The following is a 144,179-nucleotide window of genomic DNA, read 5'->3' on the forward strand; positions in this document are numbered from 1 at the left end:
AGACCCGTAGTCATCCTAGAGGAAGCTTTTCCCTAATTAATTATGATGAATTATATTACTTTAATAAATCATATTTTACACTCAGCTTTCAAATAGTTAAGGAAAGACATGTTGATTTATATCGCACATTTCAGCAACAAGGCGATCCAAAGTGCTTCACACACGAGAGAGGGAAAAAGAAACATTAAAATATGAAATGAAGAAAAATCACTAAAACAAACCATTAACACGTACCCTTAGGCTGTCTACAAACCCCCAAATGATGAGAAAAGTCCATCCTCTCCGTCTTCTGCCTGCTCCACTTTTCTGAAAATGTGTGCTCATACAGGCCGTTTGGAGATTTTCCCTTCATGACATCACAAAGGGCAGTAACCCCTCCCCCAGGTGGGTGACACTCCCACAGCTAGGTGTTTGTTCTGCCCTCTGAGTCTGCCTTCTCACCATAAACAATAGGACATGGAGCGAGAAAGCCCGAGACACCCAAGCCCTTCCAGAGAGGGGGCGTGGTCAGACAGCTCATTTACATATTTAAAGGTACAGACACAGAAACAGCCTGTTCTGGGCAGGGCTGAAATAGAGGGGTTTATAGGCATGATCAAATACAGGATCAGAGTGGATTTAGAACAAGAAACTTCACACACTTGTTTTGAGGAGCTCTTAGACTTATTTACACTGGTTGAAGAGGAGGAGAATATGTCACCTTTAACACATAATTGACATTAAATCTTAACGCTAAAGAGCCCTGGTTAAAGGTCATTGTACCATAGAGTGTATATAAGAAGTTGACAGCCACTACATTGTCACCATTTATTCATAGAGTGTTGAATCCTCGAGTTTTAGCCGAGTTTTTGAAATAATTTACTCCAAATTCATCCAAACCTGCAGATATTTCATAGATAGATAGATCACTTAGTCGGGGTCGTCAGTTCACTAATGATAGAAAATGGGTCCCCTGTGGTAAAAGTATTATTAGGACCAAATTAGAGAGCAGCTAGAAGACAAAGTGTTCTGCTTATCGGTGTAAATATACGCAGCTATAAAGGTCAGGAAGGGAGCACTTCATGAACCCAACTGAAGGTGTGTGAGAGCTGAACACATCCTGACCCTTTGACCCCTCTGTGGCTTTACTCCTCCGTCTATTTAACTGTAACACAAGTGGTTAAGTGTCTCTCTCACACACACACACACACACACATACATACATAAACACACATACATACATCCCACACCTTGTGGGTGGAGGTCTGTGGGTGGGAGTTTGTCTGCCTGGGTGGGGCAGGGGATGTCCACAGGAACAAATTCATACTGGTTGGTTTAAAGTGTGGTGACTGCAGACATCTGCCCGCCATTGTGAGTGTGTGTGTGTGTGTGTGTGTAATAATCCCCCACAATAGAAATTGCATGTGAGCATACTGTACAAAATAATATGTGCTTGTGAATGAGCATGTGTGTTTGTCTGTGCATTTATTTGTGTGTGTGTGTGTGTGTGTGTGTGTGTGTGTGTGTGTGTGTGTGTGTGTGTGTGTGTGTGTGTGTGTGTGTGTGTGTGGGCCGGTCTGTGTGTATAATGAACTCCCACAGAGATAGCAGGGCTGTGGTGGAGGGAGTTTCCTCCCTGGCCCACCGCACATCCCGGAGTCATTTTCAGAGTGAGCAGACGAGACGCTCTGTGATGCCGCTCAGATAAAGACAAAAAAAAACTCTCACCGTTAAATACTCAAACTGTTATATCCTAATAGGAGCGGGGAGACTCAGACGTTTTAACACCACAGCAGAAATCAGAGATGAAGTCTGTGCACGAGGGGGATCTGACTTTGAGGGGGTTTCCAGTATTTTACATATTTTGGAATTTAAGTAACATTTAGGTATAAATAGTTTGATTCGTTCTGCAGCCACCAAACCTGTTGCGATGTCTGCAACATCATCATTTGAGGGAACATGTATGTTCTCTCAAAGTTGTTGTTTTGGTCACTGACAGGCTCAGATTGTTGTTTTAAGGGTCTGATAACAATAAGCAAGGACAGAAACTGAAAGGACAAACTTATTTATGTAGTATATTTCAGCAACAAGGTGATTCAAAGTGCTTCACTCAAGACATCAAAAGAGACATTCAAATGAAGTAAATATAGTAAATAACAGTAAAAATAGTAAAAACGATTGAAAATCAGTTAAAAAGAGTATACTAACTTTAATCAAAGGCAGCTGTAAACAGGTGAGAAGAACTGAGAGTTTCAGCACACCTGCAGTTTTCTGGGAGTTTGTTCAGATATACAGAGTGTAGAGGCGCTGCTTCTCCGTGTTTGGGTCTGACTCTTGGGACAGAAAGTAGACCTGTCCCAGACCACCTCAGAGGCAGTGGTGAGTCTAAAGTCTATGGGGGCCCTTGGGAAAAAATTATATAGGGGCCCTCCAACCAGAGTTTGTCGCCTTGAGTGTCCCAATGCTTACTATTCTTCTCCTTTTTTTCCTCAGTTTTTTTTATTTCTCTATAGCTCAAGGCTTCTGTTCTGAGGATAAATGCATGGATGAGTTTTTCCAGATCCTGCTGGGACACAAGTCATCTAAGTCTTGGTATGTTCTTCACAGGGCCAGATGAACACGACAACTTTCAAATGTGCCCCTCCAGAAATCTGCTGCCCATCAAATTTACCAACACTATAGCCACAGAATCAGAGAAGGGGTTTGCAGTGGTACTGTGTGAAAAATTGCTCTGTCACCAGCGGAGAGGCTAAAGAAGAACGAGACATAACTTGATATTTTTGCCTATGCACTTACTGCCCAGGGGCCTCTACAGCTCTCGGGCCCCTGGGAAATCGCCCGGTTGCCCTAATGGTTAACCCGGCCTTGGTCCTTCAGGTGATGGTAGGCTAATTGTCTTAATGTGGCTTTTAAAATTCAGGTCTGAGTCCACGACTAGCCCCAGATTTCCAGAAAAGATACCTACAGAGAAAGACCTTTTTATTTAAGAGAGAGCTGCCTCTTTTTTTATTACCATAAATAAACTGCCAAACTTTCAATCGCATCATATTCAGCCGCTGAACAAATGAGATATTTAAAGATTGGCTCGGGGCAGATTAGAGTTCACGCTGTAAAATAAACGAGTGTGTGATCGTCTTTGAGATGTGGAGGGTGAGTGATGTCGGGGATTTACCGATCTGCCACAAATAAAATCTTTGAACTCAATGTGTAATTACAAATCACAGAGCACACGAGGGCAGCATCGCTTCTTCAATCACAGCGCTCCGTAAATCACCTTTTATTACCCTCAACGACGCTCACCAGAGGGCTGAGCAGTTTAAGTCTGTGTGTGTGTGTGTGTGTGTGAGAGAGAGAGAGAGAGAGAGAGAGAGGGTGTGTATGTGTGTGTGTGAGAGAGAGAGAGCGAGTATGTGTGTGTGTGTGTGTGTGTGTGTGTGTGTATGTGTGTGTGTGTGAGAGAGAGAGAGAGGTGTGTGTGTGTGAGAGAGAGAGAGAGTGTATGTGTGTGTGTGTGAGAGAGAGAGTGTGTGTGTGTGAGAGAGAGAGAGAGCGAGTATGTGTGTGTGTGTGTGTGTGTGTGTGTGTGTGTGTGTATGTGTGTGTGTGAGAGAGAGAGAGAGAGAGAGAGAGTGTGTGTGTGTGAGAGAGAGAGAGAGAGTGTTTGTGAGAGAGAGAGAGAGGTGTGTGTGTGAGAGAGAGAGAGAGAGAGTGTTTGTGAGAGAGAGAGAGGTGTGTGTGTGTGAGAGAGAGAGAGAGTGTTTGTGAGAGAGAGAGAGAGGTGTGTGTGTGTGTGAGAGAGAGAGAGAGAGAGAGAGTGTTTGTGAGAGAGAGAGAGAGGTGTGTGTGTGTGAGAGAGAGAGAGAGAGAGAGAGAGAGAGTGTGTGTGTGTCTGAGAACGCCTGCTGCACTTGCCAGTTGTTGATGCAGATAAGCGCAGGGATCACACTTGACCCTGAGTGTAATGACTTATAAGCGTAGCTGCAGGGTTCAGAGAGGCCCGAGCTGAAGGAGGGCTAATTGAGCAATCGAGTGTGTGTGTGTGTGTGTGTGTGTGTGTGCGGTGGCGCCATTGGCTGTTTTGACCTGCTCTGACTCGGCAGTGTGCTCGGTTAATGGAGCCTGACCTGTTTGTAAAGAGAGCGGCCTTACTGAAGACAAACTCGTGTTTCCTTAACATGATGCAAAATGTGGACAAGATCGTATTATTATAGATTTAAACATTTAAACTTCCGGTGCGAGGGCAGGGAAATTGAAAGCGGAAGATTGAAATCCTGATTCTGTAATTGGAGGTGAAGCAGATTATCCTGCGTGTTTCTGCATCAAAATAAACTGATAGAGGGATAAATGAAAGGAACAAAAATCTCACTGACTTGATTTTTGCAGATTTAATGATTAAAATGTTTGAAAGATCAATTATAAACTTGAAAACTGCAGGATTTTGAACTTCAGCATTGGCTTAATTTTTTAACCCCGGAGGTTGCCGCTTGATTACAAGTTGTTAACTCCTCTTCTTTTCTTAACCTCTCAAAAACTGAATCCGGAGTCAAAAAGTGCAAAAGACCTTAACAGATTCATAATTCTTCAAGTTTATTTTGGGGCTTTTTGTGTCTTTATTTTAGAGACAGGACAGAGGATAGAGTAGGAAATGGGGAGAGAGAAAGTGAGTAATAACATGCAGGAAAGGAGCCACAGGTCAGATTTGAGCCCGGACTGTGACCTCTCTACATGGGGCAGTCGCACTAACCACTAGGCCACTGGTCCCCCTAGAGATTTAATATTGATAATTCACTGAAGGAGAAGCTGAGCTTTCAATGGTGAGAAACATTCAAATAAAAGTATGATGTCAAAGCCTCACCAGCGTTAACACTTTATATTTGACGACCTTTAAGCTGTTTTGATGAAGGATTGATGATTTTGTTTGAACCGCTGAGAGAAATTCTTGTCCCATTTTTCAAGAAACGAAAACAAATAGTTTGATACTTCTCTCCTGACACGTTAAGGTCGGGGAATAACGCTTTATACTTTGCTGTGAAATGCAGAATACAGGGCGCCGGTAGCCTAGTTCTTAGAGCATACACACCAGGTACAGATGCTCTCTCTTTCGCTCTCTCCCCATGACTTCTGAATATATCTACTGTCCTGTCTCTTTTCAGGCATAAAAAGCCCAAAAATAAAACTTTAAAAATGCAGAATACTGAGAATAAAAACAAATAATTTGGGTTAAATGTGAAATCTCAGAGCCGAACAGCGCGGATTTCAACAAGGTACCTCCTTCCTTTACACTGTGTGCAGAGTTTAAAACTTAACGGACAGCAAATAAGATTCATCCAGCATCAACATGAGCAGTTATCGATGGCGTGAAACGCCCGCACATGCCAAAGAGGCCAGAGAGGACAACAGCAGAGACAGAAAGGGAGGGGAAATACATTTTTTTTTTAAAAAGGTCTCTGCCCGAAATAAGAGACGTTGACGGACAAAGCCTACAATTTGTGGGATCTGAGCATAAAGCAAACAAAGGGCAGCTTTTGTAAGGAATAATGCATGTCAGCCGTGTCCTTCTCCCGCCACAGCTTTGAACACTGCTGGGGACGTCCATTGCTCCACTGTGTATGTCGCGTTGCTATATTAAAGCCAGTCACCTCAGAGGGAAAAGCCTCAACTATTCAACAATTGAATGGCGGGGCTCTCATTATGGCCGATGTGGGCAGGAAAAAGTGGCTTTGGGGGTTTTCGATTCAGCGACTTAAAGCCCTCCTGTTAGCCGGGACTAGCTGCTGTTTATCCCAACGTCTTTCTGGAGGCTAAACATAGTCGACTGTCATTATATCACTCTCCCTCTGTCTCTCTCTCTGTCTCTCTGTTCTCCTCCTCCTCACTAACATTTATTTATTTCTCTCCCAATTTTGCCGTCTAATGACCCGTGTTGTGTCGTTGTTTGAAGGGGGCTGATCGCTCTCCGCTCGCCCACATCCTGAGGAAGAAAAAGGGGCAGCTGGGATAGAGGAGGGCGAGCACAGGACAAACAGTGCAGCAGACCACCTATATGGATGAAAGCCACAAGTCTACGGACGGCATTCCTCAGGCAACATAACGCCTGCATGCTGTACATGCTCTGTGCTGTAAGTTACTGCAGTCTGTGCATGCATGTATACCTTCCAGTCATCCTTCATAAACTAAATATTGACGGGGATACCAGTTCCTCTTAGAGAGAGGGATCATTCTGAGCACATCGGCAGTAAGAGCCTCCTCAGACTCCCAAACCGCTCTTCTTCATTTTTTAGATAAGTCATCAAACGTTAAATAAATATAAAGAAGACTAAACATCTTTGTTTCCAGCATACCTCAATTTCATGTTATGACAGGTATTTAAAAGAAAAAAAAACAAGTTGCAACCTCTAGTGTTAAGACATTTAGGCAAAAAGCTGCAGTTCCTTGAGCGGCCACTAGAGGCTGGCTCCAACAGTGAGTCGACCTCAATTAGGTTCCACGTTAAGTTGCCAAACTTTATAGCAAAAATTAACATGTTTACAAAAAGAAACAGCAATACAGCTCATTTCTCTTTTTAGAACAACAGTACAGGAAGACTTTTCATATAAATGATTAGTTTGATTCATATTGTAAAGAAGGGTTCAAAGTTGAGGTACTATCACCATGGGGGCATCGGGTCAGGATGCGGGAATCCAACAAGACTTGAGTTTAGGTAACAGGTTTATTTCGTCAAATTAGGTAAATCATGAGGGTAACAGGAGACACACACGGGATTGAACATCAATGCTGAAAGACAAATAAAATAATATTAGCACAATAAACTAGTCAAATTAGATTACTTTCTGAAGGAAATAAAGATAAATAAAGTACTAGTAGTATTAATTAAAATGGACTAGACATTTAAATAGTGAAATCATTATTTAAATAGAGGGGGAAAGGTTTTATAATAATGCAGACATTTGTTATATTTTCTGTTGTTAATTAAAAGTAGCGATTTCAGTCGGGACTTTAACTCTAGATTAAAAATGTATTATATTAATCCACGCTCGTTTGTTTTGATTTGTAGGCACATGTGATGTGACGATTTACGTTTAGTTTCGCACAGCATTGTGGGTGGTAAAATACAATTCATTTCCTGAAAGCACGCATCCGATCCATACTGCATAAAACCCGGAAGTTAGTATCCGTACTGAAATGTTCAAAAAATGCATACTGTGAATGACCACGAAAGTTCAGTATACTGAAACTCCCTACTGAAAAGTACGTACTGCCTACTGAACTGTGGCTATTCGGAAAGTGCCCTGGAAGTGTACTAAAAGATGTGCAGTAGGAAAAGAGAGGAAGTGAAAGGAAACAAACAGTGATCTTTACTACAGCCGCCCCATATTTCTGTATTGAGAAATAAAAGACAGGAAGATCACTATTATTAAATGAGGTCCTCAGGAATGCAGGAAGTGGAATTAGTTTAGCAACTGGTCTGACATAGGACTTGTCTTTAACTGAAACTTCCGCTGCCCTGATGAGTCCATCTTTACTTGCGATAAGCCGGGTCACTTCTCACAGGCCAAAGAAGTCTTGGTAGTTGGGGTGGTAGGATTGTGATGATAGGTAGGATTTAGTGAAGTGTTTCCAGAAATGATTGGACAGTATCTGTGTATCACGCCAAGGAGTTCAGAATCTGGATAAGATACCAGAAGGAGTGATGCAACTTGTCGTCCCATGATGAGAAGGTTGGGGGTGACTGGATGGTAGACACTGAGGAATTGTGAGCTTGAAGGTCTCTGATGGGACCTTGGAGTGTCCAGCCTAAAAGGGTTTTGACAGCTACAGGTGATCCAGAGGGGCCTAATCTGACTGGAGCTGTAGGAGTTGTAAGGTGGATGTGATCTGAGCAATAGTGGTGATGCTTTTTCAATGGATGGTAGTGGAATGTCTCGTAGGTGGAGTGTAGAGTGTTTGCACAGGATAAGTTTTCTCGGAAAGTGCAAACTGGCTTGCAGTGAAAGCATGTTTGATGGCAAAGGTCTTCTCAGGGTGTGCGGCAATAGAGATCTGAAAACTGACAGATGAACCATGAAGCGTTTCAACATCCTGACGAACCGTTCTTAGTGATCATTTTTCTGATTGGCCAACCAGGTGGAGGTTTTGAGCAACTGATTGAAGCAGAATCGTTCGTTGCGAACCATCATCAAGAACAGCACATGTTTTTAAGGTTTGTTCACCATTGCGGATAATCACTTTGAGGACTTTCAGAAGGACACCATTACTATTACCTGGTCTGTCAAGGTACAGTGTCTTCACAGCAGGACAAGGAAAACTGTGGGTTCTCTGATTTACATCACAGAGGATCTGCACATCTCCCTTTGCAGATGGCACAGAATTTCTTTAGATCACACTTTGCAGCTTGATGAGTCCGAGCACAGCGCCAACAACGCTTGTTCTCCGTTATCCAGTTGACCTTTTGATCCTTTGTCATAACAGTAAACTCTGGACATTTACAGATATGGTGTTCTGTTGAGCCACAATATGCACAGGTTGCTGTGGGCTTCTGAAGGAGCTCTGACGTTTGTCTGGTCTCATTGGGTTTCTGGCACTGGTGGGTATGAGATATAGGGGACTGAAGAACTGAGGATGAAAACTCTGGCTGTGGGGAAAGGGGAACAAGAGGCTGTCTAGGGTCTAAAAAGGGATTAGATGGCTGAGAATGAGGAACTTCAGGATTGCAATCTTGGGGTGCTGCAGGTAAGCAGGATGCTGGCAACTCTTGTGGAGAAAGAATAGGTTGAGGTAGACCAGCTGAGGGAACTGCAGCGTCCAGGATTGATAAATTGGGGATCTGGGGTATGGCAGAAGAAACAGCAACAGGATGACGAATGACCTCTGGTGGACAGGAGGATGAATGGTATGGTTTGGGTATAGCACCTGGAAACCTGACCTTTTGCTGATCTGCAGAGGAAACTGTTGGTTCCTTATCCGCATATGGTCGGTTTCTTGAAGATGATGCAGATTTTGAGGAATAAGGAGTACATGATCTTTCCATGAAACTTTGGACATTCCTCATAGTCACCAGCAGTTCTTTAAGGATTTCAGTTTGATCAGTAGGTACAGGACAGGGAGAATATACAAAATCTTCAGGTTTATTCTCAGGCTCATATCTCTGTGGCTCTTCATCTTGCGTTTCATCCTGCATCCCATTTGTGTCTGTTAGGATGTGTACAGTCTGTTTGACATGCTGCACCATTAACTCTAGGATAATTGAATTCATAGTCTTGTAGATGAGAAGGCAATTGAGTTTTACGCTCTGAGCGTCGAAGAGTCTCATCTTGTGGCTGTGAATCCATGGCAATAGTCAGGATCCGGCTCGAAGGACCATGTTAAGAAGGGTTCAAAGTTGAGGTACTATCACCATGGGGGCATCGGGTCAGGATGCAGGGATCCAACAAGACTTGAGTTTAGGTAACAGGTTTATTTCTTCAAATTAGGAAAATCATGAGGGTAACAGAAGACACACATGGGATTAAAAATCCATGCTTTGCTCAACTGCAGCCCCATGTTAGGATGAAAAAAAAAATATGATGGCTTAAAGGGATGTAGAATTAGGGGGCGTGGCCTCTTTGAGTGTCAGGTGGGAGCTGCTAGCTGCCTGCTAGGTGTCACCTGCTAACCCCTAACCCTAACCCTAAACCTGTCTGACAGGGAGAGTCTCCTGCTGTGAGGTGCATGTGTGAACCACCAGATCAGGAGAATTTCAGGGGCGGTCCTCCTGAAATTCTGTAGAAATTTTCAGGAATGTTTTATTTTGCTAAAATAAACTCTGGTCAGTTACCACCAGAAAACAGAATGTCATTCAGTGGGAAGGCAGACGTCAGACCAACTCACTAAGCAGGTAAGACTCTATAGCTCTTATAACTTAGCGTTTGTTAACCCCTCCCCCCAGTGACAAGCTCCTCACTCTCGTCCAAATATGGTCACATCCGGCAAAAAAAACCAACTTATGGCAGTGATTATAACGCTGACGATCATTGACCTCACTATTACTCATCCATTAATGTTTTATTATGTCTAAGAAAAAAACAGATAAAATAAAATAACAAATGATCAAATACGGTGTGCCAGATGGACTAGCAGTTATGTCGTGTGCCCCATGTACAGATACTGAAGTCAATTTATTCAATTCATGATGCAAACTAAAATCTTAAACGTTTTACAGCTTAAATCAAACACAATCTTTTGTAAATTTTTGTTGTCATGTTTGGCAGATCTCTGGATCTGAAGAGTCCTCTCCTCTCGTTCTCTTAAAGAAGCCGCCTGGTTCGTCGACTCGTTCCTGATTATCACATCACTAAAAAGAACGCCCTCCCAGCTCTTTCTTCACGTAAACATTTTGATTCATCACATCAGTGTCAGCGGCTGGGACGGTTGGCAGAACAGCTCCCCAGCAGCACATGAATAGAGCCACATTAGAAAAACTGTATGCACACTGTATATGCAATGATGTAAATATGTATTAGCGGGTGAGGGGGTGTCACAGCGAGGGAGGTGAAAGCGGTCTTTGTGTTTCGAGCAGAGCCCTCTGGTGGACCCTCCCCTCAGCGCGGGGCTGCCCGGGCCCTGTGGTGGCGGATCACAGTTAATAACTGTGGGGTGGGCTGTCAGAAGCACTTAGTGTGACGCTGGACAGGCCGGGGCCAGGCTGGGCCCCGATACACAGCCCTCCTGAGCCTGGACCAGAGAGGGGGGGGGGGAGACAGAGAGGGAGAGAGAGAGAGAGGGGGAGAGAGAGAGAGGGAGCAAGAGAGAGAGAGAGAGCCAGAGTGTGAGAGAGAGAGGGCGAGAGAGAGGGGGAGGGAGAGAGAGAGCCAGAGTGCGAGAGAGAGGGAGAGAGAAAGAGAGAGATGAGAGAGAAAGAGAGAGATGAGAGAGAGAGAGTGAGTGAGGGGATGGGCACAAACAAATAGTAATATCACAGGAAAGCTTTCACTGAGTGTGGATCTTTTTTTGTTCATGAGGAGGGTAAAGAACCGGGGAGAGTTTTCTACACGGAGCACTTCTGTTATAAATGTGTGCCAGCCTTAGTGCAGGAGGAGAACTCACTCCAGCATCATGATAGACTGGTTCACATTCTTTTACAGAAATACTCACATGCAGAAATGTAAGCAGTAGCAGCATGCCAAAACTCTGTAATTGTTCCTGTTCCTGAAGAGCACCTGATTTTTTCTATATTTCATTTGATTTTTGACCCAGTGCAGCACTCACTTATACGTTTTTTTACTCTGTAATTGTTGTTCCTCTATCCATGAAGAAGAAGCTCTGTAAATAACTCCAGTACGAGAGAATCCCTGAGTCCCAACACGTCAGGAGGCGAGATCAGTTTAAACCAAATCAAGGTGGTCTCTGGTAAAGTTACACTCACTTTTATTTACCATGTTAGTCCGACTGTGGCTGGACTTTAAAAACACATAAACATGTTAGTCCGACAGAAATCGAGGTCGAATTTCCCGATGTCTTACTAACACACCGAGATGATGCAGTTGGGGGTCGATTTGCTTCATTATGTGCGATCATCGTGCACATAATGAAGCTGCTTCACCTGTCCGTTCTTTTCCAATGTGACTTTGTCCAATCACAGGTGACATTGAAATAAAGGTGCAAACTGTCATCACAGTGAAGGACTCTGTTTGCTTCATCCACCATTTCCACTTTTAACGTCATGTCCCGCCTCCTAAGTGACTACTGACTCCACCTTTAATTAATGAGATGAAACACATCTACCTCAACCTTTATTATCTCCTAACAAACCATTTAGTTTTTACTATAAAACCATAAATATAAATGTTTGAAGCCTGAGTTACGTCACCCGTCTGTTCCTGCAGGGGGCGCTGGAGTCCCATTGATGGCGGTCTCCATGCTGGAAATGCTGTCTCAGCCTAACTTTCAGTCAACCTAACGACAGGCTGAGAGCTGGAGCTGAGGCGGGTTTTAAGCCTCTTGACGAACCGTTACATCGCGTTAATCACCCCCCGTACAGTGTGTGTCGATCGAGACATGAGCTAATCAGACCTATTTGTTTTTTGAACAAGGCTTTAAACATGTTAATCTCTTTTTAGAATTAGTGTTTAGTGTATGTGACTTCTTGTGCTTCTGCAGCCAGCCTCTAGTGGACACTCAAGGAACTGCAGGATATTACACCTCTCAATCTGCTTCGTTTTTGCCGCTTGGGTGAAACACATCTACCTTAACCTTTAATCCCCCCTCATTTCCTCCTAACAAACCGTTTGGTTATTACTTAAAATCGTGTATTTGTAAAGAACTTGAAGCACTTCTATTGCTTGAGATGTTTCTTAGCACCAGACGTTATCTGACCTCCACCAGCTCTTATCTGATCCCCTCTCGTAAAGCTCATTCTCTGAATGAGGAACGTCACTCAGGTCGACCAATGAGGACTCGTCTGATGTTGAGTGGCGTTTTATTTCCCGTGCCAAACAAGACTTGTAGACAAACCCGCCTGTCTGTCTGTCTGACAGCTCCAAAGTCCAGCTCATCCCTGTTGGCTAGATTAGATAACCCTGTTTTAAAGGCAGGGACGGTGTTTGCTCAGCGACTCCTCTCGGCACTAATAGCGTCTGATCTAATGGGAGATTGCAGGCTGCTTGTTGACTGTACAGACCCACACAGCGTCATGGCGATGGCCAAACAACACAAAGAAACAAAGCAGGGCTGAGCTTTAGGACCTGTTATCACCAGATAAATATCAGCTTATTTGCTTCAAACCAGCAGAAATAAATATTACAGGCTGACTCGATTACACCTATTAGACGTCAGTATTGGATTATGGAACACAAAGAGTTCATGCAGAGAGGGACTATAAGGTGTTGCTTGTTTTATATCTTTACATTAATTCACAATTCATTTATCAGACGCTTTTACCTAAGGCGACAAATGTCAGAGAGTAGGAACAACACAAGCAAGGAGAGAGAGAGAGGAGGAAACAAGGTCAGGAAGTGCAAACAAACAGCTTTAAGTCTGATCAGACACACAGGTGCTGACAGGAAGTGATCGCGTGTGCTGACAGGAAGTGACCAGAGGCAGAGGACAACATCAACAGCTGTTCTTTAGAGGTCTAATCAGCATCACAGCCATCCTAAATATCTTCATCATCAAACAAAACCATCATCTTCATCATCATTAAGGAGCTGGTGTCTTTAGCTTTTTCTTAAAGGTGCAGGGACTCTGCAGATTTAACTTAAAGGTCGACAAGCAAAGAGACGACTTTTTGATTGGTTGATTTATTTGTATAGGGCAAAAACTCCAGCAACACTTGTAGTCTGAAGATCAACTTCAGTAACAAATTAGACCGACGGGTTTCTGCTTGTGGCCTCCATCAGGGTCATCCTGCCGGAGCATTTTGACCTCTTCAAGCCTTTCACTCTTCATGCACCTTGTTAGTTGGTCGTGCTCTCTCTCTTTGTCTTCTCAGCCTCAGCCGTTGTATCAAACAGTACAGAGACGGGCTAACTGGCTGCTTTGTAGCTGAGTTGTGTGACATAGTGCCGTAAAGACGAACGCACTTCTCAGGAGATGACCTCAGCCCGCTGCTGAAGTTACATACTGCAGGAAACAGTCGATCATGCCGCGCTGTGGACGTAAGAGAGACGATGTTCTCCCTGTGGAAATTTATTTGATTTTAAATTGACCTTTGAAACTATTTTAAGGTGGAAAAGTTACTTGTTGTTGCTTTAAGTATTTTTCCTTGTATACCCCTCTGATTCCTCCCTGGGGATTAATGAAGTGTGTGTTTTTTTAAAATGTAAATTTTTGATTCCATTAAACATCATCTCATTAATCTAAGTAAATATTCCCTCTCTTTCTTGCTCTGGTTTTGGTCTCCGCTGACTCCTGAAGGAAATATTTGGCAGTGTAGATGCTAAAAGCTACTCTTTGTTCACCAGCTAGAGCAAGCAGTTGTCTGCAGAGTCTGAAAGCTACTTTAAGGATGTTTAATTTAATCTCCCTTCAAACTGAGGGGAGCTGCAGAGTTTGGTGATAATTCTGTGTAGATTCATTACGGCACGACTTTTCACACACAAGTCGCCGTGTTATCCATTGTTGATCCAGTGAAATATTGATCACAGCCGCTTTAAATTAAGTGGCGACGTGAATATGAAACATAATTCAAAGCTTACCTGTTCCTTCCACTCTGCATTTAGTCTCAGCGCGAGAGAGGGAGGGCGAGCAGTTTCTGTTTCTGGCGTCTGCGGCGCTCTGTTTAAACCATCACTTCCTGTTCTCAATCCCCACGTCTGCTTATCCATCATTTCATAAGCATGCAGTGTGTGTGTGGTTTGTGTTTGTGTGTGCGTCTGTGTGTGTCTGTGTTGATGTTCTCCGGGTCCTATTGCACCTACTCCAGCCTCCCATGGGTGGCGGCGGTGGGCTGCTCCCTAAAGACACCCCCTCAAATTATGGCCTAATCAGTTAGCCCCGGGAGCAGGCCGTCCAGACAGACAGACAGACCTGCAGCAAACATCATCTTACTCCCTTCTCCTCCTCCCCCGCCCCCGCCTCCTCTCCCAGCCACACAAACCGAGCCCGACCTTGTCCCTGCAGAGACCCCGCGCGCTCTCTCTCTCTCTCCTCACACTGAGATAAAACAGGTCCAGCTTCGGTTTAAGAAAAGTGTCGGTGGTTCCTGTCCCTCACTTATCCACTCCTCCTGTCTCGGCTACCTCTCTGTCAGACACACACACACACACACACACACCTCTTTGACAGTCGTGAACACACACAGACACGCAGACGAAGTGGTTTAGGTAGATGTACAGATGACAGACCGCTCTGTTTTGCAGCTGAATCACAATTCTTTGAGAAAACAGATACAGAGACTCTGTGATCTTTGCTGCATCCAAAGCCTTAGAAAAAGAAATACAAATTACATTAAAATGTAAAAAAAATGTTTTAAACGCCTCCGAGACACTGAACATGAGGGAAAACATGCAGCAAATTCAAAACATGATGCAAGTTACAAATCAAATGCAATAACAGAAACGTGCCCCATGTGGAAAAAAGTGCTGCAAAAACACTAAACAACTGCATCAGCAGCAAACATGCTGCAAGTGAGGGAGACAAGGAAGTGAACTTTATGCGGAAGAGGAGAAAATGGCAACGCTCGATGACAGACGGCGAAATTAAATGTACAGCAACTAGGAGATTTTGAAATGAGCTCAGCCTCAACTTTGACACCCAGGACGAGAGAGATGAGCGTGGTTAAGTGGGAGCATCCAAACACAGTAGAGAGGTTAAGTTCAGTGACTGAATCATCAGGTGACACCTAGCAGACAGTTAGCACCTGTCCCTCAAAGAGGCCACGCCCCCTAATTCTGCATCACTTAAAGCCTTAATATAATGTAAACAGGTGAGTTGTATAAAGATTCAGCCGTTACAGTTGTCATGAAGAGAGAACAGGCTGTAAACATGTTTATTTCTGCTGTAACGTTGGACATTTTAACATGGGACTCTATGGGGATTGACTCACTGCAGGAGACAGACTCTAGTGGACACTCGAGGTATTGCAGTTCTTGGTACTTCCATGTTGGTTTCACATTTCCACCCTTTATTTTTTTACACTCTTCTATGAGTTGAATAACCTCAGTGAACTTAGATTTCATGAACACAATTGTATCATTTAAAAAAAGGAATATCTGCTGGGGAAGTGGAGATTTTTTTCTTGTGCACAACAAGATTTCACCCAACTGAATAAACCACTGAATCATATTAATTTTCTTTCACAAGTCCTGAAATTTCTGCCACGAGGACTTGTCAACTTCATGTTTTCTGCATTTGCTCAAGTTTTTTGCATGAATCATTTTGCACAATTTCCAAGAAAGCATAGCAGTCATTCTCAATAATCTGAGCACTGTAAACAAAAACGAAGCATCGTGAGAAATAAAACAATGCAGTGATATCACTTTGGCACCTCGGGTAATGTCAACACGTATCTGGCTTTCCCCTGGATAATTAATCTGCACGCACACACACACACAGAGGTTTGGATCCAGTGCACTAATGCGATGCTTTGTCAACTAAATCATTGCAACTCTACCCGGTTAATCAGTGACACATGGACGGATCTGGCAGTGTCAGACCTTCACTGACTCCATCCCCACCATTCCTCCCCATCTGATATGTCATTCCCATTCCCTCTATTACCCCCTACACACACACACACACACACACACACACACACACACACACACACACACACACACACACACACACACACACTTTGTGCTAAACCAGACCCCTCTCCACACACTAATGCAGCTCCATTTGTCATGTTCACCTCTCTTAGGATTCCCATTTGTTTTCAGTTCACAGCTTTCCCGAAACACCACACACACACACACACACACACACACACACACACACACACACACACACACACACACACCACACACACGCATACACACCCACACACCCCCACACACACACACACACACACACCCAGACGACTCTCTACATATGCATGTGTGCACAAAAGCATGCAGATGTTTATTCTGCAAAGATGCACAAATACTTTATTTAATTAACTGATTATTCTGTCAGAAAAGTAGATGCAGAATTTAATGTTTAATTTTTTTTCTAGTAATGGGGTATCAACTCTTTGGAGATCATTAAAGAAGCAGAGGACATCAATGGCTACTAGAGGAAAAGGCGTTATACACTCTTAGAAATTCCCCCTGTTAAAAAATGGTAAACAACTGGCAGTAGGGTTGCCAGGAAGTTACTGTAAAATTAACGGTATATTGCTGTTGCTGAAATTTACAGTATGTTATATAATTCCATAATTTACATTTATGTTAGCTGGCAAAGAATTCACTCACTGCGTGTGTGTCTGCCTGCAGTGTTTCTGTGTAATTTCCAAATCTAGCTAACGTTGATCCCACAAATGACTTGAAACTTAGTAAGTGATGGTTTTTGCCTATTCTAACTAGCAAAGCAGTAAGGCACTCACCTCTTAATTGTCAGGATGGAGATGGATGACAATCTGACAAAGCCAACTCCACTGTCCTTTCAACCATGTGGTCTCAACTTGTTTTTCCCAAAATGCATTGCAAAAACTACGGTAAATTACTGTTTTGTTTCCTTCAAGCAATAATACAGTAAAATATTGTTATAAACCGTTATAATACAGTAATGTCTTGTATTTAAACATAACAGGATCATACTGTTGAAATTTCCTTGTAAATTTACAGCAATTTCTTGGAGTGATAGTGCCCCCATAGCCCCATCTACCCCCAGAAAGTTTGTGAAAAGAAATGAGTGTAACGGTTTGTCAGGAGCCTGAAAACCCGCCTCAGCTCCAGCTCTCGGTTCCCTGCAGGAACAGACGGGTGACGTCGCTCAGGTTTCAAACATTCATTTTTTTCAGTTCACGTTATTAGCTGACTACGGCTTATACGGACCACATTTGTGTAATCAAAAAGAGATAGTGGATGATGTCATTGATCGGGATGCTAACGATGTGTACAATATTGTGTTGCACGAGACGGAGGATAATGAGAAGATAAAGATCAAGGATGCAGTTTGAAAGAGCTGCATTTACACTATAAGTTTACATTATTAGCTTAAAGGAGGCGGCTGCACCTTGAGCTTTAGTTTGTCATGATTTGGTTTCTTATTTTCAGAGTTTAGGTTTTCTTGTTGTTTTTAGTTCTCATTCTTGTCTGATGGTGTTGTTTCCCTTGTGTTTTCTTGGTTAGTGTTTCATGTGTTATTTTTGTAACTTCATATCCTAGTGTTTCTTTAAGTTCTACTATGTTTTGTTTCATTCTTGAGTTCTGTGTGTCCTCAGTGTTTCATGTATTTTATTTTGTAGTTGTCCCCAGTGTTGTGTCCATTCCTGCCTCTGTGTGTTTCCCTCCAGTGTGATTGCCCGCATTGTCTTCACCTGTGTCATTAGTCTCACCTGTGTTTGATTACCCCTGTGTCTATTTAGTCTCTGTGTTTCTTCCCTTCTGTGTATGTTGTATGTTGTATGTTGTATGTTGTATGTTGTATGTTGTTGGAATGTCAGTTTTGCTCGTGCTCCTCTGTGACTCCCTGTTTTTGATCCCTGTGTTTTTTGTTGAACTTTTGAAATTAAGTTTTGTTGCCTTTGGCCTTTTTGTGTAATTAAATATTTTTGGTTTCTGCACTTGGGTCCACCTCCCTTGTTTTTCCAACCGTCCATAACATAGTTAAGCTACAGCATGCAGCTGCTACCTAGCAGGGGTTGTGCATCCTTGTCTCCACAGTCTGCTTTTGTTTTTGACTTTGCATTGTTCTTTTTCACTGCAGCACATTTCCTGTTCATGAGCATTCTGCAGCACATTTAGTTTGTAATCTTAGTTTTAGACTTCTGTATGTTTTCCTGAATATGCGTCCCATTCCTCCAAATAAATGTGTTTTGTTGTTATTGCGTTTCTGATGTGAGAAATCGTACAGATTTTGGATCCTTATGATTTTTACACAATTACAGATCCTTGTTTTCTGCAGCATTTTGCTCTGTTTTTGTTGTTTGTTGGCCTTAGAAAAAATGATTAACGCCTGATTAATTTAGCTGCTCTGCTACTTTCCAATCTGCCTGGAGCGGCTGCTGTAGGACTTGGATTAAGGAAAGGATTTAAAGCGGGAAGGAGGCGAGAAGGCGAGGAGGAGGATTGATCGTACCTTCGATCTGCTCTGTGATTATTTGAACAGCAGTTGTAAAAACCATGAGGGCCTGCTGGTTCCTGAACATGTTGATTTTGAACCTCTCTGGTACATAAATAATGACTAATTCTTCTTTCCTTTTCTCCTTCTCTTGTCTTACATGTCCAGCACTCCGGCCCAACATGTTCTGTATTAGTGCGTCTGTGTCGAGCGTTTGAAGTTTGAGAGTTAAGGAGGTGGGTGGGCATCCGACCACGGTGCTCAGAGGAGAGCTGTGACGCACACAGAAAGATCCTCTGTCTCCATTAGCATACCTCTGCTGGCACCGCCTCAGTCAGCACTGCAGCCTCTGCAGACCTGTGATGTGGCTGCTGTCCTGTTTGCATGGAGGCGACACCACAAAAACTATCTGGAGGGTAAATACAGCCGATTAAATACCTTAAATCCTCCGAGAAGGCTGGCTGCTGTGTCTTAAGGACGCACATGTGTGATGAAAATCTCCTCACAGTGGTAGAACATGTTGACAGAAAAGTCTGTCTTAAATCCTAAAGTACGCCTTGTCATGCTTGAGCTCTCTTTTCTTTTCTTTTTACCACTTTTACACAGAAGAAGAAGAAGATAAACTTTATCAGTTATGCAACTGGGAATTCAGTTTTTCACTCTCTTGTTGAACATGTTACACACACACAGGCTGAAACACACACACATGCACAAACAGAATCCTGTGGACATGCACTGATGGAGAGATGTCAGAATGAGGGGGCCGCCTACACAGCGAGCGCTCTTGAACTGGTGGGGTTTGGTGCCTTGCTCAGGGGACCTGACAGTGCTAGACTCCTCTCCAGCAACCACTCGGTCCGCAACGATACTTAAACTGGTGACCCTCCGGTTCCCAACCCGAGTCCCTACAGACTGAGCTACTGAAGCCCCCATGGTGTTAGGAGAGTAATCGTATGCTAACGAAGGGGGCCATTTTTAATATTACTGTAGTGATATACTTTAAAACTTCAGTGAATTACTTCAGTCTTTGATGTGACCCTGCACAGGGTGAAATCGGGGGAGAGAGAGAGTGGGGAATGACATGCAGGATAGGAGCCACAGGTCGGACTCGAACCCTGGCCATCCGCCTGGAGGACTTCGGCCTATAGGCACGTAGGATGGGCGCACCAACCACCTGGCTACCAGCGCCCTGAATAAACAGTTGTTTTTTGCTGAAGACAGACAGGAAACACAGGATGGAGAGAGGGGACGATGATGCAGCAAAGGGCCGAGGTTGGATTTGAACCCACAGCCTCTGTTCATCTTGCTCTCTCTTTTTCTTTAATCTGGTATTTATTATGTTATGTTATATATCTCTAAACGGAGGAACTGGGATGAGTGACCAGACACAGAGTTAAAGATGCATCCATTCATTCATAATATTACCCAGCTATAATGCACAGTTCTTCCAAGGTGCATGTACTTTCAAAATACTTTCAAAAAGCACATGAAATTTAAATTTCCCAATAAAATGAAGTTTCAGATTTGAAATAAAATATCCAAATGTGAAACAACTTCAAAGTCAAATACTCTTCTTTAGGCCCTGTAATCACCTCTCTGCTGAGTACCTGCTCTTTGTTGTGATATCTGTGATTCTGTATTTTGTGTGTTTTTACGGAACTATTATTGACATCATGTCTTAATAATCTAAAAATGTCGTAACTCACTAACTATAGATGCACCGCAGAGTACGAGAGCTGCACTATCAGTGACTCCTGGAAACACTCGAAAAAAGGCTATTGGCTCACACAACCTCAAACGTTGCGACCTTGTGACCTTTCTCGTCAGTTCATCAAGTTGACTTTGTTTCAACGACACTTTTTACTCGATCATGTTGTGAATTAAAGCAGTAAAACCCTCAGAACAATGCATTCTGGGTGCATGAGGAGCTGAGTTTATGGAGGATTTTAAGATTTAATAATTGTTTAAAAACTAAATTTTTTCCCCCACACACGTCAGCTGTGGCATGTGTGTTTAGATCTCTCTGTGGTTCCTCTCCTGAACGTCAGGCCGACAGAGCGCAGTAGTCGAGGCCGTTTAGGCTCCCGTCCTCCCTGCAGGGGGATAACATTTCACCAGTTTAGATTAGTCCACTCAGGACCATCAACACATGTGGAAGTGACCCCCAGACGCCCAGTGACTGAGCTCTGTCTGTGTGTGTGTATGTGTGTGTGTGTGTGTGTGTGTGTCAGAGGAAGTGCACGGCCCAGCTGATGCTCTGTGTGCTGTGTTAACCTGTCCAAGGGCAGCAAAGCAAAAACAAACAGGAGATCACAGTGCTGAGGTCACCTCTGACCTGCAGAGACGGCCAGATCATTATCACCCTGACAGCCACTCAGCACACATGCACGCACACACACACACACACACACACACACACACACACACACACACACACACACACACACACACACACACACACACACACACACACTGAGGAGTATAGGCCTGGGTGTCCCTCGCTGCATGTTTTCAATCATTGACTCCCTCCAGAAGAATCAAAGGATTTACGTTTAGAGACAAAAGCTTCCTCATTGGTGTCTGACAGTAAATGATTGACATCTTCTTTGAGTGCATTGGCCCCGCCCACCCAGGGGGGGACCTGCCAAGTGAAACCATCCACTATACCCCCGCTCACCCTTGTTTACCCACAAGGCTGTTTGCCCGTCTGCTTGAGGCGAGGAGTCAGAGAGAGTTTGAGTTTGTCGCTGTGGATGACTCTTTCCAGAAACCTCCGAGGACCAGCATGCTTCATGGTAGGATCTGTGTGTGTGTGTGTGTGTGTGTGTGTGTGTGTGTGTGTGTGTGTGTGTGTGTGTGTGTGTGTGTGTGTGTGTGTGTGTGTGTGTGTGTGTGTGTGTGTGTGGTGTGTGTGTTGAGCTGTATTAGTTTTTTTCTTGCTTCGGCATGCACCTCCACCTGTGACCTCCTTTTATGACAAATCTTTCTCCTCCTCCCTCTTCTTCTTTATTTGCAGAGAAGCCACACTTCTCCTCAGAGGCGGCAAATTAAAACCAACATGTCAGAAAATGTTCCGATTTTTTCAAGAAGGTGTTGGCAAAAATATTGATAATTAGAAATAATTTAAAAGTCATGAAACAGTTAAGAGAATTTTAAAATGAAGAGCAGGAAGGCCGCTGTCTCCCTGACCTCTTTAATATCCTCGTTTTTTCCACCCCCTCCTCCTCCTCACTTTTTAAAGCGTATCAGTTTCCGTTTCCTCCAAACATCGGCCTCCTCCTGACGAGCGCTCTCAGGTACGAAGGTTTTTTTCCGCAGCCGAGTTGTTATTGGTGCAGACAGGTTGACATGTGATTGCAGAGCTGAGTGTGTCGCAGTAAATGGGGAAAAAATTGCACAGGATTCTGTTTGACTGTGCAAAGTGTGTGTGTGTGTGTGTGTGTGTGTGTGTGTGTGTTTCATTTTCAGGCAACTATATGTGCTACTTTTCCTTTTTTCTTTTAAGGTTTGCAGACTTTGCAGGAATTTAGTTTAAAGAAAGATTAATAAGGTTACGTACTGTCACATTCCACTGCATGCATAATGTCAGATTTATACATTTTATATTGTTAAAAATCTTTAAAGTCCAGGGGGCCAAGTGGTTAGGGGACCCACCCCATGTAGAGGCTGCAGTCCCTGAAGCGGAGAGGCCCGGGTTCAAATCTGACCTGTGGCTTCTTTCCCGCATGTCATTCCCCACTCTCTCTCTCTCTCCCTATAATTTCCAACTCTATCCACCGTCCTATCTCTGCATAAAGACATAAAAAGCCCAAAATAAATCTTTAAATTAATATGAATTGTTTAACCCTTCAGTTTATGTAGAGCCAAATCCTGATCAACTTAGAATTTGTTGCTCACTCACTGACATGAGGGGGAAATTAATCTTCATTAAAAGATCAAGAACAAGATGACTTCCAAAATAAACCTATAAATATATGCGTATATTTTACCCATTATTGTGAAAATATAATCTTTAAAAAAGTATTTAAATGACAAATGAAAGCATGCCTCTGAGTGAAATTAAATGAACGTGCAAAAATACTTCAAATGTAAGTTTGCACATGAGGGCAACAATGGCGGCGTCTGCAGCTCTAGATGCACAAATGATTGTGCATAAACGTTTGTGGAGATTATATTATGTTGTGTCACCGGAGTTTGGATCGGCCTATGAGTGTGTTAGTGTGTGTGTGTGTGTGTGTGTGTGTGTGTGTGTGAGAGAGAGAGTGTGTGTGGCTGTGTGCTGTGTTATACGCCTTCAGGGACAAAGGGGGTCCCCTGTCTCTGGCACCTTTATTTTGTGGGTCGTGAGCTGAAAAGTTCAGGAACCCCGGGGGTAACATTGTTGTGGGCGGAGTCAGGAAGATGTCAATCAAAATGGGATAAGCTATGCTAAACTAAGAGTCCTGAAAAATGATCCAAACAGCCTTTAAAATCTGAATTTTAAACTTGATGTTTTTAATAACTCTGAACTTTAATTTACTCTGGTTGTTGTCTGGCAGTTTAATATGACTCTAAACATTGATCTCATGTTTCCAGAGGCTTTAAAGCTGTGATAATAATGTATCATGATTACATATCGTGATAATATCGTATCGTAGCTCCTTGATGAGCACCGCCTAAATGATCTAATCTTACTGGCCCTGTGGTCTGCAGGCCGTCCCGTCTGTTCGTGTGAGGCTGAATATTCAGGAGGAAAAGAAAACCTACAGCATTCATACGATCGAGTCTGAATATTGAAGCCGCGGGTCACAGGAGGAGTTAGTCCCCTCTCTCCTGACGAGGTGACCCCGGCCCGTTTCTCCTCTGTGCAGATCTCAGGTAGTTTCAGGAGATTTCTGGGACAGCTCAGCTCAACTTCTGGCACTCCTGGCGTCCATTTGGAAGACAATCCTTCTGGCAGGTCAAGTAAACGTTGGCCCCCAAACACTGAACACACTTTCCAAACCTCATTACACAGACCTCCGCTGTTTTGTTGCTCGTGGGCCCCCAATCAAATTCCCACAGCTCCCCTCTCCTCCCCCTCTCTCTCTCTTTTTCTTTTTTTCTGCGATTATTTTCAAATGAGAATTGAATTTCTTTTTTCTCTCTCTCTCTCAGTGTTTATGTTATCATTTGTAAATCTTACCAGAGTTGGACCGTGAGGCGCACAAGAGGGGAACTCATACACACTTTAATGAAGTATTTACAGATAATTCCAACTGTCAAATAGTTGTGCTCGATGACATAGTGCAGAGTGCTGACGCTCTCTCTGCCTGCAGCCCGCTGCCTCCTCGTTAAGCACCAGGATTTGATTTCAGGTAAGGACTTATCGAGGAGGGAGAGAGAGGCTGCGGGGGCCTCGCCGGCGGGGGCCACGGCTTTTAACTGAAAGAAAAACAATCCTCTGAGCTGCACGTCAGAGCTCAAAGAGTTGGACACACACAGACAGGGAGAGAGGGACGTTAAAGCTCATGTCTTCTGCAGTTCGGACTCAGACTTTAGTCACAAACTCTTTCATAAACTTCAGACTTCTAGTTCCACTTTCTTCTCTTTTGTGCATCAAATAAGACGAGACATGACGCTTTGATCAGCCTCTAAATCCAATAACACATCAATGAATCAATCCTTTAAAATGGAAAAGACGAAGAATTAAGACGTCTTTATAATAAAACAACTTTAGTATAAGATTTAAAAGTTTAGAACTGAACCATCTGCTGATGCTTTGAAAATCACATTAGAGATTTCTACGTCTACATTTAAATCAAGTAAGAAGGTGACGTTTAAAATATTTGTCGTCCATCAATAAATTGATGTACAGAGGCTGTAGTCGTCTAGTCCTAGTCTCCTCCAGGCAGAGGCTGTAGTCCTCCAGGCGGGCGTCCCGGGTTCAAATCCGACCTGTGTTTCCTTTCCTGCATGTCATTCACCACTATATCCACTTTCTGACTCTATCTACATTCTGAAATAAACCTTTAAAATGTTTTGTTTTTAAGTGTTTGATTCATAAATTTAGTCCCAAATCCTCACTGAGTCCTGCACATTTTAATCCAACATTTCCAAATGTCAGTGTCAGTGCACCCCGACCCCACAGAGCGACCCCGACGGTTACTCTGAACCCACACTGAATGTGTTACTTTTAAACAAACACATAGTAGATATTAATTTACCTTTTGAATCTGTAAATGAGATTTTAGAGTTAGTTTTAATTTTTATTAAGTAGAATTTATTTCTTGAACATTTCTCGTCACAACTTGAACAGGAAGTTGATTTTAGTTTTCTAACCTTTGATTGGACGTATTTAAAACAGAATTCTTTTGACTGTTAGTTTTTATTTTTATGAATTAAAGTAAAATATTATAGACATCACACAGACATTTACATGATTATGATTCTCATAATGGTTCTTGTTCTTCTAATTATATTATGATAATAATTAAAACAATAAGTATAATCTATAATTATGATTTTAATTAGTTTCATTATTAAGATTATTATTCATAGTAGTATTACTGTTATGTATTATTATTATTATTGTTATTATTATTATTATATGAATAATTATTAAATATGATGATTCTTATTAGTATTTGTTTTATTATTATTTGCATTATTGTTATAATTAATTGTAATTAGTTCATCAGTTATATCAAACAAAGTGCGTGAGCAGGTTAGTTGTGACGTCACCACGGAAACTAATTTATTTTAAAGGTTTAAAGTTTAAAAAGACGAATTAATGAAACCAGATACAAATCCTTTAAAACACCGAGTATTACCTTCAAGTTTAGGAAGTGTGTAAACCAACAATAAACATAATAACTGTACAAAATAATAATAAATAAATACAACTTTATTTTCTTTTTTTTTAAATCATCTAGTTCAAATATTTAAACCTTAAACATTTTAATGTTTTAAAGCTCCAAACACTTTAACTAATTAATACATAAATACAAATAAAAACGAGTCATTTCAGAGATGATTGCAGTTTTTATTTATTTATTATATTATTTGTTTGTTTCTTTGTTTCATTGTTGAGCGGTTTGTTACTTCCGGTTTCAGTCCCTGGATTCTCACGAGTCAAATGAAAAGCGACCAATGAAATAATAATAATAATAATAATAATAATAAATAATAATAATAATAATAATAGTATAGTAATTATAATAATTATGAGAAGAAGAAGGCCCACGATATTTCCAGTCATAGTTGCCTAATGAAAAATAAATTTCCCGCTCTTTTCTAATCGATTAAAATGTGTCTGATGTTGTTTTATTTTCATAATTCGAACATAAAACATAATCATGTGTTTTTATTATTAATCATTTCTTATGACCATTATGAACCTCTGATTGGTTGAGCAGGTGACTCCTCCGTCTTCACGTCTGTCTCTGTTTCTCTTCTCTGATCTCATTCATTCATTCTTTGATTTATTCACGTAGATTAATGATGAGCACGTGACTATGCGTGTCATTAAATGAGTGAGGGTGTTGATTTATTTTCAACGGAAAGGGGAATTCAGGAGGATTTGTTTTGCAGCAGGAGAGCTCAAGAAAACATTTAGGAGGAAACATCAAGAGGAGAAATAAAGTTTGAATAAAAAAAAACAGTTTAACAAAATCTGATAAAACAAAAAAAACACCATACCACCATAAAGGACATTTTTACTAATTATGTGAAGTGCAATATGCAGGTGAGTGAATGTGCAACACGTGCACACCTCCACGATGTGTTGTCGCTCTCCTGAAACCTCTTGTGTGTGTGCGTGTGTGTGTGTGTGTGTGTGTGTGTGTGTGAGGACGCTGCTGCAGCACTGACAGGTTTTTTTTTTAAAGTTTGGGTTTATTTACTTTGTTTTTATTCTTCTGTTATTTTATTTGCTTTGACATCCTGCTGCTGTAACTCCACGATCCTCCAGTTTGAGATCAATAATGAACAGCTCTCATATTTAAAACAGGAACTATTTCTCCTGCAAACACATTCTCAAAGCCTCCATGAATCGTTTTATTCTTGTTATATTTGATAAATACACAGATTCAGATGTTTCCTGAGAGCTCGCAGCAGATCTAAACGTCTCACCTGTTGGAGTTCTTCTGATTTGTCCCGGCTGGATCTTTTGATTTCAATTAGTTCAAATAGTTCGTTATTTAGACACTAAAGCATGAAGGCAGAATTAAAGGATTAAGAGTCAGTCGAAGATGTGCAGTATCCCTACTCTTTAAAGAACAACAGTTTGGTGTCCAGGCCTTCTTTGTTTGTATGTTTGCAGTTTTCTCGGGATGTTTTGGGTCTTTTCCTCTCCACCACACAGCCGCGCTGTTTGCACAAATGATGCTTATGCTTCTCTCTCTCTCACTCACTCACTCACACACACACACACACACACACACACACACACACACACACACACACACACACACTCACTCACTCACAAGGTGACAACACAAAAGTCTGCAAAAATCCTCCGAGCACAAACAAGCTTCTTTGGTGGCAAATAAACAGACACAAACATGGCATGAAACCTGCAGCGAGACACAAAACAGCTCCGGAAAAAAGAAGCAGTTTTGTCTTTCTTTGTCTCCAGCACTGATCACTTCTTCTTCATGGTGTTAGGAAAAGTGAGTTTTGAGTCGATGTGGGTGATCATTGTGAATCTACTATCCTGAATGCTTCGTGCTGTGAATCCGGGCTCTGACAAACTGTGGATATTTATTAATATTCCACCTTTCTCGATGCAAAGCAGACGCATTCTTCTCTGTGTGATTCTGCTGACTTCTTGCTTTTTAAACGAGCCTCGTGCTCTGCTCACAATCACACGGTCACTCGCTATAAATCGTTTTCCTGCATGGAAGTGAAATATGAAAAAAAAAAAAAAAAAAAAAGAGTTATTATTTGTGTGTGTGGGGAGGGAGGAGGTGCTCAGTGAGAGGAAGTTATCGGCCGCAGCATGCACGGAGCCCCCGGGCCAGGCTTCTCACATTCACTCACACACACACACACACACACACACACACACACACACACACACACACACACACACACACACACACACACACACACACACACACACGCACACACACTTACCTGCACGATAAACATGTTCTCAATAAGTGTAAGTGGCCCACATTACTCTCCAATCACTATCATGTTAAACACGCGCTGTGGGGCTGCAGAAACACATCCATTATTCACAGCAGTCCTCTCCATCGGGGTGATTTCAGGGATCAATATTTCATTCTTCTTCGTGGAGCTTTTTACGCGTGTTTGGCCTCGTTCCTAGATTCCCAGATCCCCAAGAAATGGAAAATAGACGGAGGAGGGAAGCAGCCGGTAAGTGATGCAGCGGAGCAGCGAGTCCCCGCCGCTGCCGGTGGCGTCAATAATTCACGCCGCCGGCTGCAGAGGACTGTTTGCATGATGAGGTGAAATGCACAAGATGCAGTTAGTTAACATTTCTCTGAATAAATACAGCACGCACAAACACACACACACACACACACACACACACACACACACGCTCATGTAATCCTCAGAAACTCCGCATTTAACTCGACTGAATTATTTATTTTCTTATTATTTTAAATATTCTAAAATCTGCAGGAAACAATGAAAACATTATTCTTTAATTGTCTTCATTATTCCTGATATTTTTTGTGTGGTTATACTCCGCGCAGCCCGGACTCCCCTTTGTGTGCACTCATCAAATATTTAAAGCAAAAACACATTTGAGTTGAATTCACTGGATTTCGCAGGAATGTATTAAAATGTCACGACATGCATGATCCTCCTCTCAGCCTCACAATGAGACTTAAACGAAAAAAAAAAAAAAAAAAAGCAAGTGAACCCCCCCTCGTGTCAACACGTTTGTAATTAATTTAAATATAATTCCCTACAATAAATCAAAATAAACTACAAATGCTGCTCTTCAAGGAGTTCTGGGCCACCACTTAATTATGGGGGCGAGTGTGGAGCTTAATATCGCCCTCTCCAAAAGCCGCAGACACTTTGGGTTTAACGGCCTGTGTGGTGACGAATGAAGCTTGAAATGGATTTTAACGATCTTATTTTAAACCTCTAATGAGCGCTTTTAAAAATTAAAATAACTGCGAGAGCTCGGCAGGGACGAGATTAAAACCAAATCTGCTCATTTCGATTGTTTCACCTTTCCTCGCAGGGACTTTAATGACATCTCTCTATCCGTTATTATCGTCGCCATTAAGGCCTGAGTTTACGTCACGCTCCCCCCCCCCCCCCGCGTGCACCGACTTCGTCATCTTCGTCGTTATCATATTTAATATTATTGACGAATGAGCAGCAAGCAGCACTCCGGATCACAGCCGCCGTCTGTTCCCACTTAATTCTTCAGCGAGCAGCAGATCAGCAGCAGCAGCCGCCAGGTGTGTCTCCACGTCTGACAGAGAGGCTTCTTGTACAGGTGAGTCAGACATGAGACTGTTTGGGGTCTGCAGGTAGAAGGTTTCTGCTTTAAATGTGCCTGTAAATCTAAAATAAAAAGGTCAAGAGCTGGATTATAAAGAGGGTCAGGTTTGGATTAAGGATGAACAGCTATGTTAAGGGTTTGTAGACCCCGTAAAGGTTCATTTTTAGTGAACTGACGTCACTTTATTCGCTTGAATCCTCACTTATTGATCTGCCCGTTAATGACCACGAGGACAAAGCTGCAGAGAGCAGGCCTCAAATCTGTATTTCTTGGAAAGATACACGCGCTCTTTCAGTTGACCCCACTTGAGCAGCTCGTCCTGGAGAACTCAGCAGAATCCCCTCTTCTTCCTCCTCCTCCTCCTCCTCCTCCTCGTCGTCTTCTCTGTCACCGGTGCCCCGCGTGCCTCCTCTCACACCAACACGAGGCTCCTTCAGCCAACTTGTTTGGACGCGTTTTTACGCACAGGCACAGACGCACCGTTTCAAACCTGTGGCTTCATCATCACTCCCGTCGCCCTCTTGTGATCTGCGCATGCTCCTGTGTTGTTTAACAAGTTGCAGTTTAACGTGTCAAAGCTGCAGACACGGAGCTGCGTGCAGAAGTTAGGAAAGAAGGAAATCAGAAACATGAACTGAGCTGCGTCAAAAATGAATTTATGATTCTGTGAAGATATTTTAAACACTCTGATGCTCTGTGGCTATCAGTGTTTTTTAAAATTGTTTTCAGTTCTCTGCTAAATACGTCGATATTCCCGATTCAACTCGGGTTATTTCAGTTAAAATCATATTTAAAAAATAATTTATTCCATAATAAAATCAGTCATTGTGTTTTCTAATGTGATTATTCATCATTTAAAGGGAAACACATTTAATGTATACCTTCTTCAACCTGATGTTTTTATTATGTAATTTTATATATTCAGAAAATAACTCCATATGACTCTTTATTGATCTTGACCCTCGATAGTTTATCCTCTTTATCTCAAGGTCACTCTTCACTCTGATTTTAATCTCAGATTTAATCTAAAGGACGCTTTGACAAGGTGAAATAAATCAGACATCAGGTTTTATAAATAAAGTCTATCAGGGCGGAATATGATGGGGCTGTGTTAATATACAGGTTATGATCTTACATTAAATTAAAGGTCATAGCGTGTGTAGCGGGAACACACACACACACACACACACACACACACACACACACACACACACACACACACACACACACACACACACACACACACACAAAGAGTGAGCACGTTTTGTAAACAGTATTTATCCATGTTTTTATTCCTCGCTGAGCTTCTACTTGTTGGATTTTTCTCCAGTACGAGAACCGTGCCAAGGTGTGTGTGTGTGTGTGTGTGTGTGTGTGTGTGTGTGTGTGTGTGTGTGTGTGTGCGCGCGCGCGCGCGTTTAAAGCAACAACACACTAGTGACCCGGTCAGCTGTGCGCGCGTACATCAACAGCAGCATGACGCGGGATGAATTCAGAGACCACAACTCTGGGAGAAGAAAAGCTTGATTTAAGCGTTTTGTTGAAATGTGATGACGGTAAAAAAAAATAAAAAAAAAAAAAGCACCATGTCTCATCTCTGCCTTCTTATCAGCCTACGTATTAACGTGCATGAGCGCGTGGACTTCACCTGAGCTGATTGTACCTGCGGGATGATCCTGACATGTGTGGAAGTATTAGTGAGGAGCTGCAGCGCTGATAGCAGACTGATAAGTTTCTGCTGCGCCCACAGAAAATATTCTAATGTTCTATCTGCTGTCTCTCATTAAAGTCAAGGTCTCTGTGATAGTCCCGCGTTATGACCCGAGAGGAAGATTCCACACAGATATAATTTAGACGTTTATTACGCAACTGTTTATGTTGAACATTAAGTCAAAGCAGATTGTATTAAAGCATCTGAGGAGGAGAAGGAGGGGGGGGGGATCCTCCGGGATCCACTTAAAGCATTTTTATGATGATAAAAGTTCTGATGGACACTTTTTCTCACTCTGCGTCCTCTCAGACAGATCCGTCCCACAGAAAGCTTCCTGCGGGTCAGATCAGCTTTTTTTTGACGCCCCCTCTGCTCCCTCCCTCCTTCCTTCCTCTCTCTCTCGCTCTCTTTGTCTCTCCTCCCTTCTCTCCTCCCTCTATCAGTCAGTGCGCCCGTTGGCACAGCAAAGATTGAAAGTGACACACTCTGATTAGAAAGCGCTCCGAGAAATCGCGCTATTACTGTTCCTCAGACGCCGGTTGCCGATCTCCACGGTCAGGTTTCTGTTTCTTCTTCGCACAGTTTTGTCTATTTTTCTGTCCACTTCCTCCGAGGATGGAGCCATGAGTTCAGAGGAGCGCAGACTTGTGCAGCTGAGACGCGTTTTGAGCTAAAAGGGCGGAAAACGCGTAAAAAGGAAGACGAGAGAGAGTACCCAAGAGAATCAACTTTTTTTTGCGGGATAAAGGACAGAAAACTTCCGCTGACCCCAAAGTCTCCTTCCTACTTCTTTCTTCGTATTAACTTCCCCTCAGATCGTGCATCCTCCCGGTCCTTCTCCTGCTTTTTTGACGCGCAGTCGTCGCGCCCAAACCGCCCCCGTCCTCTCCACACTAACTTTTTGTTCTTGTCTCGTGGATCTCCGGTCCGGTTCCTGTCCCCCTTTTACGGGTCCAGATTCAGCTCGAGGAGAACTCCGTGATCCGCCGCAGAGTCTCCAGGAGCCGAAGCACAGCTCAGCCCTGGATTCAATACTCCTGATCAATGGACAGAGCCTCCTCAGCGGGCAGCAGCGCTACAGACACGCCGTAAACAGTGAGTGTACACACGCACACACACACACACACACACACACACACACACACACACACACACACATGCACGCGCACGCACGCACGTATACACACACACACACACACTAGAATAAAACTAATATAAATGTTGTGTTTTTGATTTAAATTAATTGATGCATCATTAATGTGAAATAAATAAAAACTGTCCCTTTAAACGTTCAGAAATCAAAATAAATAATGATCAATATTATTGCCTGTAAATGTGGAATTATTAGTGTTTTTATTGCAGCTTAATATTCTAATAATATCCATTAATAAATACTATAATACCAGTAAATACACTTGTTTAATTTCCCCATAAAATAAATGAAATTAGTTAAAGTTTATAAATATTTAGGGTCATTTTACCTGAACCTGAAAGCATGTTACATTTCAATGTCTGTGTCTTAGGGAGATAATTAAAATAAAAACAGCTCTTTAACTCTTTCTTATTTTCTTTTTTTTTTAAGTATTTGTAATGATTTAAAAAATGCAGCAGGATGTTGAGACTTCATTAAAAAAATCTAATAAGTTATTTAATGGCTCAGCAGGATTGAATTTTATATTTTGAGCTCATGTTTGCTCATTTATCAAGAAGAAGAATAAATAAAGATTAACACTAAATCTTCTTTAATATTAGTACAGGCCCTACACAGATATATAGACTACATGTGTGCGCGCCTGTGTGTGTGTGTTTTAATGAGTGGACGTATTTGTGTGTTTTTAAAAAATGAGGTCAAAATCTTTTTTTTTTAAATGTCTTAAAACGTGCTTCAGTCTGCTCACGTGACTTTTTAACTTTTCATAAATAATTAAAGAGCTGAGTTCATGTGAGAGGTGTCACTCACGTTACTGTTTAACACGCGAGCAGTTTTAAATGCTGCACTACTTTTTCTGTTTTTTTGTTTCTTACTCCGCGTTAAACCGCATCATCCTCTCCTCCAGCAGCAGCAGCGGATGAATAAAACATAGAGCAGAGAGGTGTCGAACACGGGGAAACTACAAGAACCTTTTCACCTGCTGACACACCTGAGACACACACACCGAGGACAGACACACAGGTTGCGCTTCAGAGAGGACAGACACACGTTTTTTTTATTCACATGTATGAAGAGATCAGAGCGCGCACGAGCTGATCAGAGGAGAGAGTCCGGACTTAAAAAAAAAAAAAAAAAGGCCTCCAGGAGAAACTGGAGCCAAATGCTGCAGAATGAGAAACAGGCCGTGCTGTCAGGAGCGATAGTTTGTCCCGGGATAAACACAAAGCAAAGCCATGAAGTCAAACCTGCAGCCCCCCCCCCCGCGTGCAACTCAACGTGAAGGTGACGCGAAAACGTTTGAAAGTGTCACGTACTCAGGTGAGGTACGTGCAGAGCGTCAGGGAAAGAAAGCCTCGCTTCTTGTTTTAGAAGTTGACTCCCTGCTCTTTGTACAGAGTCTCTTTGACCTTTAAAAAAAACAAAACACAAATAAGCATGTCGGATTTTTACTTTCCAAATCAGCCAGAATCCGGATGCTCACAGTTTCAGGTCTTTTGTCCTCATTGTTTTAAACCTTAAACACGCGTAAACGCCACGAGCTCCCGTTCACACAAATATCCCTTTATTTCGGAGGGGTGGAGGAGGATTTGTCCCGTGGAAAAATCACTATAATATTTCAATCAAGAGCAGAAAATTAGCGTAATTTTTACGCACAGCCATTACTTTAAATCTCTAGTAATAATTGAAGCTGCGTGAGTCTGCTCCAATCTAAAGCACTTATTTCTCCTTTCAAAGCCCCCTCATGTTATAGAAATATCACAAATAATTAAATGTATAAAAAATGGATTTATTTTGGGGCAAACAGCGAGGAGAAACGGATTCGTCTCAGTCGGTTTGATGGAGACTGTGTGCAGGTCTGAGGCCTGCAGGCTGTCAGCTTCAAGTGATTTAAAAAAAAAAGAGAAAGAAAGACAAGTTGACAGGCCGCGCAGACTCAGTAAGAGGGGAGGGGGGGCGGTTAGGAGGCCTTTCAAAAATAGTGGAAAACTAAAATTGGCTTTGGCTTTTATAAAAGTGTCTGTGTGTGTGTGTGTTTAACTCTCTGAGGGTGACACGGACATTATCTTTGGTCTGAAATTACAGCCATAAAATTTAGACTTTATTTTAAGCTTTATTCTGCAGAAACTCAGTCTGCCTTTAATCCATTTATCCTTTGCATAACATTTATTTATTAACATCTTAAAGGTCAGTTAACAGGTTTGTTATAAATGTAAAAAATCAGGAACTGAAGTGAAGATTAAAAACTTCTCTAATAAGGGAAACCGACATTCAATCCAAACTGTACGCAGGAGAAAATACATTAAATACATGAAGAAGGCAGCCATTTTTACAAGGTGTTAGTCAGCTAAAATAACTACTAATAGGGTCACGCATTTTTATATTTAATATTAAATGTCATATTTGTAATCAAATTGAAAATGCACGCAGACGGCTGAAAGCCTCATTTTAATTATATTTTTCTGTTTTCCTGACGTTGTCATCCATCCTAGAATAATCTAATGTCTACAGTAAAGTAGAAAATAGTTTAAAAATCTTCAGAAAGTACAAAACACATTCTATACCGTGAAGTCAAACCTTAAATTGTTTATTAATTAATGAGTCAAAGGTCATTTAAATCAAAAATGTAAAAACTTTAGGTCCTGCTCTTATATTTCTGTCACTCTCCTTCCTGCCTCTCTCGTTTGTTCATGTGTGTGTGTCTGCATGTGTGTGTGTGTGTGCGCGCATGTGTGTGTGAACCAGCTCAGTTCACACGTAATAAGGGTGTGTCAGCGTTATTAAACTGCAGATTAGATAGCAGAGTGGCTCCGTGGGCAGAGACGAGCTTCTCTAATGATGCTCCTCTCTCTCTCTCTCTCCCTCCGTGGGCGTCGCTCTCAGATCACCGCTGGTAACGTCTCCCATTCATTTTAGGTCGTGCATATATCATCTATATATAAATGGACGTCTTTTACGGCCTAATGTGACTGTGAGAGCTCTGGGAAGTGGATGCTGAGAGTTTTTCCAGCTCGTTGTTCCCACTCTGGTGAGGCTGGTGTGAGCTGTGGTGGACGGTTTGGCATCAGTGCATGTGTGTGTGTGTGTGTGTGTGTGTGTTTGTGTAGTGAACTTTTGGTGTTTTCTTTTTGCTGAATCTGCCCTCTAAATGTCTGCAAACACGGCAGGCTCTCTTTCAAAGTCACTCTTTATAATAACACTCTGATTCTGTCTGTGCATTTTGTCGGTTTTCATATTCGATTTTGTCCCTGCATGCTGCTGCGTTGAGAGTCAGTGTGTGGTCCCTGGAAGTGTTAAAGCAGCGAGTCTGTGTAGCGTGCTGGCTGTGGTTTGTGTGGCTTACTGTCTGTCTGTGTGTGTGTGTGTGTGTGTGTGTGTGTGTGTGTGTGTGTGTGTGTGTGTGTCTGTGTCTGTGTGTGTGTGTGTGTGTGTGTGAGAGTATGCATCCTCTATAGCTGCAAGGGCGAGGCAATAAATGTTGCTTCATCCCGAATTATCAAATGAGATGTTTACGAGAGACAAACATGTTTGCCAGAAGGCCCTCCACTTACTCCCCCCACCCCTCACCCCTCTTATTTCAGTGTGTGTGTGTGTGTGTTTCTGAGCTCGTGTGGACCCCCTCCAGAGCTACAAACAGAACCAAAGTTGTGTATTTTTGTCCTAAAGGTCTTTCTCCCTCTCACACAGTAAAACATCTGACGTCCATATACAACAAATTTCACAATAATGAAACCTTCCCCAAAAACAGCAATCGTTTCTCATGAACATTAAAATGATGATACCGCATTTGTTTTCTGACATTTAAAAAAAAAAAAAGAAGCATTTTTGTGACTTTAATTGTGCAAGAAGTGCAGCGGCAGACTTTACCCAGCAGCCTCCTTTCTGCCCCGGGCCTTAGTCTGCATAAATAACGGACGTGGCCTCCGTGACTTCACCTATTGCTTTGTAGCTTTGAGTTTCACATTCTGGCCATCACAATGTGTTGTTGTTGGGTTTTTTTTCTCCACCACAAAGTAACAACATTTGGCGCAAGAGTGCGGAGCTGGAGGGAAGTTAGAGACGAGAAATCAGCGTTTTGATCAGAGTGAAACAGTTTGTGCATTGACCTAATTCATTATGTGTTGAGTTAGCTTGTGAACCATCGTGTTTGCTGCAGAATGAGATTTTATTCGTGGTCGCATTTGACTGAGTTGAGTTGTTAAGAATAGTAAGAGAGCTTGTAGCACATACACAGATACCGGGTAACTTAAAAAAAAATGTTTTCTAAACACTGAAGCTGACCGTCTTCTCTGCAGGGAAACTGTACGAACACTTAACAAGCTAACAGTCCAGGTTTAGTTCTCACAGACTCAGATAGCTGCTAATTGTTGCTAACATGTAAATAAGATAACATATGAGTTTGACTGGTTTTAAAAAGTGGAGCTCAGACTTGTTGGACGGTCTCACAGAGAGACAGATTATTAGTCTGATATTTACATGAACAAATCTCCAAAAGGCTGCAACAGCACAAACACGGCCCAGAGGTTAAAGGTCACAGACTGAAACAGCTGAGGGGACACCTAGCAGCTCCCACCTGTTACTCGAAGAGGCCACGCCCCCTAATTATTCATCCCTTTGAGCCTTAATATAATGTAAAGAGGTGAGTTGTATAAACATTCAGCCCGTACAGTTGAAGAGAGAAATGAGCTCTAGAGACCCAAACTGTTTTTGTACCAGGCTGTAAACATGTTTATTTCTGCTGTTTAGTTGCACATTTTAACAAGAGTCTCTGTGGGGACTGACTCACTGCAGGAGACTCTAGTGGACAGTGGAGGAACTGCAGTTTTTGGCAATTCCAACCATTTCTGTGAGTTTGCTGCTTGGTCCCGATCCTGCATACAGACATGAACCCATGTGTCTGTTAACAGCAGGGTGTTTAATATCACCCCCCCTCCCCTCCTCCTCCACCTTTTATCTGTCCTGCAGAGAACAAGCATTAACCAATAGCTTGATAACCCAGCTATAAAAGTGGATCTCGAACAGCACTGTCTGAATATTTTCCTATGGAGGGAGACGCCTCTCCCATTCTCCCCTGCTATCAGCACTAATAATGCCCTGACAGGTCACTGTGTGTGTGTGTGTGTGTGTGTGTGTGTGTGTGGTTTGCATGTGAAGGGAACAACCCTCCTCTAGCAGACTCGTATCGTAACGGTAGAGCAGATACAGCGGAGGCAGTTAGAGCAGGAGTAGCAGCGAGTTTTGGCTTCAGGTCAGTTCTTTTTCTTTCTAACAAACGTCTGATCCTGCTGCTCGTTTGATTCGTTCCACTTTTCACCGCCGGTTATCCCGGTGATACTCTTGTTTTTAAAATCTCGGTGTGTGAGCGAGCTGCTGTGTTTACTGCTCTTTGTTTCCTGTCACACTGAAGTTATCTGTGTGTGTGTGTGTGTGTGTGTGTGTGTGTGTGTGTGTGTGTGTGTGTGTGTGTGCGTGTGTGTGTGCGTGTGTGTGTGCGTGTGTGTGTGTGCGTGTGTGTGTGTGTGTGTCTTCTTTATCGCATATGAAATTTGTAGCGACTAGTGGGGGCATTTTTTACTTACATACTGTATATGTACTCTATCTGTAATCCTGACTTTTTACATTTCCCACACGTTTTAGCTTTTACTGAACCAGGCTGGTCCACATTAGTTTAAGAACCTCTTGTCAGAGGGAGTCCTGGTTGAGACAGTCAGCAGTAAAAACCCAAAGTTACAGACGGAGACACAAAGAGAGACAAAGTAGAAACACTAAACTTTACTTTAAGAGAGAAACATCTACGAGTCAAATCTGGGAGTCAGGAGTTCAAGCAGTCGAGCTGAATGCATCGACATCCTGTAGAATCTGCTTCCTTCATATTAGATTCAAAAACTTTTAAGGACTCCAGCTCCTTGAGTTTTAAGTCACTCTGCAACAGATTCCAGGCTGAGGGAGCAGAATACCCAGAAGCCCTTTTCCCAATTTCTGTCTGAGCGTTTGGGACAGAGAGCATAAAGAGGTCCTGGGAACGCAAAGAATACACTTTCCTGCATGGTAAAAACAAAGGTGCACCAGTGTAGGAGCCTACAGTTAAATCTTCCAGATGCAACTTAAAGTGTTTTTAAGGTCATTTTCTCTGCAGACATTTTCCCTCCTCATGATGTTAGCAGCAGCTCAGCTTGCAGCCCCTCTGGATGTTCAGCGTGCAGAAACATAAAAAAAAACTTTATGCAACAAATCTTTGACTAAAATTAAACTCGTTGCTCGACCTGGTGATGTCTGCCACCGTCACATGAACACATGACAGTAAATCAGATCTTCTTTGCAGCTGTAAAACATCCCCACATTGGAACTACAAGATCACGCGGGAACTATAAGATCACGCGGGAATAAAGAGAAAAACGTGCAATCAACATGTTGCTTTCTGAGGATGATTTGTTGGTCGTTCGGTGCCTGTTTTGAACCCGATTGCAAGTGTGTACATTGTGTTTTATTTTGAAATTGACTGAACGCTCTGTCCGCTTGTCTGACTTCCTGTCTGGGACTTTCTATTCTGTCCAGCTTTGACGTGTGCCTGCAGCATACTCCGCTGAAAAATAGACTCATAGGGTATTTGAAACGGAGCAGAGCGTAGTGGCACGCTCCAGGGCTGGGCCGCGGCGCTCGCTGTGGAAACACAATCATTGACTAGAGTGGCGGCGAACTACAGCATAGTGCGTGGCGTTGATGTATGTGGAAATTGGGGGTTATGGTTGTAACTTCTCCTGAAGGTTACTGTTTCTGTAGCGTCAAAGAAAACTAGATTTCCAGCGGCACAGAGTTTATTTTTAGGGTTAAAAGATAGTTTACCTGCTGACATGTGATTCTGCGTTAGTGGCTCTTTTGGAGGCCTCTCCTTAATCTTAATAAATGAACAACTCCCTAAACTTAAAGCCAGGTAAAAAATGGAGGTAGAGGAGAGAGTGATGCAGAGAAACAGACTAGTCCACGTTCTCCTGCTGCTGCCCTTCTTCCCCCGTCATTACATGCTACGTCCTTCAAACCGATGCGAGTACCAATCAGTGTTAGTCAGGAGTCTGATTTGTAGAGTTTAGACTGGCCTTGAATTACACGTTGACTCTGTTTGTGTGTGTTTACGTCTCTGAGCTGGACACGTTGTTTATAGGTGTGTTTGTTGTCCCGTTCCTACTCCTCCATTTCTTTGGGTGTGTCTGCTTTTTTTTTGGCTCTGCAATCTTTGCCGTCTTTGGCTCTCTGTGTGTATTTGTTATGTCTGGAACGTGTAATAATGTGGAATTTGATACAGTGGCTTATCATCAAAACATGAGGTCGTCCCAGAATCAAACACGATGCGGGACAAACAGAGCATAGAGGTTTTACCTTTTTTTTATAACTGAAAGACTCCATCTGCAGCAGGAATATGAAGAGATAAGATTTTTTTTAAATTTATTAGTTAAAAATGTGAAATTCTCTTTGATTTGTTTTTCATTATCGTTGAAGTTTCTGTTTTATTGAACGCCACTCTGAGAGTCCTGAGCCGTTATAGGAGCAATATGTAACTCTGACACCTAGTGTTTAAAATGGGTACTGCAGTCTATATTGCCATGTGGTGGACACTGAAGCTTCAGTGTTTAGCCATTTAGATCAATATTGATCCTAGTTTGAGCACGTTTCTGCTCGTGGAGCTTATTAGAAACATGCAGAGGCTTTTTAGGTCGGGTACAATCACTTCTATCTGAACCAGTTCTCTTGCCCGCTTCCATCGTTGCAACACCTGTTGGTTTGACCTGATAACTGGTCTCATATCTGGCAAATATGAGACCAGTTATGGAGGTGCCTTAAAACCACCTGCCTTCTCTGGTCCAATCAAATCCAGAGCATTCAGGACCAGAATCTAAAGTTAGAAGGAGGACATACTGGCTGCTGCATTGTTGTCAGAGAAGCCAGCACTTCAACATAGCATGTTTCCTTAATGTCTGATCATATAGTAAGCTCACCTGTTTGTTCTGCTGGTGCCTCAGTCAGTACAGGATTAAAGTTAATGAAAAAAGTCCTTAATAATTAATTACTCTCTCTCTCTCTCTCTCTCTGTCTCTCTCTGTGAGGTGTGTTGTTGCCAAGAGAGGCAATAAATTGGTAAAAAATGTGTCATGACCCTCTCCTTATCACTGAGACATTACATTCGCTCCTCGTCTCCACAACAGATAATCAACAGCTCGTCTTATCTCGTCCTTATTAACAACTTCGACGCTCTCTCTTATCGAAGAGCGCGCTGCAGAAGGATTTAGGAAACAGGCGATAGCAATCGTCACACGGTTTGATATCAGTGTTTCTGAGCCAATAAATGTCGTGTGTGTCAGAGGTATTAACACGGATCAACTGCATACAGTCATATCCATTTATCTAAAGACGCTCCACAGAACAAATGGTCGTTGCTCAACACGCCCGTGATAATAGACGAGTATTTATCAGGGTGTGACGGAGGAGGTTTCTGTGGGGTGCATCACATACACACACACGCACACGCACGCACACGCGCACACGCACACGCTGTTTAAAGGTGTTATGTTAAAGATGGACAAATAAAATACAGACTTCTAAAGTAAAGCTGCTCTGTCGTCCCTTCTGGGCCTCCATACATGTGTGGTGGTGACTGTGTCTGCAGAGACTCTGTCCTCTGCCTTGTTAGCATTAAGCTAAAAAAACTAATATACCTCCTTGTCCATCTCTGAGGACCCATGCTGGAAATGCTGTCTCAGCCTAAATAAATAAACATTTTATCTCTCGCCAGGCCTTTTATTGCCTGTGGATTGTTTTCAGATATTAGATTGTACTCTGGTTAATCTCATACTGATGTAGCAGAGCTGGATTAAACCTCTTTATACCGTCTGCTGTGATATTTTGCACGTCTTTAAATGGGAACACACTTGAAAAAAGTGTCAGAACTTCTCTTCTTCTTCTGCATTTTTTTTTTAGCAGCCTTTATGATTGAGGCGTATTTCCTCTTGGAACAAAAAGAAATGTATCCCTGCGTCTGAGGACGTGTTCAGAGATGAGACGATGCTGGGAAACTGTGACTATCTGTCGTGGTGTTTGTACACATGCATGAAAGCTCGGGGTTAGATGGTGAGATGTCGCAGGCCGGGGTCGTGATAGGGATCATCAGGGAGCGACGGCAGGTTAAGACCTGCGTGTGTGATAGCGACTCTGCAGGATTATTCCAAATAAAAGGAGAGAAATCTGCCTCTGAAGTCACAGACAGGCTGTAATCTGCAGCCCAAATCAGCCCTGTGAATTTCTCTCCATGTTCTGTTACTTTTGGTTGTTCTTTATTGTCGCTACAACATTGTTAGTGGTTGGATTTATTTACAAAGCCTGCTTTTTTCTCAGCACATCGTGAGTTATGGCCCCCGCTGCTTTGAACTCCTTTTTTTCTTAAACCCACTTTTATTAAACTCTGCCACTTACATTTTTGGCCTGTTTGCCTCCCACACTTTTTAATCACGCCAAAGCTAATGTTTTTAATTTATTGTACATTTTGACATTTCCCCCCCGAGCTCGCAATGCGTCTCAGATTTAGAGCGATGGCGGTGGATGGTGTGTGTTTTTTTTTCAGCTGTGATGATGTTGTGTAAGAAGGTAGAGGAGAGATGGAGAAAGACTGAGAGACACCACAACAACAAAAACAATGTCTTTTGTTCGGAGTTGCGACAGCTGGAGCCGTAAAAGCTGCAGAAATATTTTTTTTTTAAATGAGGCGGAGGGAAGGCGAGGAGGAGGCGTTAACTAATCAAGCCACAGACAAACTATCAGCACAGATTCTGCATCATTTGTTCTGCTGCATTTCTGCAGAACCTCTATGCGTTTCTTCACGCTCTGAAATTAGCCCTCTAACTTCATTTCCATCCTTTAATTTAAATCATTCCGTGTTTTCCTCGGTCAGTTTTTTAATCTCGCTCTCTCTTCCCTGAGGGTCACACACGCCGACAGAAATCGTCCGGGGGCTCGTATGTAAATAAAAGAAGTCCATTTGGTCCAAATGAGCTGGCTCTTTGATATGTTGGCTCGCCTTCCTGTCTGGTCTGGCAGCATTTCTAGTGACATTACCCGTATTGGTAGTTTGGCTGAAGCTCTCTTATCAGAGAAGCCCCAAACGTCGACACTCTTGTGTGTGTGTGTGTGTGTGTGTGTGTGTGTGTGTGTGTGTGTGTGTGTGTGTGTGTGTGTGTGTGTGTGTGTGTGTGTGTGTGTGCATGTTTGGGGCTTTGGCTCGAGCATGTGAGGACGTACTCAAACATTTCAAACAAAGACTATTTCATTCTGTATTTTCCTCCATGAAGTCTCGATCAAGCGATTCTTGTGAATTCAAACAATCCCTTTATATTTTTTGTCAGCTTGCAACTGTGCCTCAATCAACCTTTTCCCCCGGCACGTGTCAACATGTCACACCCGAGCTGCCTTCTTTAAAATTCAGGATATGGATCTCCATATGTCTGCAGGAGGTCTGACGTAGTTTTACACCGAAGCAGCCTAAATAAGAAGAAGAATAGAGTACAGATGTGATAAATAAATGTGAAGATTCTTCTTTGTACCACTGGGTATGAGACATTAGCCTTTCATTGTGATTCATTGTAGTTTCTCTCATTTTTTTGACACTTTTTATCGAGCGTCTTGACACAGAAACTGGCTTTTAGACAAACTCAGAAGCTCAGAAAACAGAAGGTTTTATAGGAGCGATTGTCGCAGTCGCTCATTTTGTATTTCATATAAAGAAAGTCCCAATCATCATTTCAGCCTGGAGCCATAATAGAAAAAGAATCCTGCAGTTAATTAATCGCTTTTTTCACCTCTAAGGAAGGAAGAATTCCACCTTGGTGCTTTTTTAAAAATATGTCGGGCTGCTGCTTTTGCTCAATCTGCCATGGCAGATTGACGGATTGTGTAATCTGTTTGATGAGACATGATGGGGTCAAACGATCGATTGATCGGTCCATCCATCAGTGTCATTCCTAAACTGGCCCAAAGCCATTTCAAACAGAGACTGGTTGTAATTCAAGGTGCAACAGGAAGGAAGACAAACCTTGATTTTATGGCTTCATATCCTGTGACAGCCTCTCCGCTACCTCACATGGAGCTTATAAAAGTTGAACAATTGTGTTATGTATCATTGGGGGTGGCAGTATCTTAGGGCGTGGTCACACTGGCCATCCGTACCGTGCCCAAGCACGCTTCAACCCTAAAGTCCAGTTCGTTTGGCCAGTGTGACTGCTCCGTGCCGTGCCCAGGCACGGTACACTTCATTGGCTTTGGCACTCTTCGGAGAGGTGTGCTTCGGTCATTATGGAGAAATCCAGAGTTTCATGGCTGTATCTGACCAAAATGAGTCAATATAAGCCACAAAGTAGCTGTCATGTTCTCTGTGTTGTTCTCCGATGTGCCGGCCAGCTTGGGAATGGCGCAGCGGGGGGCCAATCGTGCTTGAGTAAGGCACGGTACAGATGGCCAGTGTGACCACGCCCTCAATCTGTAAGGAATCGGGTCGGGAACTGGAGGGTTGCTGGTTCAAGTCCTGGTGCGGACAAAGTTTGGAAATTGGTCTGGTAACTGGAGAGGTGCCAGGTCACTTCCTGAGCCCTGCAGGTGCCCTTGAGCGTGGCACTGAACCTCCAACTGCTCGAGCGCTCTTTCATGTGCAGCCCCCCCCGCCCCCCTCATCTCTCCATCAGTGCATGTCCACAGGATCCTGTTTGTGCATGTGTGTCCTCCTGTGTGTGCCTCCTGTGTGTGCTCAACAACAGAGTGTAAAAGTAATTTCCCCTAAAGTATATCTCCTCCCATCCAAAGTACTCTCGATACTCTCCAACGTCTCGAACCCCTTTTTTGGCTCTCACCCTCAGACTTTCACATTATAGGAGACATGTGTGTTTACGACTGGGCTCCAAACATTTAGATCCATAAAAGACTAAATCCTAACCTGAACCACTCCGGGATCAAGCAGGACTAAAGTCTGCTTTTGTTGGGGACTATTTCCCGCTGCGGATGGATCCTCATTTGGTGCTCTAGTGATTATTTGGGGCAGCAGCAGGGTGTGTGAAGGATTCAGGCAAAATAAACAACATTGTTTTTTTCATGGTGTTAAAGAAACATGTCATCCAGTGCAACAGTGTGGCTCACTGATGTGTTTCAAATCAGTTTTTTTAAAACAACAATAAAGTTTTATGGTGCGGAGACCTCAGCGATGACCGGTTCATTAGCTCTTAAACACTTTGATAATGTTTATATAAAAACATCCAGTAAACGTTTTATCTGCACTCAGTGACACACACCTGTCTTCATTTGATCCTTTCGCCTGCTTTCAGACTCGTTCTCTCTGGCTGGAACTCCTCTGGGGGTGTGGAGGAGGATGGAGCGAGGAGGGGAGAGTCCCATCACCCAGGACAGTCCCGAGCGGAGGGGAGGCAGCCCGGACCTCAGCGGACTCCCACCGCCGGGGAAGAAGGGCCGACTGGAGCTCAACGGGAGCCCCACGGGGCAGAGAATACGCCATAATGGAGCGCCGCTGAGACCCCTAGGAGGTAAGAGATGGGCTTATAAAGACATGTACATGGGCTTTGACAGGAGATTAAATTTTTTGTTGTTTATTGTCTGATGAAAAGATGAAAGGAACAAAATGACCATCTGAATGAAACAAAACAGCCGACCCCGAGTCAGGACAGTGAAATAATCACAAGATGTTATTACGTACCTTTTAAATGCACAGTCTGCAAATTCCACCACCTTCCTTATGCAGCGGTCTTTGACGTAAGATCCGGTGTTGCCACGGCAACGATAAACATGCCGTGTCTGTCATGGCGGATGTCACGATATCTACTTCACCATGTTCCTCTAACTCTAATATGTGTCTCTAGTCTGTCTATAAATCCCCCAATGATGAGAAAAGTCCATCCTCTCCGTCTTTTTCCTGCTCCACTTTTCAGAAAATGTTTTTTGAAAAGATTTTCCCTTCATGACATCACAAAGGGCAGTAACCCCTCCCCCAGGTGGGTGACACTCCCACAGCTAGGTGTTTGTTCTGCCCTCTGAGTCTGCCTTCTCACCGTAAACAATAGGACATGGAGAAAGCCCGAGCCACAGCTCATTTAGCTCAGACACAGCTCATTTACATTTAAAGGTACAGACACAGAAACAGCCTGTTCTGAGCAGGGTTGAAATAGAGGGGTTTATAGACATTATCAAATACAGGATCAGAGTGGATTTAGAACAAGAAACTTCACACACATGTTTTGAGGAGCTCTGAGACTTATTTACACTGGTTGAAGAGGAGGAGAATATGTGACCTTTAAGACGAGGAGGATAATTATTAGATTTATTTGTCAGTGTAGATCATTCTCTAGTCTCCTGCTGGTCCACTAAATAATCTCAGGTGTTGAACTCTTGGCTCTGCAGAGAGTCACATCCGGAGAATGAGCTGCGTTTGGATCGGCGCTGTGTGTCTGTAGCGCAGCAGCAGCACTGCTGGAGGAGCCGAGCTGTTTCTGTTAATCTAAACGTCAGGAGGGAACTGTATAATACAGGCTCACCAAATAAAGGAGATTGCTCCATATAAACAAGATTTATACAACTCACTCGGGGTTATCGATCCCTGCATTCATTGTGAACGTTGTTTCTTGTTTATGTTGGTGCATGCATGCATGCATTGAACCCTCTCTGTGGAGCTTTCTGTTGCCAAATGTTGAGCAGGCATTTCTCAGGGTGATTCTAAAACCTGGGTTTCCCTTTAACTGTAAAAAAGAACAACAAGAAAGAACACATTTGCTTTACAATTTAACAGTTTAGCCTGAATTTATGATTTTGAGACAGTTTGAGTCATGTTAAGAATGCACCGTTACCAGGCTAAGCGTTTATGTTTTGCGCCCCATGTACAGAGACCTTTGTCGCAGAGGCCGTGGGTTCGATTCCGACCTCGGCCCTTTTCTGCATGTCATCCCTCACTCTCTCCTCCCACCATTTCCTTCTGCAACTCTGGAGGAGATCTGAAAGATTTCTTCTTGAATATTTCTAGGTTTAGACTTCTGCAGCTCACGTTTAAAACTTAAGGAAGCTCAACGATAAAGGAGTCCTTACCTTAAAACAGCAGAGCACATGGGGCGATGGTGGCCGGGTGGTTGGGGCTGTAAACAGAGCTAAGCTAACTTTAGCGGCAGCTTGGCTCTCGGCCCCCTCTCAGATATGCTGTTGTTTATTTCATGCATGTGACAAATGACCAGAGATCAGTTCTTCTTTGCTGCTCTAAAACAGTAGTTTGCAGTCGTAGCCTTTATACCTCCATGTTAATAACACAGAAGGGCCGTATATGAGGCGTTTCTAATACTGGAATTAAAATCAGGAAAACTTTAGTTTGGACCTATTTGTGGTTTTGGAAGAGTTAGAAGGGATAAATTGTCAACGAGGATTAGACCACTGAAAGAAGAGAAGAATGAATATTCAGAGGAGGACTGAGCTTGAAGAAGAAGAAGAAGAAAAAAAGAGGAAGAAAGTTTCTGTGAGAGAGAAAAGTGACGAAGGGGTTTTGAGAGGAAGGAGGAAAAGGGGGACGGGGTTTCCTGTTCTGAACGGATGGTCGGCGTGTAATAATGACGGGTTGTCTTTGAAGAACGGAAACTCGACGTGTCTCCTCCAAAACCACACATTGCTTCCAGGAGGAGGGGGCCACACGCACACACACACACACATGGAGAGCAGCATTCAAACCCAAACACACAGCTTTACATTCTCACACACACCCCATATGTTCACATTCACACACTTCTACGCTGTGACACTCACACCCAAGAAACGCTGCCAAAACACACACCGACTTACACTCCACACACACACACACACACACACACACACACTTACAGTCCACACACACACACACATTTCTTATTTAAATACCCCGTTCACTCATCCCCATACATATTAGAGGGATTAGAGGTTTGAGGAAACATCACATCATCCAAACCAGATCATACAGCGAGCGGGCGGGTGATCACAGGATGAGAGAGGGAGAGAGAGAGCAAGAGAAGGAGAGAGAGAGAGAGAGAGAGAGAGAGAGAGAGAGAGAGAGAGCTGGTCGGAGGGAGCCGCTCTGTGTTGACAGTTATATTTCCCTGTTGGGGGAAATTCACTTACTTGAATTGGCGCGGTGCTCCAGTGTGTAATTCACTCCATGAGAGCCTGGAGGACTGGGAGCCGAGTGATTAATGAGGAGGAAATAGAAATAGAGGAATTGACTGATTAAAACAACGGGTGGGATGGATCTGAGGAGTGTGTGTGTGAGTGTGTGAATGTGTGTGTGTGTGTGTGTGTGTGTGTGTGTGTGTGTGTGTGTGTGTGTGTGTGTGTGCGTGCTGGGAAACAGGAGGCATATGTGTGTGTTGTGTATCCGTGCCCTGTGTTATTAGTGCTGGGACGCTGCCTAATGCTCTCAGTCCATCATTTCTTCAGAGAGCTCTAATTAATTGGCAGTTGACAGGTGGCCCAAAACCAAAAGCCTTTCAGGAAAAAGGCGGAGATTGAAGAGGAAGGATTGATATTACAGCACGGAGCCAGGAGGACACGGAGGATACTTCAAGTCACCAGAAACTGAAAACACTCGGCGGGAACAAATGAATGTGTTCACTAAAAAGCTCAGTCTCTCTTTTAAATAATGTCGAGCCAGTCGTACAGGTGAGGGCACATTGCAGCAGTTTGACATCATCATGTGTGTCAGGTAGTTACGATGGTAAACAATACGATGGTGGTTGGCCGTCGGCTGTAGTCTTTGCGGTGTGTTCTAGTGCAACTTTTTGGCCAAGACAAAAGGCGACTTGAGGCGACGCCACACTAGTTCTTTGCCATCTGCTTGGTGCGTCAAGGCCTTAACACTCAACCCCAAGTTACCCAAAGTTGTTCAATCACTTCAAAGGCACAATGTGTGGGGAATCATGGGAGTTCCCTCTGCTTTTTCAGGTCAGTTTCCTGTGTAAACGTTGTAATGAAACTCAACATATTGAACCTTTAACTGACATTTTCCTTATAAGGAGCATTCATGAATGTGTGACTGTTATCTGTTTGAGAAGAAGAAGTTTCAGAAGCTCTTATCTTCAGTGTGCCGCCGTTTCAACAAAGAAGAACGTTTCATCCTCTTCAGTTTTCTCTGACTCACTCTTAGCTGTGGCACATCAGAACAATGAATACATGAATAATCGCTGTCACTGTTTCGGGGAAGGCACAGAGAGCGAGAGAGAGGAGAACTGTTTTGAAGTCAATGACAACGACCAATTTAGTCATTTAGGTTTAGATAACCGCACGCCGAAAAACCCAACCCCGATAAAACACACGGCTGACTGAGGGATGAGTCTGAGCCCACAATAATGTCCAAATTTCTCTGCATTTAACCATTAAAAATAATTGTTATAACTTTTATCTTCCACATGTGCTGCAGGGAAGTCGTTCAGAGAGTTACGCAAAGACTTTTTATGTGTGTCAAGGTTTTTAGCCACAGTGTGTGTGTGTGTGTGTGTGTGTGTGTGTGTGTGTGTGTGTGTGTGTGTGTGTGTTGGGAGAGCTGCAGTGTGCTTCATGCACACTAAAGGTTTCTTGGAGGACCTGGTTTGTTTCTCACCTAGTTTGAATTTGTATCTCTGAGGAAGATTAATCCGTTAATCGCTCCGTTAATTCACAGTTTCCATCATTTTTCTTTAAATCTCCTCTTAGTACAGTTAGTACAGCCGCTTTAGTGCAGCTGTGTTTATTTGAATAGTATTTGCATATCTGTTTTTATTATGGCTTCGTATGTAATGGGCCGTTAGATTAAATACCTGGAAGTCTGGAGAGGACTGTGAGCAGCTCTTTTGCAGTTGGTTCATCCCTCCGTCTTTTAAAGGAAGAATGTGTGACATGTTCCACATAAATATATCCGAAATCCAGTCTATCCTGTGTAAATGTGTCTCTGAGTCATGACTGTCTACAATGAGTGAGAAGCTCGAGTCCCGCTGGCTGTGTTGTTGTCAGTGCCGTGTTTACATAGACGGAAAGGCCGGCTCATTTCAAAACAACTGAAATGCTGTAAGACATTAAAGATCCTTCTCTCTCTCTCTCTCTCTCTCTCTCTCTCTCTCTCGCAGGTCTGATGATTCCAGTCTTCTGCGTGGTGGAGCAGTCGGACGGAGGGATGCCGACAGACGGGTGTGATGGCAGAGAGGAGCACGCTGAGTTTGTCCTGGTCAGGAAGGATATCCTCTTCTCTCAGCTGGTGGAGACAGCTCTGCTCGCCCTCGGATACTCCCACAGCTCAGCCGCACAGGCCCACGGTCAGTCTGAGAGATGCTGCAAACGCCTGCACTGCCATAACGCTTTTGTCTTCACATGTTTCCTATCGTTTGAAAGATTTCTCTTCAGGCTCGAACATACGTATTCTTGCCACCCTAAGCTGTAAAGCCGAGTTCTTAAAGCATCTGAAAACATACCCTCGTGAATACCTACATTAAAGCATCTCACACAGACCGGGATAAAATGATACATTTCAAACTTTGAAGCAAAAGTTGAGTATTAGAGAAGTTTTGACTCACCATGTGATGTGCGGAGAGCCTCAGGCTGCTCCTGACTCACGATTTATAAAGTTTCATTTTGCTGCAGAAACATCTGACCTCAGGATTGTGCTTATAAATCTGCAGCTGCGTTCTTAAAAGACGAGTCAGGATGGGACATTTTGGGAAACAGCTTATTTGCTCTTCAGACGGGAAAATTTGCACCTCAAAATATGAATGCCTGCTAGCTTAGCTTCGCTTAGCATTAAACATCAAGATTGGGAACTGGTAAAAAGGTTTGGTGAGAGCTAAAAGAGAAGATAACGATCACTAGCTTGTTTTTCTATGACTATATGCAGGTACAGCCTGTTAGCTTAGCTTAGCATTTAGGCTGTACACAGGGGGAGAGTGTTAGCCTGGCTGTGTCTGCATAAATGAATCATATTTAGAAGAGCTGGTAGACAGAGTTTACAACTTCCTGTTAGAGCCAGGCTAGCATTCACCCATGTTCCCAGGCTTTATGTTAAGCTAGGAGGCTAACATACATAGACATGATAGTTATAGATAGTTACAACAAGTAAAAACTATGTATGGAGAGAGAGAGAGAGGGAGAGAGAGAGAGAGAAGGGGAATGGCATGCAGGAAAGGATCCACAGGTTGGATTTGAACCCGGCCTCCCACCTGGAGGACTTTCCCCTCCCTACATGGGGCGTGACCTAACCACTAGGCCATCTGTGCCCCATGTCACAATCTCTTAAGGGGCTGATCCCCCGTAAAGTCCTGAGGCTAAAGTCGCTCCTGAAGTGCTCTATCTTTAAAATCAAACTTCAGATGGAAAGTTCATGACGAGGATCTTTGAAGTGGTGACACAAATGTTTGTTTGGGAACCGACACCACAAAAAAAAAGAAGAAAAGAGCTTTGTCACCATGCTGCAGCTTCAATCAACTGTGATGCAGAGAAATATATATAAACAGTATTTTCTAAACCCTGTATCTATGCTATCATTTAAACATCTCAGGCGCCGCTTTTGTTTGTATGAGGAGTGTTTACTCGATGCCATTAATGACGGTCGTGATTTTTCCACCCACCGCACGTCTCGCTCTGTGCAAACTTTGGAGCCTCTGGCTGAGAATTAAACACCACACAGGATCAGAAGGATCTCTGAGAGGAGACTCCGCTCGGCGTCCTGAGAAGAAATCTGGACGTGAGGTCGACTATTTAGAGCCGACACCAAACTGTCACAGCGGCAATAAGGACAAGAATGTTTCAAAAACACAACTAAGACACAGACAGAGCCTGTAAAACTCATTAAAGACACGACAACAAAGAGCCGGACAGGAATGTCTCCGCAAGACCAAAATACACTGTGAGAGAGTGTGTGTGTGTGTGTGTGTGTGTGTGTGTGTGTACAGTATGTGTGAGAATGTTTATGAAGCAGAGGAAAAGAAAAACTCTGTAATTTATTGTCGCACACATGGTAGTCATCTGCAGCAGGACAGTGTCGTTTACTGCTGTCTTTTCTCAACTATGCAGAAAATGCCATCTGGGGAAGTTGCCTCACATCGATGTAAAATGGAAACAACAGTAAGCAACACGAGTATCGCAACACAGCGAAGGCGGTGGGAGATCCCCATCTGTTAGAGATCTGGCTGCACTGTTTGTGTGTCTGTGTGTGTGTGTGTGTGTGTGTGTGTGTGTGCGATCGAGCAGGTCTATTTTGAATTACCGCTGCAGAACGAAGAGCGTGCATGTGTGTGTGTGAGTGTGTGTGTTCTCTCGTCCCATAAACAGTCACAGGTAATCCCTTTTACAGCCTCAAGGCCAGCAGCTCTTATCAGACCTCCAGCCCACCTGAAGCAGAGCGTGTACTCTTGACCTGCACCTCTCTGCTTTCTCTTAAGCGTCCTGACTCTCATCTCAAACCTGTCATATGTTTGAGTTTGTGCACATCGAGCTTGCAATTACAATTTAAACGCCATGTGCATCCAGTGCAACGTTTCTGAGAGTGAACACAGACAGAATCTCTGAGGGTTGTCAGAGTTTGATTTGAGCTTCAAGGCGTCCAAATTCATGATTTAACCTCCTGTCTTTGCAATGACAATCAGCCTAAGGATTGTGCACACACATCTGTGACGCTAAACGCTACAGCAAGGTAGTTTAGCCTAGCTTAGCATAAAGACTGCAGGATCTAGCTACTAGGTCTTTGCAAATCAAGCCTCTTCCACTCTTCTACTGCAGTTGTGAAAATTTCCCAACATTGTCCAGAGACGTGGATATGTGCATGCAAATCTGTTCAAACAGCAGGTAATAGTCTGGAACATTGGCGGAGAGCGAGTGGGCATGGGGATGACGTTGTTCTCATTGAGCGGAGTTTCTCTGCTTTATACTCCTTACTGCTCGCCTCAGTTGTCTGAATTATGTTTTCTACTGTTGTGTTTGTGATGTAGAAAAGACCTCATACATGTCGTAGTGAGATTAACACAGAAACAGTCACCATAAATGGAGACTCCTCCTCCTCCTCCTTGTAAACCAAGCCGTGCATCTCGTGTTCTTGAGAGTGCGTCTGACACGTTCTTAAAATCTGTCTTGATTTAAAGAACATCCAGAACTACAAAGTGCATCATGGAGTTTTAAAGGCGTTTAATGGTTTTTATGATGTGTTTTGAATTTCGGGCATCTGATCCGGATGCCTCCTGGTCGCCTCCCTCTGGAGGTCTTCTGGGCACGTTCAGCTGGGAGGAGACCCCGGGGTAGACCGAGAGCTCGCTGGAGGGATGACATATCCCTTCTGGCCTGGTAACGCCTTGGGACACTCCAGGAGAAGCTGGAAAATGTTGCTGGGGAGAGGGACGTCTGGGGTAACTTGCTTAGCAGGTCTTGATAAGCAGAAGAAAATGAATTGGATGGTTTTGAATTATTGACGCTTAAAGGTTTAACTGAGGCAGTCTCATCGCAATTTAGATTTTATTGTTCTCTTGCAGCTCAGTTTAATGACAGTTCAGCTTCATATTTATGTTATTTCCAGTATTTGTTGTCGCTAGTTGTAGTTGCAGATCTTTTGTGTCTACTTTGGTTTTAAGATTTAGGTCTGACATCAACAGCCTGTCGGAGTAATAAACAGCACACAGATGCAGTGACGGCCTTAAATTAAACACTAAAATAGTACGGGGAGTGTTTGTTACGGTCTGCACATGAATGCCATTAGTAGCACTTTTAGCCTCTGTGTTTTTGCCAAACATCAGGGGAGGTCTCTCTCGCCCTCTCTCTGTCTCTCCCTCGCCCTCTCTCTGTCTGTCTCATCAGTGTGTGTGTGTGTGTGTGTGTGTGTGTGTGTGTGTGTGTGTGTGTGTAGAAAACAGCGAGCCACATTGGTCCCCTGTCCACATCAATGCACTCCCCTCTCTAAAAAAACACACCACAGCAGGGGCTTCAAAGACGAGACCAAACGGGACGTCGCAGCTCCGCACAAACAAAACGTCCCAGGAATGACGAGAACACACTCACACACTCGTAAACTCGATTTAACCTGTGCTACGATGTATGTGCACATGCTTAAAGTTCACATATACTGGGCGTAGAATCCCGTGTTGTCATGCATTATCACAGACAAAACACACGGCCTTCCCCCCAGCTCCTCTCAAATGAATACTTTTTGTTTTTAAAACAAGCGTTTATGTTAAATGAATAATTTCTGGCTTAAATTATACATTTTTTCCCCTGCGGTCCACGACCAAAATTACACAGAGTCCCGGCTATTTTCTGCCTGTTTGAATTGTGTCCTGCATTCTTGTGTCCCAGCGGTGTATTTAAAGTCCCCGCCGAGGACCACGGCCTTTCTTTAATTAGCTCAGCCCAGTAATTAACTGGGAGATATTGTTTATTTCAATTATAAGGGTCTGAAGGCTTTTATAGAATAGATGGGAGCAGACCTGTACTTTACGGCTTTGCTCGGTGAACGGTTAACAGTGGTCAGTGAGAGAGAGGGAGAGAGGGAGGGAGAGAGAGGGAGGGAGTCGTTGTATTGTTGCAGTGCCACGTCTAACAGGCCACAAAGGGTCACTGCTATTTCCTGGACGTCTGATCTGAAGCCTTCTGCAGATCAGAGTCAGGCTGTTGTTATATTTTTGGCATCGTCCACACATGAAAGGCTGATCTATGTCGACAGATTCTACACGTAAAGGGAGTATGGGATAATGTAGAGTAAACATGGCCGACAGGGTGAGTGGGGTCGGGGTCTAACTTACTCAGGAAATCAATCATTTGAGAGAAAATACAGATATGGGAACGATTTTATTGATTTAAAATCATTTAGTTTCTGATGTAAACAAATATTCTGTTGTTATTTACAGTTAGAGCTGCGTCCATAGCAACTGTTACCTTCCTAAAACCAGCCCAACTAGAAGAGGCGACGCCTGCGAGCTTGTTCAGGCGGTCAACTGGAGCTGCACTGATTTAACACCTGACATGTGAAACACATCTTTCCAATTAGCAGCTTATTTAAGCTGCAGCATCTCCGCTCTCTCTCTCATCACCAGCTCTAACCTGGTACTGCGCCCTCGCTAAACTCCACCTCCACCACAACATCTGTAAAGGCCCCAAGTATTTTAAAGTAATATATTTTATATGTTAAACCTGAAAAGTAAACAGTATCTAAAGCTGTAAATGCAGTGTGGTAAAAATCACAAGGCTATAGTTGCAGGAATAAGAAGTAAATTGTCTTAATTTCGATCAGTCCTTGAGTGAATGTTCTCCACAACCTGATAGTCGTGTTTAAAAAAGATCAAACTTCTCAGTAAATATCACCAAAAATAGCAGATCTTGTTTCTGCACGTCGAGAAATAAAATAAAATCAGCATCCCAGAATCTCCACAAAAAAAAACGGTTTCGCAGAGGAAAGCCCTCCCTGAAGTGAGAGCATGACGGGGGCGCCACAGGGTGCAACCATGGGTGGCAGGGGTGAGTCAGATGCATGGGGTTTCCCTCAGTGTGTTCCAGGGGTGGAACCTGGAACCCGTTTGGAAGAAGCCCTGCATGCGTGTGCAGGCTGCTACGACCATTAGGACTTACTCTAACACGGGACAATGGGATTACTGTGTGTGTGTGTGTATATGTGTGTGTGTGTGTGTGTGTGTGTGTGTGTGTGTGTGTGTGTGTGTGTGTGTGTGTGTGTGTGTGTGTGTGTGTGTGTGTGTGTGTGTGTGTGTGTGCAGGCATTCATGCGTGCAGGCCTGCGTGAGTGTTGATGAGCTGAGACTCCAGTGTGTGTGTGTTTGTGTTTTTGTGCGGATGAGCACACTCAGACATGAGCCAAGCCACCAGCCGGCCACATGAAGGCGCGTCTGTGGGAGGTGGAATTTTAATGTGGAAATGGGAACAATGATTTCTACTTTTAAATGTGGACGAGAAGCAGAGCATTGAACAGCGCACCAAAAAATGATGGATCAATTATTAATGCATTTACCATCACACTGTGAGCGTGTGAGAGTGTGTGTGTGTGTGTGTGTGTGTGTGTGTGTGTGTGTTTGCATGCGAGCTGGTACATGTCGGCCTCTCTGTGTGCTGTCATGTGTCCTCTGTGAGTTTGTGTTTGTCTGCTTATTCACGCGTTTGCTTCCACCCAACTTGGCATTAGCGAGATTGTTATGGCTTATTTTTCTCAGATGCTACACGCTGGAGATTTTCAGAAGGAGAAAAAAAACTGTTTCTTTGTGTGTGTGTGTTTTTGTGTGTGTGAGAGAATGAAAAGCGAGGCGTGATGGGCTCGAGCGTTTCCCTCTGACCTGAGTATTTTTTTCCATCTTTGCTAAACGCTCTTAATAATTTTTTCCCGTACAAAAACAAATCTTTTACACAGGAAGTTGTCGTTGTCATGTGTGAAATATGTGTGAAATGTTCAACTTAAATCACAGAATAATGTCACAGAACTTTAAAGAACTTTTTACAACCCAAAGATAGAAAGTTAACTTTCAAAGATCTGTGGAATTTATTTTGACAAAAAAGCTGCGAGCAGAAAAATATGATCTGAAGGCTGCAAATTAATATATTAGTGACTTAAATGCATGAAATGATCCTCCACTAGTGTGTAGTTTTATGTGAAATTTACATTTTATTCTTGCAAATATTTAAATTAATAATATAAATACCTGAAAACAATTTTCCTGCATCCCATTATTTCTGTCCCAAAACAAAACGTATCTGAAGAATAAATAAAAAGGTGTCATATTTTTAAATCTTTCTTCCTTTAACCGGATGTTTCCGACTTTTAACAGACAAGAAACGAAGCTTTGATTTAAAGACATCACTTTATACGACCTGGATGACCTGTGTGTGTGTGTGTGTGTGTGTGTGTGTGTGTGTGTGTGTGTGTGTGTGTGTGTGTGTGTGTGACTGTAGGGTGTGGGCATCCTGTTCATTCCCCCCCCCCCCCCCCCCCCCACCGATCCCCCACATATGAACAGATAATAACAAACATGGCTCTTCGTTCTGATGGGAATCAGAGATAGAAGCTCGATATAAACAAACAGGAAAAGAACAAAAAGAGAGAGGGAGAGAGTGATCAGAGCGAGAGGACGAGAGAAATATGAAGAACAGGAGAGAGGGAGATACAAAGAAGGGGGGCAGTGAGGGGGGGGGGGTGGTGCAACTTCTCAGGACCTGTCTGGATCTCATTTAGAGGATAGTAATGCGATTATCTCTGTTTAGTTTTCACAGCTCAAGCCGGTCCACATGAAGAACCTCTGAGCGAGTTTGTGTCAGTGTGTGTGTGACAGTGAGTGTGTGACAGTGAGTGTGTGTGTGAGATGATGTGAGTGTGTTTGTATGTGTGACAGTGCGAGTGTGTTTTACCTGAACATCAGGGACTTTTGTTCAGGTTGCTGAAACAAAGGTCAAAGGTCAAAGGTGTTGGGATGACTTTCAGGCAGTCACTGTTCTCTTTTACTGTTCAGGAAACGCCGCGATTTTTGTCAATGCAGCAACATGTATGAATTTGGTTACGTGCGCTTTGGCGCCCACTGAAGGTCTTTGTGTGTAACTGCACCGTCGTAAAGCACACATAGGTCTGTATCCCCTCCCCCTCATCGACAACGTGTTTTTGTTGACAAGCAGAAGCTCACAGAGCTCACAGAGCCCGGGCGAGAAAGCCAAAGAACCACGTCGACTGACAAGGTTCAGTAATATCTGACTCTGTGAGCGTCTTCAGCCACTTGTTTGCAAACTGCTCTGATATTTCCTCTAGTCCAGCTTCTTGCTTGGTCTCTCTCTTTTCTCTTCTTATCTTCATCCGTCAGCGTCCTCTTCCTCTTAGCCTTCGCCGTCAGAGACATGCTAGGACACCGGCTTCTACTCGAGTCGATCATGATGTACTTTCTACTTTTTACTTGTCGTATTTTTGTTGACCTAAAACTGATCATGTGACTCATTCTTTCGTGTCTCTCTTCAGGCATCATCAAGGTGGGACGGTGGAACCCTCTGCCCATCCACTTCCTGACTGACGCACCTGAAGCGACGGTCGCCGACATGCTGATGGAGGTCTACCACATGGTCACGCTACGCATCCAGCTGCAAAGGTCCGGTCTCACAGATCACAGATCACAGATCATGACGTTTCTCTGAGAAATGATGCATTGCATGTCAGAGGGAGAAAGCAGAAATGTTTACTCATCAATCCTCCTCCCTCTTAATCTGACAAACATCATTAGAAAGGCTGCACGTCCGTGTTTTATGGCTGTTCGCGGTTGGACTGAGTCAGCGGTTCGGCCCACGGGGCAGCTGATGTCACTGCAGATAATCGCACTTTAAGAATTCACCATATCTATGAAAGAAAGGAGGAGGAATATTGAAATGATGAAGCTTCAGTTAAGCAGCCCGGTGGGGATTTATCTATTATCTGTCTCCGTTATGGAGCCGCCGTCTGCCAGGCACTCCTCGTTCCCCCGAATACGTGAAGCAGGATCCTGATGGACGGATAAAAACAGATAAACTCCAGATGAGAGAGTTATTATTGTTATTGTCTTGGCACGAAGCAGCCAGGTTTGTTTACGTGTTTGTGTGCGTATCCATGGTGATGGAAGAGCTTTGGCGCACCCGGAGACAAAGTGATTTATTTGAGGTTAAAATGACATAAAAGCAGGACGATGGTGGAGAGATAGGTCGATACAGGAAGTGGTGGTTTGAGGAAAAAGATTAATGAAAGATGTTTGAATGATACATGAATGATACATGAATTTAACGAGACGTTTTAGAGTGAAAGGAAGCAAATCAAATCTGAAGATTATTATCATTCTCGAGTTTGTGGGCTCAATATGTAAATGGGCTTGAGCTTGGATATTTATTTTCTAGTCTTCTGACTACTCAAAGGGATTAGTGTGTACAAAGTACGTAGTGTGTACGTTTACTGCTTGTACCTACACTGCGAGCTAACGCACGCTAGCACAAGCCAACCGCCGGTGTTTGTCACCTGCCTGTCCAACAGGAAGCAGACCAACTCCACGTCCACGGGTAAAAGCCAACTCAAGGTTCACCCTCGTTTTAGAACGAGCTTGGTGTTTCTCCTCACTGTGATTTATATTTTCGCTTCTTTGCTGCTACGCTGCGTCCAATCGCTGAATTGTATCCACTCCTAAACTCACCTGCTGCACTGTCATTGGCTGGAGGAAACACACCAGCTCCGCCCACAAACGTCCCGAGTCAACCAGAACAAACCAGAACAGTAAAATCCAGTCAGAGGACAGGGTCTCTGCAGACACAGTCACCACCACACATGTACGGAGGCCCAGAAGGGACGATGGAGCTTTACTTTAGGAGAAGTCTGCATTTTATTTTGAAGGAAGAAGCTGCTGATTCTGTCTTTAATGATAACAAATTGACAATAAAAGGACAATAACAATGTGTCCTTAGTCCATTTATCTCTTTGCTTAATTATGTAAAGTTGTTTTTGACTCGTGTGTTGGTTTTTGTCTCGTAGTTTCTCGAAGCTGGAGGACCTTCCCTGCGAGCAGTGGAACCACGCGACGGTGAGAAACGCTCTCAAAGAGCTGCTGAAGGAAATGAACCAAAGCACTCTGGCCAAAGAGTGTCCTCTGTCACAGGTAACAACAACCGGCTGCTGCTAAACAATATCCACAGCGGGGAGACCGTGCTCGTCAGTGATATGATCTTTAGTCAGGGGCTCTGAGCTTCAGATTTAGGCTATGTAGGTGTAGCATGCTGCTAAAAGGTCACATGATATTCGACAAATGTTTTGGATAAGCAGGCTCATGTGCGATCCAGTTGAGCAGGGAGATATTCAGGATGAATCCTACATGCATTTTATTGATTAGCGTAACATTTTAATCAAACTCCACCCCATGAAATTAAGCACAGTCTCCTCCATCGTGTTCAACTCCACAGCTGCATGTTTCCCCCTCTCTCCTGTCTCATAATAACTGCTGTACAAGATTTATGTGTGTGTGTGTGTGTGTGTGTGTGTGTGTGTGTGTGTGTGTGTTTAAATGGAGCTCTGGAGGGGGGGGTGTTGATCGCAGAATCAATTGCAAGCATATGTGTGTGTGGCTGGAGATTCCCTCTCTCTGCGCTGCACTGGCTCGAGTTTCCATGGGTGGCTTCCAATCATGATTAATGTTTGTCTGTTCCTATTGTGAGTGTGTGTGTGTGTGTGTGTGTGTGTGTGTGTGTGTGTGTGTGTGTTTACTTGAGCATGCCATGTGGTTGTTGCGTGAGTGTAAGCATTTCATATCATGTAGGTTATTAATTATCTCTCCCCGTGTGTCTCTCTCTCTCTCTCTCCTGCTCTCTCAGAGTATGATTTCCTCCATAGTGAATAGTTCTTACTATGCCAACGTCTCCACTGCCAAATGTCAGGAGTTTGGTCGCTGGTATAAAAAGTACAAGAAAATCAAAGGTAAGCTCACGGACCGTCCAACTTGTTTGAATGTTATTAAAAGGGTCAAACTAAGAAATCTGGACTGTTCTGTACTGTTCTTTGGACTGTGGGAGAAAGCTAAAGTACGCAGAGAGAAAGAACACGCACAGGGAGAACATGCTAACTCTAAAGGTGCACCTCCCTGCAGCCCACAAGAAAACTTGACCCCTGACCTTTTGATTCTGCATTTGTATTTAGATAAACATTTACAAAGATCATTATACGAAACTCGAGGTGTAGTTGTGGTTGTCACGACAACCTTTCCTCAGCATCAGGACCTTCCCCCTCATGGATTGCGTTTGTGTTGTTGAGCAGTAGATTACCTGGAGAAGATGTGGTCGGGACGAGATCCTTCTGACATCAAAAGTAAGAATCTGCTTCGTAGCTCCGCCTCTTTGCTGATGTGAAGCGTTTCGTTTCACCCGCCTGACTGTCCCTTCTCTTTCCAGTAGAGAGAGACAACATGGCCGACTTCTGCGTCCTTGGCCAGAGACCCCCTCCTCACCTGGCCGGCTTGGCTCAGCTCAATCACCTTGGGGGTGGCAGTCCCCTCCTGAAGGGGGGATCAGGAGACCCCCAGACACCCTCCCAGCCTCCTCAGCAGCCCCCTCCTCCCCAGCAGCAGCATTCACCTCACGGCCCCCTCCACCACAGCCCTCCTCTCCGCACAGGCCAGGTGCCTCCCCCGCCTCCTCCGCCCCTGCCCGGTGCTCTGCAGCCCCTCCTGGGTCCAGGTGGGATTCTCTCCCCTCAACTCACTCCACAGATGGTCCGCCAGCAGCTCGCCATGGCCCACCTCATCAACCAGCAGCTAGCTGTAGGCCGCCTGCTGGCCCATCAGCACCCGCAGGCCCTCAACCAGCAGTTTCTCAACCACCCGCCCATCCCGCGGTCGTCCAAAATCGGCGACCATCCTGGAAGCAACCCGTCCGCCGCAGAGGTCTCGTCTGAGATTTATCAGCAGGTCAGAGACGAGCTGAAAAGAGCCAGCGTGTCCCAGGCCGTGTTCGCCCGTGTGGCCTTCAACCGCACACAGGTAAGAAAACAGGAGTGTCCTTCTGGTTACAGAGGGGATGGAGGAGCATTTGTATTATTAAAGATCATTAAGAGGGTCGCTGATGGCCTAGCGGTTGGGTTGCACCCCCTGTACGAAGTCTTTAGTCCTCCGAGCGCATGGCCCAGGCTTCAGCCCAACTTGTGGCTTCTGTCCAGCATCTCCTGTCCTTTCAAAATAAAAGCAAAAAGCCCAAAAAATAAATCTGTAAAGAAAAGTTAATGAATAAATCTGAGAAATTATGTTACATTTGGTGCTTAAAATTCAGGTGAAATCTGCAATTAAAGCAAATAAACGTGGTCATCACAGTGCAACAGTATTAGTGTGTGTTGGAAGCTCACACACACACTAAATCACACCTGGCCTGTAAAGCAGTAGGTCCGTGATCCACCTCCCATTACATTGATCTAATGGGGCGTGTGATGACCAGTTTAGCACAGCCTGAATGCATCAGGTGTTTGTGCTGCTGCGAGGGTGTCGGAGACTCAATGACCCAGCAAGATTCCTGCTACGCTTCTGCTAATCCCCCCGAAAATACCCCAGGTGGGTGACCGCGAGATTAGCCAAACCCTGTGTGAGAAATTACCGCCTATCAGTGACGTCAATTTCTATTTGAGTCGATTATCTCCTCTCAGGTGTCAAGACGATCCGTTACCGCCTGAGGAAATGTATTTTGAATAAGTTACAGAAGATGATATGTAATCATTCTTTGCATTATCTAGTAAATTCATCTCATGTTATTTTGTCCCTTCAGGCTCACCGTAGATAGTGGTCCTCAGTGTCTCCCTGTAGTCTCAGTGATGTAAAAGAAGGACACTGCTGCATCTTTGAATGTCTCGTTTCACTTTAACAAACTCTCAGACAGCTCAGCTGACGAGTCCAAAGTAATATCCACCTTATGACATCACACATTGACCTTATGACATCACACATTGACCTTTGTTACCGTTCCTTTGAGCTGTTTGACTTTAGTACTACTCAAAAATCTGATCTAACAACTCAACACAACATGCATATCTGAAGGTAGAACTGGACATGTAAAGCTTCCATGAGGAACTTTCATGTCGGGTCAGTTTTAGTGCCATCTGTGGACAAAGTCGCCCTGTTCATGAGTAAGACGTGTTTTCAGACAATCGAATCTCATCCTCCGTTGTTTTGAAAGTCCAACATGTCACTCACTGGGAGTCTTTGCCGTGGGAAATGTAAACAAAGTCTGTCTTTGGTAGTTTAATCACTTCTTCCTACACCGACCCGGTGACCGCAGTGGATCAGGTAAATCTTCTCGTTGATTGACTCGTGAAGAGACGTCAGTGTTCATGTCAGTCTCTTTCATAACCAGCTGCTAAAAAACTCCTCACAGTAACTTTACACTCTGAGTCAGGTTTTCAAAAAAAAAAATCAGGTTCTGGCTCGTCAGATGTAAAGATTCAGTGCTTTTCCTTTCTAAATTGAAATCTTTTTGTAATCATTTGGTTGTTTTAGCTGCTCAAAATAAAAGCACTGTCCATAAATACTTAGCAGACAAACTTTAACCTGAGCTCTGCAGTTTAAACGGGATTATGGCTTTATGGCAGCAAAGAGAAGAAAACTGTAGCTTAAGAAAACTGGGGGGTAAGGGAATCTAATTTATTTACAGTAAGTGATTATTTTATGTCTAAAATATGGCAATTAGGTCAAAAGTTTGGCCTGTTTGAAACGATCAGGCTAAGAACTGTAACCTTTACATTTCCAAATCCCCAAAAGTCCATCCTCCCACGTTTATAAGAGAACCTGCATTCAGAAAAAACACTTCTGTGCACATCGTTTTGTTGTTAGGGAAGCTTTAGTCTTCCTGCAGACTCACTAATTATGTCTGTATTCATGGTCCAGGGTTTGCTGTCAGAGATCTTACGTAAAGAGGAAGACCCTCGCACGGCCTCTCAGTCTCTGCTGGTCAACCTGAAAGCGATGCAGAACTTCCTGAACCTGCCCGAGAGCGAGAGAGATCGAATCTACCAGGAAGAGAGAGAGCGCACCATGAACCCGACCGTCGGCCTCCCTGCATCCAACTCGTCCAGCCCGGGAACTCCACGCCTCTCACAAGTTAGTCTACAGCATTTATACCGTGGGGGTTTTCCAGAGGTGGTCAAAAGCTCCTGTGAGGAGTTTTCAGCTGGTTAAGGAAATAACTGAAATAAGGATAAATACATAAACTAACACACAGCGCCCCCTACAGGCTTGGAGTATGTGCGTCTGTAGAAAAGGCTGATCTGGCAGAGTTTCTCTATTTGCAGCAGTTTCTGAGACTTTGCACCTACAGGCCACCGTAGTTTTCAGCTGGTAATGAAATAACTGATATGAAGCCTGATGCCTCCATATGAGCTAAAGAAGCAAACAAGACCATCAGGGACAAAATTGAGCATCTCTTTAGAGTTATTATTTTAAATGTTTAGGTGTCAGACCAAAGGATTCACAGCACGATAGACGATTTTCATATTCCAAAGATTCACAGTGAGTGATGCGTCCGACTGTAGAAAGACGGCAGGATGAGACTTCTGTCAGAAAACATGACCTTCACATGTACCGGACAGAATCAGTCAGAATCTACTCTGTCCACAACGGTCGTCAAAATGGACGCAAACCAAACGTTCCCCTCAGTGGCTTAGAATGAAGCCACGATAAGGACGTGTTTGTACTTTATTTCTGCTTTCTGTCTTTTACACATTTCTAAATCTGTGATTTGACCAGCTGAGTGAGAGGCTTGAAGAGGTCAAACAGCTCCAGAAACACTCGTAGTATAAAGATCAACTTCATTAGACCGACACGTTTTGACTTGTGCGCCGTCATCAGGGCTCTTTCTACTCTGTAATTTTCAAAATGTCTGCTTTTAGGAGGAGCAATCAAACCACTGCACAAATAATAAACGAGTGATATTTAGATGATGCAAACATTGGATCATGCTGTGTGTGTGTGTGTGTGTGTGTGCATAGAAAGTGTGGGAGAGGAGCTTGGATGACCAGCTAACCCCCGATACCTGGGCCTCCATCTGGAAGAACAAGACGAAGATCTCCAACTCGGTGAGTCATCTGAGATCTCGAAGCTGCCCTCGAAAAGCTTCGCTACAGCACGTCATGTTTCCTTTTTTTAAAAATGTTAAACAAATTCAGTTTATAATGGAAAACAGCTTCAACGTTTCCGAGCAGCATATTGTAAACATGAAGGACATTATGCAGCATTTGTTTCCATCTGCGGAGAATAATTCAGCGACATCACTGATAAGGGTTCCTCTGTGATGTCAGAATCTGTGTGCTGTTCTTATTATGTCTATGTGGAATTATCTCAGCATCGTTTACACTGAGGGAATGTCAGCTAGCTGGTCCGTACTTGTCTCGTGGACGACTTCAAACGGTGTGTACACAAGCTCTCCGAGAGCCAGTACATGTCCGCTCAAACAGAAACAACAAAGAAAGACAAAAGAGGAGGACTTAATGACTTTGATCTGTAAACAAAAGTCATGTGGAGACTTGCGCTGCAGATGTGAGCGCTGCACGGCTCGGCCTGATCGTCAGCTGATAACCTCCGTCCTCACATGTAAACACACGACAAAGATGCTTTGTGGATAAATCTGAAGCACTCAGTGAAAGATGTTGTGGCTTTATGACATTTCCTGTCGCACAAACTTATCTGATAGCTTCTCCATGAAAACATTCAAAGGACTTCATTCTGTACTCACTCACTGCTGGTCATTACATCATTCGTTCTCCTCCTGCAGCCAAAGCCGACCGGGCCGACTCCCGACCTCCCCATGAAGCTGGACTCGCTGGTCAACATCACATCGGGGATCTACGACGAGATCCAGCAGGAGATGAAGAGAGCCAAAGTGTCCCAGGCGCTGTTCGCAAAGGTGGCTGCCAACAAGAGCCAGGTGAGGGAAGCACGAGAACCAAAATCTTTAATCCAACGTTCAGGCATATAAAGACAATTTAACCTTCTCTGCTTGATAAAAATATCAGGGTTGAATCAGTTCAACATCGGTATCGACAGACATGGCACAGCAGCAAATAATTCTGCATGATTCTGATTCAGAGACGAGGTTTTTTTAATGGGCAGATGAAGTCACCTGCTAGACAAACTCTGACTTATTTTCTCGTCAAACATGAGAGAAAATGTCCACATCATGGGAGTCTGGTACCAAGAGGAGTCATGCAACAAACATCAGCATCGGCCCTGATTTTACCAATCGTTGCTTCTCTTAAAAATATTTATAACAAAATAAATTTGAAAAGCTCGTAAAGCTTCAAAAGTTTGGCCGTTCGAGTCAGCAGCCAGAGGAGAAACAGCGGAGTTGTTCTCAAATCAAAAAGAAGAGAAGCGTGCATTCAACCCTTTAGACGAAGACGAGGAGAGCGTTACAGAAACTCTTTACAGGTGTGAGCGTGAGAAAGGTTGTATGTATGGATGTGGGCATCATCTTTACAGTATTTGCATGCTTGTGTGTGTGTGTGTGTGTGTGTGAGCGTGTGGTTGGCGAGGTCCCCCAGGTGGGTGGGTCTGGGGGTGGCTGAGGGTCACGGCTCACTGCACCCATCTGCTGCAGCTGGCCACGAGGACAGAGAGCGAGCGGAGAGAGAGGGAGATGATCAGGCTATTAGCGGCGCTGCTGCCCGAGGTGCACGGCTGAACACAACAGCTGGTGTCACAAACCGAACCAGTCTAGCAGACATAATTCAATCTTCTCCATCTCTCTCTCTCTCTCCCCCCCCCCCCCATCTTCATGTCCTACATTTACCTCTCTCACACTCTGAACACTTCCTCTCAACTTTTTGTATTTTTATTTAAGTCTGCTCACTCGTCTTTATTTCACTAAACGCGCACAGTTCCCTTCGTCTGTGTCGGTGTGTTCCCGTTTTAATTTATCTGTTTATACTTTAACTGGTCTCATGGTTCTTAACACATCTTTACTCGTGAGGTGTTGCTTCGTGTGCTCCACAGCTGAAGATATTCCTCTAAAAGGTTCCAAAACAGACAAGAGAAAAGTCAGCACATTTAGTGTCCTTTAACCTTTTATTATCCGGGCAGAGGAGCAGCGTACCGTTCAACAACTGATGCATTTCAGCTCAAAGCAATGTCCTCTTGGGGCTCCCATACTTTCCTCTTCTGTGACAGTAAAGTGAATATTTTCTGTGCCAAGCTAAGCTTAGCTAAGCTAACATGTTTTAGCCTTATATGATGAGCTTCACCAACTTCAGAGAGCTTCTCAGCAAGAACTCAAAGAAGCACATTTCCCCGAATATGGTCATTTTCCTCCAACAACACCTTACTCCACCTCCACCTCTGTCTCTGACCTCCACCTCCTCCTCCTCCCCTGTCTCCGACTTCCACGTCCTCCTCTGTCTCTGACCTCCACCTCTGTCTCTGACCTCCACCTCCTCCTCTGTTTCTGACCTCCACCTCTGTCTCTGACCTCCACATCCTCCTCTGTTTCTGACCTCCACCTCTGTCTCTGACCTCCACCTCCTCCTCTGTTTCTGACCTCCACCTCTGTCTCTGACCTCCACCTCCTCCTCTGTCTCTGACCTCCACCTCCTCCTCTGTTTCTGACCTCCACCTCCTCCTCCTCTCTCTGTCTCTGACCTCCACCTCCTCTCTCTGTCTCTGACCTCCACCTCTGTCTCTGACCTCCACCTCCTCCTCTGTCTCTGACCTCCACCTCCTCTCTCTGTCTCTGACCTCCACCTCCTCTCTCTGTCTCTGACCTCCATGTCCACCTCTGTCTCTGACCTCCACCTCCTCCTCTGTCTCTGACCTCCATGTCCTCCTCTGTCTCTGACCTCCACCTCTTCCTCTGTCTCTGACCTCCTCCTCTGTCTCTGACCTCCACCTCCTCCTCTGTCTCTGACCTCCACCTCCTCCTCTGTCTCTGACCTCCACCTCCTCCTCCTCTCTCTGTCTCTGACCTCCACCTCCTCTCTCTGTCTCTGACCTCCACCTCTGTCTCTGACCTCCACCTCCTCCTCTGTCTCTGACCTCCATGTCCACCTCTGTCTCTGACCTCCACCTCCTCCTCTGTCTCTGACCTCCACCTGTTCTCTCTGCGCCTCCTCCTCAGGGCTGGCTGTGCGAGCTGCTCCGGTGGAAGGAGAACCCCAGTCCGGAGAACCGCACTCTGTGGGAGAACCTGTGCACCATCCGGAGGTTCCTGGCGCTGCCGCAGGCCGACAGAGACCTGGCGTACGAGGAAGAGTCCCGACACCATCACACGGAGAGGCTGCACACCGTCCTCCACCTGCCACAGGACACACAGGTAAGAAGCAGACATCAGAGTGTTTACAGCTGCTGCTTACATGCAACTCGTATCTCTCCCCGTCCAGATGGAAGGTTCTATTTACACCTGGCATTAAAATGCATCTCCGGTTCGGGCATTAGAAACAGATTTCCTGCACACGCCACCTCACCTCACAATATTTACATCTGCTGTAACGGATTGTAAACACCTCTTCCTGATTCACCACCATCCTGAAAATACTGTTTCACCAACATGATTTGATTTGAGTTTGCGTACTGAAGTTTATTTTCCACAGACATACTGAAGGTGTGTCCGCTGGATGAAAATGTGTTTTATTTACATTTTGTTAGGATTTTGTTTTTGTCAAATTTCTTGATCATTTCCAGAGATGGTGGGGTGGTGCATTGTCAAATCTGAAACTTATCTTTAAAAGATTAGTTTTTGTAGAAGACATCTGCACACCAAAGGTGAAATAATTAAAATATTTACAAGGAGGCTCAACGCCAGAGCTTTTCTTGGCTTCAACGTCCTCGAGAGTCAAATCATCTGAGTGAAGAAAAACTCAAATCCCCAAACGTCCATCTTTCATTTTTACACTTTGTCACATGTGGTTTTGTGCAGATGGAACTAAAGAGATAAACGGAATCAATCATTAAACTATGTGGACCTGAGATGTGCCTTTTTGTTACCTTTGGAGCAGTTAAGTCGATCACCTGAAGATTAGACTTCCAAAGATGTCCAAACCAACCAGCAGAAATACTCCTGCATTCAAACAGTGTTAATCCTGACAGGACATTTTAATTTAGTTTTAATCTCAGTCATATTCCGGGTGTTTTTGCTGACATTAATCACATTTAAGTCTTTGCACATTTGTTTTTAGTCCAGACTAAGAGCACACTCACACAGGGCCATCGGTACACATCGCTCTGTCATTTCCTTTGCACAGTAAGAAAAGGGGGGCGGCTTTGGCACGGTACAGTTGCTCATGCACGAGCACAAGAACGGGTACAAAACGTGGATATGACGCCGTGCATAGCCGAGAAATCAGAAGGACGTATCTGACCAAAATGACTCAAAATAAACCCCAAAGTCAGTAAAGTATCTGTCATGTACTCGGGGGTTGTTCTCCGCTGTGCTGACTCTGACGCTGCGCTACTTATAAACAAGGTGTCGTATTATGATGTGATGACGTAAGCAGACCGTGCTCAGGCCCGACTGGGCTGAGGGAGGGGCAACAGGTCGAGTGTGATTGCGCTCTTGGCCAGCGGCGCTGAGTCTCCATTTAGACTCATTTCAGTAAATATTTCAGTTATGACTTTCTCACATAGTTTCATGATACCCGTCGTTATCAAACATTTATTAAATCATTTTTTTTAATCAGTTTGGTGTGAGTGCGTTCTGCTCTGTTTGATCTGGTTGTGTGTGTGTGCACATGGTGTGTTTGTGTGTGTACATGTGTTTGTGTGTCTGTGCGTGCCCCAGCAGAGTGAAGAGTAAACAGTGTAGCTGGGTGGTGTGGCACTGGAGGAAATGCCCCATTAGTTTAAGAAGGAGGGGGTAGAGAGGCTGCAGGAGGGCTGGGGGAGATCGATGCAGGACACACACACAGTGACGAGTCGGTCTCTGTCATTACTGTAACCCACCCACTCTAAAACACACACACACACACACACACACACACACACACACACACACTGACCCCGTCTCCCTTTCCAGTCTGAGTATTTCTTATCCTCAGCTGTAAAGATAAAAACTTATCTGTTATTGATTTTAAGTAGCAGAGAGCTCAGACATTTACTCCAACAACTCTTTTCTAACACTCTCTTGATGTGTCGCTCTTAACCCCACCACAGAGGAGGGTTGGAGGGTCTGCACACAGCCACAAAACTTCAGGAATAACAGGTTGCACACTGCAAACTCCAACTTGAGCACTCCGGTATCTTCCTCATAGCACAGCTCTGTACTTACACTACATCGACTGACTGCTTTTTGTAGGTCATATTTGGTAAAAGATCATTTGGGACAGACGTCAGGTTTAAGGGTGATTGACAGCGAGGCCATAAAATATGCTGAAACTGCAACTTGCAGTGTAACGTATTTGTGTCAGTGTGCAGGAGTTATTCTGCAATATTTGAACACTGAAAACAAGAAATGATCCAATATTTGACGTCTACGACTTCTATTTTTGTTGCCCTGGTATTGAGACTTTTTTCAATATTGCTCGATTTGTATTAAAGTTTAAAATTTGGGTATCGTGAGAACCCACAGTTCAAAGGTCAAACACAGAAATCAAACAGTTTGCTTAAATATACACTTAGCATGTTGCATCCGAACCAGCTCATCCTGCAGCTCTATCATTCACCACATTCAGTCTATAGATAGAGTCTATACCATCTGCCGTAAATCAGAAACAGGCCAGCTCAGAAACTTCCGGTCCAGCGTTTCGACACGACTCCTACGGGTCCTTCTGTGGCCCCGCCCCCTTTCCCCTCTCCTCCCCGTTCAGAGCTGCGTATTAAAGGCTGATGGGAAGACTGGGCGGAAGCTGTGGTGGCACCATTAACACATTCCTGTGCTCCTCCAACACTCCCAGTGAAGACTAAAAATAAAAGTTTTCCCTCATAACGTCCGTGTTGTAACCCCCTCCCCCACATACACACACACACGTCCCCACCCCGAGAGACACCGGGAGAAGAGCTGTGGTGAAACACACTGTGGTGATTTATTAATGGGAAACGAGGTGTGTGTAAGTTCGTGTCTGTGTGTGTGTGTGTGTGTGTGTTGCTGTCTTCAGACCCCCCCACTCCTCCTCCTCCTCCGTCCCAGATGAAGCCACCACCGACCTCAGGCTCCAGCCAGCCTGCCACCACAGACCACACATGTGTCCCATCTGCCACACACACACACACACACACACACAGAAACACACAGAAACACACACACACACACACACACAGAAACACATGCACAGAAACACACACTTATACACACACACAGCTCTCACACTGATAGTGTGTAATGTGAGAGCTCTCCTTTGTGTTGCGGACAATAAGAGGGTCTCTAAATCTGTAACAAGTAACCACAGAATAGACATGAAAAATGAATGTGGTGCTCAGGAAGGACTGAACTGTAAATCCCATAAACCGAGTAAATAATGGACCTTTAATGACGCACACAACTGGTTAGTCAACTGGCTTTTTTGAGGCCTCCAGTTTGGCATTTTGGCTGCAACCGCGTTGGTTTTTCTGGAGCCAGAAGTGACCATATTTGGGTGAGAGGCCGGAGCTCAGGAACTAGGTGTTAGCAAATGCTAAATATTCAAACTTACAGGCCGAGCCTGCGGCCAACAGTTAGCTAGCCACCATATAGTATGTTTACATGTACAAGTGGAGTAACAGTTTCAGCTCGATTAGGTTATTTAATTAGACTACTGTCCTGACCCAGAATACAGGCATCAGAGGAGAATCGATTTACTGACACAAATATGTCCGACCCCGGTATGTCAGGTGGTGATTAGCCTCCTTTAAGCTAGTTACTGTAAGACCTTCTTCCTGTTCAGTTTCTGAATTAGCTGAGGTGACACCTAGCAGCCAGCTAGCAGCTGCCACCTGTCACTCAAAGAGGCCACGCCCCTCACTTTAAGCCTAATATTATTAAACAGGTGAGTGAACATCTTACTCTACGGAGATCGACTCAGTTTTTGTGCCAGCCCCTAGTGGACACTAGAGGAACTGCAGTGGTGGCACTTTCGAGTTGGCCCTCGAGATTGTGCTTTTGTAAATCCACACACAAGTCATGCGTGTGTGCCTGGACCGTGTGGACTGTACGGGCACTAGCGTGAGCCATTTCTGCATGTTTTGGAGCTCTGGGAGATCTCTGACTGTGTGTATTACGACTGTAGGTGCTGGTTGTGTGTGTGTGTGTGTGTGTGTGTGTGTGTGTGTGTGCATGTCAGTAAACTCAGCAGCATCACATTTCTCTGAGAGTGACACGGTCCTGGTGCTCGCCCCGCAGCTCTTATTCATACGGCTTTAGCAGTTAAGTGCGTCCCACAGCTAATTTGGCAGAGTCTGCCCTTATAAATTATTTCTTTATTGTTTTTGCTAAATTGATTTCTGCTGCAAGACGAAGGGGTGTGTGTGTGTGTGTGTGTGTGTGTGTGTGTGTGTGTGTGTGTGTGTGTGTGTGTGTGTGTGTGTGTGTGTGTGTGTGTGTGTGTGTGTGTGTGTGTGTGTGTGTGTGTGTGTGTGTGTGTGTGTGTGTGTGTAGAGAGAGTGAGAGACCGCTCACCGTGGCTGAGACCCCAGGAGTGGTGGACTAGAACAAGAAGTAACAACCGCTATGCCCTTCCTCCTCTGTCTGCAGCGACAAATAACTCAGTGGAAATCTCTCTGTTTCTGTAAAGAGACAGAACGCTGAATAAATAAGAGCGGCCATGAGGACTGAGGCGGACTCTTCTGACTTTAACCATTAATCCCCAACTCTGTCGAGAGGCTAAGTCCCCTTTTGATGGGTCAACCACCACGGGACCCTAAACAAAACTAAATCTACAAACGGTAAAAATGACTGCAATGTGATTGAGGTTCCGTTTACATTTCTGACTTTTTCTAACATTTCTGTTGAAAACGGTAACCTTTGGTTGCGTTTTGTCCCATTGAATCCACAGACAGGACTCAGTACATTAGTCATGCTCCCTTCACTTCCCATAATGCAACTCTGTAGACTCTCTTCATCAGACCCTGCCTGGTGAAAAAACCCCAGCTCTGTCATTTTAAACTAAACACCCTGATTTTGTAATGCTGACTTCCTGTCCCCGCCTCGGCCAAGAAAAAAAACAACCCTGATGACATCATCACGTATTACTTTCTGAGAGTTTGTGAGGTTCCCACACCGGTGTTCTCACCAGTTGTGTCATGCTTCCCGTCATTTGGAGAATGATCCTAATGAGCAGAATCAGCGGACCGGCCCTTTAAGAGATCACATGACTCCTGAAGTTAGCGAACGAGATGATCAGTGCGACATAGTTCCACATAGCAAGATCTCTCTCTGCTCCATTGATTGCTTTACTTTTGCCTGATGAAGGACTGAGGCTGAACGCATCATCAACCCTTCATGCTAAGTTTTTATCTCGCTTTAAAATAATCACTATTATCATTTTACAGCGTGAAGAACGAGACGCAGCATCTGCTGCTCTGTAGCGTCTGAGGAGAACTTGTTTAAACATTTTAACCTCGGCATTAAACTGATTTAATCGCTGCAAAGATAAAGTCACATAAAACTTAAAAAATCATTACCCAGAACAGAACCAAGAAGTTCTGCTTCATGGTGTGACCTGTCTCTTTGTCAAAGAACGCAGCTCTCAACGTGACGCTTTAGAGCTCTGAAACTTCAAGGGGATCTAAAACTATCGACTTAGATTTTTGTTAATTTCCTGCTTTTCCTCAGGTTGAAAAATGTCCGTTCACGTCTACAGTACAGTGGCCCTGAAGGTCAGCTGCAAAGACGTTTAAAGAAATGCAAAAAACATTTCACTCATCACAAAAAATATCGAATTAAACAGCAAAGTATTTCTCAAAACATACGACATAAAAAACAGAAAATTTAATCGACCGCAAAAAATATTTTAGAAAACAGAATTTTTGGTTAATTAAATGCAGAAAACATTTCACAAAACGTAGAAATATTTCACTTATTTTCAAAATTTAAAAACACTTAATGAAAAAAAACAAAATGTTCCATGAAAGTTTTGTGAGATGTTTTTACGATTCAGAAAATATTTTTTTTTGCGTTTTGTGAAATATTTTCGCATAATTTGTGTTCAGTGAAATGTTTTTCCATTTGACCTTCAGGGCCACCATACTCCCGGGTGTAAAGGACGTAGAATAATGCAGAGGTGGAACTCTAAGTGAAACCAAAGATTTAAACATCATCATGACATGCAGAAGAAACTTTAATGTCATTAATTTAACGACTGCCCGGCTGCTCCTGCAAATTATTATATGTTTGAACTTTTTTTACATTTACTACACGCTGTGTGCTTCACATCGAGAGAAAGAAGCCGCTTCTCTCTCCCTCTCTCTCCCTCCCCCCCCCCATGCATCCCGGTGGCCTCTTATTGTGGGAGGGTGGAGTTTTTTGGCAAACCACAATTAACTTAATTGTTTAATTGCAGATAAATGGAATGAATACCACACACAGTCTGCACGAGAAAAAAAAATGCAATGTCTCAAGAGCGTGCACAAATGTGCGACCACACACACACACACACACACACTCAGCTGTTCTCCCGGTTCGCCTTGGTGTAACGTGGGTTCAGCTTTTCATCAAAGAAACATTATTTTACAAACAGAAAAAAAGAAAATGTGAAGTGACTCATCTACTCCCTGAGCCTGAATCATGGATTGCAAGAACACACACTTATTCCAATACAACACACACACACACACACACACACACACACACACACACACACACACACACACACACACACACACACACACACACACACACACACAGACACAGACACAGCGGGACAGACAGATGGAGAGAGAAAGCGCAAAATATAAAAAAAACAAGTTCTAATTAACAGGAAAAGGTGAAGTCATGCACAAAACTAACAGAAAAGTGATTTTTCCTTCATTACATATTTATCTCTGTGTTAATGGTGTCTCTGGTGGTCACACATTGCCTCCCTCATCGCACACAAACACACACACACACACACACACACACACACACACACACACACACACACACACACACACACACACACACACAGTGAGGGGCCCAGGAGAACAGAGCTCATTAAGGAGAAGATGAATATTTCATGTTGTATAATTCTTTCATAGTTCTGTGCCGTAATTTGCCTTGATTTACGTTTAAAAGAAAACTTTTTCACTCGACTGCAGCACTCACAGAGCTACGTGGAGAGAGAGAGAGAGAGAGAGGCGGAAGAGGTGGAGAAAGAAAAAGTTTTGCAGGATAATTGAATCATGGTAGTGGAAGCGCTGGTCCGGCTGCATGGCTCCAGTGTTTGTGGTTTGTGGGGAGAGCGGAGCTGCATTGTGTTGCTCTGAGGTGACGTGAAGTTTCTTCCAAAGTGTGACGGTCAAAGAGGGGAGGAGCAGGGGCCTATCCAGAGGGGGTGGTATGGGTCCCCCTTGACATCTGATTGGCCACCCCAAAAATCCAAATCTATGATTGGCTATTTGCCTAATCAGAGGCGGGACATGAGTACAAATCAACTATTCTGTCTGATTTCTGCAGGAAAATGGACAATCTTTCAGTTGTAAATAAACACTTTGCTCTCTTTGCATAAAAATGGCCAAGGAAAAACGATACAGCAGGCTGTCTTTGCATAGGCTTGGTTCAAAAGCGAGAATATTTGAGCCTTAAGACAGCGTGCATGAGTTTGCGTGCACATTTCTTAGCACTTAAAATTGTGACTTTGCAGAAAAAACTTTGTTTTTGAGTCCCTAAAGAATTAAACAAAGACGATATGTCGGCAAATATATATGTCGCCAAATTGTGTTATTTACAAGTATGTACCATAAGTGGGGACAGAAAGGGTAAAAAATGGTTTAATAAATTTGCCTTTATGTGCTCACAAACATCAGGCCACCCCTGCAGAAGTCAGTACCCCAGTTAGGAAAGTCTGGACACGCCCCTAGGGAGGAGCCAAAGACAGGGAGGTGAAAAGAGCCACATGTTAAATTGGAGTCAGAGTGACATTAGGAGAAATGTGTTAGACTGTAAAAGTGAATGATTCATCACATAAAAAAGATGTTCAAAATAAACTAAAGTTTTTAAATAAATGTAGAGGAGTAAACATTTAAGAAATAAGAGGAGTGGGGCGCCAGTAGCCTAATGGTTATGTTGAACCCTCCAAGTACAGAGGCTATAGTCCTCGTCGCAGCAGTCGCGGGTTCAAATACGACCTTTTGCTGCATGTCATTCCCTACTCTCTCCTTCCAACACTTCCTGTCTCTCTTCAGTTGTCCTATCCTATAATGGCAAAAATGGCCCAAAAATATAAAAAAAAAAAGAAGTTGTATCCTTGTGAGTAATAAATTAATTCAAGCAGCAGAACAATTTTTTAAACTGTATCATAGCACACATGTCAATTAGTTATGGTCAGATTTTCTTTTCTTTGACCTTCACCGAGTACTGTGAGTCTTCTTTTAAAGATGACCATGATCTTCCACTGCCCTTAAACAGGCGGTCGTTTTCACCATAACCACCGTTCCCTTCACTTTTACTGAGCCCTTTTTTTTTATCCCTGAGAGAAGAAAGAATCAGAAGAAAAAGGTTAAAAACTCTTTCTGTCTTTAACTCTGGAGAGCTTGTTGTCCGGTGACGTGCAGGGGTGTGGCTGCGTTTTTGTGGAAATGTCCCCAGGGTGCAAGTCTGCTCTGTGCGACATATGACTAATGCTCGCTGTTTAGCAGTTTATTATCATATTTACTGAACGCAGCAGATGAGTTTAATGATTATCACCTGGTTTTTATGTCACCACACACTGAAAGGTCGCGTTACTGCTGCTGCTGCTGCTGCAAGAACAAGACACTGATTACCACCAGGCATCATGTAGTGTGTCTGCTCACAAGGTTGTAAATTCCCACCTAGTGCATGATGGGAAATAATCTCTAAATTGCTCTAGTTGTAGTCCAGCAGTTAGTGACCCTGCAAGATCTCCAATCTTTGCTAAATGTGAGTCTGTGACCAGAGGCGTGTCCAGACTTTTTTGGATAGAGACGAGTGTTTAGAGTTCTGGGGGGGGGGTGGCGGGCGGGGGGTGGGGTCCTGCGAGTTGTTCCTGCAACTCCTGTTTCTCAGCGCACCTGAATGCATCTCTCATTGTCTGAGTACCCCTGCATGCAGCATGCTAACAGCGCATCCCCTGAGTAACGGCAGAGAGAGACATGCCCAGAGAAGTCCAAAGTCAACTAAGCCGACTGCTTTATTTTCTGATGCTTCTTACGGACTTTTTATTATTGCGTGTGCGTCCGTCAGACACAACCACACACACCCAGGCCTCTGCTGGTGAGAGTGTGCTCACCTGTGTGCGCGCAAGTGTCTCTGTGTGTGTGTGTGTGTGTGTGTGTGTGTGTGTGTGTGTGTGTGTGTGTGTGTGCATCGGGGCGAAACTCCGGCGTGCACGACACAGAGAGCAGAGGAGAATTGTAAACGCGCGACCATGTAGAGACAGAAATGACATGGCGTTGTGTAAATACGATAAATAACATAAGGCTATTAAGTTTGTTTAATAAAAGGAGGAGGTTTAGACCTGTTCTATAGGAAAGTTATCCTTATGACTTCTGTTGTGATCTGGTGCTATATAGAAAATAAAATGAACTTGACCATCAAGGGGGGGGGGGGGGGGGGAGGCGTTTTGGGGGCGGGCCGCCCCCTAATATAATGGTAGGGGAAACATTGGAGACCGTGTCCTAAGCAGAATTCACTACAACAGCTGTTCTTCATTGTTGAGAACAGCAGAGGCAAATTAAGGATCCTACAACTTAAAACACTTCCATTCAGGTCCTCAGAGATCCTAGAGATCCATTAAAATATTTTAATCCCAGAGGTATGGCGTGATTGTGAACTGCACCATTGGCCAATTATCTTTTAAAACTGTCTTCACAGCTTTGCAGCCATCTTGATTCTGTAACGTCTACATCGATAGGTGTATTATTTGCAAGGAGCACATGACCATATATTGCCATATCGACAGCACTAACATATCCAATCATAGTTTAGGATTTGTTGTGGCATCAATCAGATCACAAGGGGGGCCCATGTCACCCCTCTGGCCAAGTCCCTGACAGTGATTTTAAAACTCTGTGAGTCGCTGACACATTGTGTTTAGATGTCAGAGGGTGTCAGACATTAGTCTTTTAAAGTCCTTGTAAAGTTGTTTCAAGGTCTTCTAGTGTATGGGAGGCAGTCCCCGACTGTAACCAGAGATATCTGCCGTCTACTGATTAACAGGATGAGACGGATGGACAGTAGAGGTCAAAGAGTACAAGAGATGTAGGAGGGATCGGACTGAAGGTGTAAAAAGTAGGGAGAAGAAGAGGAAGAATAATATGGAGGGAGGGTATGCTGGGGGGTAGGGGCTCCTGGCATCCACCGGTTCAAGGCTGATTTGGATGCGGAGTCATGTGGGCTTGGCAGGGGCCCACTTCATTAGTGTCCTGATGCATTAGAGGTGAGGAGAGAGGAGGCGGAGGGAGGAGAACGTGTTAAAGTGTGGCTGAAGAGGAGGAGAAGACAGTTTTAAAAAAAGGAGAATTTAAGGTATGAAAGAGGAGTTATAGGACGAGAGAACGAGATGAACTCTGAAGGAGCCAGGCGGTCCTGTGTGTGTGTGTGTGTGTGTGTGTGTGTGTGTGTGTTTGGCTCTGCTCGGTAACATCACCATTAGTGCATGAGGGAGACCAGGCCCCGTTATGTGTGCATGCATGTGTGTGTGTGTGTGTGGGGTGATTGATCCAAGAGTCCTTGCTGTCGAGTCAAATAAGCTCAGAAATGATGAAGGGTGGGAGACGTCAGCTCCCCCCCCCCCTCCATCATTTACCCACAATTTAGTTATTAAGTGTCTGAGTGAGTTTGTGTTTGTGGTGCTGATGTGTGGTCCTCATTAGGGCAAAGAGGCTAAATATATTTTTGTTGTGGCCTGTTGTTCCAGTTTTCTCATAGTCTGTTCTTTAAAAAAAAAGACTTTGTGTGAAACAGAAAGCAGATTATGTGGGAGGAAAGGGAGAAAAATGTCAGAAACCTTCTGAATTCCTGTAAATTGGTCATCCCCCCCTACCGAAAATAAAACCCCTGCGAGTGAAATCGGAGCAATTTCATGGTCTGGCCTGCCCTCAATATTATTTAAGTAATACCCTGTTATTATTGAAGAGAGGGAGAGAAAAGCGAATGACTATTATCTTTATGTGGGTCCTTTAATTTTAATGCACCACAGATTTATAGCTGGGCATTCCAGTGGGAAGAACCCCTCCCTGCTCTTAAAGCGAGCGGGCGGGACACGACCGCAACGCTCTCACAACAGCCACTACCTCCTGACAAACAACCCGAAGCCCCACTTTCCCTCCCAACACTTCGTCCGGCCCTCGTCGCTGCTGTCAGAAAGCCCTCCCGCCGCTCCTGACAAGCCAGAGGATCCGTCCCCGTTCAGGGAGAGCTGCTCCACCCGTCAGAAAAACAAACACATTTCCACAGCCGCCCTCATTGTCTGTTTTATAATCTCCAGTTTGCTCTCTTCCTAGACCGTCTCATGTGGTCTTTCTGAAACCCTGTGTCTAAATGTGTCTGTGCCTCTTTGTTTCCTCTGCATATTTATTTATCCGAGTTAATAAACAGCGTGCACCATGAATCAAAAGATTTGGATTTTCTATGTTTAAATTTGCAGCTCTCCCTTATCATCAGACCTTAAAATATGTACACATAAATATTTTATACCTGAGTTTTATTTCTCAGGCTGAAACACAAATCAAGTGATTTGAAATTTGAAATTATTTAAGAACTTAAAACCACAATTGCCCAACCTTTTATTTCCTTCAGTCTATGATGTGGCCCTGCCTTTATTCGGGACAGGCGTCCATACAAGACGGGCCTTTAATTATTTTCAAACAAAACTCGTGCACAAAAAAGACGAGTAAATATTTACAAAAGTAGGATACAACTAAACAAATTAAATTACAAATCAATAATATGATCTTGCTTTGTAATTGGCCCATCTCTGCAGACCTGCTGCACTGTGGGGAGAGAGAGAGGGGGGGGGGGGGGGGGGGAGGTTGACGATGTACAGACTGAGTGGACACAGTCTGGCCGTCACAGGCAGAACTGGCTACCAGGAGAGGCCAGGCTTTGTTCACTCAGTCATCGAGGACAAGTCAAGAGTGAACCTCACTTCTTACTGCACTTATATAAAATAACTAATATAAAGTTTTAAGAGAGGCTTTCTAATGATGTGTATCCTGAGTTTATCCATCAGAAGCTGCCCTATCTTTGTGGGGAGGAAAGTCAGTGTGCCAAACGAGCTGCAAAATATATTCATGGTTCTCCCAAATCAAGACAAACTACACTCAATGTTTCTCAGTAATTAGACCTTTAACATATTTGACAAACTCCTGCACACGTTCTCAATTGCATAAATACTTTGGTAAGGTTTGGGTACCATTGTGCAATTGAGACATTGCTTGCATTTTTAGATGGATTCATTCCTCTCCTGATGACTTGTCTTAGATTTTAAGAAATAAATAATAAAGAAAGTAATTACTTGTTCATAACTACTCAATTGAAAAGGATTTTGGAGTTACCTAAGGCTCGGTTCTCGAGTCCTTTCTGTTCAAACTCTTCACATTACTCAAATTAGCGTATCTTAATATGCAGACGATACTCAGATTTACATCGCAAAACACAGATTTGATTTGGTTACATTATTAATGAACCACACACATGACTTTGTCTTTCCTCTGTCACCACTCTGTCCTCTCGGATTTTTGTTTTGTTTAGTTTTTTTTGAATGAGCTGGTTAAATAGTGATGGGGCGTCCTAAGTTTGTAAAGAGACTTCCTGGCAGACAGGTAGTTGACGTTTTACTGGAGCTAATCTCAAACACACACACACACACACACACACACACACACACACACACACACACACACACACACACACACACACACACACACACAGCATTAGGTCAAAGGTACACTGGATAGAAAACAGTCTGCCTGCATGGCCTTGGAGCAGGTTAATATACCGTGACAATCTGTGAGCTGTGAAACACTTGTTCTCACCCTCTGTCACCCTGAAGAAGCTACTGTGTGCCGGGCGAGGAGATATTAGGGATGTTTTATAAGATGTGCAGACGAGATTAATGTCTGCTGCAGATTAAACTCAGGACATTATGTTTTCATTTTGATCTTAGAAGAAGTGATGAACAAAAACAAATAATTGATTATTTTGCAGAAATAGTTCACCCTTAAAGTTCTTGATAAGAGATGGCCAATCATCATCGTCACTCTTTGAATATATTTTTAATACTTCACATGCCTACAATCTGACCTTTAATCGGCCAGGTTATCCTGCAGTCTGAGCCGGGCTTCAGACAATAGACCCTTAATAACTGATACAAGTATTTCAATAATACAGAGGACCATTTCGTTTGAAACTCAGAGTCTGGGACAGGTCTGCTCTCTGTCCCCAGAGTCAGAACCAAACACGGAGCAGCAGCGTTCAGTTTCTATGCTCCCTATATCTGGAACAAACTCCCAGAAAACTGCCTGTCTTTCATTAAACAATTTTAATAAGATTTTAAATTGTAACTCTGCACTGTAACTTTTAACTTCTTTTATATTTTTACTTGATTTATTTTAATTAATTTCATTTGAATTATTTTTATTTGAACATATTTTCAGATTTAATAATTTCAGTGATTTTTTAATTTTCTATTTTAATGTTTCTTTTCTTTCCTCTGTCATGATGCTTTTGATGTCTTGTGTGAAGCACTTTGAATTGCCTTGTTGTTGAAATGTGCTATATAAATAAACTTGCCTTGCCTTGCCTTGCCTATAGCCTCCATACATACACTGCGCCAGCAGCGCCCCCTTTGGGCAAATTCAAACCGGATTATGCAAACAAAAATCTAACTTAGTAGACTGTCAGATCTTCATGGCCATCTGCAAGTTTTCTTTACATTTTTTATCACAAAAGGCAAAATTCACAAACTGACGCTATCAATGTGAAAATTCAAAGGATGCCTCAACTTTGGCTTCAAAGTTCAAGCTCTGATGTATTTTTGGTGACTTATTTAAGATTTGTCATCATTCATTTTTATTTATTTAATAACTGTAAATAAATTCCAGGCTGCAGTCTTGATCAGGGGTCACTGTGCCCCATTAATCAGATCTATTGTCTTTCTCGTCAGGCTCTTCACAGGCCACCCCCAACCCCCATGAAGGAGCACCGGCTGTCCCCAATACGAGATGAGCCGCTATCTGCCCCGGTGAACGAGGAGGTGTCACAGGCTGTGGGGTGTGGAGCTACGGGAGGAGGATGTCCACCCGGAGCAGGAGGAAGTGCTGTGAGCAACAAGAAGCCACGATCACGCACCAAGGTAAACTTATACTTCTTTCTCTGCTCATTCATCAGGACTGAGAGTGATTTATTTGTGATTTTTGCAAAAGACTGTATATGAATCATTGATGCATCCATTTGGATTTAAGTGTGAAGCTAATTCAGAAGTTTTTGGGGCTGCATTTTTTTCTAATTGCCAGCAGGGGACAACTCCAACAGTTGAAATGAAATTGATTTAAGGCCTCAGGAAAAGTTTCCAACGTGATCATGGTCTCAATGGCTAGTTTTACTGTTTCCCGTAACCATAGGGCTGACATTATGGTCCCGCTTAAAGTAAAATAGACGACGAAGTGTGATATGCTTCAGGGCGTGTGTCTACCTGAAATTGTCAAGTTGTTTCCAAGGCGACGTGTGGAATTCTTCTTTTCGGTAAATTCCTATTTCTTGGAGGCCAAAATTAGCATTCCTATTGATATGACAGTTTTAAGGATGCAGCTTGCCAGCTAAACTTGCCCTAGCATTACCCGATAATGTAGTAGTTGCAACACTCTCGCTCCTGCCTCTGTTTTTAAATATGGTTGAATATCATAGTGGAGCTTTGTTCCATCGGCTATTGAAGCTCTTAACAAGCTTCCACACTGACTGGCCTCTTTCATTGTCTATGTGTTTCTTCCTGTTGTTTATAGGTGGCTTCCCGTATTATGTTATCATATATGTTTATCTGTGTACCAACTATTGAAAGCTGTGACAACAAATGTCTGCCTGGGGGACAATAAAGTATTGTATTGTCAAACAGGAGAGAAACTTGGCAATGTATATCCATTCACTATAACGAAAATGATAATGGTCCAAAGTGCCAAACTGTCAGCTTCAAACTGGTAGGCCACAAATCAGGATGCTACGTTGGGTGGATACATCCACTCCTCCTATATATCAATGATTTTTGGAAATAAGTTGGTTTAAAAATGTGATTCTCAGTCGTTGTATACTTTCTGAATCCTGGTTTTGTTTATTCTAGATTTCCCTGGAGGCTTTGGGGATCCTGCAGAGCTTCATCCAGGATGTGGGTCTGTACCCGGATCAGGAGGCCATCCACACCCTGTCCGCTCAGCTTGACCTCCCCAAACACACCATCATCAAGTTCTTCCAGAACCAGCGCTACCACGTCAAGCACCACGGCCGCCTGAAGGAGCTGGGCGAGGGCGCTGCAGCCAGCGGAGGCGTGGACGTCAGCGAGTATAGAGAAGAGGAGCTGCTCTCAGGATCAGAGGACCCGGAGTCCAGCGAGGACGGAGCGGAGGAGATCTATCAGTCCACAGAGGGCAGCGGAGGAAATCAGCCGCCGGCCTCCTCCAGCTCCAACTCCAGCCAGTCGTCTTCAGGGAGCAACGCGGCTCAAGAGGAAGACAAGGGGCACAGCCGACCTGGAGGTGCTTTGGCTCCAGGGAGCTCCTCATCCAGTCCCAGAGAGCAGGCTGACTACCAGAGGTAGAGACTGACTCACAGAGAGGAGAGGACGGAGAAAATAAAACAGGATAAAGAATGTCGATGATGAAAAAGAAACAAGTGACTGGTTGGGAATGGAAGGAGATGTGGCTGCATAGAAACTATGTGAGAGTAAATACCTATGTAGGCACAAAATAAAATAAGAATCCATTGGACTAACATACTGCACAGACTCTTTATAGTGACAATCTCAGACAGATTTCTGTGAAAACCTGACATGTGGAGTGAATTACCTCAGCAGGTTTGCAGTGCTGTGACACAGAAGTGGTTGTGCAACTGTGAAAGACAGTTTTCCCCAAAATGATTCACTTGTAAACTCTTAAAAAACTGGTAAGACTTTCGCTGCTCATTCCTCCAACCAACCAAGACACATCAATCAAATCTCTACATTTAGAATCGTCACAGATCTGACTCCTAACTCACCTGGAAAGCCACTCCATGAAGGCCGGACTTGCTCGGCCTCATCTTTAAATCTGAGCACAGTCACATAACACATCCTCCTTTACATGCTGGGTCGAATTCGCCCCAAAGATTAATATTTATAGACTGGATCTGGGGACTTGAAAGACCTCTACAATCCTATAAAATCCTCAGGACACACACTGATGTTGCTAATGCTGTTGCCTGCCTGAGAACGTGGATGAGAGACAACACTTTGAGCTTCATTTCATAAAAAAAAAAAAAAAAAGAAGAAAACCACCTGAAATCATCGCCTCACTGACACACTCCAGAATCACTACCAGTCCTTCTTAGCACCTACTGTTCACAAAGACACTGTGGATGTGATGTACTAAAGCCTCAGCTCCTGCCTCTCCTCTCATGGGCAGTTTGGCAGGAGGACGGCTGAGACAAATCACGAGGATGTGGCGTGAAGGGACACTCGGGCTGGCGTACCCACAATCCTGGAAACACCCGATTTAACGCAGAGAAGAAAAAAATATCAAGAAGAGGAAAGACAGAGCGGAGATTCAGCAACCAAACAATCAGTCACTTTATGAGCGGTAGTTCCTCCCTCCATCTCCCCCCTCTCCCTCTCTCTAATTGAAGCCCACAGTCTTGTGTTTCACCACACCTACCCGCACTTAAACTTCACCCACCCTATTTATTGCTATCTTTATCCATGATTATTATTATCATTATTGTTATTATTGTTGTTATTATGGTTAGAATTGCTGTCATTCCGTGCTATTTTTAGTTTTTATTTCCATGGTTTCTAAACATTGGTTTTCAGAGCTGGGCGGTGCGTCGGGCAACAAGAGACACTGAGAGCGTTTTGCCCCGAACGACGAGGATAAGAGTGAAAGGAAAGGAAAAAGAAGCAGTTACTGAGTGTTATTGGGTGTAAAAAAAAAAATCCTGTCATGTTGTATTATTCCAGTTTTTTATCAGTTTCCAAAAAAAATAATAGATAAGATTTGTTAAAAAGAGAAATAAGAGAGTGAAACTTTGCTGTTTCACCGATGTCGATGACAATCTACTTTTTTGAGCCATGAAAGAAAAGTGGCAAGTTTGACTCTGTTCGTCACTTTTGATGTCTGTAAATACCCGACACGGGATAAATTGTTATTGATATACTTTTATTTTTTATTTTGCTGAGTGACTTTAAGTGTTTGAGCCAGTGTGGAGGATCAGAAAAGTGCTGTTCCTTCTTTTGTTCTTCAGGACGACGCCATGAAATCAGTTCGATTCATTGTGACGGGAAAAATAAAATCACGAGTATTTAAAAAAAGGATTTGTTAGGGCTGCTTTGTCAAAGTCTAACATTTGGATCATATGTAGAAAAGATCCCCAAGTAGACCCTCTCTTTGTCAGTCGAATCTGCACTTCTGTTAGCTGCGTTATTGAACTCACAGTAAAGCTGGAGAACAGCATGACACGCTAAAAACAGAAACTTATTCTTAGGTTTTTATCCATTACGAGGTTTTTGGTGAGAGCTAAATTTTAAACACAGGTCTTTCACTGAAACCTTGATAAACTCTGTAAACACATTTCAATGTGAGAAAAGTCAGCTTTTTTACAATGCTGTTTTATGGGAGGCACAAGGCATCAGAGGGTCCGCAGGCTGAGCTACAGCTAGCTTTTTTAACAGATCTGGTGATTAAAACAGGTAAATACGAGGGATAAATTCCCCTACGTAAATATCATTGTTTCTGAAATGCTTTGCGGCAGACTAGAGGCGTCAGACTGGGCTACCAGCTGAGCTGCTGAAAGACTGTTTTTAGTTGCTCAACTCTTCTGGGGGATGGAAATCAATCAATGATTATGATGATCACTAAACAAAAACTTGTAAAGAATAAATAATGAAGTTTCACACCTGTCGAGGCCCAGGGAGACACAGGGTCTCAGTAGAGGATACAAGCTGAGCTGCTACTAGCTTGTTACTAGTTGCTCAGTTTATGATTCCTTCTGTGTTTAAACCAAATTAACCTCAGAGGTATCCTCTCCAAATCACACAGATCTGGAAATAATTGAGTTTTTGAGTATTTGATTCGACTGACAAAGTTCAGAGTCGGGTACAGCCCGTGTCTTCGTCCTGTTCTATGGTTTTTATGTCTGGTGCAGTTTTGTAAAAAATCTAAGATATGTTCAAAACAATATCTGAGACTGGATGGAGTCTTGTTGTCTGACTGTCCTGATCAGCTGCTACACTCCAACATGACCTTTTCAGTGATCGTTCCGTACGATGATATTGTGCTTTTCTGTTTGACAGGAATCAGGGTTTGACTCAAATGCAGTTCCAATGAAATCTTAAGTCCATCCAGTGTTGAAGTGAATTAAAAATTTGTGAATTAAAAAAACAACAACAGTGTGTGTTTTCATTTGCACGACATTATTTCTGTGAGACATTTTTATGGCTCTGCACAGTCACACAAACATGCACGCTGTAGCACGGCCAAGCCTCCCTCCAAACGGCCAATCAATTATAAGTGTGTGTAAAGCCACAGGGGCGGCTAATAAGAGTGACAGTAATTCACACAGAAACTCGGCCAGCACCTCTCTCTCCTCCCACAACATTAGAGCAACTGGAAGCTGCATGGTCCAGCTTTACCCCGCACTGAGAAATCCCACCGTCCCTGAAGTTTACTTTCCTCATTGTTTCTGAAGACAATGTAAGAAAACGAGGAAAATTACCTAAACAAGCGGTGAAATTATATCTGTACATGAACAGAGGTCATAGGTGTTTGCTTTGGAATTTGCTAACACAGAAAACTGGGCTCGATATTATAACTGGCCTAGGAAACGATTAGAAAGACTCTGTGCCAACTGATTACAAGTTCCGCTGGCCCACTTTGGCCCGGTTAGAACACCCCTTAAAATAAATTAACTTCATATTTCACATCGTTTTCCTGCTACTACTGCTGCTGGGTTTTGTCCAGTGATTCTGCAACAGCATCAACTTTTCATTAGCGCCCTGTGTCATAGTTAAAACCACCAGCTTCACTGCTGTCACTCCTGCGAGTGCGCTCACTACACTCGGACACTGATTGTAGCACAGGTTTTCTCTCACAAACTGCCTGGTCAGGTAAACTGTTTTTTTAACCACCAGTTCTCATTTAAAGGCTGTGCAAAAATCAACATTTAGAAAGAAAAAAAGGAAATCGCCTGAGGAGTCTTGAGCTTGTATATTTTGTTTCTCGTCTTCTGACTACTCAAAGCTCTTTTACACCGCAGGTCACACCTACACATTCACACACTGATGGTAGCGGCTGCTGTGTCTTGCCCATGGACACATCAGACATGTGGCTGCAGGAGCTGGGGATCGAAACCCCGGCCTACCGATTGAGAGACGACCGACTCTACTAACTGGGGGGCCATTTTGAAGGAGCTCGGCTATATTTATAGTTTCCATAATAAGAAAGGACCCAGTTAAAACCCAATATCAGGAATGTTTCCAGAAAGGAACTAATAATACTTTTAGATTCTAAAGTCTAAAAGACTAGAATTACACAGTAGGGAGACTGTTGTGGATTTGGGTTTTTGGTGGTTAGCTTCATTGAAGTCATTGAACCGCTCAGCAGGCAATCCAATTTGAGGTTATTTATTAAGCACGAGAGCAGAGCACAATCAAACATGAACACACTAAACATTACACAAAGACCAACTGAAGGACGACAGGACAGAGATAGTAAAAGGTCAAAACGGAAACTCTAATGCAGCGAACAAAGCCAAGAAATAAAAGGTTTGATTTGAGTTAATGTGGAGACAGAGCGATCAGAGCTTTAAAGGTTTATAAAAAATATATGAACAGAAGTCTGTCAATCAGGATGCGTGAGTGTCCTCGAAAAGTTAAATAAAAGTACTTATGTGACAGACGCCATGTCACAATCAGAGAGGAACACACACACACACACACACACACACACACACACACACACACACACACACACACACACTTCAATTGCATCCCTAAGTAGTTTCAGCTCTGATGAGGTGAGGCTGCGCAGAACAATGTTGGTGTTTAACCTGCCACCAGGGGTTGGGTCAAGCATTTAGAGCGGGTATCAGTGTGTGTGTGTGTGTGTGTGTGTGTGTGTGTGTGTGTGTGTGTGTGTGTGTGTGTGTGTGTGTCAGTCTGACTCCCTCAGTAAACAATAGGCTTTAAGTGTTGGTGATGAGCTGGGGGGTCGAGGTCGTCCTGCAGCAGCGTTTTTCTCCCAGCTTGTCTCCTCTTGCTGAAGAAGACAATCAGCTGGAGCTGAGACTCTGCAGTGTGGTGGGTGTGTGTGTGTGAGAGGGGGGTTATTATACCTGCTGAGATACACCGATGGCTCTCTGTTCCCCCCATCCCTGAAATATACGTACAGTAAATCCTGTTTGTCTCCACGATGAAGCTTCCCTAACAAAGAGAAGTGTTTGATATTCCTTCTGGGATTCTTAAAGAACATTATCAGTCTGTAAAACCTCTCACCTAATGCAGAGGACGTCACAGTGTCACATGTTGTTCGTAGTAGACGGGTATTACCGCTCTCCAAAGTGTTTGTAGATCATTTTTAGAGCCGAAGCTCATTGGCAGGAATGCCGGTATGCCTAAAGGCTCAGCCATCAACAATTCACTTTTTTCATGTTTACTATTTTGGGTTTTTATGCCTCCAGTTTTAGAGACAGGAGAGTGGGGAACAACATGCAAGAAAAGGGGCTACAAGTCAGATTCGAACCCGGGCCTCTGGACTGGAGAACCACACACTCTGTGCTACCTGCCTGTCCAACAGGAAGCAGACCAACTCCACGTCCACCGGTAAAAGCCAACACAAGGTTCACCCTCGTTTTAGCACAAGCTTTATCCGCTTGGTGTTTCTCCTCACTGCGATTATATTTTCTCTTCTTTGCTGCTACGTCCTCGTCCGTCATATTCACCGGTTTGAATCACGTCCAATCACTGAATTGTATCCACTCCTAAACTCACCTGCTGCACTGTCATTGGCTGGAGGAAACACACCAGCTCCGCCCACAAACGTCCCGAGTCAACCAGAACAAACCAGAACAGTAAAATCCAGTCAGAGGACAGGGTCTCTGCAGACACAGTCTCCACCACACATGTATGGAGGCCCAGAAGGGAAGATGGAGCAGCTTTACTTTAGGAGAAGTCTGTGTTTTATTTTGAAGGAAGAAGCTGCTGACTCTTTCTTTAAATATGAATATTCGACTGCCTTGCATTTGATCCATTTATGAAAATATAATGTTTTACACAATTTTTAAAACGCAGCTAAACCCGAGGTCAAAACGAGGAATCAAAAACAAACAGAGAAAACAAACTGGTGCAGCTTAAAGAGAGGCAGCTGTTGTCTTTCATTTCATCGGTAAAGTTGATATTTTCATTATCCAGCAAATAGAAAACTGTCATTTTTTCCTTCTCTTCCACATGAATCACTCCCCTCTGTCTCTCTCCCTCTGTCTCTCTCTCACTCTCTCTCTGAGTTTATATTTACCCGTCCAACTTAACCTTGGACTGACTCGTTTCATGATGTTCAAAGGCTTCCAGACTGTTTCCGAGCGTCTTGTCTTTTGAACAATGTTGAGCATTGTGTATAAACTTGAATAAGGATTGGCTCGAGGGAGGAGGAGGAGGAGGAGGGGGAGGGGGAGTGGGAGGGGGAGGAGGAGGAGGAGGAGGGGGAGGGGGAGGAGGGAGGAGGGAGAGGGGGAGACGTGGCCACAGGAACCAAATATTGCTTCATTTGTACACAATCAAAGAAAACCAGGAATGGAAAAAAATACTACCCAAGAGGCTTTTTTTGGGTGGAATTTACTGGAAATTGTGGATGACAATGCAGCTTCCTGTGTTTATACAGTGAAGGAGGCGACTTTTTAAAAGCATTATTACCAAAGACGGGAGCTTTGGATGTTCCAGGAAATCAAAATATAGACTTTGACAGAGCAATGGCTGGCTAACACACAAGATTTCATTTGAACTAATCCACCTCAAACCGAGTCAAAGGAGAATATTATGCACGATGAAGCTCATAAGTGGTAATGCTATTCAAAGCAGGCCGACTCGTCTGCATAAACTGGACTGAAATGGAGTTACTGAGGAGTCCTCTGTGGATGCTCCTGCAAGTCCAATGTGATAAACACCGAGAAGAACATTCGACTCTCAGTAACCCAAAAGCCATCAGCAGATATTACAGGGAATAAGACTTTTTGGATGGAAATGCGGCTCTCGCGTGAATTAGCTTTCGCCTGCAAACAGAACTGAACGTCCTGATTAAGAAGTTCTCGTTTCGGTAATTAAGTCTGATTATTTGGACTATTTTCTCTGCCCCGTTAATCAAAATGCTAATCGTATCGATGAAAGTCTTTGTTCCAGGGAAACTTTTTCAGCAGCTGTGGGAGTTCCCCCTTTTTTCCGCTGACGGAGACGGAGTCATGTAAGCTCCCATATAAAGATGTTGTCTCTTGTTTTTAAAGCATTTTAATAGACTGGGAAAACAAAGAAACAATTATATCTTTGAACCGATAAAAGGCTGAGGAGTTATGAGGCGACTTTTGATGTGATAAGAGCGGCCTCCCTAGCAACCGTCTGCCTTTCTTAGTAACCGTCCACCTGCCGCTGGTTGAATAGGTCTGATGTACGTTCTTGACCCACACAGCGGGGGGCCACAGGTGTGTGAGCCCTCTCCGCAGAGATCCCCCCTTCTGATGCTTCATTGTGGGTAATAATAGTTAGCAGCAACAGCTGTGCCCCTTCTCCCCTCTTTCACCTCTAATGTTCTCTCATCATCCCTCGATCAGACTAATACCCTGCAGCGGTGCCCTCGCAGCTGTCGGAGGAGCCCTGGGTGCAGAGACAGCTGTCAATCTCTCTGTGGCTAATTCACACACAAACAAACACCAGCACAAGCCAAGAAAAATATCTGCTTAATGATTTAGCCATTTGATGACATCCTGTGAAGAGAGACGCAGACTTTCAAATGACATCAATGAGGAATGAGAAGAGATTGTCCCCCAGAAAGAATGACCCCCCCAACACTTTCCTTAGAGTCCCTAAAACGAGTCTTCTTTGTTTTAGCACTTCTGTAGCTGTAATGTACTTATTGTTGACAAGTACCTCATGCAACCCCACTTAAAAAATGCTGTACTATCCCTTTAAATTTGGAAATCAGGAAGCACCAGTAACTTTGGGATGTCATATAATAACCTCATCATCTATTCTTATTCCTCACATCATCAAGTTTTGTCTCAATCCGGAGGATCACCATAACTGTGAACAATTCTTCCAGTGAACAACAAAACAAAAACTTTATCTGCCTCTAAAAAAAAAAAAATCCTCTCAAAGTGAGGTCAAATTAACGCCCCGGTTTTCCTCTGTTAACCAAACAGATGCTGAGCTCACATCGGGCTCACACAGACTACAACGAGCATCTCTAAGAACCACAGACCTCTGGGTGGTCTCTCTGCGTCTAACCGAGCAGACCTGACTCCCATCCAACTTCAGACGGAGCCGCCGTCTAACACACAGCGGCTGATATGTCTTTAACTGCAGCGACACCCCGCAGTCTCTTCAGGCACTTATAACACTTAATGCGCGCGTGTGTGTGTATGTGTGTGTGGGGAAGAGAGGTCGGGCCTGCTACCCCCTGCTCCGCTCCGTTACAAACCCCGCCTGCTAATGACTACCAGCTCTATAGGACCCCGGGCAGGAGGGGTTAAAGCCCACCAATTGAGCGAATAATGAGTTGAATTAGGAGATTTAGGGATGAGGTGAAAGGAGAAGGGGACGGGTGGTGCTGAATGAAAACCAGAGGTGCTTACCGCAAAGCTGCAAAGCTCGGAGGCTGCGAGAAGAGAGTGTTAAAAGAAAGGAGGGGGGACATAAGGTGGAATATTAGCCCTGAATGATTGTCTTTTTAACTTCTTTTGCAACAGCGCTTCTATGACAAAAGTAAACCTTTAAGTACGTGCAGAAAAAATCTGAACCGATTAATGTTTAAAAGCGGTGAACACATTCTTTCATCATCAACATTTAGTTTCCAGTGCAAAGCTTCGGGTACGTCATCATGGCCATTAATGTGTGAGAGGCGGCCATATTTGGATGACGGGGCGGAGCTGGAGGTACAGTAAGCAAGAATTAGGCTAATGCTAACTTGTTAAAAGAGCTGGGCACACGTCCGTTAATCGTTAATTATCAGCGTCCATTTGAATACATTTTTGATGTAGGAACTTGGGTTGGGAATCGGATGGTTGCTGATTCAAGTCCTGGTGGGGACAAAAGTGCCAGACCACTTCCTGAGTACTGACATGAGCTGCTGATGACTCGAACTTCCCTCAGGGATTTATAAACGTATAAAACATTAACATTAAACTAATAGAGAACAAACCATATGACGGACTTTTGTAGGCCAACCTGGAAGTAGCATCGCCATGGGGTCTATTGAGAATTCGCCTACGGGATTTTTGCATTGGATTTTGGATCATTGCAGAAAATAAGCTCTGTGGCGAACACACGTTTCTGATGCGTAGGCGTTTTGTTCAGCAGGATAATCTTCACAGATGAACACCATTTTTATGATGTTTGAAGTGTTAATGCGGCCAAGAGAAGTAAAAAGCTAACGTTATGCTATAGCTAACTACACCACGGTCGGGTGATTTTGACGCCACTATCGTCATGTTCGGACGATCTCCGATAAGCTAATCAGCGGTTTAGAGACGCTAGCGCAACCGTATCTTAATAAATTGTTCATTAACATAATATTTGCCTTAACCCAAAGATTAAACCTACAGGAGACATCATAGACTAGCGAGAGAGTTCCCGTCGGCCTTTGTGTCCGGCGTGATGACGTTTAATGTCCCAGACAACCACTGTAGTCTCATTTAGCCTGTTTAAGGACGAATAGAAACTTCAAAATTCACAAGTGTGGGTATTATCTAACGTAGTTTATGTCGTCTAACAAAACGGCAACATCTCTTAAGCTTGTGTTAACCCCAGACCTTATTTCTGGCGTCTAACCACAAACCCGTTCATAATCCCCCGTTGACTTTGAGACGATAGACCCCAAGTGTTTCCCATCTTGTCAGATTGTTTTAAAAAATGTCAGTTGGTTTTGTCCATGGTAAAGGTTTTTCACACTTCGCATTTAAGTTTTTGCACCTCTCAGCCACCGTAGTATTCTGTTCAGAATCTCTGCAGCTCCCATTATGGTATTTTATAACATCCCTGTTCTATACTATAAAGTTGATTCTGATGGCGCAATAATTTCAGCCAAACTTCGGAGCTGATGCACTGAAACAGGTTATTTAAGTCTGGTAACGACTTTGAGCGCCTTCTTCACCAGGTGAGTCCCTGAACTAATATTCTCTCATCATTCTGTGGTTTCAGCTCTCCCTCTCTCTCTCTCTCGCTCTCTCTCTCTCTCTTGCTCGCTCTGTGTCTCCAAGACTTTGCTTTAAAAGTGTTTGAGTAAATCCTTTGATGGATGAAATCATTACATTTGCCCTCATGTATTTTTCATGTCCTGGTCCAGATTAGTTATTCCAGGGTTTAGAGAAATGCTGAGTGCGATTTATTTTTAATCACAGCAGCTGTTTGCCTTCTCGTATTGAAGATCTCGCCTGACAAAGACCCAGATCGGATGAGACAAATCTGACCGCGTGCGACCCGTGCCATTTTTAATTCACACTGCCTTTGACATTGTGCCGAAGAAGAGGCTATTTTTTTTCACTTTTCTGTGCATCATATCGAATTAATCCGCCCTCTCAAACACACATGTTCAATCAGAGGAAGCAGTCGCTCCGTCTCCCTGAAGCAACATCTGAAAGTATTCTGACCAACTTGAAGTGTCACAAGTCGTTTTTCTCCGAGGACTCGATGAAAGGCTGAGTCCTGACTCGCGGTTGTTAATCTCACAGTAACATTTGGCTAATTGAATGTCTGCCGTTGTTTACTGTTTGTTTCTGTGTCGCCCCTCGAGTGAGTTCCGCCGCTGCCTTCTGTTTCTTCGGTGCATTAGCGCTGACGTACGGCGTCGCCACGCCACAAGCCAACCAGCTGCCTCACCACTCTGCGGCTTCCTGTCAAAACTCCCTCGAGACATCAGATGTTGAAAAGTCTCTTTAAATGTTACTCCTCTCACGTCTGCATCTCTTGACTCCTCCACCTGCTAACAGGACCTTAGTTTGATAACTTCAGGTTGAGCTTATTTGATTGGTCGCTGTATCTCTGATGTCACTCATGATGTTTTCTTCTCTTGATGAACATTTTGTTTCTTAATGCGGAGCGGTAATATCAAGCAGCAGCTGAAGAAGACAATGTGGAAGTGCAAAAGGCCCCGTGTCCACCTGACGTTTTTTCCGGCCAGAAAAGCGCTGGCTGTACGCTCTGGAGTGTTTGCATGAAGCGTTTGAGCGCTGAGGATAAAAGCGCTGCACGTCCGTCCTGTCTCTACAAGACAGCGCCTTTTTGACGGCCGCACAACAAAGGCGCTCTAAGAAAAAAAAGACGCAGGCTGCTGCCTGCTGCTGCAAACGCTCTCACCTCATTGGAAACAATCGAAAAAAGACACGCTTTATTAACACATGAGCACTACTTGTTAGCTCAATAGCTCCTGTTTTTTAGACCTCTTGTATCATGTCTAGTCTTGCTTCCTCCCTTTTTCATGCCTTCATCAGTTTCACCTGTGTTCAGTATTTTGTCTCCCTACCCGTGATACTGTGACTTCTGCTTTTCTCTTTGTGGCTCCCTGAGATTTGTATTTCCCCCTTTTTTTTTTTTTTTTTTGCTCTTTTGTTGGACTTTAAGGAGGCAACCTTTAGTGTTTACTTTTTTGTTAAAAAACACATATTGTTAGTTGCTTTTTATTTTGAACTCATGACACTCGTCTCTTCTTCAGTCTTAATAAATAAACAACCCCGGCCCACCTGGGTCTTCAACAAAGAGAACCTCATTTTGTTAAATGCATGATGGTTAACTGACTAATCATGAATGAGCCACATGCGTCGTCTCTGTAGCTTTGATAACTTGGAGTTTGCTTCACTTCTGGCTCTAACCCTAACCAACATGGCTACCAAAACTTGAAACCTGAGCAGTCATCAAAAACCAATAGGTGCCATGGAGACTACATCCATTATTCATTATTCATTATCCATAGTCAGTGGTGCTGCCATCATGATCAGGATGAAAAGGTCATTATAGCTGTTCTACTGGTCAACATGCCGGCTGCTGATTGGTCATTTATGTAAAGCTGTTTCAGAGTCAGTTAAAAGAGGGGGATGATGGGAGCTGACAGGCAGCAGACATAAACAGATCTGACTGTTTGGAGGTTTTGAGAAGAGAACATCAGAGGCCATAAGATCAGCCTTCAGTTGCCCGTCACTGGGGCACAGCTCGGCTGCCCTCAGGCTGTGATGGGGGGGTGGGGCCGGGGGGTCTGACGCTCCTGGCGAACAGAGGCAGGTGTGTTGTAGCACAGAGGAGCCCGAGGCCGTCCCCGGTGCCAGCCTCCACCCTGCGAAGCTCTGATTCTTCCTGACAGAGAAGCTGCAACAACTGCTGGAACGAGGATGAGATGAGAATAGCAACACAGAGCTGCTGATGCTGATGACCTGCGTTCTCACATCAGCTCACTCTGACTTTCTGCAGACGAGGCTGGAGAAGAAACTCTGGGTAAAATCAGGAGATTGTCACGAGTTATGGTGCAGGTGTGAACGCAGCTTTATAGAAAGATGTTTTGACTTGTTATAAAAACTTATTATTATGAATGAATATATGAATATGAATTGTTATAAAAAGCATCACAGTAAGAGCGTCCAGAGTGCGTCCATAATACACATTCAAACTAAACGTTGATTTGGTTCACTTGTGCAGTTTCTGACGTGTAAAAAGTTAACTCTTCCCACTTTAAGTTTCCTATTAAACTAATTTCTCACATTATTAGACTTTCCTCTGTGTGGCGTTCATGTTCCTGCTGTTTGCTTGTTTTTTAAAGATGTGTTTTTTTTTTTTTGTGCCTTTGTTTTAGAGACAGGATGGTGGATAGAGTCAGAGAGAGAGAGAGAGGAATGACATGCGGGACAGAAGCCTCAGGTTGGGATTGAACCCGGGCCTCCCACGCTCAAAGACATAAGCCTCTTTACACGGGGCGCACACACTAACCACTAGGCCACCGGCGCCCTGTTCCTGAAGCTCTCTCACACTTCTCTATGATTTCATGTCTTTACATTACGCTCTAAAACCCCGACTGAAGGCTGTCAGTCAGTAACTTCTCCCCTCAGCCTTTGACTCTGTAGGTGTTGATTTCTCATTAGTTATTAACTGCATCAGTTGTGTATTGAGCCGCGTGTGCTGGTTGAACGCTCGTCTGTCACTCATTTCTCTCCCGTTTGTTTATCTTCATTCGTCCTAACGATCTCGCTGTCGATCGCTGTCCTCACACCGCTCACACCCAGCTACTCATTCAGAACAAAGACAAACAGGATTCATTCAAATATTTACTACTGAGAAAATAAGTAATGAACGCAGTGTGCACTAATGCAGCTGTGTGTGTGTGTGTGTGTGTGTGTGTGTGTGTGTGTGTGTGTGTGTGTGTTTTAATAAGCTGGAATTAACATGCCTTGACGTTCCTCCCCAAGAAAAATGATTGTTCAGATATATCATTTATTTTACCGAACACACACACACACACACACACACACACACACACACACACACACACACAGGCATTAACATGGGCACACAGTGTATTCAATATTCATCACCACAAGCTGTCACATAATGGGCTGCTTCCGTTGAAATAGTTAAACAGCTGACAGGGCAGCACACACACACACACACACACACACACACACACACACACACACACACACACACACACACACACACACACACACACACACACACACACACACACACACACACACACACACACACACAGACTTGGTGTGCAGTGGGGGGCATGATAAAATGAGAAGCGGCCGAGGAGCGAACGAGGAGAAGTAAATAAAATAGAGGATTTGTCAGGATGTTCTGATTTAAAAACCCTCTCAGTGGGACACGATCCCTTCACTTCTGAACCAACAATAAATACTTTTAGTTCACGAGAGCTGTCTGACACAATTATGTAAAAAATGTCTCGCACAGTGTCGGGGTAGTGTACATACACGGTCAAATAGTAGAGCCTGAAAGCCCTTAAATGTCAGAATATCGGCTCATTGGTAAAAGGAGAGGACATGATGCTGCTGATTGTCGTTGTGCACGGTGCCCGGGCACAGTAGGTTTGTGTTCACACTGATCAAATTAAGACTCTGGGGTCAAGTGTGCTCCAACCGGGATTGCCGATAGCTAAGCCCCGTGTCGGAGGCTTTAGTTCTCGTCGCAGCGGCCTTGGGATGGAATCAGACCTCTGCCCTTTCCTGAATGTCATCCCCCCTCTCTCTCCTGCCAACACTTGATTTTTATTACCCGGTTACAGCCGCAACCTTTCTGGTGTTACGGTCTAAGTGAGTGACACAACGGCTGCACACAAGATGATGATTTTCAGTTATATTTATATTCTTGGTCTTAGTCTCGGTCTAGCCTTGGTCTTGGTCTTGGTCTTGGTCTCGCCCTGCCTTGGTCTTGGTCTTGGTCTTGGTCTGCCTTGGTTTTGGTCTCGGCTCTGTCTCGATCCCTAAATGTCTTGTCTCGCAGCACTCTGGTCTCGGGTATGTCCTGGTCTTGGTTACTGTGGTCTTGACTTCAACACCACCAAAAGGCTCTTTTTTAAATGTTGTAATTGTAGCTTTGTTTCTGATATTTGATCTTTTTTTTTCCCACTGATGTTGTTTGACTCGCTCGTTGTACAACATTTAATGTAGTAAAATATTTACAAATGCTTCATGATTAAACTTGACTTGGCTTTATCGCTCTCTGGCACAAGAGGGAAGTCATGGGAGCACAAAGTTAGTAGCTTTGGATTTATCTCCTGAGGACCGTAAATGTCGAGACAAACCGTGAAACGTGGAATTATTTCCGTCTGGACTAGAAAAGAGGAATAAAACTGAAATCTGTAATAAATGTGTAACTGTGACCTCAGAAACACGTTTACGACGAGGATGAATTATTCTTCCTCTTTGCGTCGTCAGAAGGAGAAGTTTGTTTCTGTGTACGTGTTCCTCCTCAGGTCGCACCTCCGAGTTACAAAGGTGTATTAGCTCACCTGCTGCTTAACAATACCACCCACACCCCGTCACGCTACATTAGCCTTCACAGGGCACACACACACGGGCGACAGCAGTGATTGGGTGATGACGGCGGTGATATGACCACGCTCCTGTTTGCCTGTCGATGCCAGTGAGGATAACATTCACAGCTCGATTCAGAAGTCTTTCTTCTGCTCCCATCTGGTCACACACACACACACACACTCACACACACACAAACACACAAACACACACAAACTAACACACACAGACACCCACACTTCAACCGTATATTTATACAGTGATCAACAACTGATGCCCGTGGGCCACATCCGGCCCCCCAAAGCTTCCTGTCCAGCCCCCAGAATATAAATGATCTCGGGTGATTAAACAAAAAAACATTAAAATTAAATCACAAGGCTGAAACACTCGCATTAGGTTAACGGGAGATATTATATTTCCCTGACACCAACTTCTTCACATCGGGTTGACAGCTTTCAGGTTCATGTGGAAGGGTATTTTAAAGTCCAGCCCCCCATGGTGTCTGTCAAAAGAGAAGCTGGCCCTTGTACAAATGTATTTGATGACCCCGGTATTAAAATATCAATAACAGAAAACAACAGGAGTCATTTTCCTCTGAAATAAGGAGCTGTATTTTTTAACCTTTGGTACATTTAGCTGGACCTACCTCTCTACTTCAGTCATAAATAAACTCTGTTTATTTTTTGGGTCATTTTCAAATCCTTCCTATTAGAGATATTTCTCCCACTGCAGCCCTCCAGGTCACTGTAGGTCGGCCATTTTGGTCACTAATGGGTGTGTTTCAAGGCTGCTAAGTAAACAAATCGAGGAAGTCCAAATTACACCTCCAGCCTTATTTCTTTCCTCTTTTCCTCCTCTCCGGTTTACCTGCTCTAACTCCTCTATTCTTTTCCTCTCTTCCTACTTCTCCTCTCTTCCTGCTTCCTCCCTCCTTCCCTCGCTCTCTTTCCTCTAACTAACCCGTGCCAGTCGGTGGGATCAGGCCCGGGCCTCCAAGCCTCCTCGCCTCGCCTCCCAGACAACTGCAAACAATTAGGGAAATTAGTGGCTCCAGCATCACCATCAGGAGGCCTGCTTGTTTATAATTTAATCGGGGCGCATGTCAAAACAGTCAGAGCTTGAGAGAAACAAGATGCGTTGGCGAGATGAAATTCAAACTGCCAGCCAGCTCAAAATATTAGGACTGTTTGTTTAATAGCGTGCGACCGATGGGGTACGAGCAGTGGAGGAGGAGGAGGAGGAGGAGGAGGAGGAGGAGGAGGAGGAGGAGGAGGAGGAAAACACTAATGCAGAAGAAACGAGGAAGGAAAACAGCAAGGGAAAAAATGAAGACATATTAATTTAGATTTTTTTAATCTATTCCACATTTTGTGAGTTAATGCATTTTGTTTTTGGCTTCCCTCCCCCCCTCCTTCCTCCCCCTCCTCCCTCGTCTCCCCCGTCCTTCACTTAGCAGAGCTCTGGGAATTTCAAACGCTTGGATCTGTGCCGCCTTTCAAATTCATTATAAAAGCTTTTTGCTAACTAAATAGAAAGAGAGAGAGAGAGAGGGACGAAAAAAAAACTGCCACATTCATCTCGTACCCCCCCCCCCCCGTGCCCCCTGACAATATATAAATAAACTAGAGTGACCTGATTGAGATGTAAAAGGCAGGGACTTAGCACTGGGACCCATACATTACCTCCCAACATTAACAGTAGTCTGCTCAGCCGACACATGGTGGTGGGAGTACGGCCCCCGGGCAAATGCTGAGGTTAGAACTAATGCTCCCCCTCCTGCGCCCACACCCTCAGTAAATACGGGCTTCGGTTGGCAGCGCGATGATACGGCCGCAGAGCTGACATATTTGACAGAGACGCTCCCGGATTGTGGGATCTGTTAATGTAAAGAGTTTTCATATTCAGACCACTCGCACGTTTTTTTTTTCCCCTGCCCAGACTGAACTTTTCCTCTGTACACAAAGCGGTGTGATGTTCCCGTCTCTACCCGAGAAAGAAAAACACTGAGGTGATGATTCGTACTTGAAGAAAGTCCAGAATTAGAAACATAAAGAATGAACTTCCTCAAGGATGTGGACGGAAAGACAGCGGGGAAGAGCCGGGCAAAGTTTGGCTGCAAAAGCACAAACTTGGTTACTTACATCCGACACAATTTTCTGCCACTCATCATCATAATGTTCTTATGAATATAAGTGAAGATAAGGTAGGGGAAACACTGTATGCAATGAACAGATAAACAACACATGGATTACATTGTCAAAGGAAATACATTTGTGCAGAACTTCAAACCTGTGGCTGCATGATTTTCAACAAAGACCAAAGAACCCATTACATTACATTTATGATAAACAAAATAAGTCATTAAAAACACGTCATAAATGTCCTGAAAAAAAAAAAACGAGAAGCTGACAGCGAGCGAAGTATAGCTGGAGGTGAAGGGTGAGGCTGATAGCGCCCTGATGATGGCGGTCTCGGTGGAGCATCATTAAGCTGATGGGAATCAGAACAAGGCAGTAATTGGTGATAAGCTGATGTACGGTGAAAGTGATCCAGAGCCAGAGTCATGATAAACCAGAACAACACACACACACACACACACACCCACACACCCACACACCCACACACACACACACACACACACACACACACACACACACACACACCCACACACCCACACACCCACACACCCACACACACACTTCCATGACAGGCCAGCAGACTGCCAGGCTGGCAGACACACAGCGTCCTGGTCAAAGAGCATTATTCAGATCACATGAGTGCAAGCAGCGCGGCTCCATACGGCTTTTATTACGTCAGTCTGCTAGCTCGCTAATGCCCGCTCCCCCAGATACCTCGGCAGGCCGCTCAGACAGACTCACAGGCCCTGACCATCAGCCGCCAGCCCACACAATCAGCCGCCTGCTATCAGCGCTCTAATTGGATCAGTGGCACGAATGTGATTACAGCAGGCGTATTTATTTACATAATAATTATTACCGCCCTCCCCAGAGGAGCCAGGGGAGAACGCCAGGGTCCGGGGAGAGATGAAGGGTGGGATTGAAAAGGAGGGGAGAGAGACGGGAGAGGGGAGGAGGACAGCAGGAAGGACGAAGAGTCTTCCTGTTGAGAAAGACAGAGGAACCAGAAAACAAACAGTCGAAGAATGAAAGTGAAAGGCAGATTTATCAGAGACACAAAAATAAAACCAACGCCATGAAAGGACAAAGGATCTGAGTGCTTTTTTTGTGAGTAATTCAAAAGATGTAAATTTGTACGTTAGTTTTGTTTGAAGACAAACATGTGGCAGACTTTCATTAAGGGGGATACTGAGACTTTCCTTAAGGGGTTATATGCTACCCAGTCAAATGTTAGTGGGAAATTCATGTCAAACAAAAAAATGGGGGCAGAATCTGTAACCCTGGAGGACAGGTGACCATACATATTTGTCTCGAGTCACGGGTCAATTAGCCAGAGGAACACCTAGCATTTTTATCCAGGTGGACTAGCGATGACATGAGAAAATTTGAAAACAAAAAGCGGGATATCGTCTGCATAACGGCAGGAAATAACTTCTTACTGAGGATTATTTACCTTAGGGGAAGCTTATTAATGAAAAAAGTAGAGGACCAAGCATCAACCTAGTGGGTGTAAGAGCAGTGTCCTGACCCATTCAATATACAAGGTTATATATATATATATATATATATATATATATGACATAATGGTTGCCTGAACTTTTGAACTTCAGCGTGAAATATACCGTCATGAGGAGCACACACTTGTGCGTTGGTGTCTGCATAGCTCTGCAATACTCCACCAAAGAAACACTAGTTGTCAATAGGATTTCAACCAGTTTCCAGTTCCTCCACAGAGAAGTCTGTGTTTGAATGACCAACTGTGATCTGAATTTTCGCTAACCAGATTAGCATACAGGTTAGGAGATTACAGAACCAGATTATCCATTAGCATAGTGATGGCAGGGATCCCAGTTATTGCAGTTTGAATCTGGGGATCTTTCTTGGTGCCGGACTCACTTCCTCCTTTCTGACATTTACTATGAAACCCAGGATTAATTCAGTCTCATAATGTAGCACTTTGGTAGCTGCTTTCCAAAACTCCGTCCAAAACATGGATTTCCCATTTAGTCCATGATTAGTGACGCGATATATCTTCAGTGTTTTGATAAATGTTTCCCCCCCTGAGGATCCTTCTACAAACTCAATATAAATACCTCTCTGTGTTTCAGGACCAGAGGCAGACAGACAGGGAGAGAGACGGGCTGAGACAGACAGAGAGGGATGGAGGGACTCTGGGGACACGGTCGCGTTTACGTTTGCTGCCATTGAAGTTGTCCAAAGCCTGGCTTTGCTCGCCGCTTAATGGTGCTTAATCACAGAGCTCCTAAAATAGGCCATTATATCAGCACTGAGCTCTAGAATTACAGCGAGCCCTCAGGGCCTGAACAACCGAGCTTTTGTTAATAAGCCGCCATTAATCAGGTCCATTACGGAAGCCATTGGTTCAACGGGCGGCACCGCGCTTGATAAATACCTCAAGAATAGAAAACAATTTACTCACCTAGTCTAAACTGCAGATATGTGTGTGTGTGTGTGTGTGTGTGTGTGTGTGTGTGTGCGTGTGTGTGTGTGTTAACAGAGCCTGGGTGGGACAGGAACCACGCAGGCTGACTAAACACACCCAGAGGACAGTTCGCTGAGGCTTTGTGGTGAGCTGAAGATAGAGATTAATACGACACACTGATTATTACAGAACAGAAACAGCCAATTTATGCTAACCTCATTTTGGACAAGACTGTAGGAGTGGGACTTTGTTTGAATGAAGATTTGTATTGTTAGGATGAGTGTGAATACAGTATGTCTGGGTTAGATGACAGAAAATATGATAAATATCAATATTTATCACAGTATATAATGTGGCTGCCAGAAGAAAGCAGATGGTTACTTAAAGGCAGGGTTGGTGATTTTCTCCAGATCCACTTTTTAAGATTTTGTTTGAAATTGTCTTTAGGTCCTGACAGAAATTAATAACTCATATGCTCTGAAAAAGGAACAAAGAAAATCCGTCATCTGTAGCAGTTGTAAGCCTGTAAAAACTTCAACCAATGTCTGCCACGAGGTACCAATCTGATAAACCAATGAGGTGCCTCCCTGTCTCCCTGCTCGCTATCTACCTCTTGCGTGCTCTAGCCCACACTCAAAGCGCGTCACCGATGACTTTAGGAGTTTATACTGTGAGTTTACTTACCGCTGAAAGAGACATGAGACGACGTAGTTTCTACACAATGCAAGAGATGAGCTGGAGGTGCATTGATAGGACTAACAAAGCCCAACAATGACTTGAGCCTTGGTGTCTACTCGTAGGGGGAAGTACCCCCCTCAGGCGCTCGCTGTATCCAACAAAGTTTCCTCTGGGCGTAAATAGTGTCCATGTTAATGGGGGTTAATATAATATCTGGCAACCCGGCCCTCATAAACAGCCACTGGAACCACTTACACTACAAGTCATTGATCTGCTTTCCAATTCTTGTAATTAACTGACTGCTAACGACCCCATAAAAATGAGTAATTGAAACGCATGTCGCCTGCGATATTTTCTGTAAAAATATTGAGGGAATCAAAATGTCTCGTTTCTCTCGCTGCACAAACTTTCCACAAATCGTTTTCTTTGTGACTCAGTTGAAGTGTCGTACGTTTTGCACTCGCTCGCAGCTTTCTCTACGAATTACTGCCACTCCTGTTAATCAGTTGTGTCTCTCCCATCCATCTCTCCCTCCCCCCGTCGTCTCCCCCCGCCCTCACCCTACCTATCTATCTCTCTTCAGTCAGCCAGAGACAGACGCAGGCCTCTTCATAGCAGATAAAGCTGCTAATTTCATTAATTATGAACCAATATGTTACAGTGAATGTGTGTGTGTGTCTGGAGCTGCGAGGGGATTTGAGGGTCCCTTAAAATGGCATCTGGTCCACTCTGGCATCCAAGGAACAAGGGAATAGAAGAGGATAGGAGAGAATTAGAGGGATAGAGATGAAGGATGAAAGTCAGAAGAAAGACGCTACAAGGGGAAAAGCGAGATTTGGAGAAATGGAAATGAGGAGACAACGTGTCAGAAAGAATTAGTAACAATCACCGTCTGTGAACTGCAGAGACACTAGTAAGAGGCCAACAGGCACAAATACAGTACTGTGTGTTTGTCTGACTTTTACCCCAAATTTCTACATGAAATGTCCGAAGGCGCTGCGCATTACGTCGTAGTTCGCTGCCTCTCTAGTCAATGATTGTGTTTCCACAGCGGGCGCCGTGGACCACCTCTGGAGCGTTCAACCAGCGGCACTACACTCTGCTCCGTTTCAAATACCCTGCGAGTGTATTTTTTGAAAGAGTACGCTGTAGGCACGCGTCAAGCTGAACAGAATAGAACGACCCAGGCAGGAAGTCAGGCAAGGAAACGCACAGAGGATCCGGGCAATTTCAAAATAAAACACAATATACAGACTTGTGATCGTATTTTTCATCACTTTATCAACAGGACGACAAAACAGGAACCGAATCAACAACAAAATCATCCTCAGAAAGACTAAGCAACGTGTTGTTTGCACGTTTTTCCTCTTTTTTTTTTTCAGTCTCCAGCTGATCATGGCTGTGCTCATGTTCCAGAAATGGACCCAGTATGGCAGGACGCACACTTTCTGACGGAGCAAAACCGTGGCGCTGACGGGTGGCGGCGCTCTCAGTATGTGGGGATTGAGTGTTTGCATCAGTTGGTTGTAGGACCTCATGGCTGCCCTCAGGCTAAAGTGTTGTTCTTATTCAGGTTTGAAAGAGGTCGGTAGCACAAACATTAATATTTTGAAACTGGAGTGTGAAGACGTTGGGTCAAACTCAAACTGTCAGCTGCATTTGGCGGTTAAATATGAAACATTTACTTTTTTTTGCTTTCCAAGATGAATCTCTAGAAACAAAACTCGGGGCAGCAAATCTTGCAGACTCCTTAAAGCAACAATATTTATTTATTTAAGATACATTCAACATATTGTACGTTTAAGTGCACCAGGTTTGAACTGATGAGGGGCTCCTCCACTCCTGACTTGTTTCTCTGAGTGTGCAATCCTAAAGGAAGGAAAACAAGTAGACCAGAAATATTTTGTGGAAAAGCTCTTTTTTTATGTGTGTGCATTCATCCGATAACTCGGGCTCAATATTATGATGCTCAGTTTATCATAAATATTTAATTGAATATTTCAGCCATTGAAAACAAAGACGTGAGTATAAATATTGCAGGAAGTGTAAACATCATACAGCTTCAATAAAGGTTTGGAAAAAGACGGCCAAACTTTTCGTTAAAAGTGCTCAAATTAGTCCATAAGATGTTGAATATTAACTTAATAGTTTATTTGCCAGCTAAACCTCGATGAATGATTTGACAGATATTGTAATGTTTAAGGACAGGAAAGCCATTTCTTGGATTTTAGTTTCTGCTTAACCTCAGATTAAAAATGTGATTAATCACGGTTAACTTTTGAAATTCAGCGATTAAACGCCGTTCAAGGAAGTATTCGTTTGACAGCTCTAGACCAAGCCAAATGAAGACAGACAGTTTATTGTCTTTATCATTACTGCACACTCACATTTAACCTTTGGGGTCACTAAACACTCGTCGTCTTGTGTGAAAAACCTTCCTGTGAGTGTTTGTGTCTGCTCCTCTGCCCGTGTGTGTCCCTAACAGGTGTGTCCCTCACGCTACACTGCCTCCTGTCTCTTAGCTCGGATTTTCAAACATACATGAACACACACACACGCAGCAGCCTAATCAGTCGCGCTTCACGTCCAAACGATGGCACAATGTGAGCCGAGCCGCATGTGTCTTTGGTATTAATAGTAATTGTGTGTGTAAACTGTTTCACATCAGCCCACTCTATTACAACAGCTGCCCTGCAAATCAGCATGGGCTGCAGCAGCTGATCACTCCTGTGTGTGTGTGTGTGTGTGTGTGTGTGTGTGTGTGTGTGTTTCAGAAAAAAAAGTCGTCATAAGCACATCCTCATTTTTAAAAAGCATTCATGTGACACCTGACCCGAGTTTCCCCTCTGACAAAGTGCACTTTTATCAGCAGAGGATCTCTGCTGTTTCATTGGTTGATAAATAGAGCTTTAACGGTCCGGATATTGGAGTGAAGCGACAGTATTTGTGGGTGTGTTGTTGTCTGACTCCTACACAAGAAGACGAAACCAGGTTGTTAAATTGTACTCATAAGCCAGCAGTTAAATGTTGGTTAATGATGCGCCCAGAAACACAGAGACACAGACAGAGAGTAGAGCGACCTTTGGACTCTGCAGAGTGTCCTCAGGATAATCCCTGGTCATAAATATCACCCTGTTCACGCTACACGGACACACACACACACACTCTGCAACCTGTAAAGATGCATTGCTATCAAGCAGTAAATCACTACTTAATTGCTGTGATTAAGTATTTTTCACACACTATCTTTTATGTACCGTAAATCCAGTGTATGAGGCGTACGCTTAAAACCTTTTCAGTCATCTAAAAGTGGGCTGTGTACTATTTACCGATGCAACGGATAAACCACTGGAAGATATTGAGAGAGGTATTTTTATGACACTAGAATTTATCTAAAGCTTTGTCACAGATATGTGCCATCATGCAGACAGCTAGCAACTCCCACCTGTCACGCCCCCTAATTATTCATCCCTTTAAGCCTTAATATAAGATAAATAGGTGAGTTGTTTTAAATGAGCTAAAGCGACCAAAGCTTTTCCCATACAGTGACTTAATTAGCTGAGGTGTCACCTAGCAGACTCACCTGTCACTCAGAAGAGGCCATGCCCCCAATTCTAAATATAATGTAAACAGGTGAGTTATATAAAAGTCGTCATGAAGAGAGAAATGAGCTATAGAGACCCAAAAGGGGTTTTGTACCAGGCTGTAAACGTGTCTATTTCTGCTGTAAAGTTGGACATTTTAACATGGGCTGTATGGAGACAGACTCACTGCAGGAGACAGCCTCTAGTGGACACTTTAAGAACTGCAGTTTTAAGCACTAAACTTTAGTGACTAACGCATGGCTTGATTTTTCAGGCCCTAAGGTTGCCGTTTGGTCAATTACACACAAAACCTGAGGAGAATGTGTGATTCAAATTCTCCAGTTTTCATGAGTTTTATAACTGCACACACACACAAACACACACGGCCCTTTTGTGTAGAGGTCCTGTGAAGGGTCAGTGGTTGTCACAGTCATTTCTGCACACACACACATACATACACAGCATGTCCAACGCCCTGGCCACAGACGCCTCTCCCTGCCTCATGATTAGCATTGCCTGCTCCATGCTTTTGTTTTTCGCTTTGTTTGTTTGCCACCGAGCAGAAATATTTCTGTGGAATCCAGCGTGATTGCACCATAGGTTAGCGACACCCATCTATTACAGCAAAGAAGAGCCTTGTATTTAGACTGCCTCAGCGGCGGCTATATTTATCAGCGCATGCCAGACGCAGGCCCGAGTTGCTCGACTTTTTACTGCTGAGCCCACACATTCCAACAGCCATCACGATACACGGCTAAAACTGGCCTGAAGGTACACACAAATTCCACAAATCAGTGCGTGGAAACATGTATTCGTAGCTTTATTCATATGTCCACTTTTAAGGTTCCTATGTCTTCCCATTGATGCACTTTAACGTCCACTTTTCTCCATTTTATTCGGACATCTTTGCACTTTTTGCTTTTAAACTGTACTGGTTACAGAGCAAAGCATTAGGTAAAAGGCACATCACAGTACCTGCAACAATTTAAATTAATGGAATGCAGAGAAGGTTTACACTCTGAGGAGGTACAGACACATAATAAGGACTGTAATTGAATTAATTGAAGTGTGTCGCACTGTCTCCAATACACCTCTAAATATATATGCATTCAAATCTATGAATATAAATCAAGTTTTACAGGAAATAGTGGAAAAAATACCAAAAAGGTGACATGTACAAAAACCAGAGTTCACAGAGTTCAGACACTGACATCTGGCAAATCATCTTCAACACTCCAAAGATTTACCAAAGTTAACAATCACAGCGTCCTCTCACGATAAACAAGAACATATAGAGTCAATAATAGAGCGTCTATCTCTCGCCAGGTCCATAAAGAGCTTAACTGTCCAACTGTGAAAATCATTAGATGCTACCCTGTAAAGAAAAATATTGATTCACTAATGTTCAGCTGATGATACTGGTCCGTGTGAATTATGTGTCACTGCTTATGTGTGTGTGTTTAAACTCCAGTCATAGTTTGGATTATGGGCTGCAATCAACAGGGCAGCGTTGTTTATAGTTTAAGGTTTTCTCCCACTGCAGAGCACGCTGTTGAGATTGTCTTCATTTAGTTATTAAAGGTGACACATTATCCTCCTCTTCAACCAGTTTAAATAAGTTTCAGAGCTCCTCAAAACATGTCTGTGAAGTTTTTTGTTCTAAATCCACTCTGATCGTGTGTTTGATCATGCCTATAAATCCCTCTATTTCAGCCCTGCTCAGAACAGACTGTTTCTGTGTCTGTACCTTTAAATGTAAATGAGCTGTGTCTGACCACGCCCCCTCTCTGGAAGGGCTTGGGTGTCTCGGTGCTTTCTCGCTCCATGTTCTATTGTTTACGGTGAGAAGGCAGACTCAGAGGGCAGAACAAACACCTAGCTGTGGGAGTGTCACCCACCTGGGGGAGGGGCTACTGCCCTTTGTGATGTCATGAAGGGGAAATCTCCAAACGTTTTTTAGACCGACTAGAGACACATATTAGTGTTAGAGAAACATGGTGAAGTGTATTTAGATTAATATGTGAATTTAACTGTAACCTCCCAATGTACAGTATGCAAGTAGAACAAAATCATATTAAAGGCAGGGTTGGCAATTCTGGAAAACTAGCAAGATTTAGTACTGCTGAGGTGCAATCGAGCAAGGCAACGAACACCCAACTGCTCGGGCGCCCTTTGTGCAGCCCTTCACTCTGACATCTCTCCTTCAGTGCACGTCCACAGGTCCTGTTTGTGCATGTTTGTATTTCGGGCCTTTGTGTGTCAATACTCTTTGTTAAAAATCTGGGGGACATATTGGACAGAGTAAGGGTTCTAGGGAGGACAAGTCTTCGTTTAGGGTAGTAAAGGCCTCATAATGGTTATAACAATTTGTGTGGAAATGACCAACCCTATTCCTTTTAAAAGTATATCAGGATATAGAGCAGTGGTTAGCGCTGTCGCTTCACAACGAGGAGGTTCCTGGTTTGAATCCCTGTCTGTCAGGAGCCTCTCTGTGTGGAGTTTGCATGTTCTCCCCGTACATGTGTGGGTTCTCTCTGGGTACTCGGGCTTCCTCTAACAGTCCAAAGATATGCTCGCAAGGTTAACTGGTGACTCTAAATTGCTGTTAGGTGTGAATGTGAGTGTGGCTGGCTGTCTGTTTCTGTATGTCAGCCCTGTGATTGGCTGGTGACCAGTACACAATGTACCTTGCTCCTCGCCCAACTGGGATCCGCTCCAACACCCTGCGACCCCAAACAGGAATGAAAGGTAAGACAGCTGACGTCTGCTAGCTTTGAAAATGCATCTTTATTTGCATTACACTTTTACATACTCAGTGACTTTTTGTACCGATTGTTATAAAAAAGGTAAAAGCTTAACACACAACAAGCATGTAACATGTTGAGTACATGTGCGTGTAAATTACTGATCAGTTCAGGGGGAAACAGAAAGACTTGAGAGCAGTTTTGGAAGCTAAAGAGCGGCTGTGTTCCTGCACGGCTTCAGAGCGCTGCCCATTATCGCCTCACACAAACCAACACACTCCTGTTTGCGATGTTTGCAGGCGCTGATTCTCTAAATAATGCAGGATCGGAGGAGAGAGAGGGAGTCACTGTGTGTGCCTCTTCATGTGTAGGTCTTCACATGTAGATAGAACTGCATGTGTGTGTTTGTGTGACATGAAGATAAAAATGGAGCAAAGAAGAAAAAACGGGGAGCGCAGATAGCAGAGGTGAGTCGAGCCGACCACTTTGACTTAAAAACGCACTCATTATGTGCAGTCATGAATTATTTTGCAACAAAACACTAATTTTGCATTAGACTTGATTCAGCGGCGCAGGAATATTCATACACTCGTGGGGATTTGGTCTGTTTTTTTTTTCCACATTTAGTGCCGCTTTCCTGGCACACGGAGCGCGGGGGTAAATATAGGTCATATAAGCGGCGGGCTCACCGGTGGCACTAAGGATGGAGCTGCAGGTCTCCAGGCGGCAGCTCCAGTACCAGGGGAGTCCCCTCTGCAACGGCCTGGCTTGTGTACACACACACACACACACACACACACACACACACACACACACACACACACACACACACACACTCACACTCACACTCACACAGACTAGCATGCTGCGTTGCTATTAATACAGCCACAGCCATTTTAATATTTAATTGCGTTGATGGACTGCATCTGTGCTGCTCTGTGATGCAAACATTATTATACATACTAAGTGGCTTAATTGTAATTAGAGCTGAAAATTTAATTAAACTCAACAATAAAAGGAGATCACAGCGTCCCCCACCCTCCCCCTCGGCAGACCCTCTCTTCCCCCTCGCTGCTTTTTAACTCCTTCTTAGCTGCTCTGACCAGATGCTCGGCGCGGTCGACTGCTTTCCTTACAAAGTGTTGAACTGACTGAACCTGTGTTTTCTTATCTTGTGTTTTTTTAACTTTTAAGATAATTAAAGGTGAATTGGGAGGAAAATAAATCACATCATTTGTTTAATTCTGTAATCATGAAAAGCGGAAGAATCCCCATTTGATTGGGGCAGCAGTTTACGTCTTTTGTCTTCACCACATTGGCGCCGATTACCTCTCTTACCCTCAGCATCTTCGGTGCATGTCACCCCTGAACTCTGTTCTTCAGCTTTCTTGCCAACAAACTGTTGAGTGATTGAGTGGATACCATTCAGTGATTGGACGCGATTCAAATGGGTGAATATGATGGACATGCAAGTAGAAGAGAAAATATAATCACAGTGAGGAGAAACACCAAGCGGATAAAGTGAGGGTGAACTTTGTGTTGTCTTTTACCCGTGGACGTGGAGTTGGTCTACTTCCTGTTGGACAGGCAGGTGACAAACACCGGCGGTTAGCTTGTGCTAGAGCGCACTAGCTTGCAGTGTAGCTACAAGCAGTAAACGTACACACTACGTCCTGCAGTGAGGGTGAGCTTCTGGGGGCGATGAGCCCAGGAGGAGGGGCCAGTTTGAATGTTGTGTTTAAAAACCGAAATGAACATTTCTACTGACTCCACCTTTAAAAACAAAGATTGGTTCAAAAAATAAAGCTGCCTAACAACCCACGCTTAGCGGCTCAAACAGCTTTCTTCAGGTTCAGTTGTTACCCAGCTTTTTGATGACCTATGTTTTTTTATTTTCTGTGTAAATTAAAACTTTTCACCTTTTTCAGAAGAGTTTCTTTTCTTTTTCACCTTTTTGAATTATTGGGTAAAATTTCATCCAACCGGTCGGGAGCATGTGATCATCGAACGGTCGGTTGTGTCTCAACCGGAAGGTCAGGGGTTCAATCCCCAGCTCCTGCAGCCACATGACAATTTGTTTCATTTGAGATGTATTTTCTGGGCCTGAAATGTAAAACTGTCAGATTTTTATTAAAAATAGAAAGGCAAAAAATCAAGAAATAAAAAAACATGTTTCCAGCCTGTAACATCTCGTGACCCCATGATTTATTATAAAACCCTTCAGTGTTCATGATGCCAGACACATCTCCATCATACTCACACTCTATGCATCACAATAATAAATCTGATTAAACACACACACACACACACACACACACACACACACACTCACACTCACAGTGGGAGCATGCAGCAGTGGCCGTCTGCTGCTGTGTGTATTATTCATCAGGAGCGTGGTGTGTGTGCGGCCTGGTGTGTAAACAGCTGTGTGTTTCCTGACATGCTTTTGCACTCTCAGCTCAGCGTTCGGCGGGTCTGCTGGTGCTGATCAGAGCCGAGCTGAGGCGACAGGACGCTCCGACAAACAACAAGCACCGACCTGCCCCCACCCCGCTGTCCGCGCACACACACACACACACACACACACACACACACACACACACACACACACACACACACACACACACACACACACACACACACACACACACACACACACACACACACACAAAGACAGGCATGAATGACAGACCCCACATATGGATAAATACGAAACACATACACACAAACACACAAACACACAAACTCAGCTCGGCTTTGTAGTGATACATGATTAAAACGGACTCTTCGGACGCTGCGCCGTGTCTGCAGATAAAAGTCTGCGGGGGACTAACAAAGACACTCAGTTTTTAAAGAGGCCAAATAATAACGTGTTTTAGTTTGTCTTTAAAAAAAAGGTAAGAGACTTTGAATCCCAAACAATGGCTGCAGCTACAGAGGAAAGTTTGCGAAAACGGAGATTATAAATGCAGTTGTTGTTTTTGATTAGCAGCAGTTTGTCCTTTTTTAAATTATTTTATTTTGCTCAATTAGCTACCTTATCTCAGAACACATTGGCTATTGTCTGATGATGATATAAGCCTCTAGGGCACAGTGGACGACTGTTCTGTAATTCCTGCCGTAGCCAGAAGTTAGCATTTAACTACTTGCAGCAAAGACTTCCTTTTTCCGTCCCCTGCATTGTTTACAGTCCAATCAACAACTTAACGAAGCCACCATGTGTTCAGATTTAAATTTTTAATTGTATTAATCCCCCAGGGGAGAGACATGCTTCTCACCTTCTCATGTTCTCTCAAACATGCACAAACAGGAGCCTTAATGGAGATATGTCAGAGTGGGGCTGCGACACAGGAAGTGCACCACGGCAGTGCTCGGGAACTGACCTGGCATCTCTCCAGCAACCAGACCAACAACCCTCAGGTTCCCAATCAAAGCCCCTACAGACTGAGCTACTGCCGCCCCCAAGATCAAAAGTGACGTGAAAATAATCCCTCCAGAAATGTCTGCTAAGTAAGCACTATTTTTTGTTGCATCCCCCGTTCATCAGTTTGTGGTGAGCCTCAGTTTCACTGTAAATAATAAGTCACACAGAGGCTACTTCAGCTCTATGAACCTGAAGATGAAACAGATTTTTTTCCTGTGATTTACTCAGAAGAACAGGTCTCAAGTTTACAGACATCACAATATCACACAGCTAGAGTGAAGAGTGAACAAAACAATGATCTGCAATCACTGCATGGTCACAAATGGACGTGTTGCGAGAATATTCAGCGACAAAGATTACCCCAGAGTGGGAGCAAATCCTTACATAAAAGTCACCACATCACAACCATCTTCATTTAGATTAAAGTTGCTTCCACTTAACAGCCTGAAAAGTCATGCAGTGATCTTTACACCATGTAAAATATTTCTAAAAGAATGAGTGACAGCGGAGGAGAAGATCGAAATGCAGGAAAAAAGAAGCTGAAGTGGAGATTTACTCGGGGATGACAGCATGCAGAGAGGGCGGCGTTTGTAGGGAAAGTATGAAATCGATGCAGGGTCTAATGTGTTCAGTGCCCTCTCTGTTTACAGAGCATGCTGCAGGCCTGATGATATCCAGACTTCTGGACACGATCGAACGAAAACCTTCCACTGACGGCCCTCTAAGGCTAAGTCGGGAAAAAGACTCAGCTCTACAAACGACATGTCAATGAGCTGTTTCAGTTGTTTTCTTGTTATTCTTTTTTGAATGTCTTTGAGTATTCAGAAAAGCGCTTTAAAAGGTCTGACACTGCAGTTTTAAACGTTTTAATCCCCACAGGGAATTCTCGGTTCTTCTAAGTCATACTGTAGGTGCTGGACTTCCAAAGAGTCTGAGGTGCTTCTTGGTAGCATGTACAGTTACAGAGACCCCTGCAGAAGTCAGTGGACCAGTTTGGCCACCCCAGTCTCCACCACTGGAGAGACAGAGGGGTATTTCAGAAATTACATAAAGTAGTTTCTGGGGAGTTGTGAGTTCATTCGGAGGCTGAGCTGCACGAAGTCACACACACACACACACACACACACACACACACACACACACACACACAGCTGACACGGTCATCGCGTCTGTCTCTGAACAGCTGGTACAGTATACTCGGGCTGTTTGGTGCAAATTAACACAAACAGTCCAGTCGACAAATCTGCATAAATGATGCAGAGAAATTCACTTCACTCTCTGTCTGAAAAATGTTTAAATGCAGATGCTTGATCTTATAAAAAATAAAATAATTTTTTTCACCTACTACATGTACGCCTTTCACCTTTCATGTACTACACCTGCCGTAAAACTTCAAATAAAAGCTCTTCCCTATGTAAGTCGCAGAAAGATACAAAAACTGAAGGTGAACTTCAACATCTGTCAAAGAAATGCAGAATGATGCTGGTGTTAGAAACCCAGGAGACCTCGTCCCAGCAGCAGACGCCGGGCTCTCAGGTGGACGCAGCTCCCCCAACCTTCAGCGAGGTGATCTGGCTCTAACACCACCCGACATCCCTGATGCCCAGCCACCACCATCGGACTGTGTCGTCCCTCAACCGCCGCCGTCCTCCTTCATTCACGGCCTGCTCCGACCTACACCTCAGCGGCGAGGAAGTGTGGACAACAGGAACGCGAGGAATACAAAGGAAAAATCCTTCCTGCATATTATCCCATATGCTCTTTTTGTAAAGCGTCTTGAGAGAACACTTGTTATGAATTGGCGCTTTACAAATAATGATTGATTGATGAAGTCTGAATGATTTGTTATTCTAAAGGAAGAATTAGAGCATTGAACCCTTCATGAAAAACAAATATGTGGAATATAAATAAAGAGTTAAAGCAAAGGTGAGGTCAGTCAAAGGTATCCTGAATGGATCCAGGAAGTACCTTTCAGCATCATTAGCTAATTGAATCCAGTATTGATTCCATATCAGTAATCAGTGATATATGGGGCTCATATTAGTTATATTAGGTTAAATAGGCAGCCATAAGGTCATGTGCACGAGACATTATGTATTCAGTCATAAATTGATCTGCCATGTTTTATTAGAGTGCTGTGTTGCAGCGGTGGTGTCAGGTTCTTAAAAGCACGGTGAGGTTGATGCAGTGGAGGCTTTCCTACAATAAATTACACCGGGAAATATATTTCCAGTTTTGCTCATTTCGTCATCCTGATTTACGTTAGAGGTTTATTCTGACTTTTGTAAACACAGGTTTCAAAATCTCTACAGCTCTAGATCCCATCCATCCATCTATAATCTACACTGCTCGTCCCGTTCGGGGTCGCAGGGGGGCTTGAGATGACCCAGCTGTCATTGGGCGAGAGGCGGGGTACTGTCTGGACTGGTCGCTACCTTGGATGGGATTGTATTAACATTTGTAGGATTATAACTTTTTCGTGAGATAGAATGTAAAATCCAAAACAGACGTCGCGCTGGTATGCAAGGCGCTGTTTGTTTTTTGGGGGGTCTCTGAGGGGGTCGAAGGTTCAAACAGTCTTCCTGTGCGCGATTTCCATCGTGTTCAGCAAAGTTTGAAGTTTCTGTGCAGCTGTGTCACTCTTTTAGTACCGTCTGTTTTCATCATGTGGGGTTTACAATCCTGCCTAAAGGTACGCTAAAAACGGCTTTAGATAATATTAGCACGGGCTCCAAGGCAAAAAGGTTGGGAACCACCGGTCTAGTGAGTAGCCAGCATTAACTGATGGAGGCAGACGGCCGTCCACCAGTGAGTCCACCAATGCCTTCTCAAGTCTTTGCTCTTTGTGGAAATGTGCCGAGTGTCTGTCTGACTGGATTTTACTTATATGTAATGTTCAATGAGTTCACGTTTGTTGTGAATTGGCAAAGTGTTGATGCACTGATAGTTCTGTTTTGTTTTGAAGATACTTCAATTTTGTGTTTGCACTTGCTGATATCTTCAGAGATTGGACTATTGGCCTCGGTGGAGGGCTGTTCCATCTAACTGGCCTTAAAACATAAAACAATCAGCTGATCAATAGTCGTTAAATTTCCCCCTTCTATCTATTCATCGTATATCCAGAATGCATCCGCGAGATCCGCCCGCGTGATTACAGATTTACGATTAACTTGAGTTGTCTCCAACAATCTGAGGTCAGCAGATGATTGATGCTCAATTTTATTAGTGGAAGCCAGTAAAAAATAAATAAAAAGAAACTCGTAAAAAAATAACCAGGCTGATGCTGTTCTTGTTATTTCATCCGTTTTTATAGTCTGGTCAAGGTTTAAAGTGCATAATGAGCAGCGCGGCGATGGGTTTACCGTGTCTTTATGACAGCTGAGTGTGATGTATTGGCAAACGGCGTCCTACTTAATGACAGAACTTTACGGGTTCTGTCAGCGTAACCAAACCCACCCTTTGACCCCTGATGATGCTGATATTGTGTGTGCATGTATTTACAGCCTGCATGCATGGCCTAGCCCATAATGTTTTAACGCTGCTGCACCTTAATCAACATGGCCGAATGTAATCCGACCATTTGTAAGCATTACTGGATTAGCGTGCCCAATTATCTGCCATCCTTAACGCTGATATGAACAAATGCTGCATCCATAAACTCAAACTAATAGACGCATGTTGGGTTGATGTATCACACGGCTAATTTTGTGATTACATTTTCAGTGACCAGACCTTTTCCTGTCGGCTAATTGCTGCAGGTTAAGCAGCAATACGAATCTATTGGGTCAAAACGCAGAGGTCTGTTCTGTGTGTGCACTGGCCTCCATCAATCCTCCATCAATGTTTGGGTGTGTGTGGGTGTGTGTGTGTGTGTGTGTATTTGCACATCCATCCCCTGTGAACTCTCGCCTCATCCTATTGATGGCTCTCATATGACCGGCGTCTATAAAGCAGCGTCTCCATTAAAATGAACTACATGATCAGCACTGCAGTAGGTACTTTTTTTACAACTCCAGTAAAAAAAAAAAAAAATGTTTTACAGCGTTATTGTTTTCAGGCTGCGGGTAATGATCAGGATGAGGAGGTATTTTATGGGTATTTTATGGGGGTCGTCTTTATGGAGAATCTGGTGGTTATAGATATAATAAAGGGACTGATTCTCACGCTATCACCTCACCTGATGTGACCTGAGGCGCCTAGTTTTTAAATATGTTTTATTAAACAAACTAGAGAACAAGTTCAGTCAAATGTTATAACTCCTCGTTGTCTCTTTTTTTACCAGTCTTCTCCAACCGCATGGCGAAACGGCGAGCAAGCCCACTTGTCTTTTTGCAGGTATAAATACGAAATATCATGTTGGACTTACAAGGGAAGAAGTTCAGCGAGGGATTTTGAAAGAGCAACATCCAATTGATCTGTTTAGAAAATCTAATTTACTTAGTTCGGTCTCGGAAAAGGACAATGTCTTAGGGTAAATAAGAACCAAGCTGCAACCTCCAGTGTTAAACAATGTAGCAGATGCAAAATCCTGCAGTTCCTCGAGTGTCCACTAGAGGCTGACTGCAGAAGCAAAGGAAGTCACATACACACCCATTCTAAAAAGACCCATTCTAATGACCCAGTGATTAATTGAGCTTTAATGGTATTACAAATACTCATTTTGTTATAATCCTCACGTGTTCAGACTCTCTGGCCTCTTTGATCCGTACAGTTTTTCTGCTTCACCGTCCGTTTAAAATCACCTGAAGAAATCTATCTGAACATTTCAGCCTCTGCTATTGTACCAGAGAGAGGAGCGTCATCAATAACTCGAGAGGCTGCGCAAGATATTTCAAAAGGAATGAAGGAACCTCTAATGCTTCTATTAATGCCGAATCTATATTTCAAAGGGAACATACAGTATTTAGACAACTTTAGCACATTAGGCGGCTCAGAACATGCATGAATTAACGCCAAGCGTCAACGATCAAAAGTCAAATTCAAAGGGAATAAATTAATCACTATTATTTAATTCATATTCATGTAATATGTAGGAAACCAATAGATGATTATGAATGTCTATCATTAGCTGTTTTTTATTCTGATTGAGATCTGGGCTTCAATGAGTCCAAACGTCTCAGAATAAAACCGATCATACTAAACATAGTGTGAATTTTATCACCACTTTGTATAGGAGTTAGTCACTGATTTACTTCATTCAGTCCGTTAATCTCCCTGTCATTCACACATTTGGTTTCTTGACTTAAAGGAGCAGTATGTAACTCTGACACCTAGTGTTTAAAACGGGTACTGTAGTCCGAGTTCTAAACATTGCAGACAGCTGTCTCCCCCCGCCCCCTCCTCTCTTGAGTCGATGCTCACACAGGTTGCCATGTGGTGGACACTGAAGCTTCAGTGTTTAGTCAGCTCTGCATCGGTCTGTAAACCTTTCTGCGTTCTAACCTCTCTCCATTTTTCAAAAGCATCTCCAATATTGATCCTAGTTTGAGCACGTTTCTGATCATGGAGCTTATTAGAAACATGCAGAGGCTTTTTAGGTCGGGTACAATCACTTCTATCTGAACCAGTTCTCTTGTCCGCTTCCATTGCTGCAACATCTGTTGGTTTGGTCCAAAACGGCCGTGTGGGGGTGTCTTAAAACCGCCTAACTTCTCTGATCCAAACAAATCCAGAGCATTCAGGACCAGAATCTAAAGTTAGAAGGAGGACATACTGGCTGCTGCATTGTTGTCAGAGAAGCCAGCACTTCAACATAGCATGTTTCCTTAATGTCTGATCATATAGTAAGGTCACTTTATCATTTCACTCACTATACATCTCACTGATTAGACCTTTAAGAAGCAGCTATCAGGATTAAAAACCTCAAGTGCTAAGTGCTAGTGTGTTTCTGTATTTATTGCATATAGTAAAGTTTACATCAGAGTGCAGCAGGTTGATGGATGCTGGAACAAATGAACACTTAGCTTGATTTACACTTTGGCCTTCCTTCTGATGGTGAAGTTTGTGTTCAGAGAAATTGTTTAGAATCTGAAATCATTTCTGTTGCTATTGTTGCTCTCCAGTGAAAACCAATTATTATCTAAGTATTGACTTTTGAGGGAGCTAAAAATAAAAGTTTTCAGTGTGACCACCGTGGGTTTTAGAGGCTTTTTCCTGCAGGATTTGGGGGGAAGTTTTCTCAACTCAGAGACGACATGAGGTCAAATATGACCAGGGTTAAGGATGAGAGGTTTAAGTAGCACATTGGTGATATTTGTGTGTTTTTGTGTTTCTGTCTGGGTGTGAGCAGATGCCAGGCAGAGCTGTGGTTCTCTCTCTCTCTCTGTTGTTGTCCGGTGTGTTTACGGTCTGTCGGCCCTCGTTGGCTCGGACTGAAGGCGCCTGTGTGGGTCAGCTCTGCTTCCCCCCCTTCATCATCTCGACCACAACCTCAGGCCCTGCCCAGACCGGCCCGGCCTGAACCGTGGGACTGACCAGAGCCTCTCAGACGAAAGGCCTGGGAAATAAAAACTCTGATGGTCCCTGCATCATCAGGGTGCTGATGGGGAGACGCCAAGGGAACTGATTCAGCAGGTAATGATGGACGGGTCAAAGGTGACAACAGGAGAGTGTTTGCACCTGTTTTAAGTCAATCTCCAGATACATATACCAAGCCCCTCCCGGAGCAAACTTCTCCTTCAACAATATGATGATATGACGGAATAAGATCACAGTTTCAAGTCCGTCTTACAAAAACTAGACAAGTCAAAAATAAATATAAATGTTCAAAGACGGGATGACGGCTGAGCTCAGTACTGTACGGCACTTTTGCGGAAAAAATCAGTCTGAAAAGTGCTGATGAAGCGGCAAATCTTTGTTTGTGAGCACCTTATACCTGAGGGAATCGTTTGATATTCCAGTTAAATAAGTATCACAGTTGATCAGTTTTATGCCGAATGATTAATCAGCCTCATTCTGCAGAGCCTCAAAACTCAATAAAGGATAAATCTAAACATTGTAGAGCTCTTGTAGAGACCGGCAGCAGGTGCACGTCTCGTAAAGGTTTTTCTTTTTGACCTGATCGTGTCTTTAAGTTGTTACTCATGTCTCTCTACTGATGGACCCGTGTCATGTGGGATATCTTGCCGTGTCCTCGACATCCTCTCTCTGACTCTGGTCCTCCACTTCTTCTGCCTGCAACAGGATGAGAAACTCTCAAACTCAGCCCACCAGACTGCTGACGTCTAACGCAGGGTCGTCACGATAGCAGAAATATAAAAACTTTGCTTCCATTAAAATCTAATTAAATCGAAACTTCTTCTGATCACATTGAATGGAAAATATCCTGCACACTACTTTTGCTTGGCTTCACTAAATAAATAAAAAAAAGCCAAAAAAAAGCAATGTTTTAGTCTCTCTGAATTATGTCGTGTGTTCTCCACGGCAACAAAAAAAGAAGTCCTAAGCCCCTTATATTGGGACATTTTCTAACTAACAAACATCAAAAATAAACTCCTACACTATGTCTGAACTGAAAGTATATGTTGGCAACGTTTATTTGTGCAATATAGATCATGTGTACGACTTTGACTGAGAGACAGACAGACAGACAGACAGACAGACAGACAGACATGACTTGAGTTTGGTACGTCTAACGCAGCCACTGTAATTGACTCAGTCCCTGGATTGTTAAGTTAAAAATCAATAAAAACAATGTTAAAAAAAAAAAGAAAAGAATAGAAACCTATACTGTACAATTTAAAACAGAATTAGACCTATTAGAGTGGACCAACAGCTACACAGCATCATTTATGTAGCAGGTACAGCAGAGAGGAGGTTGTGCAGTTTTTAAAAGAGTCTGTGCAGACGTGAAGGTGAGATTTATCTGACATATTATTAGTCAAGAGAAACTTTAAAGTGTCCAGCTCGAGGCTCTTTAAAACAGCTTCACAGCTGAGAAATGAAGAATGTTTTCAGTCCAGGAGTCAGTGTGTGTGTGTGTGTGTGTGTGTGTGTGTGTGTGTGTGTGTGCGCACGCTTTCCTTCGGCCATGACACTGAGGTGTTTTACAATCGTACTGATGATCCAGGAGCGTAGACAGTTTCCTGTTCATGTCTGATGTCAGGTGATGGTTTCAGTTTTGATGAAAGTTTGACATATTATCCCTGTCGTCTCGTGATGTCTGAGTTTATGTGTCTGTATTTTCTTTATGCTTCTGGTTAGTTCCCTGAACGTTGAGAGCACACCAAAGCGATCAAAGACTTTAGAGTCAAGTTGTTTTTGCCCGTGATTCATCTCTAAAATCACCAAGTTAAAATAGTTGCCATCTCAAACTGTTCTGCTTATCTGCCACCCTGACGCCGCCTCACGCTTGTCCTCTGCAGATAAATTCCCACCGGACACATTTTTTTAACTCACACTGGTTATCATAAAACATTTGGCTCAGCGCGGCGGCGGCCCTAAACTTAGCCCAGTAATGACGGGTGCCATTTAACGTGGACATGTACTCTGATTAGACGTGTCATTTGGAGGGACGTCTGCGGCCGCCACAAGGACACCAGATACAGCTCGCATGGAAAACAACAGGAAAACACACATAAATATAACACACACACACACACACACGCTCTCTCTCACACACACACGCACACAGATCCAGGAAGGCTGAACATCACTCACTTTCTCTCTCAGTTATTCACACTAACATGCACAAATACAGATGTTCATCAGTCACAGCGTTTCAAACTCAAACAGTGTATATGTGCAGGCTCGTTGAGAGATGTTTCACAGATCTGTTCCCCTCAACACACACACACGCACACACACACACACACATACACACACGCACGCACACACACACACACACCCACACACACACACACACACACACCCACACACACACACACACGCACACACACACACACACACCTCAGGCAGCTTTAGAGAGGGGGGTGGGTCAACAATCATGGTCCTGCAGCCACAAAAAGTTTCTTCTTGGACTCACTTTTTTTACTCGGTGTCACACACACAGACTTTACTTTAACAGCTATTTTATGAAGACATTTAAATGCCCGCCCAGGTCTCTCACCTGTCAAATTTTGGCATTCATCATTTTTTACATGTTAGGAAAACAATAACATCCACACTGGATTCATCATTTGACGGTCTGCATTTGTCCCCCTATTCCAGGAAGCCGCACATGATGTTCATAGAAACTGATGCACTCTAACATCCTTTCAGTGAATTCATTAACCGGTTAATACGCTCCTCCCTGTGTCGTTGTTGTAAAAGATCTAAATGTAATCCTCTGCCCGTTATTGGTTTTGATGCTTTCAATATGCCAAGTCAGGAAAGAAGATACCCGCCTGCTCTGAAAACTTGAGTTACGGTGCAGACAAATGTCCAGGTGTTCCTGGCTCCCACCTGTCACTCAAAGATGCAGGATGAATATGAAACTGATTTGATTTGCACAGTAAAAAAAAAATATGACGACGTAAGGAGAGTGACTATTTGATTAAATAGCTCATCAAAAACACCCTAAATCCCCCCACTCTCTCCTCCCAACATTTCCTGTCTCCCTTCAGCTGTCCTTTCCGATAAAGTCACAAATGACCCCAAAAATAACTTTAAAAAATGTATAATAATAATCAATTAATTCTAAAAGAATTAGGTCAGAATTTTCCTTTTACCAAATACTCCACTCACTGTTGCAGTTCTTACCCCCTGAACCCCCAGACCCTTTTCCTCTGCAGTACACATGGAGAACACACTGCACCAGAGCATTTATAGCTAACGCTAATTACCAGTGCCTTTCCTTCAATATAAAATACAGAGATGATAACAGATATATGGAGAGAGCATGCTAACAGAAGGAGACATTTGGCGGACAGTCACAAAAAGTCGAATCAGCACGACCAACACCCGATGCTGCTCACTTCTTATTTATGCTTTCACTGCAGACATGACGGACTCTCACACTCGGGTAAGGACTAAAACATAAAGTGAACTGAGTTGAAGTGTAAATAAATCACAGTTTTCAGCTTTTTTTCTTTGACTACATCATCATAAATCTTTTATTCAATCCTGTTTATGTCCTATTTTACAGATCCCAGTTAAGAGAAGCTCTGTTAAGTGACATTTAGATCCCCTCTTTTAGGATGTTTTTGCATTTAAATATCACTTTAAGGTCACTTCAAACCTTCTTTGACTCCTGTCTGAGGGTGCTGGTGAGATTATTAGCATGTATCCTGCAGGATGAGCGTCTGAGAGCCCAGCAGAGGAGAGGGAGGAGAGTTTATGTGCAGCTTTGAGTGAATGTTTGAGAGAGAGAGAAGCGGCTGTTTGAGCCTGCAGTTTAACTAGGCCTCTACTGCCCCCTGTTGGCCACACAGAGAACCTTCCTCCCCATCACTCAGCCTCTCTGTGTGTGTTTATATGAATGAGGGTTTTTTTTGTGTTTACGCTCTTATGCTCATGTTCATGAAGACTATTCGACTCAAAGCCCGCGGCGTCTCTTCCCTTCAAAGCGCCTCAGAACCCGAGACAGAGTTTATTTGATTGCTGGTCAAAATATGTCTGTGGTGTCACTGTGGGACAACAAAGCCTGCAACCCCTGCTGCATCACAGAGCGCCGCACAAACGCTGCACAAACGCCGCACACGCATCCACACAAGGCAGCTAAAGTTACAGCCGCTGATCGCCGCAACCTGTTATTCAAACTTCTCTGCTGTAAACACGCCGCGTCTCCCCGGCTCGCAGCGCTTTCATCTCGTCCTCCGTCTGATTGTTGTGGAGAGGTGTTCATGAGAGAATACCAACCCCGACACACAAACACACACACACACACACACACACACACACACACACACACACACACACACACACACACACACACACACACACACACACACACACACTGCGAGTCAGATACCCCAGAACACAAATATAAACACATGCAAGAAAGCAAATGTGGTCCAGGACAAATATATTAGGAGGAGATGTCGAGCGGAGGAGCTTTTTAAAGTATTTAGTCTCAGAGTCGGGAAGTCAACTCTTAAGTTTTCTTTGAATTAGTGCCAACTGGGGTCGCCAGGACGACTCTACTCAATTTAAACTACACGAGTATCTGTGTAAATGCACGGCAACAAAACAAGAAGTCCTACAGGCACCCATTACAGTAATGTATCGTTTAATTACCTAGAGTTGCAGGTAAACACTCTAAATAAATGCTTCGACAAAATAACACAAAAAAAAATGTCTGTAGCAAAGCAAGACGTCACCTGTCTGTTCACCTGGGGAGGGGGGGGCACATTTTTGTAGTTTGCGTGGACTGATACATCTTCACCTCACTGTTGGTGCTCTTACACAAAGAAATGGATGAGTCTTAAATGATTTCATGATTTTGTTATGAAGCTCATTAATAAAATAGATAATTCATGTTGTGATAAGTTAAAGATGCACTTCAATAATAATTTACTCACACAGTTCAAAGATAAAGAAAACAGTTGTTTTATTTCAATGTTTATAAGTCTGCCATTTTTTGTCTCCGAAGCCCTGAAGGAACCTCAGGATGGTTTGTTCGATAGTGTGATCATTAGTAAGTGTCTGCTTTTGGTCGTTGGTCTCTTTGGATTAATAACGGTGTCTTGTAAGCCTTGTTCATTATTGTTTATGCATGACACGATAAGCAAATCAATCGAATCACGTTGGGAGGTTTTTCCCGAACATCCTGGACGAAATCAGTCCACTTCATTCAGATTCTTGCTGGGGGGGGGGGGGGGGGGCTATCTGAGCACTTCATATCCAGCAGAGGAGCCGGTGTGAGGGGGGTGGAAGGTATGACACACTGCCTGGACTGCAGCCCCAACCAACACACGCACACATTCATCGCTGAGCATGACCTGCCGCTGTATCTGCTCACTGTCTGCGTGTGTGTGTGTGTGTGTGTGTGTGTGTGTGTGTGTGTGTGCAAGAAAATTATGTGTGTGTGTGTATCTGTGTGTGTGCGTGTGTGTGCATGAGTGTGTGTGTGTGCATGAATGTGTGTGTGTGTATCTGTGTGTGTGTGTATCTGTGTGTGTATGCATGAATGTGTGTGTGTGTGTATCTGTGTTTGTATCTGTGTGTCTGTGTGTGTGTGTGTGTGTGTGTGTGTGTGTGTGTGTGTGTGTGTGATTCTGACCAAATTCAGCCTCTGGGTTCTTGAAGATTTTTGCCCCTCGTTTGTGCACAAGTAGCTTTTTTGTCGTCTCCTTTTACAAACTTTGCTAAGACATGCATTTGAACTCAAAGCCACATTAACAGCAGGACGTTTGAGAAAACCATCAAAGGGGGAAAGAAGCAGTTGAAGAGCAGAGAGGGGAGGGGGGAAGAAGAGAGAGAGAGAGAAGGAGAGAGAGAGAGAAGATGTCGAGTCAGAGCGAGGCGGCGACATGTGTTATTTATTTCCCCCGTGTAAACACAGAGAGAAGGCAGACATAATCAATAGGAAACTCCAGATTGTAAATAGACGGCTCTAATAGCCTAAACACTGGCCGCTATAGTTACACTCACACACACACACACACATCAGCAGCACTTAGGCTCCACACACAGAGACGAGAAGGGAGGAGACGAGAGATGTGAGAGAAAAAGGAGAAAGAGAGAGAAGGGGCCAGGCTGGGCGGGCCACCCTTATTTACCAATAAAGAGTCCTGATGAGAAGATAAACACACAGGAGACAGTCTGGGCAGGAGGAGGGAGCGAGAGAGAGAGAGAGAGAGAGAGAGAGAGGGAGAGGGAGAGGGAGAGAGAGGGAGCGAGAGAAAGAGAGAGAGAGAGAGAGAGAGAGAGAGAGGGAGAGGGAGCGAGAGAAAGAGAGAGAGAGAGAGAGAGGAGCTGAGATTTTATCCTCCACTTTGTTCCAGCAATAAATAAAGACTTGAGGAGTCGAGAGAGGAAAGGTGTGAAGGTTAAAAGTTTAGAAAAGGGAGAAAAGGCACGTTTGAAATCCCCGGATACGTTTGCAAACTGTTTGGGAGGTAAAGGTTGGATCTGACGAAATAGTGTCTTTGTTACCTGACGCACAACTTTCTATACAAAAGCGTAGCAGGTCTGCGTTTATAACGCTTCTTTATAACATCTGAAGGGCACAACCAGCTGCTCTTCTGTCGCTGCGCTCTCAGCTGAAGATAGTTTGGCAGCCTAAGTTGGTGTAACTCCTCCTTCATTGACCAATCAGAATGAAAAATGAGCGGGACTTCATCTTGGTCATCAATAACGAGGAGAAACTAATCAGACTCGTCTTGTTGAGGGGACGATACTGAGGTGTAGAGTTGCTCCTAACACCAGGACACGATTCAGTTACGTTGTTTTTAATGTTTTCTTTTTGAAATTATTTCATAAAGCATACAAAACTAATTAAAAACTAAGAGCCCGTGTCCACCTAGTGGTTTTTTCCAGGCAGAAAAGCGCTTTGCTGTGTGCGTTTGTGCGCTGAGAAGAAAAGCGCTGCATGTCATTCTCTATGGCAACGGCCGCCGTATGACCGAAACTGCTCCATTACTTTTTACTGCATGTTTTATATTTGAGATCGTTCATTTCCTGATAAGACACTGAGCGAGGAGGATGTGGGTACAAGACACGATCCGTAGGCGGCAAGACTACGAAGAATATTAAACATTTGGAAAAAAGCACCAGTCACGTCAACAGTGCCTTTCTGAAAAGATGAAAGATTTTCAACTTGAGCACTCGGAGTGGCCGCGCAATAAAAGGGCGGGGCGCTCAGAGAAAAAGAGGCTGAGCGCTGTGTTTTTTTGTTTTATTTGGGCCGACAAAATAGAAAATTTTGGGCCCGATACCTAGTCCGGTTTTTTCGAGTTGTAAAGTGATGGGGCGTGGCCTCTTTGAGTGACAGGTGGGAGCTGCTAGCTGCCTGCTAGGTGTCACCTCACCTTAGTTAATGACTGAACTTCACCTCAGCGCCGTGTTAGTGCTGTCGGCGGGATTATTCGAATAATACGGCTCTCTGGAAAGGTTTCATGTGTTCAATTTTGAGGAAATGTGCAGAATAAGTTGCATATTTACATCGTATGTATTTGAAGTTGAAAGGCATAAATAACCCAGTGTTAGTGTTTAATATTTAATTGCCTTTGAATGTATTTTTACATCATATTAACAGTGACAAATGTGAGTGATTTACAAGATAATTAAAAAAAACCTGAATGAGTAAGGGGGGGCCAAAAAGTCAGAAAGCTGGATTTCAACTTGTGTCTATTTTAACAAACTTCCTTAATAAAAAAAAAACTGCAGCTGTCTTCATGATACATGTTGTTTTATGAGCTAGAATACTTTTAAATAAAGTCGATATTCATCATGTTGTCTCTGCGTATAAATAAAGACAAATTGACCTTTGTCTGTTTTTTGGTGAGGAAACTCTCCCTGCTGCCTTTATTCCGTCTGCCTCTCTGACTCAGTATCAGACGTTTGAAAAGGCTGGAGCTCGGTTTAAAAACATGTATTATACGTGATTACATTTCATTTTTAATTACCACCTGTCTGAGACTGGTAGGTTTAGACATAAGCAGTGAGTAAAACGAGACCAGTCTGTTTGAGAACCCCAAATTACTGCTAATTCAGTGATATGATTAGAGAGCAGCCTTCCCGTAAACATGAACCCAAAGCCTCATGGTGCCCATTAATCGTTTGAAGGAGACGCTCAGAAATAACTTCATATCGGGGATTATTCTGCGGACACTTTCTCAGAGTTCCTTTTGTACTGTGGGAACATGAAGTCAGTGCACACTTTGGGAGCTGCTCTTTCACTTTCTCGTGGATATTTGAGCGATACTCGTGCAGGAGGTTAGTTGTACTTGAATTAATTGTATCAGTGCCATGACAATCCTGAAGGATGTGGCTTCTTTCTGTGCGTTTGAATTCAGATCCAGTGTGTGTGTGTGTGTGTGTGTGTGTGTGTGTGTGTGTGTGTGTGTGTGTGTGTGTGTGTGTTTGCGTGCGCGCTTGTGGTTTTTTTGTTGCTCATGCGGTGTCAGAAGTCATCAGGGTGAGGCTGAGCGGCGACCCCATGACCCCCATCAGAGATCAGAAGTGAAGCACTTAGCGGTCGCCCCCCCCTCCCTTCTTCCTCTGCAGACAGCCTTCTCTGATTCCACCGCTGCTGCTAATAAAGGCAGCGGGAGAATAATTCAAGTCAACAGTCGGAGGAGAGTCACTGAGAGGAGAGGAGAAGTTAAAAGCTGCGCTGTCACTCAGCTCACAGCTCTGCCTTCTTTAAACAACTGATATCATGCCGGACACAAAACAGGAAATTCATTCCAACAGGACCAATATGAAATAGGAGCCAGCGTACGTTTTCCTGACATGTTAATAGTCTCTGAAATCTTTGTGTTTCACTTAGCGCTCCTTTGCTCTTTTAAAAAACATGACCGGTCCAATCAGTTGTTATCACCACGTAAAGTCTACATTTTCACAAGAATCCTAAAGTCTGGATTTTAGCCTTACTCGCTCACTAATAGCGATGGGCTAAAATATTGATACAGCAAATTATCATTGTCCCGACTCGTGTGCTACGATTATCAAATCACTGGAGCCAAGGCAGAAGAACTCCGGATGAAATTCCAGAAGAGTAAAAATCCAGATCAACATTAGTTGGGCTCAAACAGAATTCAAACACTTAACCTCTTGGATTGGAGACGGAGGTCATAGCCACCATGCAGCCCTGAAATTAATAATGGAGAGAAAAAATGGCCGAAAGCAACTAGAGCCCGACCAATTAATTGACCAGCCGGTAATATCGGCTGATATCAGCATATCGATTGACTATCAGTATCGGCTAATTTTATCGCAGATATGCGCCGATATTACTCGATTTATTCACCAGCCAAAAAGCATTTCATTTGAGTTTCATTGTATTACACTAGCAGTTCTCTTTCACCAGCAGAGGGCGCTATATGGATTACAACAATCATCATCACTCTTGCAGAGTGTCGAGCGGTGACGTACATGCTCAGTTACTTTCCAGTTGAGTGACCATCTTTGTCCTCATTATCTTTACCGCAATAACAACATCTGAGGGATCCACAGAATAAATGTGTGTATATATCTATCTCATAGATCTAAGAAATATATCGGTATTCGATTTTTTTTTTTTTGTCACAAATATCGACCTCAAAAATCGGTCGGGCTCCACATATCACTGGAGCCAAAGGCAGAAGAAACTTCAGATTGAGTCAGGGAGAAAAGTTTTTCTGTTTCCGTTCACATGTGAAGCTCACCTTGAAAACGTTTTTCAGGAGTTTTGTGCAAATCTGAAAGTACTAATGGAGATTAAAAATGGCAGAATGTAACCATGTAGGAAAATCACAAAGCCTATTGGCAGTGATCTAACGAGGATTTAGATCTTCTTCTTTTTTTACCTAAACACCAACTCCCGTGTCAGTCGGACTGTAAACAATACAAACACACAGAGATGGAAGACTTGGCTGTTTGGTTATTAACGCTGCCTACACAGGAAGCCCCAAAATACGTTGGCCATCCCTCTCAGAGAGCTTTATATCGTAGACGATGGAGAACGGGTTCCGAGATTGACCACTCACCTGCGCCCCGTCAAGCCCACTAACAGTGAGAGAGCATCTCAAAGCCTTTTTATTGAATGTTGAAAATGAAACTTCTGCCTGAAGAATGGAAAAAGCAGACAAAGGCTGAACTTTGACAAAGAGCAGAGAGAAGTGATAATGACATCGTAAGGATAAACCCATTCTGTGCCCCGTCTCCTTCCCGGAGGTTGTTGTCTAGAACCATTAATTGCCGGTGCTGCGTGGGATTGTGGGAGTTGTTGCTCATTTCCCTGCGCTGGAATGCCTGCTTCATTAAACTGACTGAGCGCGACGGGTTTTGAGGAGAAAAAGATGATAGTTTCTCAGGGTAATAACAGGCCTCAGGATAAGCTATGTTTAAGAGGCCACCGCAATGGCTACCCTGTCCTGCACCGCAGCACTCTCATGACCCTGACTGCTGGGGACGGCACTGGCCAGACACAATTAGTGGTCACAGATACCTAGGTGTGTGTGTGTGTGAGTGTGTGTGTGTGTGAGGGTGGATGTTTGCATGCTTGGTAGGATGGGCGTGTATGCATGTGTGTGCGTCTGCGTGCACATGCATCAGTTCAAAGTGTGTGTGTGTATTTGTAAGCCCATAAAAAAACAAATTCCACATTCAGTATCAGTGACAGTGGGTGTGTGCTGTCGTCTGTCTGTCGATGAGTGTCTACTGTCAACGTGTCCACGCTGCTGGGACATAAATTTGCCTGCCTTCTGTAGCTACAGAGAATAACACGATTTAATAATTTAACACCAGCAGTTCTTTATCTTCCTTTTCTACTTTCTTCCTCTAACAACGCAGGGCTTGAAGTTTAAAAACAATCCTGAGCCTGAATTTCTTTTGGGGTGGAGGGGAGGGGGGCTCGACGACACTGCACAGATTCACTTCTCAATAACCACACCTGAACAAAACAGTGAACAGAGGGATACATTATTTGCTGTCACCAACAGGGAAGGGGGGTCCGGACCAAATCTGGGAATTGGCTTCTTTCTTTTTCTCTCAGCTTAACAAAAGGAGAGCACTTTATCACAAAAGGAACGAGACGAGACATGGAGCTAAGAGTGCACCGCAGGGGGTCTGATCTGCACAATTTGGCTCTGCAGGAGACTGGACAGTAGTGTGTGTATCTGTGTGTGTATCTGTGTGTGTGTGTGTGTGTGTGTGTGTGTGTGTGTGTGTGTGTGTGTGTGTGTGTGTGTGTGTGTGTGCATTGACTTTTCTATCCAACTAAACCAGAGATAAAGAAAAGGCATGAAAAAAAAATCACCCTGCCTTGCTGTCTTTGTACAATTATTATCATAAAGATTCTTTCAACCTCTTGCAAATTGCATTTTTTTTGTTTTTGGAAAAACTTTCCTTGATATAATTCTCAGCGTGTTCCCTTTGCCTCTGGTACCAAAAAAACCTGAAATCTCAGCCAGGGCATGCAGACAGCGTCCTTTTCTGCATCAATCAATCAATTTTTTTGGTGCAATAAACATATTTTATGGTCTCCTCATCGGATCTCATTATGTAGCATGTGAACACAGATTCATATTTGTAATGTTTGGCTTCAAACACTTCATTTGTCCTGAGATGATGTTCACGTTGATTATTTTTCTAATGTCATTTTTTTTCTGTACCTATAATCTAATGCTTGAGAATGCACCAGTATTTGTCTTTATTCTCACCAGCTGTGTGTCCATGATGTAAAAAACAGCAACGTGGAAGCAGCAGAGTCCTCTATACGACGCTATAATGAGAATATGTGTCTTTCTATCAATGCTACGTGTAGTTGAACAGAATCTCAATCTGAACTAAAGAGTGGAGAAGAACATACTGGAGAACAGGAAACATAATGCAGCAGGTTCATTAGAGCACGGAGATCGTAGAGGTGGCGTGCAGACAGTCTATGGTCGTGCAGCGATCACAGGGAATAAACGTCACCACCCCCTCACACTCGCTCCAGGTGAATTCTCCTGATTATATCCTGCTGCGTTCTCACATCAGCTCACTCTGACTTTCTGCAGAATAAATACGAGGAGGCTGGAGGAGAAACTCCGGGTGAAGAGAGAAACATTCAGACACTCAGCCCGAAAAAACTTCAGGAGTTTTTCAGACGTTTTGTGCCAGTGAGGAAGCAGCTATATGTGAATGCAGCGCTCATCAATATGTTAATGTCCTCCCTGTAAAAAGCAGTGCAGGCGGCATGATTGTACTGGTCATTGCATCAATCTTGAATCTTTAAAAAATAAAAAAGTGCATTTCAGTTGCTCTACGAACCGTGACGGAGCTCATGAAAGACTCTGGTTAGCTTCACTGTACCTGCTCAGGACCAACAGGCTGTCTGAGACGTTATACACACACAAACAGCCAGGCTCCACAACTCTCCCTCACACACACACACACACACACACACACACACACACACACACACACACACACACACACACACACACACACACACACACACACACACACACACACACACACACACACACACACACACACACACACACACACACACACACACACACACACACACACACACACACACACACACACACACACAAACAGCAGTGTATGGCAGTTCTATTGGGGCTCTTCACATTGTCCAGACGGCCCAGTGTCAGGCAGTGAAATGAATGGCTGTTTATATTAGAAGGCTGGTTTAATGAATTAGACCCACAGCTCCTCCGTGTCAGCACCAGGCCCATACAGACCAGACCCACTCCTCTCCTCACCCCTCCTCACCCTTTACACAAGGTAGAAGGGGGACACCCTGATTGCATCCTTAGGGACGGGTGAGTCAGGACGCTCGACGGCGCCCCTCTAAGGACTCCCTGCTTATTTACTAAAGGGCATCTGGCAAAGGCTACGCATGCACCACCCCCCTCCTCGCTAACCTCACCCATGGCATCCCCCCCCCCCAATGGTGGCTGAGTCGGGCAGAGGCCGGCCTGTTTATATACATATGTGGGAGGGGAAACAGAGTGAGGAGGATTGCTGAGCAACTTGCACATGTTTGAACAAATATGTAAACAACATGAGGTTTGCCACCCAGCCGTACATGTATACAGGCCTCCAACGAGAGCCTCCTCTGCTTCTCCTCAGTCTGTGTTAGAGCGTCTGTCAAAAAAAAGGAGCGAGATGGCTGTCAGCTCACATCTCCTGCAGCCCGCCGAGAGGACGAGCCTCTGACTCCACCTCAGGACAGACATGGGCTAACAGATGGAGAGAGGTGAGGAGGAAACAAGAGGAGAGGAGGAACAACAGAGGAGCGTAAACAAGGGAAAGGAGGTTTTTTTCAAAGTTTGCTTATTGAACCATAAGACAAACCAAATCCTCGCTTTTCCTGTCAACACTACAGTCTGGAGTCAAGTTATAAGTCCTGTTAACTCACAAGTCTCCATGCAATCTGCATCCCAATACCTGACTTCTTTCCCACAATATAATACCTATAAATGATGAATCGGCTCTGATGCTAATTCTTCAGCTCATTTTTTAAGTAGCTGCAACTGAGACCCGTGGCACGTCCCTCGCTAACAGATTGGCAGCACGTGCGTCCACCTGCTGTGAGCAGGACGAGTAGAGAAGAAAAGGAAACGAGGGAGGAAAGAATGGAACGAGAGAGGACACATGAGTATGAACAGAAGATAATGAACTTAGAAGGAGAGGTGGAATGAAGGCCAAGAAGTTTGTCTCTAAAGTGACTCAAGAATTTCATGAATTTGATTGAAAATTTACTGTCAAAAAAAAAACATGCCAAGCCTGTGTGGATATCAAACTCAATTACACCAAAAGAGACAAAGAAGATGCCCGATTTATAATCAGAGAATCTTCTCCGCACACGCTCAAATCACCCACTGTTCACACCGCCATGTGCTATGAAATGATTCCACTTCTTCTTCTCTTCATAAACCAGTAATCTTTTTTTTTTTTTTTCTTTTTTGTCGCGCTCATCTCCGCTCATTTTCTTTTGTTGTCTCACTCGCCCAGCCTCTCTCTCCCTCTCGTCCTCATCTCTAATTTACCCAGCATCCTACAGGGCGCAGGAGCCTCTCAAATTGCTTTTGTCCATTTGCGTACGAGGCTGGTGACAGTGCGGCGCAAGGGATGTTGGAGTGTGTGCGTGAGGGGAGTCTGTAGCAGCGGGGTGGTGGGTTGAGATTGCTGTAATCATCGAGTGCTACCTGTTCATTAAACACACAGTGGGAAAGCTGCTGGCAGCATTTAGGAACCAATTAAAGCAGCAAAGGCTATTAACATTAGCAACATTAGCTAGAGGAGTGTGTGCGTGTGTGTGTGTGTGTGTGTGTGTGTGTGTGTGTGTGTGTGTGTGTGTGTGTGTGTGTGTGTGTGTGTGTGTGTGTGGGCAAAGAAGAGGCAGTGGAGCAGTCATTTGAAAAGTCTGAATCATGGATTGACTTTGTGACTTTGCGAGGAGGCAATCAAGTGAGAAAATAAATGAAAAGAATAAGAGGCACGGTGCAGGAGTGTAATAAAGAGAGGGGTAAAAATCAAACTTTAGGAAGTTGTGAATGGGGGTGATTATAATGCTATGTCTCTGAAGATGGGGTGTGATTGCTCGGGGTATAGGCAGAAGGGGGGGGGGGGGGGGGGTTGTCTCAGGTCTCCTGGAATGGGAGATCTCGAAGAGGGGGAACGGCGCTTCTGTCGAGTGTAATTATCCACGCTCCTCACATGATGTTGGGAGATTTGATGGAGATAATGACTTTATTTCCTCACATTCATACTCTCAGAGTTTCCTATCGCAGAGCTCGCCAAACGAGCTGCTTAAAATAAAAGTTCTGTGCTGAAATACGTTTTACTGTTGCCAAATATTGAAATGACTACCAGCTGTATTAGTAACAAACGTTTTCATATTGTTGTTGAATTACATGTACAGACCAACGCTCGCGCTAGCTTGATGTTAGCTCATTGATTGGAGCTCGGACCGGAAGTATGTCGTGTGACCCGTATTTTAGTGCATTGTTAATTGCATGCTAACGGCTGTGGGGTTAGTGTGCAGTTTATATATTTTAGGTATGTTGTAGGTGGTTTGTGATTTAGGACACAGCCCGTGTGCAGCGTGTTAGCTCGGTATAACAGGCTGCTAACTAGCTAAAAGGCTAATTGCTTTCAATTCAGTTTGTCGTTTTGTAAAGCGATTTTGTGTGATAGTTTTTGGGGCTTCAGGCTTCATGTTCCTCACATTTTGCCAAAATGCTAAATTTTTGATAAAGTTGTTGTAATATATATTTTTTTCCTAATCCTCTGTGAAACATCCAACACACAAAACAGATACTGACATCCGTTGAGCCTCAAAGGAAGCGTGGTTAAAGTCTGACAATGGAGGAACGGCCTGATACAAAGTTAGTTTAAAAAATAAAGCCTGCCCGGAGATGGAGCAATAAAATACAATTTGTTCATCATGAAAGTTAATGATCGTCTGTGAGAAAAACAAGCATCTCAAGAAGTTTTAAATAAAAGCTAATTTGTCGGGTTTAAACTTTTCCATCAGAGCTCCACTCTGCGTCGTCTCCTGGGTGCCATATTTAATACCCATATAACCATGGACCAGATAATGTGTGTAAGTGTAATTGTTCACCAGCAGAGGTAGAAACATGCAGCGCCATTGTCTGTCTGCCTTTTGTAGTTAGTTAAAAGGTGGATAAATAAGATGCAATTTAGAGACTTTTAAGAGGTGATTTTTTTCTCTCTCTCTCGCCTTAATCACAGTGAAATTACCTCTGGGTGAGGGCTGTCATTAAAATAGAAGAGGCACTTACTTCTTGGATGCTCAAGGCGAGCGTGAAGCGCTAATAGCACAGTGTCTCAATGGCGCTAACAGTTTTAACAGGTTCTGTGTTATCCTGCTGTGCATGTAGGCGCGCTTTCAACAAGGACTTCTTATGTTAATCTATTTGGACGTTCATGGAGACCGAGGTGGTTCTAGATGTTTTTATAAGCTGCAGAAATAACTTTATTTTCCTGCTTTTGATCCCAATACATGCAGATTGATTTCCAACTTTAGTAATGTTTCTACCCTGACACTTTGTGCTGGTCAGTATTACCTTCATTTTCGCCTTCACTGCCGTTGTACGCACTTTATCACTTCTGCAGCTTCCTGTCTCACAGGCCCCGGTTTTGCCCCGGGTGTACGTCCCTCAGGGTGGCTTCTTGCCCCAGGCTAGAGGACCCCACCGGCAGGCAAGAAGTGACATGGCCAACAACCTCCAGATGTTAGCCTGCATTAGGGCCTGACAGCCTGTCATGTCACCGCCTACACTACCACACAGTTCCATCACCTCCCATCTGCTGCCCAACGCCTCCTGAGGGAGAGAAAGGGGGGACAATTATAGCGACCATGAGACTTTACTGCCCTTCAACCCACATAAGAGACAATAAATCCCAAAAGTGACAGGCATGGCGGCTTGGCCGGGCCTGTGAAGGACTCATCTGATGGTATGTGAACTGCAGGAACAGGTCTGCATATATTATAAACTTGTTGACAGTTTGTCTCTATCTAGAGGCAGATAATCCTCAAACATGTCCGACTCTGATTATCTGCTGCAGTTTATCCTTCAACAATAACATGGTACTAAAGAGAGGATCATTAAAAACATTAAACGGCTTCATTTAAGACACACAACTACTTCATATATATTCAGATGTTTAAAGATCTGCTGCCATTGTTAAAATCTTTGCAGTGTTGGTCTAATAAAAAAAAAAAACAGTTTGCAGACTTTTAAACATGTACGTTATCTGACTCTGCTTTTACGTTACTCTCAATGTACCAACACAAGGACGACAACCAGTAGGACACAGAAACATTGAAACCCTAAACTCCCACGCACTGACCTTTAGATGTAAACAATGGAGAGCGCACGCGTGCAGAAATAAATATGGTCATTTATTTTATATGATTACAGAGAAGGTAGCAGGTGCTGTAGCGTGAATTTGAATTTCCCTCGTCATCAATAAAGTATCTATCTAGTATTTGCAGTTTTTACAGAGAATGGATCTGAATGACAGTAGATATTAAATAATATAGTTTGCAGAAAACGTGCATGTTTTTATCCTGAGGTTATTGTACATATATGTGCATATTTTTTAGTTTCAGCTTCCTGTCAGAGGATTCTTAGAAATTGGATGTTTAATGTCTTCAATTATGATTATTTATTTATCATATTATTTTATGTGCAAAGCTCAATATTTGTACGATTGAAAAATGTGTCATCAAATTAAAGTTATAAAATTTAAGGATTAAAAAACTGGTTATACCCCTCCATGGGGCCGTCAGGGAGCACTATGGTGGTCCCAGAAATTTGGGGGGAAGAGGGGAGGGGAAAAAGGAACAAATGTAAAAATCAGCTAACAACTTAATTTGTGAATTATACATTTTAAAATATGTCTGTTAGGGTGTGTCAGAAATGAGCAACAGGATTTTTAATTGTTGGTAAAAATAAGGAAATATATATATATTTCATATATTTGGCATCGTAATGTTCAGGAAAGAGAAAGGAAGTCAGAGACATTTTGAAAGAGGGGGGTCCGCACTCGAGGCTAATGCTGTATGGGGGTTCATTCTTGGCAGAGTTTGGGAACCCCTGCACCAGACAACGTGGTTGACATAAGAGGTTTCAGAGAGGGATCCGAAATTAAATAGCTTGATGTTTGGCTCCCCCTCCTGGTGGCACAGAGAAACACAGTGTACTGAACCAGCAGAGCCTCAGAGGAGGGCGGTCTTTCAAAACAAGGATCGAGCTTTTCTTAAGATCTGCCCCTCCATGAGAGTGTTTTAAATCCACACTGAGGATTTATCTCTTCTTCATGGCTTTCCCTTCACGATGAGAATAATTTATCCCAACAGATTTTAGAACTACTTTATTATTTTATCATGTTTCAACCCAACAGATTTGATTATTTCATGATGTATGTTTTTACTGTAAAGCATGCTGGTCAGCCTTGATTGGATTTAAAGGTGCTACATAAATAAAGTTGACTTGACTTTTTACAGGTGGGACAGCTTACCACAACCATGGACAGATGGTATAATACATTTCATCGTAACTGTTACGTAAATAAAGCTCTGTGTTCATCTTAAAATCTGTGTGGCGCCCTTTCCGCCTCCTTTCTTTGAGCCTTTGTTTAATCAATCAGAAATGTGAAAGTTGGAGAAGTGTACAGATTCTGTGGTTTATGTTCATAATGCTATACACAAACTGTACTCTGAGGAACATTTGGTCCCTGTAACACTGTTTGAAGATAAAATGCTAAGTTGCGAAGTTATGGTGGGGGTCTGCAACAGTGAAACCGTAACTCTCCTGGTAGCTTTTTAGCTCCAAACAGTGTTCCAGGGACCCATTTTTTCTTTGAATAAAGTTTGTATATTTGGTTCAGAAAATATAGCATAGAATTTTTTCACTTCTTCAACTTTCAAATTTCACTACCAAATCTACATAGTGCACCTTTAACAGTAACTAACAAGGTCTAATTTATTTTCTTATGGGCTGTCCAGCTCATCAGCTCCTAATGGCCCCCTCTTCCAAGACACACTTCCCCCCTAAAACAGACACAAACAGCCCCGACCCGATGCAGACTCTCTAAGCTGTGAGCTTCTGTTTAATGTACCTACCTCTTTATTTCTATATGCCCTATCACTTTATTCTAATATCAGTTTGCATACAGCTCTGGCTACATTTTATTCCTGTTGAATCTTTGTCCCTCGTTGCACTATGATCACTTTATTCATTTAGTTGATCTAATTTCATACAGCTCTGTTTATATATTAAGTTCTTGTTCTATTGTTCGCCATGTACCACAATAACTTTATCATTCAATATTTTACTTCTTGCATGTAGCTTTATATTTATTTGCTGTTGTAATTCTGATCACCATTGCACTATTATCCCTTTACCCACTCAGTATACTATTTGTCTAATATATAGTTCTGTTTTGGATCACTGTCCACTTATATCTCCATTGTACTTGATCTATTTTTGTATTTAAATTGATATTTTATATTTTTAATCTACCTTGCACTGTCTTTACTGCGGCTCTATGTGCCTTTGAATTGCCCCCCTGGGACAAATCAAGTTTTTTCAATTGAATTGAATATCTTTGACAAATCCAATGTCAGCAGTTAGCGTTTATCTAGATGAATAAATTACATCTTGTGACTCTACCAATCCCCATGACATGCTCCAGTGGGCTTCCACCTACTACAAGAGGGAGGCATTATTGTTTTATAATAATAATAAAAAGTTATGTAATATGGATAAGAGGTAGTATGATAGGATGATGGAGCTGGAACAAACAGCAACCCTTACAAAATTTAATGTCAAACCATCGTAATCTTTAAAACCATTTTGATGGTTTTTGACCAAATTGAAGATTGTTCATGTGTTTATTTAGAGAGTGATGACGTCATATAATCCATTTTGTTTATGAAACGCCAGAAAAACAGGAAAATGAAACGCTTTAAAAAATATATTAGGTAATAAAACCTCATTGCTTTCACCATTAATGGACCATCCATGCTTAGCCTACTGTTATGCAAAGTCATCCTCAGCGGCCCATTGTGAGCTACAAAAACGATCAGAGATTATCCTTGATTTAAATTACATGGGATTTAATGCAAAATTAGGGAGCAGATGCAGTTTAGAAGAGTTCAAAGATTTATATTTAATCAATAATCTGTTAAAAGGCACCTCAGAAGGAAATAATGGGGTCCAAAAGCAACATAATTTGAACTGTAGTCACATTTTCTATTTAACACAGCTGTATGCCTGAAACAAGCCACATCAACTGTACAGTAGAAATGCGTCGCTTAGCAACACTATGACAACACCCTAACATATTAACTGAGATGTGAGGCTTCTCTACCTTTGGGGTCAAATATGTATGTTCGCATTATGATTTTAATCGGTTACGATAACGTGGTACTCACCAAAGTAATGTTGAGTGATGTGGAAATAAACATTTAAACATTTTAAAACGTTACATTTTTTACATTACTGCCGTTTGAACAATCCAGTTTCCCGCTCGACAAAATACCCGGATGGAGCCGTTTACGTTTTTACGTAACGCCCTATGAGGTTTTTTTAACGCCGTTTTTACTCCGAATAAAATGTTTCATATTCATGATTATCCGGTTGTCATGGTTACAGGTTTCAGTCTCTTAATAAAAATATATTTTCTAAAATGTCAAGTGAAGATTTATTTGAATGGGGAAATTTACTTCCGGAACTAGAGCCGCCGAAAAAGTGGGGGGTCACTGTTGAGCATGCGCACTTGGAGTGGCAGTCCTGTGACTCTGATCTGTGTTCATTATGATTAAACCATAGACTGTTTAAACTTTTTCATAACGTTTCCTGTCCGCCTTCAACAGTCCTATTTAATAAAGGCAAAAGACCCCAAAAATAACAAAACAAAAAAATAAAAGTTAGATATCAGCCTAACAGGAGAGACACACCACACATGAAAAGATATAAAGCGGAGGCGACAGGAGGATGTGATCAGGAAAAGATAACTTTATTTAGTCAGGAATACATATTCTTGTTATACGAATACTTGTCAGATAGAAAACACAGTAGCTTTTCAAAATAAAAGCAAGGTCCGTTTAATTATTATATTTATTCATGGTTTTTAAAACACACTTCAATAAATATTTTTTGGTGTTTTTTTTGGTTCTATTATACAAAAACATACAGTGACTGTAAGAAGAGCTGAGAGGGTTCAAACACTGGATTAAAGGTTAGCTGTGAAAACACGCGTACGGACGCTGCAGATGCCACGCGTTATACAGAACCTAAAACACCTCTGGCAGGTTTCCAAGTCTTTTACACAACTTTGTCCACACACTAAGACTGTTAGAAAGAACTCTCTGTTATTCAAATTATTATTAGTAAGCGCTATATTTCACCACTGGTCTGCAAAGACAGGTAGCATCACACACTGAAGAGCACAGAGAAGGCGAGCTGTAGACTAAGACACGTGGGTTCAACAGAGACACAAAACACCCCAAAGTATCACTGGTCCAGTCTCAAACTCAACATCCTTTCAAGTGAAACTGTATCACAGTGAGAGACGGACGTTTACGCTTTTTTTTTATATGTTTGAGGGAGTAAAGGGACGTCGAGAAGTTCTCACGTCAGGCATCAGGGTGCAGCGTCGGGTCACACACGAGAGACTGAACATTATTCAAAGCACTGCAGTGAGTGGACCTATCAGTATGGAATCGTATGAGCGCCATAAAAAAAAGAATAACCCTTCAAATTAAAGTGTCATCACAAAGAAGAGCAGATGAGAAAAGCAAAATGTGAGTTAAAAAAATATCTGTAAAACTCTTAGATTAAAGAAAAAAATGTGGAAACATGAAGACGAAATTATTAAACCAGCCGTCCATTTTCTTCCGCTTATCCAAGGTTGTGTGACAGTGCCTTTTTTGTAAGCTTTGGGGTATTGAAACTTGGTTGATAGAAGAGATTCATCACACTGAGTTTTAGTAAAAGAGACATTATCATTAGGTCATGATGCAACTCGTCAGCTGAGCTGTCTGAGAGTTTGTTAAAGTGAAATGAGACATTCAAAGATGCAGCAGTGTTCTTCTTTTAGATCACTGAGACTACAGGGAGACACTGAGGACGACTATCTACGGGAAGCCTAAAGGGACAAAATAAATAAATTTAGATATTTTAGTGTAAATTTAGAATAAAATTCTACATATTGTATCTTTAAGTTTAGATGACTGGCATCATGACGACCCGTATCTATATATTTAAAAACATGTGTTTTGCATGTTTCAAAGTGAAAAGTTAAATCTTTCAGAATCTCCTCTTTTGTTCTTCTGGGTCATCAGAGCTACAAATTAGCGTCTCCCTCTGGTATACGTAAGCAAGAGAGGCATCACTGTCGAACACAGCGTCCTGTAAATACAGTATACCTTAATGAATTATTCGGAGCGTGACGGTCACAGTTAACTCGGTCTAATTACTGAAAGCTGACTCTTTCTGTCTCTCTGCTCTCACCTGTTCGCTTCTCTGACCCAGTTTGTCAGCAGGCCTGAAAACCAGAATACAGAAAGGTAATACTGCGGTTTGTTTTACTGCAGCTGCTGCATCATTAATGCCCACAGGTCCTCCCTGCAGGTAAACACACCTGTGACAGACAGAGGGTACGGAGTCACAGCAGGGCCAAAAAGAAGACACCCAAAAAAAAAGATGGAAAAGGAGGAAAAAATGTGAATTTAAAACTATTAATAGATGAGTACAATTTAAAAAGAGAACAAGTTAAAATATCCTTGTTGTGTTTTTTTTGCATGTCAATGATGCCATTAAGGGCTGCACAGTGGTGCAGTGGTTTGCATCACAACAAGGAAGTTCCTGGTTTGAATCCACGTCTGACAGGAGCCTCTCTGTGTGGAGTTTGCATGTTCTCCCCGTGCATGTGTGGGTTCTCTCCGGGTACTCCGGCTTCCTCCCACAGTCCAAAGACATGCTAGTTTGGTTAACTGGTGACTCTAAAGTGTCCGTAGGTGTGAATGTGAGTGTGGCTGGTTGTCTGTCTCTGGCTACCAGTCCAGGGTGTGAGCCGCCTCTCGTCCACCTCCCACAGCTGGGATTGGCTCCAGCCCCCCGCGAGCCGAACACGAACGGGAAAAGCGGTGCAGATAATGGATGGATGGATTAAGAAATAAGCATGAAAATGAATAAATCTCTTTTAATCTTTGTCTCGACATTTCCACTTCTTTATCAGTAACTTCTATTTCAAATATTTCGGGATTTATTTCTTTATTCTTTTACCGATTTATTCCTTTTCTTGGCTCTATACATGGACACATACTGCACTATTATTAAATGTATATGATCTGAAAAGCATCTGAAGATTCTGTCGATTTGAGAGAAACATTGGTGAATATTTTGGCAATGAACCAGTTTGCATTTTCAGGTCAGGGATTAGGGCACCGTGGTTTTATAAGAGACATAAGCACCCATCCCGGGGCGTCCTGTGAGTCAGGGTGAGTATTAATAGATGGACACAGCAGGTGCTGTCACTCCGTCTGCTACTCACAGCCAATTATGACGCTCTGCAGGTGAGCCCAGCGAACACACCTGCATCTAAACTTCATCCAATTTCACCCCCTTCTTCTTCTTCTTCTTCTTCAACAACCTTTGCTCTCCCTTCAGTACATGTCATCTACTTTTCTTAGACACACGCACACACAAACACACTCGTGGAAATGTTATTAGGTCAGCCTCCTCCTGCGGCGGTGACTCAGCTCCCACCTGCAGCCTCCGGAAAAAGCAGCAGGAACACGAGGACGGGGGAGAGCGTTTTAAAAAAGGGACATTTTCTGCAGATAAGAAAAAGGCAACACAAATTTAAAATCTGGGGCGTCGTCGGAACATACAGTAGTTCTGCACAAGCACTTTAAGGGTTAAACAGGTGAGTAAAGTGTTCATAAACATCCTCTCTGCTGCAGAGCGCCACCTGCTGGTGAGCTGTTATTTCCTCTCCGGAAACATTCAACATGTCTTTTCAAAAGTCGCCGTGCTTTCAGTCTAAAGAAATAAACGCTGAACTGAAGTAAATAAAAAAACCTTTTCATGGTTACAAAATCAGGAAAATATGGAAACCCCAAGAGGACATGCATCCATAATCCGGTTGTTTTCCCTCGATCTCGACTTATTTAAGTCGTTATCTCAGGAGAGCAACGCTGGTTTTCATGTGATAACAAGTTTATTTCAGTCGTTTTCTCAAGGTATCGAAAACATGTAACTTGTTATCATGGGAAAACCAGCGTTGTTAACTCGAAATAAAAAGACAAACAGTTGAGATTATTCCTTATCATGAGAAAATGGAGTGAAATAAAATGTGAGGATGAATGTAGTCTTGCTTCCATAGAAAAAACAAGAGAAGGAGTTCTTAAATTTTCTTGCCAGGTACGTGTCTAACTTTTGAAAAATGGAGAGAGGTTAGAACGCAGAAAGGTTTACAGACCGATGCAGAGCTGGCTAAACACTGAAGCTTCAGTGTCCACCACATGGCAACCTGCATGAGCATCGACTCTAGAGAGCGGGGGGGGGGGGGGGGGGGGGGGGGGGAGACAGCTCTCTACAATGTTTAGAATTTGGACTGCAGTCCCGATTTTAAACACTAGGTGCCAGAGCTACATACTGCTCCTTTAAGTGTAATGAGATATTGTTGACCAGAAATCAGATTAACACACTAACTCACTGTAGCAACACACCCAACTTAAGCAAACCTTTGAATACAGTTGCATCTAGCTCCAAAAAAACAACAAGATGGCCATGACCTAGATCCCAAACTTGATGCTTCAAATGATAGTTCCCCTGGTCACCACGTCTTCTAACCCGTGTTTACACACTAGAACTTTAAACTGTCGGTGAAACATCATAGCCATTATTGGACAAAACGCGGAACCTCTTTCTGCCTATAAACCTGAAAATCAACATTTAGTTAACCACAGAACACAGAATTCAAGAAGTTGAATCTGATCCTGTTAAATTAGCTTTTTGTCAAACGTTTGTCAAGATTGGTTGAGACGCAGAATTTCACCTAACACACAAACATGAGCACATTAAGAACCGGTGTTCTCCTGTGTTTAGAGATAAAACAGTTACAGTCAAAGGCCGAGGGGAACACCGTCACTGACGACAGGTACGCACTACCAGTTGGATCAGTAGCACCTGCTGGACGCTATTTTTGTAATTTTCACACACATTGATAAACATCACTAAGCTTAAAGTTTTCAGTCAGTACACATTCTTGTAATTTCCTCCCAATCATATTGCTACATTAAACAATCTGTTCTCTGTACACACAACCAAACACACACACTGAGCGGCCATTAGCTTGCATGTCGGCGCCGGGAGGAGGTTTATGTGATCCACACACGGAGTACTACAGTATCAACACACACACACACACACACACACACACACACACACACAAACACACATCCGCAACTTCTCCAATTACAGCGTCTCTTCTCAGCTACATGTCGTTCATCGTGTTTCAGCCGAACACAACGGGCTCAAAGGCTGTCAGCTGGAGATAACAAGATCCTCTGTGTGTGTGTGTGTGTGTGTGTGTGTGTGTGTGTGTGTGTGTGTGTGTGTGTGTGTGTGTGTGTGTTTTGTGTTCTCAGGGTTGCAAGGCGATCTTTCTGCACTCTAGTTAAAGTTTAGAAAGTGGAGTAATCCTCGTGTAGTCATGTACCTCTTCGGGGTCATTGTTAGGGAGCGGTTCAGCCTTTCAGAGCGACCGGAGAAGATGAATAGAAGTCAGATTTCACGGTGACACTGACGTCTAGAAAATAACGCATGCACTCAGTTAGATGAAATCTGCAAATATTCAGCTCAATGTTTTGACTTTTCCACCTTTCCCCAGACTCACATACATTGTTAAAAAACTCTTAATACTTCCGACAAGGTCAATTTTTTCATCTAATATTCATCCTGTCACTTGCATTGGAGAGATTTGACGCAGACAGAAGAGCAGGATACCGATTCCAAATTTCAGCCAATCAGGGACATGTCTCAAAATAACATCTAAAACGAGGGTGAACTTTGTGCTGGCTTT

At 43.5% G+C, this 144,179-nt stretch overlaps 2 protein-coding genes across 8 annotated transcripts in view; one reads left to right on the top strand and one right to left on the bottom strand.

The window, feature by feature from the left end:
* Positions 1-21,410: 21,410 nt before the first annotated feature.
* satb2 (SATB homeobox 2) lies at positions 21,411-85,159 on the top strand. 7 transcript variants are annotated; one of them, XM_061053700.1, is made up of 15 exons: positions 21,411-21,452; positions 31,779-31,916; positions 44,325-44,540; positions 49,116-49,301; positions 56,960-57,086; positions 58,484-58,607; positions 59,317-59,419; positions 59,756-59,806; positions 59,890-60,476; positions 62,364-62,576; positions 63,464-63,550; positions 64,246-64,398; positions 66,583-66,777; positions 80,675-80,884; positions 81,863-85,159. In XM_061053700.1, the coding sequence occupies exons 1-15, from the start codon at positions 21,443-21,445 to the stop codon at positions 82,334-82,336; spliced, it is 2,874 nt and encodes a 957-aa protein (XP_060909683.1). In that variant the 5' UTR covers positions 21,411-21,442; the 3' UTR covers positions 82,337-85,159. The 7 variants fall into 7 exon arrangements, with proteins under 7 accessions (XP_060909683.1, XP_060909684.1, XP_060909687.1 ...); XM_061053698.1 differs by lacking the exon at positions 21,411-21,452 and adding an exon at positions 27,706-27,999; XM_061053699.1 differs by lacking the exon at positions 21,411-21,452 and adding an exon at positions 27,706-27,999 and having other exon boundaries at positions 80,696-80,884.
* A 53,926-nt stretch (positions 85,160-139,085) lies between these two features.
* Positions 139,086-144,179, bottom strand: part of plcl1 (phospholipase C like 1) — an 82,002-nt gene continuing 76,908 nt past the window's right edge. The window contains exons 12-13 of the mRNA XM_061053693.1: positions 142,748-144,179; positions 139,086-142,528 (exon numbers count right to left, since the gene is read on the bottom strand). The exon at positions 142,748-144,179 is cut by the window's right edge and continues 939 nt beyond it. The gene's annotated coding sequence lies outside the window, so the exon portion shown is untranslated. The remainder of the gene's footprint in view (positions 142,529-142,747) is intronic.

Source organism: Labrus mixtus, chromosome 13 (genome assembly GCF_963584025.1).
Source record: "Labrus mixtus chromosome 13, fLabMix1.1, whole genome shotgun sequence".
In the NCBI taxonomy this organism is placed as follows: Eukaryota; Metazoa; Chordata; class Actinopteri; order Labriformes; family Labridae; genus Labrus; species Labrus mixtus.

Bases quoted from the DNA above. Each gene is read 5' to 3' on its own strand.
- satb2 (XM_061053698.1), top strand. From the start codon at position 27,969: ATGGAAAATAGACGGAGGAGGGAAGCAGCCG. The intron at 57,087-58,483 runs GTCCGGTCTCAC...TTTGTCTCGTAG, and splicing joins CTACGCATCCAGCTGCAAAG to TTTCTCGAAGCTGGAGGACC. The intron at 58,608-59,316 runs GTAACAACAACC...CTGCTCTCTCAG, and splicing joins AAGAGTGTCCTCTGTCACAG to AGTATGATTTCCTCCATAGT.